The 144,179-nt window shown below is 38.7% G+C and overlaps 1 protein-coding gene across 2 annotated transcripts; it reads left to right on the top strand.

Annotated features, from left to right (window-relative positions):
- The first annotated feature begins 11,127 nt into the window (after positions 1 to 11,127).
- PRKG2 (protein kinase cGMP-dependent 2) lies at positions 11,128 to 110,830 on the top strand. Of its 2 annotated transcripts, none has more exons than XM_065914292.1 (18): positions 11,128 to 11,588; positions 38,985 to 39,151; positions 40,180 to 40,293; positions 41,713 to 41,818; positions 45,508 to 45,571; positions 53,907 to 53,984; positions 55,615 to 55,709; positions 58,672 to 58,740; positions 62,981 to 63,079; positions 64,565 to 64,718; positions 66,618 to 66,754; positions 69,543 to 69,632; positions 72,198 to 72,339; positions 93,369 to 93,532; positions 98,439 to 98,561; positions 100,034 to 100,096; positions 108,044 to 108,110; positions 110,288 to 110,830. In XM_065914292.1, exons 1-18 carry the CDS (start codon positions 11,128 to 11,130, stop codon positions 110,381 to 110,383), a joined length of 2,289 nt encoding a protein of 762 aa, XP_065770364.1. In that variant the 3' UTR covers positions 110,384 to 110,830. The 2 variants fall into 2 exon arrangements, with proteins under 2 accessions (XP_065770364.1, XP_065770365.1); XM_065914293.1 differs by having other exon boundaries at positions 64,565 to 64,631.
- Positions 110,831 to 144,179: the final 33,349 nt, after the last annotated feature.

A 144,179-nucleotide genomic window follows, 5' to 3' on the forward strand; every position in this document is an offset into this window, starting at 1 on the left:
CGGCAGCCCCGGGCCCGCGCCCCGCGCCCCGCGCCCGGCCGGGGCTGGCTACACTGACCCGCGCCCGGCTGGGGCGCCGCGGGCGGCTGGGGAGGCAGGGTGGCGAGGGAGCGGACGCCGAGACGCAGGGGCGGCGGCGGCGCCGAGGGGACCAGCTGCGCACCTGGAAAGTTACCCAGCTGTCTGGTGAGGCTGGCGGGCGGGGGGCTCGGGCGGCCGGGCCACGCCGGGGGGCAAGGGTCCGGGTGCGCGCGGGTGCGGGCTGGGCGCGCGGTGCGCCTCGGTTCCACACCCAGCGGCTCCCGCGCCTGGGCTGCTGGCGTGTGGACGTGTGCACGCGGTGCGTTGGCTCCGGGGTGGCAGCCGGCCGGGAGCTCCCGGAGGCAGAGGGAGGCTACTGGATTTCCAGAAGCTCGGCTGGGGAAGGGAGGGGCGCGCTCAGCCCGGGTGGGGAGTCATCGGGTTCTCACGCCTTTAGCCCGGGGCGGCGGGCGAGACTGCTGCTCGGGGCTGGGGGCTTGGCGAGGCCATCAGGATGTGCGCTCCCGGCTCCGCTTCTCCAAGCTCCGGGGAGCGGCTGGGAGGCGAGGACTTGTAAACTTGTGTGGGTGTCCTGTGTCACTCTCGGCACCTTGAGGCGCTTTCACATTTTTTTTTTTCGCTCTGTTTTTCCTGGTGAAGAAACGAGAGCGAACAAAAACGAATCTGTCACTTTGGAGATGAGAGAAAAAGCAGTTTGAGAACTAGGGTACAGATGCATAGCGGTTGGCCCTGGCTGAAAATACAAAGAAACCACGCAGGCAGAATGAACAGGTAGAAAGGATGACGCTCTGTTCATCTCGTCGCCTAAGTTCCCAGGGGCCTCTTTGTGAAGGAAGCCAGCGGCAGACACCTACCTGCCTGCGCTCCCCTTCCCCCAACAGTTCCTCAGGAATTGTCTCTTTTCTTTGCAAGTTTCTATTTAACTCTTGGAGAAGGCGATCATCCCACATCACATACAGCGGCTGTGGTCAGTACTAGTGCCTGGTTTTTACACAGGAGGGTAGGAGATCATATGGTAGAGAATTCTCTTTGTAGAATTAGGTAGAGGCTACCTTCCCCATCGGAGCATTGCACAACTAAAATAAAGGACATAAAAGGATGGTACAGAGAGATCTTTCTCTTTTACCTGAAATGCTGCATTTCAGTCCTCTGAAATCCTTACAAGTGAGGGCTAATCCACCTCCCAGTGCAGGCATATGTTGCCTGGATGCTGCCCAAGTCTTTTGATCCCATACTGTCTTGCTTCCTTTAGGCTATTCCCCTATCAATTATGTCCTCATCTCCTCTGTTTTCATTTTCTCTGTATTCACTGGTTCATTATTTCGGGCTTACAGGTACTCTCAAGTTTTCACTTTTCTAAAAATCCACTGCATGAACCATGGTACCATCTTGAAGTCCCTACTCTGTGTCAGCTCTTTCCAGGGTTCTTGGTAATCTGGTTTCTATCCCAGGTCTTCTGTGAAAGACTCAATTCAGTATATTTCCTTCTGATCTCATTTGCTGTGATAGGTCTGTGGGTTGTCAACTGCAGCCTGCTCACCTCTTGGAAATCTTATCTTTACGGCTTTATCTTATCTTTCTGGGTCTCTTATTGTACAACTGTTCCTTCTCTGTCTTTATTTGCATCTCCCTCTCCTCTTCTCCTATAAATATCATTCACAAGTACCATCTAAATGTACGTACATAACAACAGAGGCATTTTTCCCTTTTTCCCTTAGTGATCGCATTTATTAATACTCGTGGGACTTAAGTTCTTACTTCTACCAAGTATTCTTTTGCCTTGGCCTTCCTTCTTTTCTGCCCTCTGCTAGACATTTCCACCTTGATGACCCACAGGCGCTTCAACAAACTCAACAAATGTATATATGGACTCATCTCCTTCCCCATGTAGCATGCTTGTTCTCTTGACTGTGGTCAGTGTCGCAATGCCTAGCCCATAGATGGTGCTCTACTCGTTTTTAATGAATGAATGAGTTCATAGTACTGCCTGCATCCCAGCCTGCCAAGATCAAAACATTGGAATCTTTTTTTGACTCCCGTCTTGTGTGCACCCACTTAATTACTACATGCTTCCCTGGTGGCCCAGACAGTAAAGAATCTGCTTGCAATATAGGGGACCTGGATTCTATCCCTGGGTTGGGAAGACCCCCTGGAGATGGGAATGGCTACCCACTCCGGTGTTCTTGCCTGGAGAATCCCATGGACAGAGGAGCCTGGTGGGCTGCAGTCCATGGGTCCCAAAGAGTTGGACATGACTGAGCAACCAAAACTTTATACTACTTTTATTTTAGAGATTCTGTCTCTGCAGTATTACTCCAACCATCTTTTACAGTTAATCCCTCCCCATCCTCTTCCTAACACAATAGCTTCTTCTTACCGTGTCTAGTTTTCTTCTCATACTCCATATAGACCTCAACATTCTTCCTCTTTTCATTGCCCATCTCTTCGGCACCTTTATCTACTTTTTCAGCTTCAGCCTCTACTTATGATTGCTAAGTATTTTCAGCTCCCCCTTTTGAGCTGCTAGTTCCTCATTTCTTACCATCTACTGAACTTCTTGACCTTAAAGTTTCCACAGGTTCCATAAACTGTCCAAAAGCACCTTCACTGCCATATCCCTCAAATATGCCCCTCATTTGGTTAATAACATCCTCTCTTACCCAGTTGCTGCAATGGAAACTTCTAAATCTTTCTTCTTCTTCTTGTGCGTGTATACATAGTAAATCGCTTCAGTTGTGTCTGACTTTTTGCGACCCTATGGATTGTAGCCCGCCATGGTCCTCTGTCCATGGGATTCTCCAGGCAAGAATACTGGAGTGGGTTTGCCATGCCATCTTCCAGGGGATCTTTCCAACCCAGGGATCGAACCTGTAACTCTTCTGTCTCCTACATTGGCAGGCAGGTTCTTTACCACTAGTGCCACCTAGGAAGCCCATTCTTCTTCTTATCATTGCTCAAATTCCATCAGCTACCATCTCTGGATCTACACCTATAAAATTGCATTTCTGTGTATTTACCTACTTACCTGAGACTGTAGCACCCTGAAAATAGCTGAATGGAATGCCACAACATATGGGATATGTCGTATTTATACAATTCACTGTAAACATTCCAAGGGGTGTTTACATGCTGGGTGGGGTAGTGGGGGGCACTGCAAGATATAGCCTCAGGAGTAACTGAAACTTTGGCACAATAAGAAGCTCATATGACTGCCTGACAGGAGAAAATAACTCCCCAATTTAAGATGCCATGGCCAAAGAAAACAAGCAGTAGATTCAAAACTGAACCCAAGCTTAATAGTCACAAGGTCAGATGCTTTTAATTGTGTAATTGATATGAAATTGTGCTGTTTCTCACAAGGGCAACTCTTTGCCTTTGCTTCAGGAAGGAGCAGCAGGGTTTATATACTCAGTGATGTTTAATTATTTTCTAAAAGACATTTGGTGAGACAAGTTAAGAGTAACACCAGATGCATCGGTTTCATATCTACTTAAAAAACTATCTGGAGAAGCCTGCATAATTCATGTGACTTCAGGCTAACCTGCCCATTTCATGAAAAAGAACCTTTTCTACTTTTCGTGATATATTGAAAGGAAGGCAATCGCAGAGTTTATGCCTTTAGACATATCTTTGGCCAGATACTCTATGATAGTGTTTTTCTCTTTTGGCTACCATGGAAATGGTCCATTTTTTCTTGAGTTCAAGATATTAGGATAGGGTTGACCTTCTTTCTGAGGTTTTGTCATCCCCTTTTACTTGGATTGATGCAGTAGCCTATGATTTTGTCTTTTTTCCTCTAATCTCTTTTCACTCTGTTTCATATTAATTGCCAGAAAATATGTTTATTTTTCTAAAGAACAAACCTGACCATATTACTTGAAAAAAGCTAGACCTACACTAAAATCCAGATACCATGAATGGCATATGAAAATTTTCAGTATTTTATTCTGGTTTCTTACTTTTTCAACTTTACTTCTCATCACTTTCCTTCACCATTCATACATTTCAGCCTGGTCCCTGAATATGCTATCAAATTCCTTACATTCACGCCTAGTACATGTTTTATTTTTTTAATTAATAGAATTTCTTTTTTTAGAGCAGTTTTAGGTTTACAGAAAAATAAGGTAAAAAACATGGAGCGGTTCCATAGTCTTCCCTCCCCTTCCCTGTTCTTAACATCTTGAATCAGTGTGATAAAAAAATTTTTTTACAGCTGATGAGCAAATATGGAAAATTATTAACTGAAGTCCATAGTTTATATTAGAGTTCGCTCTTTTTGTTGTTCAGTTCTGTAGGCTTGGACAAATATGTAATGACATGTATCCACCATAACAGTATCATACAGAATAGCTTTAGTGCCCAATAATTCCCCTGAACTCCATCTATTCATTCCTGTCTCCCTCTCTCTGGTCTCCTGGAAACCACTCTTCTTTTTACTGTCTCCAGATTTCATCTTTTCCTAGAATGTCATACAGGGGTTAACATCATACAGGTTTTACAGATTGACTTCTTTCACTTTGCAATGTACCTTTAAAATTCCTCCATGACTTTTCAGGGCTTGATAGTTATTACTTTTCACCACGGAATAATAGTCCATGGTCTGTATACATCATAGTTTGTTCATCCATCCACTGAAGGGCATTTAATTTGCTTGCAAGCTTTGGCAACTATGAGTAAAACCGCTGTAAACATCTGTGTACTGGTTTTGGTGAGGGCTTGTATTTTCATGTTGGTTGGATAAATACCAGGGAGCATGGGTATCTCATTGTTTTAATTTGAGATTCTCTAATGATATCTGCTATTGAGCATTGTTTCGTATCCTTATATGCTACATGTGTATCTTCTTTGGTGATGTGTGTTTGTTTAAATCTTTTGCCCATTTTCCAGCTGGATTGTTTGCTTTCCTGTTGTTGAATATTAAGAATTCCTCATGTATTTTGGATAGTAGTTCTTTATTAGATATGTGTTTTTTCTTTCTCCTAGTTTGTGGCTTTTTGTTTCTTTCTTTCTTTTTTTTTTTGCAGAGCGAAAGTTATTAATTTTAATCAAGTCCAGCTTATCAGTTTCCCCATCATAAATTGTGCTTTTGGTGTTTTATCTCAAAAGTCATCATTAAACTCAAGATCACTTCCATTTTTTCCTGTTGTCTACTAGCAGTTTTATAGTTTGTGTTTCACAGATTTTGAGGATTTTGATCCATTTTGAACTAATTTTTGTGGAAGATAAATCTTTTTCTAGATTCATTGTTTTGGCATATGGATTTCCAGTTGTTCCAATACAATTTATTTAAAGAGACTATTCTTTCCCTGTTGAATTATCTTTGCTCCTTTATAAAAGATCAGTTGACCAAATTTTTGTCAGTATGTTTCTGGGCTGTCTATTCTGTACCATTGATCTATTTGTTTATGCTTTCACCAATAAATTTTCTTGATTATTGCAGTCTTATGTAAGTTTTGGAGTCTGGTAGTGCCAGCTGTCTGACTTTGTTCTCCTATAATGTCTTGTTGCTTTAGTATATATTTGTTGATCGATAAGTTTTTCCACTAAAATGAGTTATTTTATTGGGTGAATAATGTTAACAGTAATAACAACAGTAATATTTAATGCTTATCAAACACTCACTATATATCAAGCACTGTGCTAAATTCCTATCATGGTTTATCTCATTTAACCCTCTAACGACTGTAAATGGTATGCAGCATTATTTTATCTGTCCAGCTGTCTGTCTGTCTACCTCTTCCATCATTCAGACTCATGCCCAATATCATGGCCAAGGGCATATGAATACTAATTAAAGGTGCTTACTCTGGGACTCTGACTCAATAACATTACTGAGCACTGTACCATCTCCTGTATTTACAGATATATATATATGTGTGTGTGTATATATATATATATATGAATCCAGATGGGTAGAGAGAAACATAGATACTATCTAGATCAGAGCGGAGATTTTGGCTTCAAACAACTTTAGAGCTGGAGGGAAAACAGACAACCAAGGCTAATTCCTATGACATTGGCTGTCAGGTGTTAATCTGCCAGCAGGAGCCTCCACAGTTGGTTTTCCTTTTCCTGTGTCTCTTCTAATTACCTCTGCTGCATGGCATTTCCTCCATCACAATTAAATTAATGTAATAGCAATTTATAACTTTATATAGTTTTCCTCTCTTTTCCTAAATGCCACTGCTCATTATATTCTTCAATCCTGTCCCTGGCTGCAGAAGAATATCTCCTTCAAAGTGAACAATGTTTTTTTGTTGCTGTTGTTGCCTTCAAAGATATTTAGGTGGGCCCTTTTGGTTTAAGGTTTTCAGTGCAACCTGTATAAATAGATAGAGACTACATGAAGGAATTGCAGAGGAGGAGTCCCTGCAGTCCTCGAACCTGGGCTGGGACGTTCATGAAGCTTTCTATTCTCCATCTTTTTGTGGGGCTTCTCTTCACTGGGAGGGTATCTCAGGATGTTTGTTCCAGAATGACTTTTTTCCTTAATCCAAACAGAGTAAGCACACCCCTCTCTCTCACCCCAATAATTTTCATCTTTAAAACCCTCTTGTCTGGAAGACATCCAGTCTACTAGAGTTCTTTCCCATTCAGTAATGGTGCCCTCTGGACATTTCCTCACACCGAGTCACCAAGTGCCTTGCTAGTCACATCCTATGAAAGCTCCTTGGTGCCTGCTACACACCAGAGAGTGCGTCCCTCATAGCTCGGTCGGTAAAGAATCAGCCTGCAATACTGGAGATCCGGGTTCGATTCCTGGGTGAGGAAGATCCCCTGGAGAAGGAAATGGCAACCCACTCTAGTATCCTTGCCTTGAGACTCCCATGAACAGAGGAGACTGGCAGGCTCCAGTTCATGGGGTTGCAAGAATCTGACATGACTTAGCGACTAAACCACCACATGCCAGATAATGCACAGGATACCTTACAAGCATAATCTTCATAATAAATCTATGAGATGAATATATCCGCTTTCTAGATTAGAAAATTGAGAAGTTGAAGTAATTTATAGAAGGTTCCACAGCTGGGAAAAGGCAGCTTTTCTTACCCTGGCTGGCTTGATTCCATTGCTTATGTTAGGTCCTGATCTTTGTCTCTTTGCTTATTTCTTATACTTTGAAAACAAACAAACAAACTCATAGAAAAAGAGATCAGATTTGTGGTTACCAGAGGTGGCGAGTGGGTAGGATGCAGGCAGTCAAAAGGTACAGACATCCAGTTGTAAGATAATTAAATATTAGGGATGTCATACACAATATGATAATATAATTAACACTGCTGTGTTATATATGTTATATATGAAAAGCTGTTAAGAGATCCTAAGAGTTCTCATCACAAGGAAAATTTTTTCTCTTTCTTTAATTTTGTATCTGTGTGAGATGATGGATGTTCATTAGAATTATTGTGGTAATCATTTTGTGATATGTATAAATCAAATCATTATGCTGTAAACCTTACATTTATACAGTGCTGCATGTCAATTGTATTTCAATAAAGCCGGAAGGAAAAAATTCCTGATCTTTATCTCCAAGGTCATTTCTTCTTACTTTACACGCTGTTCTCTGATTATAAGAATGATCTAAGAACTTATAGTTGCTAGATAGATAGAACAACATCCTGTGGTTTAATTGTGACTAGTAATACATATTTGCGAAATGGTTTTTCTCTCTTAATGACTGATACAGACAGGAAACAAAGTGAGTCTAATTAGGTTTTATGAAGCCAGACACTCGAAGCTTTGGCTTGAGAGACACCAACATTGAAATAGGTGAACTAAGAAATCAGACTTAGTATTTATTGAGTCCTTTGGTAGCTTCCTTACATGTCTTAAATTAGTGACCTGGAAGATGGGTAGTTATTTCACTTCATTTCATCCCTCTTTGGAATTCTAAACCCTTCCAAAGATTTATTCAGTTTGCAGACTGATGTCTTTAAAACCACAGAATAGCTGGATATTTAAAATGGATAACCAACAAGGACCTACTGTATAGCATATGGATCTCTGCTCAGTGTTATGTGGCAGTCTGGATGAGAGGGGAGTTGGGGGAGGATGGATACACGTATTAATACATGTATGGCTGAGTCCCTTTGCTGTTCACTTGAAACTTTTACAATATTGTTTGTTAATCCACTACACCGCAATACAAAATAAAAAGTTTAAAAACAAGCAAACAAAAATCAGAGAATAGCTGGTGTTTTGGGGAGGATTTAACCACCTTTACATAATTGTGGTTTGAGTTTGCAAAATTATTGAATTGGTACAGAATGTTTTGACTACCATACCTAGGGTAAAAATGATCCTCTAAGCCTTTTCATATTTAGAATGCTAGAACTCTTCTCCTGTGTCGAATTTGACTTCCAAATCATGGGACTGTGCCCCTGGTATAGTACATGACACTTAGTTAGGTCTTAGGAAGCAATTGTTTCTATAAATAAAGAATGAGTTGTTAGTTTAGTTTAATATTAGATTTAAAAGTTTTTGTGCTTACTTTTGTTCTTTATAAGATGATTTCTTTCCCCCCACCCATTCTTCTCCCTTTATCCTGCCTTGGATTAGAAATGCTTGTCCATGAACCAGAAAAGTACGTCTAGAAAATATTTCACTGCTGCATGTTAAAAACTTGTGCACACATTAATTTAAGGTCCCTCTGGGGGCACCCTTCTTATGCTTGTCATTCAGAATCTCATTCAAGTTTATTCTCAAGTCCCAATCTAACATCTTCTTAATTGCTTATTCAGGTTACCTTGGTGTCCAGGGCCACATCTTTGAATTCTAGTCTCCCTAACCTTTTTATATATTCCTAATATATAAGAATAGCAAATGCTGCCAAGTCAACAGAAGCTTAAAGGTTAAGCCTGCCACATCTCTGCAACATATTAAGGCAATTCTCTGGAGGCTGATGTTTATTAATGCCTACTTTGAACCTGAGTTCTATGAAGAATGTCTGGGTATTGCAAGATTGCTTTTATAAGTATATTTATTTTCTGTTTCTACCATCTATCTTAGGTGACCTGCCTTAGCTCCTGGGATGCATCTGTTTGAAACTCAGAGGCTGTGTGTGTCTTTGTCTTTGTTGTCTTCATTTTAGAGGTCACAATGATTCTGGTAGAGCCAGTAAAATCAGTCTAAGCCTTTCATTTCTCTCTGAGCTTGAAACTTGGAGAGAGAGTGAGGAAAGAATATGTGGGATTTATAACTTCAAAGTTCCATCGTTCTCTTCATATATTAGATAATGAGCATCATTCAAACTTAGTTTACAAGTTTCTTGGGTGATGGCTGTCAAAAATCACACACACAAAAGTACGGAATTTCAAAAGCTAGCCTAAAAAGACTTAAACTTTATGATACTTAATCAAAGCGGTATTTTCCAGTCTTCAGCCTTTTGAGTTCTCTTTTTTTGATTTTGCTCATATGTGTTTATTAACCGCAGATGATTTCTTTTCTGTTTTCATTGAATTGACTCAGAAAAGCTAAATACCTAACTAACCGTCAAGTTTTTCTGGTGCCAATTATTTATAATTTGTAATGAATGTTAAAACGAATACATAGCTATTGAACCAAAAAGAAACGTTTTTGAATTAACTAAAATCTTGCCTCACATTCCCCAATCTGCATTTTACCTCCTGAGACTTACTGGAGGAGTAACTGACTGCTTTGGGGCATACACTGAGGATATTCTTTTCAGGAAAATAATAGAGCATTGAACCATAGGTTGTCATTTTTTGGGACAACCTTGGTTTTGGGATATAAAGTAAAGAATATCAAAGAATCCCCATCCTTGTTTTTACCTTCTGGTAACTGCCGTCCGGCAGCTTCCTGGGTGGCCTTTGTGGTAAAGAGCCCACCTGCTAAACCAGGAGATGTGAGAGACACAGGTTCGATCCCTGGGTAAGGAAGATCGCCTGGAGGAGGGCATGGCAACCCACTCCAATATTCTTGCCTGGAGAATCCTCTGGACAGAGGAAGATGGCGGACTATAGTCCATGGGGTTGTAAAGAGTCGGACCCGACTGAAGCGACTTAGCATGCAGGCACTCATGCACGAACTGCCATCCACATGTTTGTAAAGGCGAGCGTTGTCAGAAAAGCCAAACTTGGGTTCGATGCATGAGACAGGGTGCTCAGGGCTGGTGCCCTGGGATGACCCAGAGGGATGGGATGGGGAGGGAGGGTCAGGATGGGGAACACATGTACACCCATGGCTGATTCATGTGAATGTATGGCAAAACCCACCACAATATTGTAAAGTAATTAACCTCCAATTAAAATAAATTTAAAAAAAGAAAAATAAAAAAGAAAGAAAAGCCAAACTTAATAGGCACCTAGGGCTGAAGAAACATGCTAATAAGGCAACCCCAGCTCTGCCTCCTCCCACCCCGAGGAATGCAGATGTGTTGTTTTCTAAATCAGGGGAAGCTTTTTCAGTGGAGCTGCTCCGGAAGCTGGGAGCATTGTGACATTAACAAGCTCCTTGGCTTTCTGTCTTGGCCATGCTGACATCCGAATGGCGGTTCTGTCCTGATGCTTTTGACAGTTGTCGGGAGAGAACAACCAAAGAGAACAGCAGGTAACGCAGGCCGTGTGTGCAAAATGCTTAGGTGTGATGCTTTTGCCAACAATGGGATGGGAGAGAAGGAACCCAAGAGCCAGTCCCTCCTCATGGAGGAACCGATGAAAGCAATCCATGGCGTTCCTTCTGGAAGGGTTGGGAATTTATTGCTTAGGAAACAGCCATGAGTGCTGTGTTTCCATTTATGAAACAGAGTAGAACGAGAGGAGCAGCGGGGGCCGCTGGAAAGGGAAACTTCACGGCATGCGTGTGTGCTAAGTTGCTTCAGTCGTGTCTGACTCCTTGTGACCCTGTGCACCATAACCTGCTAGGTTCCTCTGTCTCCAGACAAGAATTCTGGAGTGGGTTGCCATGCTGTCCTCCAGGAGATCTTCCCGACCCAGGGATCGAACCCTCATCTCTTAACATTTTCTGCATTGGCGGGTGGGTTCTTTACCTCTAGCGCCACCCGGGAAGCCGGAAACTGCACGAGGTAACCTCCGATTCTGTGCCTCTCTCAGGTCCTTGAGCAAAATGGGAAATGGTTCGGTGAAACCCAAACACTCCAAGAATCCAGATGGGCAGCCCGGGAACCTCACCGCCAGCGCCCTCCGGAGCAGGGTGACAGAGCTGGAAAGAGAGCTGAGGAGGAAGGATGCTGAGATCCAGGAGCGGGAGTACCACCTGAAGGAGCTGCGGGAGCAGCTGTCCAAACAGACTGTGGCCATCGCCGAGCTGACCGAGGAGCTGCAGAGCAAGTGCATTCAGCTGAACAAGCTTCAGGACGTGGTGCACCTGCAGGGAGGAAGCCTGCCCCGGGCGTCCCCGGACAAAGTGCCTCTTGAGGTTCAGCGGAAGACCTCGGGACTGGTGTCCCTCCACAGCAGGAGGGGAGCGAAGGCTGGAGTGTCCGCCGAGCCGACCACCCGAACCTATGACCTCAACAAACCCCCCGAATTTTCCTTTGAGAAAGCAAGAGTCAGAAAGGACTCCAGGTAAGACGTTCCCCCAGCCTTTTGGCTCCTATGGCGTTCACATGATGAAATGTTAGAGTGCTATTTACTGAGTCTCCTGGGTGGACAAGAGTGTATGGAACCTTTTCAGATTTTGGATAGAGGGGTTGAGGAAGTGGTTTGTTTTGCAACAGTCTCCCTTGAATCAGGACTTCTCTTGAAAGCAGAACTTGTGCTATACCTGGACTTTGATTCGTGATTTGTATAACTGTGGAGCTGAGCTTACAAAAGTCACTTCCCTGATCTTGAAAACCCTAAGGGAGTGAAAAGGTAGTTTTAGGAAGTTTACCTTTCTCTCTTCCTATAGAAGTGGACTTAACGGTATACACAAATCACACATTATTAACAATATGTGTAGCAAAAGTCACTTCTTAGCACTTTAGTCTGTAAGCGTCATGAAAAAGGGATAAGCTGGTACCTCTAAGGGGGATGAATTCATTCATTCATCCCACAGTTTCACTTGAGCACTGCCCTCTGCCAGCCTCTGTGTTAGATGCTAAGTATATATTAGTGAATAAATAGACACAGAGCCTCTCTCATGCGGGGATGGTATACATAGAAACAAGTAAACACTGTGTAATTGTTAATTAATACAAATTATATGATGAAACAGACAGCATAGTGGGTAGTATCTGGGGTTGGGGGCGAGAAGGGTAAGGAGGCAACAGAATTAGGATTGTTACAGAGGCCTGGCAGAGGAGGTGACCTTGAACTGAGACCCAAAGGAGGAAAAGAAACATAGACCAGGTGGAGCATTTCAGGCATGGGCAACAATTACAAGCTAGAAGTAATTTTAAAATTAAGGATCTTTAAAAAAAAATGTAATTATTTACCACAGTCTTCTCATGTGTGCATGTGTGCATGTGTGTGTGTGTGTGTGTGTGTGTGTGTGTGTGTGTGTATCTTTTTCTTGCTAAAGATTGAATTTCCTAACCAGGAGAGATTGACTAGAAACATCATGAATTAGGATCTCCTTTCTGCACTGTTTTTAAGTGAGTAAAATTTCTTAGTTGAAATTAGATATTTTGCCTTGATTGTCTTGTCTGAGCCTGGATCCCTCTTTCAAAGTGCAAGATTTGTGAAATGAAAACAACTTTTAATTTATTCACATATAAGTAATATAAATCAAGATAAAACATCTGACTTACACAAATAAGTGATTAATTTTGACAACAGGATTATAAAGGAAGGTTTAATTCATCAGTTTGTTGACAGTGCTTGGGACATAGTGAATGATCGATAAATATTTGTTAAAGAAACAAGTCGTGCTAGAGTATTAATCATAATATTGTGTGGCTGAAAGAATCTGTTTAATATTGGAGTTTAGAAGAGTTTTTTTTTAAGCCAAGAGTTTATTTATTAGTTGGTTTAGAAAAGTCTTATCTATTCCCATTGCAAACATAATAATTATTTATTTTTAATGATATGAATTCAGAAATTATAAATGCTGCTTAAAAACATATACTTGTTTTTCAATTGAACATCATAGTATTCTCTTTTGATGTATAAGGTATATATGTACATAATAAGTATCATATATTATGCATTATATAGGGGCTTCCCGTGTGGCTTTGTGGTAAAGAATCTGCCTGCCAATGCAGGAGACACAAGAGACTAGGGTTCAATCCCTGGGGCGGGAAGATCCCCTGGAGGGGGAAATGGAAACCCACTCCAGTATTCTTGCCTCAGAAATCCCATGTACAGAGGAGCCTGGTTGGCTGCAGTCCATGGAGTTGCAAAGAGTCCAACATGACTTAGGCTGAACATGCACACATACATTATATTACTGTATAGTGTTTGTTGTTGTTGAATCACTAAGCTGTGTCCAACTCTTTGTGACCCCATGGACTGCAGCACATTGGGCTTCCTGTCCTTCACTGTCTCCTGGAGTTGGCTTAAACTCATGCCCATTGAGTCAGTGATGCTATCCAACCATCTGCATCCTCTGTTGTCCACTTCTCCTCCTGCCCTCAGTCTTTCCCAGCATTGGGGTCTTTTCTAATGAATCAGCTCTTTGCATCAGGTGGATAAAGTATTGGGGCTTCAGCTTCAGCAGCCGTCCTTCTAATGAACATTCAGAGTTGATTTCCTTTAGGATTGATTGGTTTGATCTCCTTGCTGTCCAGGAGACTGCCAAGAGTCTTCTCCAGCACCGCAGTTTGAAAGCATCAGTTCTTCAGCACTCAACCTTTAGGGTCCAACTCTCACATCTGCACCTGACTACTGGAAAAACCATAGCTTTGACTATATGAACCTTTGTCGGCAAAGTGATGTCTCTGCTTTTTAATATTCTGTCTAGGTTTGTCATAGCTTTCCTTTTAAGGAGCAAGCATCTTTTAATTTCATGGCTGCAGACATAATCTGCAGTGATTTTGGAGCCTAAGAAAATAAAATCTGTCCCTGCTTCCACATTTCCCCTTCTATTTGCCATGAAGTGATGGGACTGGATGCCATGATCTTAGTTTTTTGTTTTTTTTTTTTTGCTTTTTTTTTTTTTTTTTTATTAGTTGGAGGCTAATTACTTCACAACATTTCAGTGGGTTTTATCATACATTGACATGAATCAGCCATGGATTTACATGTATTCCCCATCCCGATCCCCCCTCCCACCTCCCTCTCCACCCGATTCCTCTGGGTCCTCCCAGTGCACCAGGCCCGAGCACTTGTCTCATGCATCCCACCTGGGCTGGTGATCTGTTTCACCATAGCTAATATACATGCTGTTCTTTCAAAACATCCCACCCTCACCTTCTCCCACAGAGTTCAAAAGTCTGTTCTGTACATCTGTGTCTCTTTTTCTGTTTTGCATATAGGGTTATCGTTACCATCTTTCTAAATTCCATATATATGTGTTAGTATGCTGTAATGTTCTTTATCTTTCTGGCTTACTTCACTCTATATAATGGGCTCCAGTTTCATCCATCTCATTAGAACTGATTCAAATGAATTCTTTTTAACAGCTGAGTAATATTCCATGGTGTATATGTACCACAGCTTCCTTATCCATTCATTTGAGTTTTAAGCCAGCTTTTCACTCCTCTTTCAGGAGTCTCTTTAGTTCCTCCTTGCTTTCTGTCATTAGAGTGGTATCATCTGCTTATCTGAGGTTGTTGATATTTCTTCCAGCAAACTTTACTGTATATACAAGCCCATTGCTATCTGGAAGAATTTCTGTCTGTAATTAATATATTGTGCTTATGTATAGTATACACAATTTTTGGAGGTAATAATTTTTGTTGGTAAATGGTATATTGTACTTGTGTAAGGTATACATTATACATGTATATATACATGTATGTGTACCTTTCACAAGCACGATATATCATGCATGTATACTATACATAAGCACAATATATTATTTACCCACAAAAATTCTTTCAGATAGCAATGTGCTTGTATATCTAGAAGTGTGAGAGGATGTAATAGCAATTCAACTTCTTTGACCATCTTCCTACATATCCCATCATATTTTACCTCATGAAGAAAGATTATTTTCAATTACTTTGTTCCAAAGATTTATGTTCATTTGAGTCCTACTTCTGGTGTTAGGTAACAAAACCATTCAAGATAAATGCATTCCTCTTTATTTTTATAAGCTCTATTATAACAAGATAAAGGAAATCAGCAGCTAGGCACAGTTCATTGTTGGGCCAAACCACCTCTGTAGTGAGTGAGTGGGACACAGAAGAGGAAAGACCTTTTAACCCTTGAGTAAGGATGAGCAATGATTCCCCTCAAACATCTTAAAGGCAAGCCCAGTGAATACAAGCTTGCACTGGGGACACGATGAAGAAACAGGATAATTGATTCTGTAATGATTAAGTCCTAAAGAGACCACATTAAATCCTCTATGTCTTCATAATCCCTTTATGCTTTCATAGAGCCTTTTGGTTCTAAATTCAAAAATTAATTAGAATATGGGAGCTACTCTTTTTCATTGACTGATTTTTGTTTTATTTCCCCTTGCAGACATTTATGCCTCAATTTTTCGTTCCAAAGAGCCTTTCCCCTTAAGTCTGGAATAATGGTCTAAACACAGATAGCTAGCATCACCAATTCAGAGATTTAAAGTGTTCCAGTTTTTGGAAGGTTCTCAGTATTACAATTCACTTTCCATTTTCCAGTAGTTCCAGCTTGGGAGAAAGGCTTTAAGTAAAGTTTGAATATTTTAATTCATAAATTTTGTAAGAAATAACTTTCTAAAAGTTAGAAAAGATGGGATTGCCGTTCACTGATACAATGATTATGGACAGTATCCATTGGTTTGGCTACTTTTCCAAGCAATTACTATTAGACATTAGAGAGTTTTCAGATGTCAGTCAAAATAGTGCCTTCATTTACTGGATTGGCCAAAAAATTCACTAGAGTTTTTCTGTAAGATAATTCAGAAAAACCCAAACTAACTTTTGGCCAACCCGGTATTTTTAGGTTCTCATGATTTATTTGTTGAACTTTATAAAGTTTTCTGGCTGAGTTCATGACTAAACTTGTCTCTACTAATATGTACCAACTACATTTTGGATCAGGCCCCCCTCTACACCCTCAATCTGAAAGCCATTGGGTGTCTAATTTGTTTTTTTGTCAAAAAGGCAGTCTCTGATGAGTACTTAACGGTGAGCAAGAAAGTGAGGGGAGACACGGAGCCCTCCTGCAGTCAGCAGCATGAGGGAGATAGGAAGTACTGAGAAAAACCGGAGAACAACATCCGAGGGAAATGACACATGTGGAACCTGAAGGTTCAGATTCAGGAATTCATGAGAGGCTGTCAAACCCATGTCACCACAGTCTGTGAGTTTGCTGAGGCCCCTGGGCTCAAATGTACTATACATGGCAAGTGAACCTAAGCAATTACCAGGCAGCCCACTCATGCCACCTCTGTGTACTTGTAGGGCCTGAAGGGGTAGCTTAAACGGTATAGTTATACCTCCCTGCTTTATTTGGAGGAACTTGTATGCTCTAGTGTTATTGGAAAACTCCTGGAATTTGTCTCTTGCAAAATTCAAAGGGCCACTTTTTAAGATCAGGTTCTAGAATAACCCAGTGCTGTCCCAGAGAATTTTCTGCAATGATGGAAACGTCCTGTAACCTATGTTGCCCGATACAGTAGCTAGTAGCATGAATGTGGCTGTTGAGCCCTGGACATGTGGCCAGTGCCCTGAGGAATTGAATTTTTAGTTTCAACTTATTTTAAAATTAGATAGCCACATGGGTCTAATGACCACTGTATTGGATACTGCAGTTCTGGATGATGTAGTTTTGACTGTAACTGCTATCTAGAACTTTATAGACAAGATAAGACCTGCATTCAGTATCAGGACAGAGTCATAGAAAATGAGAATGAGCTGGTCGAATTGGGGTGGACACCATGTCGTCTTCAACTGCATGAACCTTCCATCAATCATAGTCTTTCATAGGGTTGTGGCTGTGTGCCCACTGACCATTTGAGATCGTCAGAAGCATACAGCCGTGTGGGCACGTAGCCCATTTTATAGGCCCTCAGCCTTACTGAACTATCATAAATCATGATGAGTCAGAGCATTACAGTATATCAAATACTCTGATCTCTGATTTAAATTTATTATGATAACTAAAGAAGGTTTAGAGCTGGAAGAACCTTAGAGGTTGTTTCACGCTTCTCCTCTACTGGAGAAGTCAGGAAACAGGTGCAGGGGAGTTGCAGGATAGGCCATGGTAAGTGGCAGAGCTAGGATTAGAACCCAAGATTCTTGACTTTGAAATCAGTTCTTTCTCTCCAAAAGCCTGGTGTTACTTTTTTGGATTTGCCTCTTGCTGCATGTCAAGCTCAAAGACACTACCAAGCCAAAGAGTGGGAGAAGAAAGGATTTATTACTTGCAGCAGTAAAGAGAACACCAGGGATATTTCTCAAAGAAATAGGTCCCTAACAGCAAAACTGCGCAAGTTTTAACCTAAGGGTGCATGTGTATTTATGAACAGACTTGAGCAGTGTGTGCCTATTCATGGAGGGCCTGGAGCAGAGGCACATTCAGCATAGAGTTGGAGCAAAGACTGAGAGAGTCCTGGCCCTCGCTGATTAAAATCAACAAAGGTCAGCAAAGGTCATCATCATCATTCCTTAGGTTCCAGTTAGTCTGGTGGCTGAGACTCAAGGGAGTTTTGGATCCTGCAAAATAGTTCAAGAATGTGTTTCAGTCTGATTTGTTTGAAATAGAACCTGGGAATCTTTACAGCTGATTTATTGTCTCCAATATGGTTAAGTTAGCAAGGATTGGGACCAGGCTTAGGTCACAAAATGGTTTAAGGCTTAAAATGGCTTCTCTTATGTCAACAAAGTGATAGCTGGTTCTCTTCTCCTGGGGGTCCCCAACCCTACGTACTTACACAAGTGTTCTTAAAGCAATCCACAGTCAGGTTAGTTTGGGCACCAGTCTGCTCTATTTGACACACCCTATTCACTGGTAGGAAGAACAGTGGTGCTTCCTGGCTTCTTCCAAGCAGAGCTGAGCAGAGCTTATCCGTTTCATTAATATTCACCAGGTGCTGAAGCCTCAGAGCTCAGGCCTATGTGAAAAGGACACAGAGAATGGTTTTGATCTGGTGATACAGGCTGTGATATATCTGGAGGGGCATGAATGGGTTCCAAAATGAGCACAGTGCTTCTCAAGGCTGAGAACTGAATATCAAGGGCAAAGGTGGGCAAGAAAGAGCTCAGATCGCATTTCTGTCCATGTTTGACCTGCCTTGAACACCAAGACAACCGTGTCTCCAGAGGTCAGACCTTTTACTGAAATTAAATTTTCTGTCTATGTAGACGTGGTTTAGCAAACTTCAGCACCGGCAGAACAAAATTACAAGCTCATGCAGAACGTCTGGTGGAACACAGGCAGATTAATCAGAGACATCTGGCAAGTTGCTGGTATGCCTGCCTTTCACTAAGAACGCTTAAACTATCATTTGAAACTATTGTTCTTCTTTGAAAAGGAAAGATAAAACAGACCTGCTGTTTGACTTCAAATGTTGACTCTAGTGTTCGGAAGGACAGTTAGTCTCATTTGTCACTCCCACCCCAGGAGCAGAGTAGGTAAAAGTGGAACATGCGTGTGAGTCACCCTTTTAAACAAGATATGGAAAAACAGCAAGGAAGAGTATCTTTTTTATCATTTGTTCTTCATTTCTAAAGCAGTGCTGAACATTTCAATCCACCTTATAAAAATGCAGCTCTTCTACTGAGCAAAAGTATTTCCATGGAATGATCATGATTACAGTAATAACAACATTTATACATCACTAATGATATGCCAGACACCACTCTGAGTGCTTCACAACATGGAATTATTTAATCTTCAAAGTAAAAATATGAGATGTGTATTATTATTGTCACAATCATAGTAGGTATGATTATTATATACCATTTTATATATGAGAAAACTGAGGCATACAAAATTAAATAATTGCCTGAGGTTACACAGCTTTTACTATTGGAAGTAGGATTCAAAACCAAGAAGTGTGCTGTCTCTTCGAGGGACTTCCTTGGTGATCTAGTGGTTAAGACTCTGTGCTCTCAAAGCAGGGGGCCCAGGTTTGATCCCTGGACAGGGAACTAGATCCCACATGCTGCAGCTAAGACCCGAAGCAGCCAAATAAATAAATATTTTTTAAAAAAGTCTGTTCAGAGCAAAGACTGACTGTGTAGCACAGAACTATATTCAATATCTCATAATAACCTCAACTGGAAAAGAATCTGAAAAAGAACATTTTGTATACATATTTATAGAATGTAGAGTTCCAAAGAATAGCAAGGAGAGATAAGAAAGCCTTCCTTAGCAATCAATGCAAAGAAATAGAGGAAAACAACAGAATGGGAAGACTAGATCTCTTCAAGAAAATTAGAGATACCAAGGGAATATTTCATGCAAAGATGGGTTTGATAAAGGACAGAAATGGTATGGACCTAACAGAAGCAGAAGATATTAAGAAGAGGTGGCAAGAATACACAGAAGAACTGTCAAAAAAGATCTTCATTACCCAGATAATCACAATGGTGTGATCACTCACCTAGAGTCAGACATCTTGGAATGTGAAGTCAAGTGGGCCTTAGAAAGCATCACTAGGAACAAAGCTAGTGGAGGTGATGGAATTCCAGTTGAGCTATTTCAAATCCTGAAAGATGATGCTGTGAAAATGCTGCACTCAATATGCCAGCAAATTTGGAAAACTCAGCAGTGACCACAGGACTGGAAAAGGTCAGTTCTCATTCCAATCCCAAAGAAAGGCAATGCCAAAGAATGCTCAAACTACTGCACAATTGCACTCATCTCACAGGCTAGTAAAGTAATGCTCAAAATTCTCCAAGACAGACTTCAGCAATACGTGAACCGTGAACTTCCAGATGTTCAAGTTGGTTTTAGAAAAGGCAGAGGAACCAGAGATCCAATTGCCAACATCTGCTGTATCATCAAAAAAGCAAGAGAGTTCCAGAAAAACATCTATTTCTGTTTTATTGACTATGCCAAAGCCTTTGACTGTGTGGATCACAACAAACTATGGACAATTCTGCAAGAGATAGGCCTACCAGACTACCTGACCTGCCTCTTGAGAAACCTGTATGCAGGTCAGGAAGCAACAGTTCGAAATGGACATGGAACAACAGCCTGGTTCCAAATAGGAAAAGGAGTACGTCAAGGCTGTATATTGTCACCCTGCTTATTTAACTTATATGCAGAGTACATCATGAGAAACGCTGGGCTGGAAGAAGCACAAGCTAGAATCAAGATTGCTGGGAGAAATATCAATAACCTCAGATATGCAGATGACACCACCCTTATGGCAGAGAGTGAAGAGGAACTAAAAAGCCTCTTGATGAAAGTGAAAGAGGAGAGTGAAAAGTTGGCTTAAAGCTCAACATTCAGAAAACTAAGATCATGGCATCTGGTCCCATCACTTAATGGCAAATAGATGGGGAAACAGTGGAAACAGTGTAGCCTACCAGGATCCTCCATCCATGGGATTCTCCAGGCAAGAATACTGGAGTGGGTTGCCATTTCCTTCTCCAGTTGATCTTCCTGACCCTCAGATAGAACCCAGGTCTCCATCATTCCAGGCAGAGCTTTACCCTCTGAGCCACCGAATAGATACATTTCTAAGTTTTTTTTGGTATGATTGCAAACAGCTCCCTGCTATTGTTATTTCTTCCTCCTGAAAACTGTGCTTTGAGAAAGTGATGCCCTGTTTTTTCAGTGGAGGAAATTTTTACTGAGTGTGGAAGGGAAACAAACCTTTTTTTTCTTCCAGGAGGTAGTGACTTAGATGTTGCTGTTTTGAGACGGTCTTTATTAACATTTTACATGGATAGATTATTGAGGATTTTTAAGACTGTATGTACAGACTCCTAATTATCAGTTGGACAGTTAACAACATTCATGCATATGCTTGTGACTATTGTCTTAACGTTTGTCTTCAGACAACCAAAAAAAACAAAACAACAAAACAAAAGAGAAGCTCTCAGTAAATACAAGGGAAGGAAAAAGAACTGTCCCGTTGTGAGGTGATATGATGGCCTTGAAGCTGTGGGTGAAGGGATCTGGATTTTGTGTCTGCTAAGAGTTTTCAGAATGCTTGAAATCAGAAGGTTATGTTTAATAGCAATAATGTACATTTAGACATCCAGATCGGAGCTGGCTACTCAGGAATGGGGTGAGAAGACGAAGTGTTTGGCTAACTGCTAGAGGTCTGTAGTTTCCTGTTCATTATCTCATGGAGACTGGAGACTCACCTGATGTTAGCTTTACCCTTGGACCAAAGGTGAGATGAAAAGTCAGAGGCACTCAGCGACTTGCTCAAGGTCATCTGCTGAACCAAGTTGCCAATGCGCGTCTGCCTGGTGGAGAAAGCTGTGTTTTCCACCACTGCCTGCAGCCTGCAGAGTGAACGGCTCTCCTTGGGGGTGGGCAGTGGGGTGGGAGGGGATGGGGAGTGCTGTTCAATCTCAGCACCCAGCCCCGATCACTTCCCACCCTGCCTTTTCTTCCTTCTCTCTAGAAGCCAGAGGGCCTGGGCTCTTCTCCCCCTGCACCCCGCTGAGTCGTCTGTCAACCTCTCAAATTACCTTCAGCTTGGTTTATGGTCACTTTATCCTCACACCTCCCAGTCTATCAGTTGCTAGATGTTAGGGAAAATGTTTAATTAAGCCTCAGGAAACATTCAGGACTCGAGGACTAATCATTGTGAAGAATCAAAAGTCTAAGCGCTTTTTGTTAAGTTCCGAGCTAACTCGGAGCCCCCTTGCCCTCGCCTGGCGTTTGACATTCCTGAGTTTATAGCATGTTCTGTGATATTTTTATATTACGCAAAACCCACAGCCGTTTTTGACCCAATATCCTTAGCTGGATAATTCCCTTTATGTCTTCAGATGAACACATTCAGTTCAACAGATGTTTACTGGGTATTGAATTCTTTAATTTTGTTCTTTTCTTGCTTTAGTTCTTTTGGTCTTCTTTCCCTCATTTCTTTCACTTAGATGTTTATTTTGTTTGCTCCTAATTTTCTTCCACTATCATCATTAGACTAGTATCAGTGGCCATAAGTACCAATTTCTAGTACCTGATATAGTCCAGGCAGGCCTGTTGGGTGAGTGTTATTGTATGAGGCTTACCAAGCATAAGTAACTAGCCCATTTTGGTCTTCAGTATTCCTGAAGCTGGGTAACCCTCACCTAGATGCCAAGACAGCAGCCACTTAATCAGAACAACTCTGAAACCTGCACTCATGATATTTTGCCTGCTCTCTTTTTAATTTATAGGATATTTATAGTAGTTTGTGGACCTGCTTGCCTCTAAATAAGTTACTCCAGGTGAATATAGCAGGGCTGGCTTTGTTGTTGTTGTTGTTTTAATTTTTCTTGGTGTATGGTTGATTTAAAATGTGTTCGTTTCTGCTGTGCAACAAAGCGAATCCGTTATACATATATCCACTCTTTTTCAGATTCGTTTCCCATATATATCATTGAAAAAGTGAAAGTGGTTGTCGCTCAGTCGTGTCTGACTCTGCAACTCCATGGATTGTAATCTGACAGACCCCTCTGTCCATGGAGTTCTCCAGGCCAGAAGACTGGAGTGGGTAACCATTTCTTTAGGGTATCTTCCTTACCCAGGCATCAAACCCATATCTCCCGCATTGCAGACAGAGTCTTTACAGTGTGAGCCATGAGGAAGGCCATAGCCGCTGCAGAGTGTTAAGCAGAGTTCCTGTGGTATACATCAGGTCCTTATTTGTATCCTTTTATGTCTAGTAGTGTGTATATGTCGGTCCCAATCTCCCAATTTCTCTCTCCTTCCCCACCTTTCCCCCTGGTAACCATGTTTGTTTTCTGTATCTGTGACTCGATTTTGGTTTTGTAAGTTCATTTGTACGATTAGATTTCAAATGTAAGTGATATAATTTGGTGTTTGTCTTTCTCTGTCTGGCTTAGTATGATCATTTCTAGGTCCATCCATGGTGCTGCAAATGGCATTATTTCATTCTTTTTGATGGCTGACTAATATTCCATGGCATATATGTACCACATCTTCTTTATCCATCCCTCTGTTAATGGACATTTGGGTGGCTTCCATGTCCTGGCTATTGTAAATGGATAGGAGGGTTGGCTTTGAATGACTGCCCTGGGGGACTGGGCAGAGCCTGCAGCCCTCTTCAATTATGACTTTTAAGTGTCTTCTGAAAGGTCTTGACCCATTTTTTCCTTCACACATATTTCATGCCATTCCAGACACTGCCCATTTCCTTGCTAGAGTGCCAGGAGAGAGTGTGGCAAAAAAAGTGTGAATGAGAAGACAGTGGCCTTTTCTCCTAGCCTGTCCAATCAGAGGGAGGCATCACCGCTGACTTCTGCCAGTGCAGTCAGTTTCCAGAGCTGCAAAGTCTGAGCAGCTTAGCTCCTATTGCTGACTTTTTCTAGCATTTTAAACTGCAGTTGAATTCTCAAGAAGGGGGAAAAAAATCCAAAGCCAAGGAAAAGTTCTTAGACTCTGGAAATACCTTCTATGTGAAAGGTACATTTGTTGTAATTATCTTTTAACTAAACCTTTTTCTTTTTTAAAGTCTTATTTTAAGATAATTTGTCTGCTCCCCTCCATGCCAACTTTCCTTGAAAGCATTGCTGAGTTGTAGATTTCTCAGCATAGTCTTGTTTGACAGAGTTTTTTGTTTTTGTTTTTCAAGATCTATGGTCAGGAATGGCCAGGAGATAACTTATATGTAATTCATATTAAAGTGTGAATGATCAGGAGCTCCTGATTTCCTTTTAATTCTTCCAGGAATATTTGTTTGTCATGACACATTCATTATAATTAGTAAATTTCAGACGCCAATTTTTATCAAACTCTGAGAAATATGGAGGAAAAGATCAGTAGCTTCTAGTCTCTTCTCTCCAGATGAGGTGAGAAAAAGAGAAGTAAAAAGTGAGCAGAGAAAGATACTACTTGATATTTCTTGGAACTAGAAACTCAGAGAAACTCTGGTGTATTCGTTTTCTATTGTTGCATAACAAGTTATCACAGACTTAACGGCTTAAAGCAATGCATATTTGTTATCTTAGCATTTCTGTGGGTCAGGAGTCAAGGCTATGAGGTCATCTGCTGAGAGTTTCACAAGATTGGGTCAAGGTATCCACCAGCTGTGTTCCTTTTTAGAGCTTTCTCTGAAAGGAGGATGTCCTTCTCTAAGCTCTAGTGATTGTTGACAGAATTCAGTGCCTTGTGGTGGTAGGACTGAGGTGCCCATTTTCTTGCTGGCTGTCAGCCAGGGGCTGCTCTCAGATCCTGGTGTGAGGTCTGCCCACAGTTCCTGGTCACATATGTCCTACATAGAGGCCATCTCCCAACAAGGCCGCTAACTACTTCAGGCCACCTGGAGAATCTCTTATTACTGTTGACTAAAAAGATGAAGTCTCACATAACATACACTGGCCAACCCTACCATCACAGTTGCCATATTCTGTCGGTAAGGAGCAAGTCCCAGATTCCCTCTCCACTCAAGCGGAGCGAATTACATAAGAGCATGACACCAGATGCATAGAGCTCATGGGGCCATCTTGGAGTTCTGCGCACCATACCAGTGCCTTTGCATCTCTGGTGTAAGATTCTCTGGCAAAGAATGTTGGCCTTGCTGGATATGTAAAGCCATATATAAAAAGCCCAGAGTCTTGTACATGCATATTCATAGCAGCATATTCACATGATCCAAATGCCCATTGATGGATGAATAAATAAACAGAATGAAGTGTATGCATATGATGAGTTATTATTCAACCTTAAGAGAGAGGGGGGAAACCCTTCCTTTTCATGCTACAATATGAATGAACCTTGAAGTCATTATACTAAGTGAAATAAGTCAGCCTCAAAATAATAAATATTATTATTCCACTTTATCTTAGGTACCTAGAGAGTCAGATTCCTAGATCCATAAAGTAGAATGGGTTTCCAGGGGCTGGGAGGAGTTATTGTTTAAGTTATTGTTTAATGGGTACAGAGTTTTAGTTATGGTTTAATGGGTACAGAGTTTTAGTTTGGGAAGATGAGAAAAGTTCTAGAGATGGACAGTGGCAACAGTTGCAAAATATTGGGAATACATTTAATGCCACTGAGCTGTGCAATTAAAAATCGTTGAGATGGTACAATTTGTGTTGTGTATTTTACCACAGTTGAAAAATATAAATGTCTGAGGCTGATTGGACAGCATGTCCCTAAGTGCCAGGATGTTTTAGATTCCATATAGGATGCTGGGAAGAAGGAGATAAGAGTAATGATTGTCATTTTCCTGTATTTATTGGTTATCTTGTAAAGGACAATCAGATATAGCAAAGTCTTGTGAAAAATGAGCATCAATTGATTATTAATTAATCAGCTGCTAAGTTCTTAATAGTAACTGATTGATTGCTTTTTGAGCCTTCACTGGAGGCTTGTTCCCAGCACTGTGGGAAAATAGAGGGAAAAAATCAGCTTCCGACTCCCTTGTGTTTTCTTGTTTACAACTGTAATTCTTAAGTGCAAATGCACATTGCAATCACCAGGGGAGTATTAAAAAGTACTGATGTCCTGGTGCAACCCCGAAGGAATCTGATTAAATCGGTTTGAGGCGAGGACCATGGGTATCAGGATTTACAGACGGTCTCTTGATTATTCTAATGTGCAGTGACAATTGAGAACCATTTTGTTATAGGAACAGGCCTTCCTGCAGCTGACCCCAGAAATATTCAATTTGACACTTTAAGAGCAATGCTCATTACCGACGTCTAAGAGAACTATTTACCATTTCTACCTAATTACCACGCAGCACAATGATGATAATGCCCATCATTGTGTGTGTCAGATTAACGGCCTTAGAAGCTGTGGTTGTTTTCAACATTTCATTGTTCAATTCTATTCTTGGATGCTCCCAGGAACTGGATCATCTGCACACATTTAAGAAAGGGAGAGAGAAATGTTGTAAGCATGAAGTAACAGTAAACATGATTAAATTACAACTATACTTAATTACATGGACCATATAGGGTAAGAGGCTTGACAGGAGGAAGTCATGCTCGTTTTCTGATTACCCACGGAATGACCTCATCTTTTCATGCTAGCTTCTCAAGTTACAAACGCGTGCGTTTGTTAGCTATTATTTCTTGTTGGTTTATTACTCAAAACGTTTGGAAAGTGAAAACTGAAAGTGTTAGTCTCTCGGTTGTGTCCGACTCTTTGTGACCCCGTGGACTGTAGCCCGCCAGGCTCCTCTGTCCGTGGGGGTTCTCCAGGCAGTAATACTGGAGTGGGTTGCCATGTCCTCCTCTGGAGGATCTTCCCAACCCAGGGATCAAACCCAGGTCTCCTGCATTGTAGGCAGATTCTTTACCATCTGAGTCACCAGGGAAGCCTTATCTTGCTTATTTTCTGTGCCTGTTTTGTGGGTGACTGGCATTTCCCATTTCCACTCTTCTCTCTGTACCCAGATTTTTTTAAGCTGGAAATGAAATGTGCTTTAGTGTTAGTTCTGTTAGGTCCCTATGTCTTGCCAGGTGTCATTCTGAATTTTAGGTAGAGGATGAGGACAGGGTAGTCACACCCTTGAAGATCACAGTCTCTTTGGGGAAATTAAAATGTATTGCAGTCTTGTGTGATTGATGTCCTGAGAGATGGGTGTGTGAAGGAGGGAAGGAGCACCCTTTGCTTTGTGGGATCAAGGAAACCTCCGCGGAAGAGCCGGCATTGACCTGGGCTTTGAGGAGGTGTGGATGGCTGGGTGACACAGTGGCCTGGCGCATCTGGAGATCTGTGAGCCTGGGCTACCCTGAGCATCGGGAGGCTGAACAGACGAGGGGTCTGGACTGTCAGAACTTTTACTCACATCGTGAAGAGTCTGCTTTAATAAATAGCAGCGGATCTCAAGTATAGCGCTTTTAGAGCTGTTTTAACTCAAAGATTTTTAAGTTGCTGGTAACTTGCAGACCTATAATAGTACCACTATCGCTTCTGTAATATATTTTATGCACCAAGCCATATTCTTAGGGCTCTGTATGGTTAACTGACTTAATTTTCATAGAAATCCTATGACCTGTGGACTGTGTTTATTGTCATTTTACAGCTGAGAAAACTTGAGATTAAGTGACTTGCCCAGGGTTCCACAACTCACAAGGGACAGAATTAGAAATCAAGCCCTGGTATTACAGCTTTAGATCTTGGGCCCTCGACAAATATGCCTTATCATATGCTTTCTATTTGTGTATGTGATTAAGCCATGAAATGCCACACAAGTAAATTTGCCTTGGCCTTTGTGCTCACAAGAAATACTTGACAGATAAGAAGGTAGGTGGAGGCCCCTGGTCCCTGCTAGGCACTGAGCTTTGTGCAAAGAAGTTTGCAAGACACATTCTATGACCTGACGAAAACAAACAGTGAGAACACAGCCTGTAGTAAACAGGAAGATTGAGAGCCTAGCTTAACAAGAACTGTCAGTGGACTTTGACAAATTAAACTTCCTGAAGCAACAGAGAGGACAGGAATTTATTGCTTCAAAGAATGTTGATTATATAAGTTGGGGGTATAAAAGGATTACAAAAGGATTACCAATGGACCCTGCCACTGATGGGCATTAATTCGAGATCCAGCCCTATTGCAGGAGCGTTGAACTGAGCATAGGGTCTTTGCAGTGCTTCTTTGCGGTTTCCAGAACTTTTCCCATCCCACCCTTCCCCACACAAAAGCATGCTATTACTACTATATTGCTGACTACAACTATTACTGCCATTTATTAGGAATGTATTGGCATCTTATCTTAGTTAATGTGCATAGTATCTGTATGACATGGGTTATGATTACTCAGCTCTGTTTACAGGGGAGAAATCTGAGGTTCAGAAAGGTTAAGTGATTTGACCAAGGTCACACAGCTAGGAAGTGGCAGAGCTGGGATTTGAACCTAGGATCCTCTGCCTCCAAAGCCATATACTCATTTTAGCTTTTAAATGAGTTTTTAATTGATGTGCTCAAATTGTAAAATGAACACACCCCTGTAACCTCCAAACAGATCAGGAAATAGAATCTTCCTAACCAGTACCTCAGAAGTGCCTCTGCTCCCATGCAATCCCTAAACATTATCTATTTCAAATGTGCATGTGTCATGCCCCACTCTTTGTGACCTTATAGATTATAGCCCTCCAGGCTCCTCTGTCCATGGGATTCTCCAGGCAAGAATACTGGAGTGGGTTGCCATGTCCTCCTCCAGGGGATCTTCCTGGCCCAGGGATCGAACCTGCGTCTCTTACATCTCCTGCATTGGCAGACAGATTCTTTACCCCTACCACCACCTGGGAAGCCCACTTCAAAAGTAGCACTGGCATTATCAAAGATTACTATTCCTATTTTTTAACTTTGTGTTAATTGAATTATAGAGATGGACTCTATGGAGTCTGACTTCTTTAGTTTATATATGGAGAGTCATTTATGATGTTGTGTGTAGCAATGGTTCGCTATTATTGCTGTATATTGCAATAATATCACAGTTGTGTGACTGTGCCACAGTTTCAGTTCTACTTATTGATAGACATTTGGTTGATTCTGGTGTTTAGCAAATTTAAATAATGCTGCCACGAACAGTTTTGCACTTGTCTTTTTATTTTCATATGATTTATGATGGGTGTATACCTAGGAATGGGCTTCCCAGGTGGTTCAGTGGTAAAGAATCCACCTGCCAAGCAGGAGATGTGGGTTTGACTCCTGGGTCAAGAAGATTCCCTGGAGAAGAAAATGGCAACCCACTCCACTATTCTTGCCTGGGAAATCCCATGAACAGAGGAGCCTGGTGGGCTATAATCAATTCATAGGGTAGCAATTAGTCAGACACGACTTAACTACTAAACAACAACGAAAATACTTAGGAGTGGAATTGCTGGGTGGTACATTTTATCTAAGTTCACGTTTAATATAGATTGCCAAATACTGTGAGTAGTTTTCCAAAATGGTTGAACAGATATGCACCCCTGCCGGCATTGTATGAGTGTTGTTACTCCCCATTGTCACTGGCGTTTAGCGTTGTCAGTCTTTTTCATTTTAGCTGTTCTGGTGGGTATGTTTATGGCATGTTTATGCTGTGCTGTTTCATTGTGGCTTTGACTTGCTTTTTCTTGATATTTAACAAGGGTGAATGCTTTTAATTTATGTATCCTCTGTTGATGTCTGCTTTTCCCCTGTAGCTTGGTAGCACAACTATTGTCATAAATCAAGTATCTGTGTATCTTTGGATGGCTTTTAGGTCTCTCTGAGCAGGTCCAAAGGTGTCTTTGTCCATCCTTGTGCCAAGGGTATAGTGTCTCAATTATTTTGATTAATAATAATGCTCGATATCCATTACTTTAAGTCTTTTAGTTTTGTTATTGTTCTTCAGTGTTGTGATGGCTATTCTTGGGCTTTCTTATGACCAAGAATTTTAGAAATTGCTTGTCAATTTTCATAAAAAAAAATTTTAGGATGTTTATCGAGACTTCATTGAACCTGATCAATTTGAATTCAATTGAGATCACTAAAAAAATTGTCTTCTCATTCATGATCTGCTAATATGCCTCCATTTATTTAGATATTCTTTCATTTCTCTTGTTATTTTGTACTTTGTAGAAGGCTTACGCATTTTTGTTATATATAATATTATGTGGTTGATATTTTTGGTCTTTTAAAAATGATGTCATTTAAAAATTTGCATTTTTTACTTTGCTACTGGGATATAGAAATACAACTGAATTTGCTTATTGACCTTGAATCCAGCAAGATTATTGAAATCAGTTATCAATTTTGATAGTTTTACCTGTATATTCTTTTGAGTTTTCCATTTATATAACCATGTTTTTTGGAAAGGATGGCATTTTATTACTTCTTTTCCTGTGTTTATATCTTTGATACACTTTTTTCCTTTTTGATTCTTTTATTCTCTTTGTATTAAATTTGCTCAGACTCTATTCAGGGTGAAATTGAAGTGTCCCATTTCTAATATCTGAAGGAAAGCATTTCCAGAAAATGATATGATACTTTCTGCTTTTATTTTGTTTTATAGATTTTTTTTTAAAAATCAGATTAAGAAAATTCCCTTCTATTCCTAATTTACTAAGTGCTTTTTTAAAAAAATTAAAACATATATGGGTGTTTAATTTTATCAAATAGTTTTTCTTCATTCAATAAGATTTTGATATATATTTTACTCCTTTACCCTTTTCATGTGGTTAATTATTCGCTTTTTAGTCTGGTCTAGATGTGTTTGTTTTTGACCTTTGTACCTATCTTTATTAGGGATATTAACCTTTAATTCTTCTTATAATATGGGTTTTTGTTATTAGGCCATTCTTTTTTTTTTTTAGGCCATTCTTGCATTAAAAAATAAGTAGGAAAATTTTTTTCTATTTTCTGGAAAGGGTTATATAAGCTTAATAATATTTTTTCCTTAACTATCTGGAAAACTTAAAGATAGAATTCTAGGTCTAGAAATTTCTTTGTGAAATAGTTTTTATCTATTTTGCTAATCAGATTTTCTCTTTTTTTTTTCTTTTAATTTCAGTGTTGGTATACTGTATTTTTATGGGGAATTTTCTTTTAATCTAAATTTTAAAAATAGTTATTTATACTATTCCCTCATTTTTCATATCTGTAATATTTACGGTGATGTCTCATTTCTCATTTCCAGCGTTGGCAATTATTCTTTCTCCCCACCCTCCTAACCTTCCCCCCCACTGCCCCATTCTCCATGAATTTATCAATTCTATTAGACTTTTAAATAAAGTATTTTGATCTGTTTTGATTCTCTTCAATGCACTTTTTCCTTCTGTGTTATTTTCTGCTTCTGTTTTGTTATTTCCTTTCCCTTTTTTAAGCTCAGTTGCTTTTGTTTTTCTAGCTCTTTAAATCACTTTCACTTAAGTTGCTCATTTTTATTCTGTTTTCTTTTGTAATCTATTTAATAATGTAAGTTTTCCTCTTAGTTTTGAATTAACTGAATCCCACAAGTTTTGAAAAATCACATTTTTATCATTTATTTCAAAATTTTATCTGACTTCTTTATGATTTAATCTTTCTTAATCAGTGGGCTGTTCAGAAATATATTAATCAGTTCTCAAACATTTGAGGATTTTCTGATTACTTTTTATTGATTTTGTTTCTGATCTCTAGCTTAGATTTTTAGCTTCTATTGTTTTCAAAAAACATGCTTGTATTATTCAATCTTGTGTAATTTGTTAGATTTGCTTTATGATCCTCATATGGTCAGTTCTCATGAAGGTTCCACATGTCATTGAAGAGAATGTGCATTCTGAATTTGTTGGAATACAGCTTTTTAAAATGTCAATTAGGTCAAGAGATTAAGTAAAGTTTGATAGTCAAGTGTTTAGATCTTCTATTTTCTAACTAATTTTTCCTGCTTATTCTATTAGTTACTTAGAGGGATGTATTAAATCTCCCAAAATGGTTGTGTTTGTCTATCTCTTCTTTTAATTTTGTCAGTTGTTTTTTTGGTTAATTTGATGACATCTAATTAGATGGATAAAGATTTAAAATATATGTATCTTCTTGATGCTATCAGTATAAAATATTGCTCTTTGTTTCTAGGAATAGTATCTTTCATTAAAGCCTACTTTCCTGTATCAAGGAAAATTTTCTTTACATAGGCAGAACTTGTTTTATTGTGCATTCACTTTATTGCACTTTAAGATACTGCATTTTTTACAGATTGAAAATTTGTGACAACCCCATGTTCATCACGTCTGTAGGTGCCCCATTTTTCCAACAGTTTGCTCACTTCTTATCTTTGCATCACAATTTGACAATTCTCACGACATTTCAAGCTTTTTATTACAATATTTGTTATGGTGATTTGCGATCAGTGTTCTTTATATTACTACTGTGAGTTACTGAAGGCTCAGATGATGGTTAGCATGGTTTCACAAGAAAGTATTTTTTAATTAATGTGTGTACATTTTTTTTAGACATAATGCTATTGCACACTTAATAGTCTACAATATAGTGTAAAGATAACTTTTATATGCTCTGATAAACCAAAAAGTTTATGTGACTCACTTTGCTACAATATTTGTTTTATTGTGGCTGTCTGGAACTGAACCTGTGATATCTCTGTGGTTTGCCTATAATTGGGCTTCCCTGGTGGCTCAGACTGTAAAGAATCTGCCAATAATGCAAAAGACCGGGATTTGATCCTTGGGTCAGGAAGATCTCCTGGAGAAGGGAATGGCTACCTACTCCAGTATTCTTGCCTGGAGAATTCCATGGACAGAGGGGCTTGGCGGGCTACAGTCCATAGGGTTGAAAAGAGTTGGACATGACTGAGTGACTAAACCACACCCATTCCTATAGTTGGTGTTACATGGTATATCATTTTCTGCCTTTCTATTTTGAAGTTTTCTATATTATTATCTTTAAGGTATACCTCTTATAAGCAACATGTACTTGATATTGTCTTTCTTTGTTTTTATCAATCTGACAATCTGGTCTTTTAATTGAGATATTTAATGTAAACAAAAAATGTTTGGGTTTAACTTTAGCATCTTACTGTTTGTTTCACTTTGATTTCTTTTTTCTCTACTTCCCATTTTCTTGAATTAATTAAGTATATTTATTATTCCATTTTCTCTTCTGTTAGCTTTCTAGTTAAAGATTTTTAGACTAATCTTGTAGGAGTTACCCAAATTGTAACATACATTCTTAATGTATTCAATTTCCAATATAGACTAGTAGTTTTATCAATACTGAGACCTTAAATTTATATTAACTCCATTTACTGATCATACAATTTTGGCTCTTGTTTTCATACATTTATCACGTATATCAAACTCTACAAGGTATTATTCTTACTTTTTAAATATTTATTTTTATTTATTTGGCTGCCCCAGGTCTTATGAATAGTTGTGGCATGTGAGATCTTTTAACTGTGGCATGCAAACTCTTAACTGCAGCATGTGGGCTCTAGTTCACTGACCAGGAATTCAACCCAGGCCCCCCTGCATTGGGAGCACAGAGTCTTAGCTCCTTGACTACCAGGGAAGCCCCCTGTACAAGGTATTAGTACTCTTTTATGAAGATGAGCTTCCTTTAGTCACCCACATTTTACTTTTCCCATTCTTTCTTTCTTCTAACATCTGGGATCATTTTCGTTCTCTGTTAAGTCTGTTGCCAATGGAATTGTATTTGGAATATGTATTCATTTTCCTTTAATTTTTAAAGGCTCTTTTCACTGGGTAAAGATATTGGACTAGGCTCTCTGAAGCACTTTGAAGATATTCCATTGTCTTTTGGTCTCCATAATTTATGTTGGCGAGTAAGTCAGTCCTATTATTGGTCATTTGAAGGTAATGATGCCTGTTTTCTCCAGCTGCTGTATAGATTTTTCTTTTGTATTGGTTTTCAATAATTTAGCTATGATGGGATTAAACATGCTTTTTTATGTATATATTTTATTTGGCATTTGTTGTGCATCATGTCCATAGCTTGATACGTTTTCACTGATTTAAGAAAATTCTTAGATATGATGCTTTCATAGATTGTTTCAGACTAATTTTTTCCCTTTCTTTGGGGCCCAGTTACATATATGCTCAACTTCTCTATCATGCCTTATATGTCTCCTATGTTTTGCTTTTGTTTTTATTGTTCTTCTTTCTATTCTAGATTCTATCCAGTCTTCTATCTGGATATATTCTGCCTGTCCAATTCATTTTCTAATCTTTTTCGGCTGTGATTTATTAGATTTTAAACCCATCTATTGAGTTCTAAACTTCAGATATTGTATGTTTAAATTCTAGAATCTCTACAATATTGTAAAGTAATTAGCCTCCAACTAATAAAAATAAATGAAAAAAATTCTAGAATCTCTATATGATTCATAAAAAGATTCATTTTCTCAGTTGACATTTTACATTTTATCCTTGATTGTCTTAAACATAGTTATCCTAAAGTTTTTACCTGATACATACAATTTTTTAATCTACTGTGGATCTGTTTCTGTTGTCTTTTTTCTCTTCATTTCCATCCATTTGATCTTTTCTCCTGGTGTGCCTGGTAATTTTTTATGTCATGCCAGTTACTCCATATAGAAAAAATGTAGAGAAAATTTGAGCCCTAGATTTTGTAAACATCTTACAGGAAGATTTACCTTTGCTTCTCACAGGCAGTTAAGCAGGGGCAAATAATTTTAGGCAAAATAAGATTTGTAGTTTTTTGTTTTTTTTTTTGATTTGTAGTTTTAAAGTTAGTTTTTTGTTCTTTTATTCCTGTTTGGGTTAGTCATTACTTCTAGGTTACAGCTCTTTTGATGTCCCATCTGTAATCCTAGGTTTACTAGGTTCTGTCTTGGTGTGTCTTAAACACTGACTTGTGTCTTCCAAAGTCTTTGAGGCTGCCAAAACTCTGCTCAGTGCTACCTACAAATCAGTAAATGCCTTAAAGGGAAAAGAAGAGATGAATGTCAAGTTCATGTTCTCTGTTGATCATCCTTCGTCAAGCTGTTGCTGTGTTGATAGGTCTCCAATGCTATCAAGCAGGTTTGTAAATAGATATTTCAATCAGCTTTTATACTTGTTTCATGTGAGCAGGGAGAGCTGTGCTTATAATGGCTGGCCTATATCATAGTTAGAGAAGAGTGGCAAAGTTCATACACTTAATCACTGCTGTATGTAGCTTTGTAAACAGAAAATTCAAGATAAGACTCACTTGTCCAAGAATTTATGAATTACTTTGGAGAAAAACTCATAGAACTCTTTTCTAAAAGAATATTATAATGTGTTTATGTACTAAACTAAGTTAAAAGGATCTAGAAACTCTTTGAGGCTGTGGACCATGCTGAATTGCTTTTTATGTCTTTAGTAAATGCTTAGTAAGTTTGTTGAGGTGAATGGGCATGAAAACACATATTCTAGGAGTTTGGGATAGAATTAAAGGGTGTGTCAGCTACTTTATGCAGGCAGCATCAGTCATAATGGATTTCTTGTTAGATGTATAATATTTGGTAGGCCGAGGGGGAAAGAAACTAAGTTAAGTTCAAGGAGAAAACATATGCCAAGTCTGAAGATGAAGCTAGCAGGCCTAGGAGACAATGAGGTCACCAGTCTATCTGTAACTAAGGATTTATTTTAGGGAGTAAGTACTGGATGTGTAGAGTGGATGCATGTGATGAGAAATGTGGGAATACCACATTGTGGGATGTTGATTTTCTTCTATGGGCAAAAGTCTTTTCATAATATTTCCATGCAATGTTAATAGAAGCTAAGCCAGACAAAGAAATAAAGAAGACGTTGAGGTTTGGAAAACATTGATTTAAACAGATTTGTTTACTGCAAGATTTCTTTGAAACTTTAAAGTATGCATGGTGAATTCCCAAAGTTGTCTAAACTCAACAAATTTTTGTTTATAAAGGAATAGTGCTTCTGGGAACATGTTTTGGGAAATTGGGATATGTGGGCATTGAGGAAATACTTACTGGAATATGACACTAGCATGAAAGGCTTGTGAAAGCTTGAGCTTTTATGGTATTGTTCATAGATTTCCCCCAAGAACATCTTGCAAAAGTCTTTTTTCACTTTATATTAATTGAGTGAATTAATGGTTTTAGTGGATAAAGGAAGAATGAGATCAGAGTGAAGTCAGGTATTTACCAAAATTAATCTGATAGAGTTGGACTATAAAGAAAGTGGAGTGCCAAAGAATTGACACTTTTGAACTGTGGTGTTGGAGAAGACTCTTGAGAGTCCCTTGGACTGCAAGGAGATCCAACCAGGCCATCCTAAAGGAAATCAGTCCTGAATATTCATTGGAAGGACTGATGCTGAAGCCGAAACTCCAATCCCTTGGCCACCTGATTTGAAGAACTGAGTCATTGGAAAAGACCTTGATGCTGGGAAAGATTGAGGGCAGAGGAGAAGGGGACGATAGAGGATGAGATGGTTGGTTGGCATCACTGACTCAATGGACATGAGTTTGGGTAAACTCCGGGAGTTGGTGATGGACAGGGAGGCCTGGCATGCTGCAGTCCTAGGGGTTGCAAACAGTTGGACACGACTGAGCGACTGAACTGACTGAACTGAATCTGACAGTGTGGTATAGGATGTGTGTGTGTGTGTGTGTGTGTGTGTGTGTGTGTGTTTACCAGTTTTTTACCAAAATTAATCTGATAGTGTGGTATAGGATGGACTACAGGGGTAAGTAATTACCATTTACAGGAGTAAGTAATTACCATGAAATTAAAAGATGTTTGCTCCTTGGAAGAAAAGCTATGACCAACCTAGACAGCATATTAAAAAGCAGAGACATTACTTTGCTGACAAAGGTCTGTCTAGTCAAAGCTGTGGTTTTTCTAGTAGTCATGTATGGATGTGAAAGTCAGACCATAAAGAAACCTGAGTGCCAAAAAATTGATGCTTTTGAACTGTGGTGTTGGAGAAGACTCTTGAAAGTCCCTTAGATGGCAAGGATATCAAACCAGTCCATCCTAAAGGAAATCAGTCCTGAGTATTCATTGGAAAGACTGATACTGAAGCTGAAACTCCAATCTTTGGCCACCTGATGTGAAGAACTGAGTCACTGGAAAAGACCTTGATGCTGGGAAAGATTGAAGGCAGGAGGAGAAGGGGATGACAGAGGACTTATGGTTGAATGACGTCACTGACTTGATGGACATGAGTTTGATTAAGCTCCGGGAGTTGGTGATGGACAGGGAAGCCTGGTGTGCTGCACTCCAAGGGGTCTCAAAGAGTCAGACATGACTGTGTGACTGAACTGACTGACATGGGTAAGAGCTTAGATGCTGAAAAACCAAAAGGAATCTGTTAAAATTATCCAGACCTAAGAACCTTTTTCTTGGATGTGGTGACATCCTTGGAAGTGGAAACTAAAATCGATAATAGTGGTATTTTGTAAAGAGAACTTACAAGATTTGGTGAGAGATTATATGAAAGAGGAAGGACGTTTTCAAGGTACTCTGAGAGTCTGGATGCCTCTGAGGCTGATGAAGTCACTATAGGGAAGAAGGAATTTCTATACAGGACTGTTTTTTTCCTTCATGGAGCCTATGACTTGATGAAGAGGATCATAAAGTACTAATTCCATGAACTTTCACTTTGGGTTGGAGAATCATCTTTCTTTCTTTCTTTTGTTTTAAATTTGGCTACACCATGAGGCATGTGAGGCCTTAGTTCCCCAACCAGGGATTGAATCCTGGGCCCTGGCAGTAAAAGTGGTATATCCTAACCACTGGACTCCCAGAGAAATCCCTTGAGAACTTGCTGTGTAGAAAAGATCACAATTTTTACACAACAAAGCTAGGAATGGGAGAAAGTTTGAATGAAAAATACAGGAAAAAACTCTGATTAAAAAACAACAACACTGTATTTGAGTGAATGCAAATATATTGTGTAAAGTTTCTGACTTAGCCCACAAGGCAACGTTTCTTCCAGCACATAATTCTAAGATAACTACCAATAAAATATGCTAATTAGAACATTTGAAATTTATGATGACAATGATTAGGTAATTGCTTTGAGCTACTTCTTTTCCAAAAGAAACTGAAGTGTTCTAGGATTATCAACAATGGACCTCTGATTTGGGGACTAAAGATGCTGTGAGATTGTAAATGTAGGTTCTGTCTAGTCTAGGCATACTAAGAGTCAAAATATAAGCAAAACCAAACTGTCACCATCACCCTCTATGTCTGATAAAACCTTATGAGTCCCAGGGGAGGCAACTTCTCCAGTTGAGAAGAAGAAAGAGATGGAATGGAAGCAGCACAGACTTCAGACTCATAGACTAGATTTAAATCCTGGGGGTGGGGGGGTAATTGCTTTTCAACTTTTAGTTTGTGTGTGCATACTCAGCCCTTTAGTCGCGTCCAACTCTTTGCGACCCTATGGACTGTAGCCCGCCAGGCTCCTCTGTCCATGGGATTCTCCAGGCAAGAATACTGGAGTGGATTGCCATGCCCTCCTTGAAGTGATATTCCCGACCCAGGGATCAAACTTCCATCTCGTGAGTCTCCTGCATTTGACAGGCAGGTTCTTTACTGATAGTGCCATGTGGGAAACCCAGCTTTTAGTCTATTTATCTAAAAGTAGAAATAGTCATTATCTTACAGAATACTAGTGAGGGTTAAATAAGATAAAAATGACTAGCACCATAAGAATTAGGTATGTGTACACACTAATCACTGAGTACTGTGTTATAGAGTCTTACATAACCTTCTCTCTATCAAATAGACCTGCCCCTTTTCCATTTAAAAATCATATGTCCATTAGTATTGCACCTAGAGATTTTGAAGGTTGCTACATTTGTGATGATGACAATTAAGAGTGATGATAAAATTGATTTCATCATGATTAACAGAGAAATATTCAAAGATATTTTCAAAGAACTTCCACATAATGAATGGTAGTTATAAGGGTCAAGTGTTGGTGGAGCTAGAAAAGAATTTTTGTCCTTGCTGGAAAAATTGTAAATTGTTATTGTTGTTATTCAGTTGCTAAGGCGTGTCCGACTCTGGGACCCCGTGGACTGCAGCACGCCGGGCTTCCCTGTCCTTCACTGTCTCCTAGGGTTGGCTGAAACTCATGTTCATTGAGTCGGTGATGCCTTCCAACCATCTCATCCTCTGTCACCCTCTTCTCCTCCTGCCTTCAGTCTTTCCTAGCATCAGGGTTTTTCCCAGTGAGTCAGCTCTTCACATCAGGTGGCCAAAGTATTGGTGCTTCAGCTTCAGCATCAGTCCTTCCAGTGAATATTCAGGGCTGAAATCCTTTAGGGTTAACTGGTTAAAGTTGTAAACACATGGATAGTAATATTAAGAATAAAGATATTTTTCACTAATTGTAACTCAACATTTCCTTTCCATTACATCAGTGAGAAGAAGCTCATTACAGATGCCCTTAATAAAAATCAATTTCTGAAGAGATTGGATCCTCAACAGATCAAAGACATGGTGGAATGCATGTATGGGAGAAACTACCAGCAAGGGAGTTACATTATTAAGCAAGGAGAACCAGGAAACCATATCTTTGTACTGGCAGGTGGGTTTCACAGATTTTTACAGTTATCATATAACAAATATTTGCCTATTGTTTAATGATTTTTTGCACATATTTATAAAAATGAAAAATTGGTTGTTCTATTTATAGAAAACATAACAGATTGAGTTCATGAAATAGTAATATTTGTTGGTCAAATCATCCTGATGTTAATAATTAATATTTATAGAATGCTTTCTATATGTCCAGCATCCTACTGAGTATTTAATAGAGAGATCTCATTTCAGCATACCCATGTGTTTACAACTTTAACCGGTTAATCCTGTATGGTAAGAGTGTGTTTAATTTTGTAAGAAACCACCAAACTGTTTCAAATTGGGTGTACCGTTTTGCATTCCCAGCAGCAGTGTATGATAGTTCTCGTTGCTCCACGTCCTCTCCAACACGTGGTATTGTCAATGTTCTCAATTTTGGCCATTCTATTAGGGGTAGAGTGATATTTCATTGTTGTTTTAATTTGTTTTTCCCTGATAAATGTGATGTGGAGTATCTTTCCATAAGCTTATTTGCCATCTGTATGTCTTCTTTGGTGAGTGTCTGTTAAAGTCTTTGACCTGTATTTTAATTGGGCTGTTTTCTTATTGAAGAACTTTAAGAGTTCTTTGAATTAATGTATTTTGTAAAACAGTTCTTTATCAGATGTATCTTTTGCAGAAAAGATATTTTCTCTCAGTCTGTGGCTTGTCTTTTAATTCTCTTGCTATTATTTTTCTCAAGCACTTTTCTTAGTGACTTCATTTATTAATTCTTACTTATCACCACCATATGAAGTAAATATTATTAACTTGATCTCTGTTATTGACAAGGAACCCATGCAGAGTGGGTACCTCTTTATGCTAATCAACTAATAGAGAGTGGGCTTCAGTCTGCATTCCTAACCACTTTATTATAATGAGAATCATACGATAGCTCACCTGAATGCTTTGTGTACCTTCTGCTTGTTTTCTTTTAATTTATGGAATCTCAGTGGATTTTGATTATTTGTGTTTTTTTTACATTCTACTGGATAGAGGGTCGACTAGAGGTGTTCCAAGGGGAGAAATTGCTGTCATCCATCCCTATGTGGACCACGTTTGGGGAGCTAGCCATTTTATACAACTGTACAAGAACTGCCTCTGTGAAAGGTAACAGAAGAAGAAATGCTGTAGTTTTCAATTGCTACAGAGTGTTAAAGACAATGGAAGTCACTGTTGCATCCTGAGTCTTTTTGTCTTCTGCTGTGCCCCTTATGCTCTTATTAATAGAAAGGCAATGCTCATAAAAGGATTTATACTGAAGCACTCGTCCGAATGATTCAAGCTTAAAGAAACCTTTCCATTGGATACCTGTATTTAAAATATGAGTATGGCTTTAAACATAATTGATTCTAGTATTTGCTTTAGTTGCCAATGTCAGCTTTTTACTATGTAGATATTTGTCTTGGCTCATCCAGAATGTTTGCTTTCTATTCTCCATGAGGTGATGACCCTATTATAAATCAGAACAAGTAATTATACCAATAAAATGTGTAAATATCAAAAAGGATATGAATTAATTAATGAGAGTTTTCCTGAGTGATTTCTGAGATTAGTTCAATTGCTTCTCTTTAGGGTTCTTGTTTTTATTGACTTTATTCATGGTCATATCATGTTTTCTGAATTAACTTAGATCTAGTGTTTCTCAATGTTTGAGACTAGGTTATCTGTGCGAGCATTGTTGTAGCATTTGATAAAAATGCAGATTCTAAGGCTCCACTCCAAACTATCTCTGGTAATGGGGCCCAGGGATCTTTATTTTTAACAAGAGTGTCAAAATAATTCTAATTCACTCTAAAGCTTAGTAAACCAGAGATTTTGATTTGGGTTTATTCTGTAGGCTCTCATCACTGCTGTAAAAAACAACTCACTATCATAATTTCATATAGATTTTTTGGAGTGACTACTTTTATTTCTCTTCCTTTTTAGATTATATTCTTGCTTTTAATGTCTTTCCTATGAAAAGGCTGTCTCAAAAACTGTCTTGCATAATCTTTTTGAAAGTGATTTTATATATTTTATGTAAAAGTAACCATAGAGATTCTTAAAATATATTGGCTCTCGTTAGCAACAGTGTCTAAACAACATAAAAAGACATAAAAACAGACTCACAAGCAGAGACCTTTAACTTTCAATTATCTGCTTGTGAATTCTTCACTTTCTGGAATAGATGTAGGCTGGCTGGCTTTCTTTTGTATCATAGCCCAAATCTAAAATACATCCCGATGATGCAGTGTGTAATTAAGAATTGCAAACTAATTTTAATATCATCCTAAGCAAACATAATTAGAATGGAAATCTTTTGCTGCTCACTTCCAAATCATGGTTCATTTCAAAGCCAAAAATGATGTTATAAAGTTACCTATTCTTTACATCATACTTCCTTCCATTTTGCATGTTTAAGTAATGCGTTTTCCAAGAAAGATAATTTTATGACAGTACATGAAAAATTTATCGATTAACATTTTGGAATGTTTTCTTAATGTAAGAGCTCAACATTGTTTTATTATTTTCTTGATTTTTCTAAAGCTATTACCAATGTTAAAACATGGGCACTAGATCGAGAGGTATTCCAGAATATAATGAGAAGAACAGCTCAAGCTAGAGATGAACAGTACAGAAACTTCCTCAGAAGGTAAGAGTAACGCATTGATGGCAGAAAGAGAAGGTAGTCTAGCCATCCTGTGGGTATGTTGGTTTTATCAGAGTAATTATTTTACTATAGCTTTTTTTATTTGAGCATTTTCCACATGATTAAGCCAAAGGAACACAAGTATTTTCTTGCAGTAAATGCCACTATATATGAAAATTTGTGTTTCATTCCCATTAGCCTTTTCACTGATTTATTTCTCTTGCTAATTTTGCCCTTGTGTTGATGGAGTCATTTCACATAGTGTAGAATAATGTCCAAAAAAATTCCTAAAATATTCATTTGGGTTGCTCAATATCCTTTAATTTGAAAGTCGATAACAAGAGGTAATAATGCTTTGTTTAAAATAACATTAAATTATTTTACTGTCCTTATTTACTTTACCTGAGACATTTTCTCATTGGCATAGCCACACTATCTTCCTAATGACTATTATTTGTAGCAAATTAACTTGCCAAAAATGTTATTATGCTTGCCATCATGACATGGAGCCTTGAAACATGCGTTTTGTAAACTGTTCTGAACCCCCAACTTCTTAGATGCATTATAAAGAAACAAGTAGCTATAGCTAAAAAAAGTCAGCAACACATTAAAAACATTTTTTGGAAAGTGTAAGTTTCATATTTAAAATCTTTCTGTGTGTTTTGGGGGAGATTTGGCAGTCTCTGAAGCTGCGATGTGTACTGTAACAATATGTAACCTATGATAAGTGATAATAAAATATCCCGCAGTTTCCAAAAGTAAATTCTGAGTTCTTTTTGGTATAATTAAGTTTATCTTGCATGACTATCCTGCAGAGTCAGTGATTTTAGGAGTGTGCAGTGCCTAGCCTATAGTGAGGACTCAGTGAATACGGAGTGGAGGCATTGTTAATCAGTAGAACACTGCAGGCATTGAGGTTTTTCATGTGGACTCTCTTTGATCTTTCCCAGACACAATAATGACTCCTGGAAGAGAGCTGCAGTAATGACAAGCAGGTGCCTTACCTGTATGCTAATCAATGCCTTAGTCATCAGGTTGTGGGGTCTACTTGAGTATTTGTGTTAGTTGCTCAGTTGTGTCTGACTCTTTGCCACTCCATGGACTGTAGCCCACCAGGCTCTTCTGTCCATGGAATTCTCCAAGCAAGAATACTGGAGTGGGTTGCCATTCCCTTCTCCAGGGGATCTTTCCGACCCAGAGATTGAACCTGGGTCTCCTGCATTGCAGGTAGATTCTTTACTGTCTGAGCCATAGGTTATCTCAAAATCCAGCAACTGAGCAACACAGATCTGTATTTAAAACTAATGCAAGGACCAAACGGGGATACATAAATAACCAGTGTCTATGGGTTGCATCATGTCTGAGATAAAACCTGAGCCGCTAGGCATTAGTGGTCCATTACCTTGAAATCTACTGTGTTCAGCCTCAGTGGAAGGAACTCAGGAGAATTTACTAGCGCACGGTCCTTCCTTCCTTTTTACTTTCCTTTCTTCTTTTGTTATCTCATTCATACATTTTTTCAACCAATATGTATTCCAGGCCTAAACGTGGTGAATTCAGTGGTGAACAAGATAAACCTAATCTATGCCTTCATAGATGGGAGACAGATTAAAGATTTTTTTTCTCATATTAATTTCCTTACCAACCCCCAAGGGTGATAAGCTCATAGGAAACATTTTTCACTAACATTATAGATCCCAGTTTGGACCAGAATTAGAACTTTCATAATTGGCATATGCTAATCAATTAAACCAAAGGAACAAAAAGTATTCCCTTGCAGTAAATGCCACTATACAGAAAAAAAAGGTTCTGGTTAACCCTTTTACCTTTTCCTCTGTAAGAAGACATATTAGAGAAATACATTTGTCTTTGCTTCATAATATACAACAAGCTCTTTTTCCATTTACATTTTCTTTCCCAATGGCTCAGTGGTAAAGAATCCACCTGCAGTATAGGAAATGCGAGTTCAATCCCTGGGTTGGGAAGATTGCCTGGAGAAGGAAATGGCAACCCACTCCAGTATTCTTGCCTGGAGAATCCCATGGACTGAAGGAGCCTGGCAAGATAGGTTGCAGAGTCAGACCCTACTGAGTGACTGAGCGTGTTATGAAATATTTGACATATATCAAATGATGCACAGTACATATGTAAGTTATAAGACATAATAACAGAATGCGTGCCATCAAGCTACTGCCCAGTATAAGTAGACAGTCAGCAGTGCTGACGGGGTACTCATATGCTCTCCTGTGGTCATTTTCTAGCCTGCCTTGGGGTATCTCCTCTCCTGGGGTTAGTCTATAATCTGAAGTTTGGTGATCATAACCTTGGTATTTCTTATTATTTTGCCTCTAGCTTGATTTAGCCTACTTTTGAATTTTACAAAATTGGCATTATTTTTGCAAGTCAATTTTTTTTTTTTAATATTATTTTATTAGTTGGAGGCCAATCACTTTACAACATTTCAGTGGCGATAACCCTATATGCAAAACAGAAAAAGAGACACAGAAGTACAGAAAAGTCAATTTTTTTACTCAGTACCTTTTATTAAGGTTCATCTACTTGGTATTCCTTATTATTTTGCCCGTAGCTTGGTTTGGCCTAGTTTTGAATTTTACAAAATTGGCATTATTTTTGCAAGTCATTTTTTTGCTCAGTTCCCTTTATTAAGTTTCATCTACTTGGTTACTGCAGCCATTTCTTCTATTGTAAAGTTCTGTCATCTGACTCAACCACAGTACATTTACTGCTCTATCACTGGGGGTGTTCCAGTGTTTTGCAATTGCAAATGATTCAAATGCAAAAGTTCTTAGACACAGCTCCTGGCTACATGCCTCCTGAAGCACTGTGCAAGAATCAGTTTAGACCTCTCGTTTTGAAAATCAGACCCAATTGTGTATTTATGGAGGAGCATCATTTTTTTCCTTAGCGGTGTCAAATTTTAGATGGTAAGAAAAAAGTATTTACTTCACAGAAATTCTATCAACAGTCCTGAGTGAAAATGGGTAAAGTAGAAATTTCTTTAAAAGTACAATTTAATCATATCGATTAGTTAATAATACTGAGTGGAATTTTTGTTTTTGTTTTTTCAAATAATTTCAATGTTCTTTTCCTTCTCTGTTTATTATTATTATCTGTAAAAATGTTCTTATTACATGCCTCTGGCTACCATTAATTTTAAAAGATTGTACAATATGACTAATAATCAAAGATCATTTCCATGCTAATTCCTGTGTTCCCCCTGGATTCAGTCTTAACTTAATTACAGGATTTAGATGAAAATCTCATCCTCCTCTGGAAGTGGAGGACCTCATTCATGCTAATAAAAGAGATATTGAGATGTGGAACACATTTCTGGATGTGATTCACTTTGAAAGCCAACAATAAATGTAAACATTTTTTTTTTCTCCAAACAAAATTTGGTCATTTTCCTTTCATGGTGTCTTACAATTTTTATTTATTTGCCTGAAAATGTCTAATTTGCCTAAATGTCTGCTGTTTTATGTGATCATATAATTTCAGTATATTTGAAATATGGTTTTGAAATTCAGTTATTTATGTATGATATATATGGAGGTTTACTTTGGAAAAATTAAAATATTTATTTAAATGCATGTATAAATCTATGTAGAGATGTGTATTTGTAGTTTAATTCAGGAAGATAATTAAATAAAGGTTTCGTTTTAATTTTGAAGTGTATCCTTGCTGAAGAATTTACCTGAAGATAAACTAACCAAGATCATTGACTGCTTGGAAGTGGTAAGAAATTTTAAAGTAAAAAATATATATTTCATTAAGAGATTGTATAATCTTGTCATTATTAGCCTTGTAAATGAATAAAAAGCAAAAGATGGTGATCACTAGTCTACAGAAACCGGGAAACTTTTTCGCAGTAGAAAAACTTTAGGCTAACTCACACTGAATTAAGGGCCTGGATTGGGATTCAGGGACTCTTCTGAAATATATAAAAGAAAATTGGATTTGCATGTGTAAAGATTTACATATTTTAATCTTTTTTAGTATATTTTATAAAACTAATCTGCCTTACTCAAGAGGCATTTAATTTTCACCAGTTAGCATCACAGTCCTTTACAGAGTATTCCTAGTATGAAGGAGTCAGTGATGCGTAAGTAGCTAATAGAGGAGAGAAAGGATATTATTGGAACTTTCCTGACGAGCTTCTGAATCAAGCTATGAAGTACTCCATACTTGAAAACTCTAGGCTATGAAAAGACATTTGAAAAAAAAAAAAAACCAAACAAATTCTGCACTTAAGAAGCACTTTACCTATTTTAACATCTAGGGAAAAGAGGCATATTGGAACGTGTTCAAAAACTCATATTAGGGATCACACAGATGGTTGGATCTAGTCCAAGCCTAGTCAGGTCTTTTCGTGAATAATGCTTTTCTGACATGTACCTTGGATTCTAATAATATGCATTATATGAAAACCTCTTCAGAGATTAATATTCAAAGTAAATAACTTCTAACTTTTTTTAGGGGAGGGGGTTAATTTCAGTGAAACCCGAATGGCTTTTAGGGAATTTAAAGGTAGTATGGAATAGGAAAAGAATCGCATGTCGACTTTAAGCTTTTATAAAGCTGTTCTCAGTGGGAGACAGAAAAAAAAAAAACACCCCTCCAGACTGATTGTTGACAGATTCATGCCTCTGTCAATCACAATATACAACGTAAACTAATATCTGTTGAGAAGGGAGCACCAACCATTTCATCCTTAAGTGTAAGTGACACCAGTAATGTTTCCATTTACAATTCATGGAACCCATCCAGCCATTTATCAAGGACAGGCCATGGTGACACAGTGCTTGGCCTTGTGTCCCCAGAGCGCTCACATATGAAGTCATTTTCAAGAGGACTGCTTGCCTGCATCTCATGGGATTTTCTCAGTGTAACATAACCCAATCACAGATGTTACAAATTAATAATTCATCCTAATTTCTGAGTGCTTTTTTTTAAAGCTGGAGAGGCCATGTATTTTTTTTGTGAACCGAGGAAATCTGTTTTTAATATAATACTAATAGAGTAGATTCACCAGAGGGGAATTCCATGCTGACAGCAAATATTAAAATTTAGTATCATTAAAAATAAACGGTAAATTAGACATATTTATAGCAGCCACAGGCAATAGCTACAGAATATATAGGGGGCGGTGGGGGGGTCTCCAACCTAGTATTAATTAACACACAGTTCGAGTTTGAAAGTCTCATCATTTAAAACACCCTAGAAAGGCTTTATTATATATTCGCCTTTGCAGACAGCAGCACAGTTTATAAAGGGCTCTTTATTCATACCTGGCAAACAAATGTGTCACTGTAATGTGTGAAAACTCTCAGATTCGAAAGTGATTAACAAGAGAGTCATGGGATCTATTTAGCACTAAGAAAAGTATATAATTTACCAGCATAGCTTGGACTAATAACCCATCAGCAAGGTCTTGACAGCAGCCAATCACTAATGCACTGGAGTTGCAGAGCCCCCGCTGAACTCCAGGGCCAGCTGTCCCACAAACTGACTCCATAATCTTTGAGAAAAACAGGTTGAATCTGGAGTACTATTTAGGAGTTGATTTGGGTGGTTTTAAGTTTTTGTGCAGAAGGTGCAGGGGGAGCATGGGAATTTCCCATCACCACGCAGTAGATCTGATGAGTTTGTTAAGACTTTGTCTGTTGAACTGCTGGACCAAATGGGCTGAATGTGCGTTATTCCAAAAGCATTTCTTGTTTTAGCATAAATCATCCAGAGCATTCAATTCTAGAGGCAGACATCGCCTTTAAACCTCTTCTCGTGTTCTAATGAGGAAAGGAGGGTGGAAAGAGTAGCAACATATTCACTGGTGTGTTTTAAGAGTTAATTGATGCACATCCTAAAACATGTCACAGTTTCTGAATGCAGTGTAACTGTTAATGATGATGAAAATGACAATGTGACTTCTGCTCCTGGCAGTTGTGTAGAATAAAAGGAGAGGGAACAGTTTCTGTTTCCTCTGGTGGCAATCGATCCAGGAAGTGTGGGATTTGAGTGTGCGGTGGATGGAAAAGTCACCTAACTTTTTGTTATGGAGATTTGGTAATTTGACCCAGTGGCCCTGGCACTGACCTGCCTCTTTCAGGAAACGAGGTGTAGTAAGAGTGGGGTGGAGGTAGGGAGTGTGGAATGTCCTTGTCCTTAATCAGATCACCAGTGGCGCTGCTTCAAAGGCAGATTCCCTCTAGAAATATGGTTCTGATGAACCTATTTGCAGAGCAGGAATAGGGACACAGAAATAGAGAATAGACGTGTGGACACAGCAGAGGAAGGAGAGGATGGGACAAATGGAGGGAGTAGCATTGAAATATACACCATGTATAAAATAGATAGCTAGTGGAAACCTGCTCTATTACGAAGAGACCTCAACTCGGTGCTCTGTGATGATCCAGAGGGGTGGGATTGGGGAGAAGGGGGTGAGAGGGAGGCTCAAGAGGGAGGGAATATGTGTATACATATAGCTGATTCATGCTCTTGTATAGCAGCAACTAACTCAACATTGTAAAGCAATTATCCTCCAATAAAAAAAAAGGCAGGTTCCCACATACTGCCTCAACACTTACTCAATCAAAAACTCTGGGGTCAGGACTCAGATATCCACAGTTCAGCCATACAATTTTTAGGTTTATTAAAGTTTAAAGTTATGAAAAGAATACATGTATTTTGGGTTTGCCACAGTCTGTCTCTTCATTCACAAGATTTCCATTTTTTATCATTTTTGGAAAGTCTAATCTTCCTTTCTTATATTTCCTGCTAACACTTGCATAAGCCAGTGAGTTTTTTCTCAATTTAATGATTACACCCAGAACCATAAGAAAGTTGAGATAGTTGTGGATTTTGCCAGTTTATGGACCTGTTAGTTAAAGTCTGGGTGGCTCGGTGAGAAAGTTAACTAGTCCAAAGTCTGGAGATTAGGGTTTGTGGTTAAGTGTCTGTTCATTGCAGGTGTCAGTTGTGGTGGGGATCAAGGTCTCCTCATCTATCAAATAAAGGCATGGTAGGCCACATCTCTAAGGGCTTTCTCAGTGTTTCATTTACAAAATTCCATACTGCGGGTTCACCTAAATGGAGGAATTTCTGTTGGTTTTCATTTTGTAGGCTCTGATAAGGCATCAGATACTAAAGTATGCCTGAATGGTTGACAGGGTTCACCTGATCCAGATGTGTTTGATTTAAAATTTCTGAGGTAAATAACTTGGACAAGCGGAAAGCAGCTGGTAACAAACCCAAATAACTGAATACAGTGTGTGTGTTTTAATTTATCTATTTTAATTGGAAGATAATTACTTTATAATAGGGTGATGGTTTTTGCTATTCTGTATACAGTTTTTTAAACAGTCAACTTAGGTACACGGTCACATGATGCAGGGTATGTGTGTGTGTAAGTGCATGTGTGTGTGATCATACTTCTGTGTATCATCAATATGTATTTGTAATGAAGAGTTCTAGCCACACACTAAAGAAGCTAAGGCAATCATGGGCTTTCTTCTTTGTCTTTGCCTTCTATCAACTTGGATTTTAATTCTAGTTTCATATTTTCTATTTACAGACACTCACGCTCTAGCATTTTGCTATCACAGAATGAGCATTTTCTTTACATAAAAAACTCTTTCATCTTGAACTGTTGCTGTTTATGGTTTTCTTCTGACCTCTGCCTCTTAGTCTGCCCTGGAATTGATTTCCTTTTTTTTCCTGTCTTGCCGTGATACTGAATAACTACTCTCAGGGTTTTTAGACATCTTTTAAAAACATCGTTTTTAGACTGTGGGGCATAACTCATTAGTAGGTCATGAAATCAATTTAGAGGAACAATTAAAAAAATCAGAGTAGTAAGCACAGCTATTGTTCATATGTTTGTTTTATACAAAAGTGTGTGTCCATGCTTACATGTGTGTATGGGGGCATACATGTAAAATGCATTAAATTACTGTAGGCCAGAGTAAAAAGCGCTCGAAAATCTTTGCTTCACAGGATAGGGTCAGTGGCTTCTTGGTCCTCTAAGGGACCCCTTTGCAGTGTAACCCAGGACAGCAAACCACACTGTTTGCAGTTCTCCTTTTGGTCTTCGTGACCACCCTGGCTAGACTGGCTACACTCCTCAGTTGACAAACACTGGCCCGTCTGGCATCGTAGCCAGTACTTACCACTATATATTTTTGGTCTGACCTACATCCCCAGCCTTTTCTGATCTATGAAGTTACTGTCAACACACTGGGAGGTATTATTTATCTTCCTCCCATGGTTTTGGGTGACAAAGACCCATCACTAGGAAAAATACTGTTAGGAATCTTGCCGCTTAGGAAACAACAAAGCTCTTTCTCAGTATCCCTTTCTAGCTTCTCCCTCTTAGCTTGTCCGACAGGTAGAAATTAAAGCTGCACATCCATGCAGAACAGAGGCTATATAATAACTGAAGGAACAGCCTGTTAGCAATTCAGAGACTCTCCAGGTTCCTTCGATTCCTTGTGGGTAATGGGGGCTGGGATTGAGAAGGGAACAGGAGAGACTGAGGGCAGATTGACTGAAACAGGAGTGTGTCACATGTCAGTCCTAAAATCAGCAGTTTCAGTAAAGAGAACTGAACCTTAGCTCTATCATGAAGATGCCTGGACTGAGGTTTCATGGTCACTCAACCTTCCTGGATCACAGTTCATCTCAACAGTAAAATCGCGCTTGAATGGAGTGAACGTTTGTGATAGAGCTAAGATGAGAAAGGTGAGTAAGCAGCCTGTGATGTAAAAAACTCAAAATATTATTTTCCAAGTAAAATAGAAGTTTGTTTCTTGCCCACATAGCAGTTCAGGGAGAATGGTCCTGTGTGGCTATACAGAATCCTTCAAGCACTCGAGCTGGTGGCCACTCTGCCATCTGCAACACGGTCCCTCTCCCAAGATCTCTCCTGGTCATGCCATGGGGCATAAGTATGAAGGCACATGTCTGCAATGGATCATGGGCTTGGCATGGAAATGGCATGTGTCACTTCTATTCAGACTCTTAACAGCTAGAAGTTAATCCCGTGGCCGCAGCTAATAGCAGAGAGGCTGGGGAATGTGGTTTACCTGTGGAAAACATTGATGACCAACTCACAGCCGCTTTCACAGGAATTAACAGTCACTAACTTGACTGTCTCACCTAGTCCTCACACATTGTTAGGAGTGGTAGATCATACCATCTCAATTTGACAGAATAGGAAACTGAGGTCAGATTTAAGTAATAGCTAAGCAAACCATTCTCTGCTCCTCCTTAACATAGCAATCATTAGTCATCTGCTATGTCTTAAGAGCTTTTAATTCATCAAAAATTATTGTCTTTAATTGACCTCAGGTGGTAGGCGAAAATGGACTCCCTCCAAAGTAAATGTCTAGACCTTGAATCCTGGAACATGGATGTGTTATGTTACATGGCATAAGCAACTTTAAATATGTAATTAAGGTTTCTAGTGAAGTGAAGTAGTGAAAGTCGCTAAGTTGTGTCTGACTCTTTGTGACCCCATGGACTATAGCCTGCTAGGCTCCTCTGTCCATGGAATTCTCCAGGCAAGAATGCTGGAGTGGGTTGCCATTTCCTTCTCCAGGGATCTTCTTGACCCAGGGATCGAACCCAAGTCTCCTGCATTGCAGGCAGACTCTTTACTGACTGAGGTACAAGGGAAGCCCAATGAAAGTGAAGGTCGCTCAGTCCTGTCTGACCCTTTATGACCCCAAGGACTGTACAGTCTATGGAGTTTCCAGGCCAGAATACTGAGTGGGTAGCTTTTTCCCTTCTTCAGCAGATATTCCTAACTCAGGAATCGAACTGGGGTCTCCTGCCTTGCAGGCAGATTCTTTACCAACTGAGCTATCAGGGAAGCCCTGAGTACCACCAAGGATACTGGAGTGGGTTACCATGCCCTCCTCCAGGGGATCTTCCCAACCCAGGGATCGAACCTGCATCTCTTAATGGCTCCTGCATCGGCAGGCAGGTTCTTTACCACTAGCGCCACCTGGGAAGCCCAATTAAGGTTTAGGACCTTAAAATAGGGAGATTAGCTTGGACTGTCTAGGTGGGTCAAATATTATTACACAAGCCCTTATGAGCAGAGAATTTTCTCCGGCTGGAGTCAGAGAGATGCAGCAGAAGTGGAAGTCAGAGAGATTCCAAGTGTATGAAAAATGCCATGTGCAACTGCTGGTTCTGAAACATAGCAGGCTCCATGAAACGACGGGAAAGAAGTGTCTGGGTGCTACGAGGCAGCCCCCAGCTCACAGCCTACAGGAAAATGGAACCATGTTCTACAACCTCCAGGAACTACATTCTGCCAACAATATGATTACACTTGAGAGCAAGTTTTTTCCTGGAGCCTCCAGAAAGGAACACAGCCCTACTGACACACCTTGAGTTCAATCTTGAGAGACCCGAAACACAGAATTTCTGTTGAGCCACACCATGCCTCAACTCTCTGACCCACAGAAACTGAGATAATAAATGGAGGTTGTTCCAAGTCACTAAGTATGTGTGGTTATTTTTTTACAGATGCAATAGAAAAATAATGTACTTATATTCTCTCAATCTTTGAAAGTAAATGTTATTTGAATTTTATGGATTGATGAAAGTGAAATTCAAAGCAGAACTGAGATTTGAATCTATATTTCTATGGCTTGAAAGTACTTTTTCCCCGAAGATACTGTGCTTCCTACCACAAGACATTGAAATGTCTTGCAGAACGTACACTGTGCTATGTAAATAGAAGGCATGTTTATTAGTATCAGGAGTAATACTTATTCCATAAGTGTAAATCTGTTTTAAGTGTGAATAACCAAAAAATGTATTGAAATATAGCAGACACAAAAGTAGTGTTGTTTGGATTTTATTTTCAACTCTAAAAGAAAAATAAGGGAGCTATTCTGTTGTTCCTTATGCCTTTTACAAAAACTAAATAAGTCCATTTTTGCTTGTATAAATTAAGATATCCCTCTTAGTTCTATGACGCTGAGGCAATATCAAATTAAAGGAAAGTAGGGATGGACAGTTTAATCCATCTTGTATTTTCTAAGAGACTGAATTACTCTTTTGGTCTGACAGGTGGATGAATTACTTTTCCCTGCCTAAAAATTCTCTGATTACACACACTTATATGAGGGAAACAAAAGAAATAAATGATAATTTGAGATTTCACAAGTTTAAACTTTGTTGAAGAACAGAATTTACATGTAAAAAATTCTAATGTCAACCTTTCATGATATAAATCTTTGGAGAGAATCCATATGAAAGAGCTCCTTTCATATAGATTGTGTATAATGTTCCCAAACATTGCTTTGCAAGGAATAAGAATTGAGACTGATATTCCTCCATACCCACTGGGGATAGTATTTTCAATTTATAAGATAATATTTGCTCTTTTTCTAAACTCTAGACCCAGTTTCAGATTGTTGCAACTCCCTAGACAGTTTATATTTAGATTATTTGGGTGAAACTCACTTGTGTATCTCTGATAATTACCTTGCTCTCATTTCTCTTCATGTCTTCCGTGTCCATGCCTGACAGTATTCCAGGTGAATATTTTTTGTGTGTTTGTGAGCGATAAACATAAATTCAGGTAAACAAGCAAAAGTCTTCTTACTTTTCCATGGCTTTTGACTACAATATTTAAGAAGATCACAGTTACCATAAGCAAAAAATAGCAGAAATGGGTGTGGAATGTTCATTTCTAAAACACAATGATAATAAAAATGATCCAAAATCTTGAAAACAAAATGGAGTTACAGATAAATAACCTGGAGACAAGGATTGAGAAGATGCAAGAAATGTTTAACAAGGACCTAGAAGAAATAAAAAAGAGTCAATTAAAAATGAATAATGCAATAAATGAGATCAAAAACACTCTGGAGGGAACCAACAGTAGAATAACGGAGGCAGAAGATAGGATAAGTGAGGTAGAAGATAAAATGGTGGAAATAAATGAAGCAGAGAGGAAAAAAGAAAAATAAAAAACACAAGTTCTGTCTCATTTATGTCTTCATCTGTATATCTCTGCTGCAGCTAACCTTTTCTTTTTCTTTCTTCCCAATAGGAATACTATGACAAAGGAGATTACATTATTAGAGAGGGGGAGGAAGGAAGTACGTTTTTCATTTTAGCAAAAGGAAAGGTAAATATTAATTAAAGCTTACTTAAAGTAAATCTAAAGAAGCATTTCAAATCTGTTTGCCATAAAAGCAGCAGTGTTGTCATTGCAGCCTAAGTCATCTGTCTGCATTGAGCAGGTAACGGAGCTTCTGCTCAGAAGACACCTGGGGAAGTGAGGGTTGGAGGAGGGGGAAGAGGGGGTGGTCTGAGCCCTGGGTTTGGGGCCACAGGAAACTTATCATGGGTTCTGGCTGCAATAGTATTTCTTAGTGACCTTAGTCAGGTCACTTGACCTTCTTTGGACCTCATTTCACTGTGTGTAAAATGACTGGATTATTTCTAAAGGTCCTTTCCAGCTATGATTGTGTGATTCTCAGCCCAAGGGTTCAAAATCAAGGGCTGTAATATTTTCCCATCCCACAGGTAGACAAACAACAGGTAGAGAATGAACTAGATAACTGACAGAACAATCAGGCATATTGTAGTAGAACAATATGATTGAGAACTTGAATTCATACACAGCAGCTCAAGATGATTTAGATGCTGAAGAGAAATTTGCACTAATATATGCAACATATTTACACTAATATACGCAATATATTCCTTTACCTAGATATTGAGTGGCTAACATGTGGCCAGTTGTTCCTAGGTTGACTCTTTGCAGTGTTCCTCAGAAACAAAAAGCATTTGTGAAATACTGAAGGAAAGGATACAATCTTAAGAATCTATGTCTCTGAATTGTCAGCTTTTTACTTAACACTCTTTCTTCCCCGGAAGAGTTTATCATCAAAGAGTTAGACACTGCCCTTTGTAAACTGCTTTGTGGTTGAACTTTGGACGGAGCCCCCAGCAATGGAAAAAAAAATTAACAAAATAGTTCTAGAAACTCTTGAACACTGCACCACTTTTTATCATTTCTCCCCAACCTGGACCTCATGGTTTGAAAGAATTCTGGTTAATAAACAAATTGCATTTATCATTTAGACTTTTTGAAATTTATTAATAAATGTTCATCAGAACTTCAAACCAGCACAAAGCAACCCTTCTTAGCATGTTGAACTGGAATAATTCTAGCCACAAAAAGGAATATTGACATTTTTGTTTGACTCTGGCTTCCTGGACTGTGGATCACACTGAGACTCTCATGAAAGTTGTGGACTCTCCTCCATGTACTCATTTTTCTTTCAGTTTTAGAGGGTACGCAGAAATTAACAAGTTAGTCAGGAACATGAGATTCAGAATTCCTGATACTCAGTCTTATTCTTGATTGACTTGTCAACCCCTTTTGGTTTTTTTCAAAAATAAATTTCCCATAGGGTCATTACTATTTTCCTTGAGCATCCCTAGGAAGAAATAACTGGATTCATGTAAAATATTTTGAGCAGTGAGATTTGAATGAAAGCTTCCTCTTACAAAAGGTGGAGTCATTTAATTGTGTTGAATCACAGGATTTTTCAGTCCATCCAAATGAAACGAGTATAGTTAGATGATTCTAACTACTGCAAGAATAAAGCAAAGACTTGTCTTTTTTCCTTGTTGAGTCAAATTTATATAGGTCAGGAGAGTCTGGTTGAATGAGTATGTGTTCAGATTCTCCTTTTTTTTTTTTTTTCTTTTCTCTCTCTTTTCTTATATTGTTTGACATCATTTAGGTAAAAGTCACCCAAAGTACTGAAGGCCATGATCAACCGCAGCTAATAAAAACACTGCAGAAAGGAGAGTATTTTGGAGAAAAAGCTCTTATCAGGTGAGTTCATGAATTTGAATACCACACTTAAAGAATTCTTTGGTTGTTTTATATGTGTACTTCTTACCCATGTAGAGTTGTCAAATAGAGCTACCAATTATCCAGGAAATAAACGGCAATTTTACTGACTTCTATAAATTTCATTGTTAAGCAGGAAATAAGTGTACTAATTTTCCACAGGAAGACATTCACAAAGTCTTCTAAGCTTGCTAGTGAAAATAAAATTGGTGTTCTATTAGAATTTTTAGTTTAAAAGAGAGAAAGAAATTGAAAATTTTAATTTTCCCGTAAGAACGTGTTTTTATACATTCCTGTTTTACCCTTTAAAAATGATCAAATAATAACTTCCCATATTTTTGTGATTTTAAATCATTATGTCAAAAGTAGTATTTTCTTAAGGATTTTTATATGCTCATTTTGCAAGTTTTACAAACAGCTCAAAATAGTGTATTTGACGTTTCTACCTGAACCTTTGACCTTTTGAGATATGAGTTTATTTACTGTTGACCTAACTTATGGAAAAATATTTGTAAAGATTAATCAAATGTCTCAGGAGGCATTATGTGCTTCCTGGAATTCAGAAAACAGCTTCAAGTCTGAAAAAAATTTTTCTTAAATAAGATAACTTTGTAAAAGATCAAGTTAGAATTTTGAGCAACACCCCCTTTTTTTTTGGAACTACATGTTTTTAAATGAATGCTTGAAATTAGTTAAGAAAACACTTAAAATTTATGTTATTACTAAATACTTTTTATTTCATCTTTATACTTATAAAAATGAGTAGCGTTTCTGCTCATATTTCTTCCTTTTTAATTTTTGTCTGTGAAGCCTACAAATTCTGCTGATTGACATGTTAGGATTACATTAGGTATAGAGCAATGAAAAAATCTTCATAAATTACCTGAAAACAAATTTGGTTCTTTAAAAATCATAAAGCTCTTAGTTTTTAAAGAAAAGTAAACTACTTAAAAACTTAGTAAGCTAAGTTATGGTTATTTTGTAAACAATTTAAAAATTGAATTTAAAGACAAGTTGAATTTTTGTTTTCCATTTTCTAGCTGGTAGTGAACTTGTTTCAATAACAGGGAAATAATCCTCTTTCTATTTGCTTTTTTATGACAGAATATGAATACACTCATGTAATACAATCATGTAATATCATTATTCAAGGCTTCAATGTGTTCTTAACATTAACACATTACTTTTCTCATACCCTGAAGCAAAATTACTAAAGTCCAAAAGTGCAGAGAACTTTATAAATATACCATAGACTCAAAATAACTCTTTAAAAGGAAAAATGCTGTCTGGTTATGCTGGATCTGAAATAATTTATGCTCTCTGTTGCAGACAGCCAATTATAGTATTTTCCCATGAGAAACATGGGAATTTATATTTAATAAAGACACTCTGCTCCCCAAAGCATTTAAAACGTAAAGCTAGAATCCATGAGAAGGAGAGTTGGATGCATATATTTTTTCATTTTTGTGTATTTTTATGCTGTCACTTTTTAGGGTCACTGACTGATTCAGTATTCCTTATATTCTGTGTTTTTTACATGATTTGATGTTAAATAGCCCAGGAGTTCCTTCAGCACTTTATGTGCATGACATTTTATGTGCATTTTAAATCCATGACACTTACACAGTTATTATGAAAGAAACATATGTGTATTGTAAACATCTAATACTTATAAACTTTTTGTAAAGGATATTCCTAGTCAAAATCATGATACTGACAAGTGAAAAGGATGTCATGTCTCTTTTTTTTTTTTTGAACTTACAGATCAAATAATTGACCCATATCCAGGATCATATCTGTATAGATATCTACACACATACAAGTTGAGAAAAAACTACCCAGCTCCCAACTCAAAAACACATTAAGCTAAAATGTTTTTACCAATGTTTTCTAGCAAGGACCCTGTAAACTTGGGAGGGGCTGTGGGTTATGTCTGAAGGCATCTGGAAGCCAGTGATGTGGATAGGAGACTTCTCTGGAGTGAGAGATAGGCTGTCAAAGTTTTCCCTGTCCTGTCACTAATGGAAGATGAGGGAACTCTACTTGGTGTGATGCCATTTTTGGGGAAGTTGTTAAAAGCAGTCTTAACATGCTTGCTGCTATAGGCTACCTTAAATGCAATCACTTTCAGAGCACTGGGTATCACATGGATGTACCTTTCCTCGGGGTCTCTAGTTTGTGACTAATAGAGGAGTAAAAATAATATAAATAAAGGTACCTACAGAAATACTTTCCCCAATGCTTGACCCTTGGTATTCATTAGGCAATTAAATTTACCATCATTAGATCATATGCCATAACTCATTGTATTTAAGGGAACAACTGTAGAGTCACTAATATATTGTGTACCCCTGGGAACGAAAGACGATGCTACTAATTACACTATGACTCACTGTCAGTTGTAAGACATGTTTTGATTTCAGGGATTTTCATGGAAACTGTACATCTTAGACTATAAAATGAAAGGTTTTAATATTTCTTTAATTCACTGGGTGATGTGGCACTTTCTCTGGGTTTTCTTCTTGTTTCGTTCATTATAAGTTACCCATTCGAGGTTTTTCTTATAAATTTCTTTGATCAGTTCATTTCAATTTTGACTGCTTATTAATTAGCAGTTCCTGTTTGATCAGAGGAGAGCTATTTAAGTTGTGCTGGCACAGAACACAGAATGAAATTCCATACACGGTTGCGCTCACTGACTCCTTGACGTTCCCAGTGCATTTATCTTACTCTCCTCTGGATTCCTCGTGCACATCATATTTTTAGGACACATTTCAAATCTTTTTTTGGGGGTGAAGGGGTGGAGTGTAAATTATGATGTTACAAGAACACATCATCTTTGGAAGGTTTAAGTGATGCTGTTTCATATCAGTCGCAGATTCCCTAATAAAAATAGATGTCTAATTTCTCACTAGAAAATTGACTTTCCTGTTTTTGTCTGCAGTGAAGATGTCAGATCAGCTAACATTATCGCCGAAGAAAATGATGTTGCATGCCTGGTTATAGATCGAGAGTGAGTATACTGATGTTGTTAGAGAATGGCGGCAGTTGCCACCTTTGAAGACTTGGCCTTCTGTTACTCCAAGGGCCCATCTGTCTTCCCATTCATCACCATTTGGAAATGCTGGCCAATCCTCAGCTGCGAGGACATTCTATTAAAATTCATGGGAAGGAACCAGGCCTTCTGATCTGAATCTGTCTGTGGCAGCGGCAGATGCTGACGGGCTAAATATTTTGTGAGCAGAGTTTGTACATAAATATCAGCAATAGACTGATTTAAATTCTGCATCTTCCAGAGAAACAAGCTTGTTAGGACTCATGGATTTTTCCACACACCACACACTGAAGAATTTCATAATTTATTTGTGAAATGCTCTAAGCAGTCAAAAATTTAACAAAACCTATCTCTCTCAAAATATAAAATGCTTATTAGTTAGATGTATTTCCAGAGAAGTTTTAATTTAACATTTGTAGTAATTTGGAAGAGATGTGTGTCAACATTAATCTCTAAGTGTCTGAGGTTATTTTTTTAGAATATCTCAGTTAGTGTCCTTAACTCACTTCGAATCATATTTGAATCTGACTCCTTCAATCTATCATTAATCAGTTGAATATTTGTTGACTATGTAGATGTGAAAAAGGAAATTCAAGTATACCAGAGCTTTGTGTGGTCAAAGAAACAGGGCATACTCTTATGAAATGCTGATATGAAATAGTATAATGATGAGTGTCACAGGAGTATGTAATTGATTGCTAATTAAATAAAATATTTATTATTTTATTTAACATAGCATCATAGCATCATAGAGACTTAGATAGCTATATGCTACTTAGATATTTATATGCTATTTAGATAACATAGCATCATAGAGATTTAGAGCTGAAAAGAATTTTGGATTATTTTATAAAATCTTTTTATTATGAAAAGTTTCAAGCATATTAAAAAATAGGATGATATTGAGTCATGCAAGTACAGCAATTATCGTTTAAAACCTTATGTGTACCACTTTGCCATCTCCTTCCTATCTTCTCCGTACTATTTTCAAGCAAATCAGAAACATAAAATTATTTCATCTATGAATTTTAGTAGCATCTCTAAAAGCTAAGTGTTATTTATAATAATGACCACAATAACATAACATGCCTAAAAAATTAATAATTTCTATTTGTTTAATTATATTTTAATTGAAGTATAATTGACATATAACATTATACTAGTTTCAGGGGTACAACATAATCATCCAATATATGTATGTATTGCAAGATGATCACTACAGTAAGTCTAGTTAACATCCATCATCACACACAGAATAACAATTCTTAGTATCACTTTGACTTTCTTTAATCTTTCCCTTACAGATAAGAAAAGTGAGTTCAGGTCAGTTCAAGAGCTGCCCCAACGGTGTCATCTGAAATGGAGCAAAGGCTCCTGCCCAGGTCTTCTAGTTCCTTTTAACAGTTTTTCCACCATGCCATTAGCTTCCCACAGCATGTGTTCAGAAAGAGAAGCAGTCACAGTGTCGTGAAGTGGGAAAAGTTTTACTTTATTTTTTAAGTGTAGAATTGGGGCTTAAAATTCATCGGAGCTTTCTAGGCAAAGAGGAAACATAGAAGTCTTTCCAGGCGAAGTAAAACCTAAAAAAGGCATGTGGTTAGAAAGTGCAGGTATGTTCAAATGAAGGTAATCTTTGGTGGCAGCTCTCAAATATATTGCTATGGTATTGCCCTGACGATGCATTGTTTTCCATATGAGTTCCTTAAAAATACACGCGTGTGCTAAAGAGCTTTAGCTGTGTGTATGTGGTAAGATCTTATCACTTGCTCTGGATTAAAAGTTTATCATAATCATTTAACTAAATGTTTGTGCAATATCTCATGTATTCATAGTCCATATAAAGGACAGAGTGGTTTTTATAGATTTTATAACTTATTTGGAAACTTATACCTTTCAAATGCATAATTTACATGTGCATAGTTGAGATTCTTATAACATACAATGTACTGACCTGTTAGACACAGTGAGACATTAAAAGTTACATGAGTTTATCCTGTGTGTGAGAGAAACTGGATGTCAGGTATGACTGAGTGGCCCTACATCCTGAATTTCCTGGGACCGTTCTGGTTATTCTAATATTTTTATGATTGGCAGTCCCATTCACTCTGAAAAGCGTTCATTTTGGATGATAAATTGTATGATCACTGTAGTTATCACTTAGAAGGCTATCCCATGGTAATTTGCCCGTAGTACCCTCACACCATTGTTCACACTTGATGTGAGGGCTTTGTTTAGCATCTGTCTTCCCACACTTTAGGTCCCCCATGAGAACAGAAACATCTACTTTTTCACTGCTGTTGCTGTGCCAGCATTTGGCAGAGTCCTTGGCATACAGGAAATGATCCACATGTGGTCTGAATAAAGGGCACCATCCTTGCAATGCTGTGTAGTGGCTGAAAGCCTTTGGCTCTTTATTTCTTCTTTTCTAATTCATCATTTTAAAAAATACATATTTGAAAGTTACAACTATAATGTGGCAGCTGTTTAAACTTGACTTTAGTTTGCAGAGATTTTCTAGAGAACTCTGCCACCGATGTCACTTACAGCTAGAAAATAAAATTTGTTTACAATAATATTTCAATTAGTTTCATAGCAAGGTAATGGTGACCTATACAAGAAGTATTTACTTTTACTTGAAAATTTCAACCCTTGGAAATTTGAAATAATATTGTTTTATTTCTCACTTCTCTAGCCAGCAAAGGACAGTTCACAGAGCAGGATAGAGAAGAGAGTAGATTTAAATGGGGAATGAAAAATATCCAGACTTCCATAGTGGTCCAGTGATTTAGACTTCACTTTCCATTACTGAAGGTGTGGGTTTGATCCCTGGGTGGAGAACTAAGAGCCCATGTGCCTCACGGCCACAAATCCAAAACATAAAACAGAAATAGTATTGTAATAAATTCAGTAAAAACTTTAAAAATGGCCCCCATCAAAAAATCTAAAAAAAAAAGATATACTTAATAATGTAAGTATAGGTTGGTGATCAGTTAAATATGGATAGGGGTCTTCAGGGTTAGGCAGTCAGTATGTGGCACCAATACATTAATAAGATGGTTTATTAGTTTTAGGTAGTTTGAGGTAAAGTTTCATTCCTTTCATTTTGTTATGTTCAAGAGCTTAAGATTTACTGAGGTGCATAAAGCATGGTTTCTAGAAGGATCCTGTTTTTAGTGGCGAAGAGCACCACCCTGACAATGACGAATCAAGGCAGATTGTATGGAGTGAGGGACGCACTGGAAGGATAATCCAGAGGATAGATTTGCTAGGTGAGGAAGAGGATTATTTTTTTCTCATGGGCAGTTCCTATGTAAGAATTCCCAGAGATGGGGAACTTGGGACCGGGTGATTAGATGGGACCAGTAACAAGCGTGTGATCCCTGAGGGGAGGGAAGTCAAGGGAAAGATGTTGGCTGAGCCTCAGAGAACCATTAAGGTAAAATATTTGGACTTAATCATTTAGGAATTAAAACAAGTAGTATTATCTAGGGCTAGAGAAGAAGTAAATTTTATTTTTGATTTTAAAAATAAATAGCTTAATTTGATTAAGCAAATTATAAAAATCTGTAATGCATGTAACCTGTTGATGCAGTAAACAAATCATGTAGGCTATTTCCTTTCCACTCTCTTTTTTAGAAAGTATTTTTTAAATGTTTATTAATTCATAAGCTCATGATAAACTGTTTTTGTTTACATTAACAAGTCAGTCATTGTTTTAGGGGTTTTTTGTTTGTTTTTAACTTTTTATTTTGTATTGGAGTATAGCCTATTATAACAATGTTGTGATAGTTTCAGATAGACAGCTAAGGGACTCAGCCATATATATATACATGTATCCATACTCCCCCAAACTCTCCTCCCAGTAAACAAATCACATAGCCTACTTCCTTTCCTCAGTCTTCTTAAAAAAAAGAACAATATTGATAAACCTGAACCACAAGGCAGAAAATTACAGAAATGTCTCTTCTCACTGATAGCCTCTTTGCTTTCAGAAACTCACGGCATCAATTATGTAACTTCCAATAACTATTCTATCTACATGTGATGGCAACTTGAATGTAAATAAGTTATTGAAAAACAGCTTGCAAAGTTTTGAGTAACCATTCAAATAGGTTTTCATAAGCTTAAGAAGAATGGCAGGTTGCAGTGGTTAACTCTCAGCCCTGAGCTTTTTGTTTTATTCATTTTATTCATTTAGAACATTCAACCAAACAGTGGGGACTTTTGAAGAACTCCAAAAATATCTTGAAGGGTATGTGGCAAACCTGAACCGGGATGATGAAAAAAGACATGCGAAGTAAGTGGAGGTATTTTTCTAAGCTGGATGAGACTTCCGGCAGTTGATGAAGAAGGGGACTGAAGGGTGTGATTGGTAACTTTTAGTGTATTGTCACTAGAAAATTTGGGGGAGTTGTTTTAAATTGTTCTTCCACAAAAAGGATACCAGTTACCTCTAGTGTAGATATTATTTTAGTCTATAAGTATTTTCTTATTTTTGGTGATGAGTAGTAATGTTTGGGAGAAACTTCCTGATAGGAGGCCTTGGGAAAGAGTTGTCTACATTGACTGGTGAGTTGGTTCAAAAGGATATTAATTCAGAAAGGAAGTCTCTTTTGCCCATGGAAATCAAATGGGAATTCCAAGGAATAGCATAGCCTATTCAGAGCCTGGCTTATTTCAAAATATAAGGGAGCCGGACTTCTCTTGCAGTCCAGTGGTTAAGACTTCACCTTCCAATGCAAGGGGTGCAGGTTCAATCCCTGGCCAGGGAGCTAGGATCCCATATGCCTTGTGGTCAGAAAACCAAAACATAAAATAGAAACAGTATTCTAACAAATTCAATAAAGACTTTAAAAATGGTCCATATCAAAAAAATATTTTAAAAAAATTTAAGGGAGCTATTGCCCAAATGGTTTTATGTTGGGTTCTAATTGTAGTAATACTGATGAAAATGCTTTTTGGTCCATAGGAATAAAATTCTTTGTAAAATTAAAATTATTTGAAAATCCTTTGCTGAAGCATTTTGTAGAATGAATGCTTAAGTATGTATTCACCAGACAGTACCATTAAAGTTGAAGAGTCAAAAGTTCTGGAAGACTGATATTTGAGTTGAATTAGAGCATTCAGGCAGACTGCATTTTTTTTTCCTTGCAGGGAATGTGTGTGCAGTTTTTGTGCCAAAGGTCTTTTGTAGTAAGAATGGTTCATGAATATATAACCCAGAGCAGTAAACTTTAATTAAGAGGGGAAAATGAGTATTTCCAAATAACAATACGTAAGTGTAAAGTAAGAAATGTATTTTTCACGTTTCACAAAGCAGTTATTCTCGTTCAGCCAGAGAAATCTTCAAAATCTAAAAAAAAAAAAAAAGCAAAATATGGCAAAGATTCTCAGTACAGTATCGTCCTGTAGGTGCAGCAAAGGAAATGGCTCTTTTTTCTGGTTTTCTTTTCTCTCATTGACTCTTTGTTTTTTAAATGGCTTTATTGAGATGTATCTCAAATACCACACAATTCACCTCTTTTACCACTCACTGACTCAATCTGACATTTGTTTTTTTTTATTGTGTGTGAATGTATCTGTTTTTCATTTGTATTTTCTGTTGATTTTTCTCCCCAGATGTAACTGAATCTGATCCTATAAAAGTTGAGATAAGCTCTGTGGCAACAATGGGCAGTAATTACTGGCAGAAATAAGACTGTTGTAAGGGTGGGATTTATATGTACTGTGACCCCTGCTTTGCCTAAGGGAGCGTATGTAAAGTTTCTCTTTTCTCATACAGGAGATCCATGTCTAGCTGGAAGCTGTCCAAAGCACTCTCTTTGGAGATGATTCAACTGAAGGAGAAAGTGGCCAGATTTTCCTCATCATCCCCCTTCCAGAACCTTGAGATTATCGCAACACTGGGCGTTGGTGGGTTCGGAAGAGTTGAGCTTGTAAGGGGTTTACGTTTCAAGCATCTGAGAGAAGCCTTTTGACTTTTGTTTTGTTTTGTATTCCAGTGTTTTTTGGAGGAATATATGCATTGTTATTGCTATCCAAATGTTACTTTGAACTAAAATTGAGAGTTTAGTTTTCACTCTTATTTTATAATATTGGGTGTGTGCTACTAAATAACTTGTAATAATATAGCTGCTATTTCAGTCTACTTTTGCCACATCCTTTTGTGATTTTTTTTTTTCTTGAGGGCAGCTATTAGAGAATGTACCAAGTAACTTTTCCCATAGGCTATAAAACATAAAATGTGTATTTCTTAGCAGCAACATTTATGTATGCATATACTCATGATGCATTAACTCTATGTAAAGTAAACAAAATGTGTCCAGTGAAAGGGTCACAGAGATGAAATCTTTAATACCATAGTTTTATTTCTTAAACAATTCCTCTGCCATGTCTATATTTGGCTTTCATGATCCTATTTTTGGGTTGCTCAAAATTTTCTATCCAAATTAAAAAAAAAAAAGAAATTGAATGCAAGGAAATGTTTGAAGAGCAGCCTTCTGTAGTGATGATCAAGACAGCTGGGAATTTATAGCCTGATTTCAGCTGCATCTTCCATATCACACCCCTCTGAGCTTTATAATCAGCTTCCAAACAGTAGCAGAGCCATGCAGTCAGATGCTCTGAGGAAACTATGGAATGGTGACCTGGTGACTTTACTGGGTAGAGATGATGCTGAACCCTTGGTGACTACTGAGCCCTTCCTTGCCCAGCAGATCTGTAACCATTCACTGTCCATTAACCTTTGGAACTATGATGACACCTCCATCTGCTGGGTGGCCCGGGTGTGAGCAGATCTGAAATGCTGCCAGGAGACTCCGAATAGTACACTCTACACCAAGTCAATACTCTATCTCTTTTGGGCAAAGAGGCACAGAAATGAATTCCTAGTAGGCCAGAGAGTTTGTAATGTTTCTTATGCTCTATGGAGGGATAAGAGAGCCACGTGCTGTATTTTTCATCAAAATCATGGCAAACGATTGAATTAACAATGCTGAGATTTGTTTTAATATGATTAGATAATAATAATTTAAACCAATAATCCCACCATTGATTTGAAAGTCTGGGCATCAACTAGTGGCAAACTCTGAGCGAAATTAAGGGAGCAACCAACTCTGCACAATTTCATTATTTGTCAGAAATAGTCTGCTTATGGAGTTTTAAGCCTATCTGAATAAATACTTATTAAACTTCTAAAATTTCCTCTTAAAGGAAAATCCTATTTGTCCATCTAAAGCATGGTCTCCAATAGAACTTTCTGCTCTGATGGCAGTGTTCTGTATCCACCTGTCCAAAAGCATAGCTGCTGGCTAGATGTGATTAGAGAGCTTTTGAAATGCGGACAGTGCAAATGAAGGAACTGAATTTTTAATTTTAATCAATTTAAAACTAAATAGTTTTTTGTGACTAGTGGCTAGCATATTGAATCATACAGATATGAATCTTGGATTAAATAGGTTTTATTTTGAAACTCAAAGAAGTGACTATTATGAAAGAGCAGTATTTGGCAATTCTGGACCAAGCTTTTCATGTCATATACTCAAAACCAAAGAGATTTCTATACACTCAGACTTCTAACTAGAATATTTTTCTTGTTTCAATACAAACATTCTAGAACCATGTTCCAACTATGTGAATTCTTTTGGAAATTACAAAGAAAAGGAAGTGTGTACACCTGGATAAAACTCAGCTCCTAGAGGGATAAAGTGGTGAAAAGCTTCCATGCTATTTAACTGTGAAAGAATTTGAACTCCTGCTGGTTCACATGTTTTACATAGATATTGCAGATCTTTCCTAGTAAGTTCATTTTGAGGGCTTGTTCTCTTCTCCCCTAGGTTAAGGTGAAAAATGAGAATGTTGCTTTTGCTATGAAGTGTATAAGGAAGAAGCATATCGTTGACACGAAGCAGCAGGAGCACGTCTACTCAGAAAAGAAGATCCTGGAAGAGCTATGCTCACCTTTCATTGTGAAGTAAGTGAGCGTTTCGTTCCCAGAATCTTAGCATCTTGGGCTCTTCTTTGGAGTGCTTCTATGCAAGAGGACGGAAGAGGAAGAGGAGGCCCTTCTCTGAATTCTCCAGCCTAGTCACAGCGACAATACATAAAATATTGGAAGTTTGAGAACTGAAGTCAAAATCCAGATTTTTTTATTCTTGAGTAAACCTCAGGGAAGTGTGTGTTGGTGTGTATGTGTGTGTGTGAATATAAAATTATTGTTTTAATAAATTGAATTGCTTATTTAATTCAGACCTAATGCAGAATTTGGGAAGCAAGGATTCATTCAGAACCCCTCAGGGGACGTGCTGCTGTTGAATTTCTGCAAAAAGTGGCATTTGGACACATTCAGGCTGCCAGGGAGCTGGTCCCTGCAGTTGTTGTTAGTTGCTTAATGGTGTCTGACTCTTTGCGAGCCGATGGACTGTAGTCTGCCAGGCTCCTCTGTCCATGGAATTCTCCAGGCAAGACTACTAGAGTGGGTTGCCATTTCCTTCTCCAGGGGATCTTCCCAACCCAGGGATCAAACCTGGGTCTCCTGCATTGAAGGCAGATTCTTTACCATCTGAACCACCAGGAGAGCCTGGTCCTTGCAATGCCAGATGCCAAAAGAAACACTTCCCTACAGGTACTGTTCTTTCTGGAGCTATCACCAGAGATTGGAAGAGAAACATATTCTAAGCCACGGCTCTCTTGTGAGTTCATGGGTCGGTGGTGTAGGCCAGTTAAGACACATATTTTCACACCTGCCTTCATGCCCTTAGAGTGCAGCTTCAGAGATTTCTGGGTGAGGTAAAGTGCCTCTGTAATGAGGAGAATTTATGCTTTTTGATCAAATGCCTTGAGAGAGTCTTTCTGCCTATCCATATTCTCAGACCCATATTTTTTCAAGATTAAAAAAAGTCTCAACCCAGGCAATACTGGCAATAAAGTCATGCAATTATTTTTATATAAACTATGTGTTCCTCCCCTCTTTTAATCAATAATTCATTAAAAACTATCATGAACAGCTTCAGGGCATGGATTAGATTTTATTCATTTTTTCATTTCTTGCCCTTTGCAAAGTAGCTGGCATAGAGTAGGGCAATAATCATATTAAGAATAAATGTTAATGACAACATTTATTACTGAGAAAGTAACATGTGCCAGGCAGTCTTCTAAGCAAAATTTTAAAATATATATCTTATATAATATATTTAAAGTGTATATTATATTATTATTATATTTATATTGAAAGTAAAAGTGTACATTGCTCAGTCATGTCCAACTCTGTGGTCCCATGGACTGTAGCCCGCCAGGCTCCTCTGTCCATGGAGTTCTTCAGGCAAAAATACTGGAGTGGGTAGCCATTCCCTTCTCCAGGGGTTTTTCCCAACCCAGGGATTGACCCCAGGTCCCCTGCATTGTTGGCAGATTCTTTACCAGCTGAGCTACCAAGGAAGGCCATATTTACATTACATTGTATAATTTATATGTGTCTTGTAATTCATTTATATTTATATATAAAATAAGTACATACAATCAATATGTAATCAAATGAATATATATATTTGTTATGATCTTCATAATAAAACAGATAAATGTTATGACTTTCCTCATTAACAAGAGCAGTGAAAAAACTGATGTCACTTAGCTAACGAATGGCTAGTCAGGGACTCAAGCCTAGGCAGCTTGGATCCAGAGCCCAAACCGAACCACTGACTAGATTACTTCTGTGTACGTGGTCCGGCTGTCCTGCTGTCTGCATTAGCCTGGTGCTAGGGAGACATGGGCATCTCTTGAGTGAGACCCAGAAACTGCTTTCCCCCAGCATTGTAATATGGTACCCTGCCCACATCCCACATCCGGATTGAGACTGTGATTCTTCCAACTTCTGGGAATCTTGCCAGCTGGGGACTCTGACTAATTCCCTCGCCAGTCATTGCTCTAAGGTGAAGAGACCCACCTGGCCCCTCACTCTTTCTCCAGGTATGTCCTGCATCCAGTGATGGTACCGGTCCTTAAAGCTGAGGCTTTTGTAAAATCACAGGCCAGCTCTCCCTCTGCCCAAGTCTGCTTCCTTCCTTTCCCATGGGTGTTGGTCCCAAGAGCATTCCCCACTAAACTGACCACTTACAAATTTCTGTCTTAGAGTCTGTTTCCTAATACCAACTAGAAGACATAAAACAGGCATGAGTAACTGTCATGCAAAGTGAAAGTGAAAGTCGCTCAGTTGTGTCTGACTCTGCAACCCTATGGACTGCATATTCCATGGAATTTTTCAGGCCAGAATACTGGAGTGGGTAGCCTTTCCCTTCTCCATGGAATCTTTCCAACCCTGAGATCGAACCCCCCCTTCCACATTGCAGGCGGATTCTTTACCAGCTGAGCCACAAGGGAAGACCTGATATGCAAGGCAGATCTTAAAGGAGACGATACAGAGATCTCAGGATTCGGGGAGGAAGGGAAGGCTGTAGGGGGGTTAATGAGCTACTTAATCAGGAAGGTGGCCGCAGAGCTTGATCTTGAGGGTGGATAACACTTTTATTACCATGGAACTGAGATTAAGAAAGTCTGTGGGTAGCATGAAGGGGAGTCAGCAGATGAGAAACCAGGGGAGCAGGAAGGATCAGAGTGTTCAGTGAGCATCCAGTGTCTTTGTAAGATGTTTGGAAGGAGATGTGGACCATCCTTCAAAAAGTTATTGATGACGCTTTTAAGCAAACTTGAAGATGCTTTAAAATGGAATTTCTAATAATAATTGTGTTTTTCTTTTATTTTCACAGATTATATCGCACCTTCAAGGACAATAAGTATGTATACATGCTTCTGGAGGCCTGCTTAGGTGGGGAGCTGTGGAGTATATTAAGAGACAGGTAATGAAAAAGAATTATACGTAATAACTTTTGTCTGAGTGGCCTAAAGGATGCTGTATTCATGACCATTTAAAGAGACATGAAGAAAGTCATTAAGAAATGAGTCTAAGGGACTTCCTTGGCTCTCCAGTGGTTAAGATTTTGGTTTCCAAGTCAGGGGGCACAGGTTCAATCCCTGGTTGTGAAACTAAGATCCCAGATGCCTCATGGCCAAAAAAAACCCAAAGTGTGAAACAGAAGCAATATTGTAACAGATTCAATAAAGACTTTTAAAAAATGGTCCGTATAAAGAATCTTAAAAAAATGTCTTAAAAAAGAGAAATGGATCTAAGAACAAATTGATAAAAAGTAGTAATAGTGATATTTTATGAACTAACGTAGTAATCATGTAATAGGCCCCCTGTACCAGTAGTCACTGTCATTCTCCTATTAGAGATTAAAGATGCCCAGGTTTAGAGTGTCAACCATCCATATCACATGTTTAATATGAGGCAGAGTATACATCCAGATGTTACTGACTCTGAATCTTGAGAAGGGAGATGACAATAGGGGTGGGGCTTGGTGAAGTTGGGGCTGAAAAGCAGAGTGACATGTCTGCAAAGATTCAGCTTCACAGAAGGAGTGATTTCCACACAATCAAAATCATAGGTGTTCACTGAGCTCCACCTACATACAAGGCTTCCTAGTTGACGGTATGGGAGTTTTCTAAACATTAATCTACACTTTTCTAACCTAAAACCACATTACGTTTTCCTCCAGTGAGTTTGGGTTATATTTTGGGAGATAATGTAATGTACAATTTCAAACATTTCATTATTTACATGAAAAATAAATATGATGAAGAGGTTGGCAATTCATAACTAAATGTCCAATAAGTGTTGTGGGCACTGAGCTCAGAATAGAGGAGAGAGAAAAATATGATGGCCGTGAAAGGCCTTGAGCTAAACTATAAAGGCAAAATTTGGAAAGACAGTGAGGAAGAGAACTGATTTAAGAACCAGGAAAGTTGGAGTAAGATTAGGTCTTTTACTTGCTGAGTGAGAGCAAAGTTTGAATAGAAAACAGGACGACAGAAGAGGTAGCTTTGCATTAGGTTGTGGAGGTTAACGCCAGGTCAGACATTTAGGCAGCATTCCCTGGGCCAACGGTTCCCAACCCTGGCTTCACATCACAATCTCATGGGAGCTTTAACAAAGTAAAAATGCTGTGCCCTGATGCCAAAGACTTTTATTTGGTTCATCTGCAATAGGGCCAGAAAATGATTTTTAGCTGCCTTTCAGGCAATACTAATGTGCATTCATGGTTGAAAATCACATACCTAAGTCATAACAGACTTTTGAGCATCCAAGCAGAGATTTATCTGTTGTACTAGGAACATATTGATGGATGGATAAGAATGAGGTAAGCCTGGATGGGTTGAGGAGACTTGCATTATACCTACAGAAGCATCTGCATCTCCCATCATTGCTTTAACAGGCAAATCTTTTTAGAATATCTAAGTCTATTTAGGGGTGGTAGTTCTTAGTACCCCTTAGGCACTTTGCCATATCCATAAAACAGCCTTGTTAAGTCAGTAGTAAACTCATTTTAAGACAGGTATCTGAGGGTCAGAATAGCCGAACAACTTGCCTGAGGATTCAATAAGGGGAAGAAGCAGGACTTGAAGCTGGTTTCTCTCATTCCAAAGCCACAGCTTTCTATCATGTGCTGTCCTTAGTCACTTCAGTCATGTCCAACTCTGCGGCCCCATGGACTGTAGCCCACCAGGCTCCTCTGTCCATGGGGATTCTCCAGGCAAGAATACTGGAGTGGTTTTCCATGACCTCCTCCAGGGGATCTTCCCAACCCAGGGATCAAATCCATGTCTTCCACATTGCAGGTGGATTCTTTACCATCTGAGCCACAGGGGAAGCCAAAGTGTAATAGCTTTCTATGATACCATGCAGCAAATCACCACCACATTTTAATAATTTAGCGTGTAAACCTACACACAGTGCTGACACAGGGCAGCTCTGGTATCATCAAGGTGCACCAAAGAGGTAAGAGTTATGACCCTGTTTCTACATGGGTTATGTTACAAAGTATACAACAGGAAGTGGAAATGAACACTGGAATCATTTTAGTCAAGCAATCAAGTGCAGTAGTCTGGTTCAACCTCTCCATTGAAATAGTTGCATTTTCTCCAGAGTTTTCCAGAGATGTCTTTAAAAAGTCTTGTTTTCTTATCCTTTCCATTTTGTTTGTTCAGATGTGATTACCAGAAACAATTGTTTGCATGTAGACACTTTAATTTTAGTAAATTTTAGTAAAGTGATTCTTGTTGGCATCAAGCATTCACTTAAATTTCTTTATGATCTGATTCATTGGCGCTATGAAGTACTTTTTAGTGCTAATGCCTTATAAAACATTTATATTGCATAAATATATATGATATGAAATATATGAAATATGATATGATAAATATATCATAGTTCATATGATATATGAAATAAATATGATAATTGACACCTAGAATCTGCAACAAGGATATCTAGAGTATTAAAAAGGAAAATGGTTTCATTGCAGAGGCAGCTTTGATGAACCCACCTCCAAGTTCTGTGTTGCTTGTGTGACAGAAGCATTCGATTACCTGCATCGACTAGGTATTATCTACAGAGACCTGAAACCAGAAAACTTAATTCTAGATGCTGAGGGCTATCTTAAATTGGTAAGACAAATTCTTATCCTGTGAGATATTTCTAAACGTAAAGTTGTGCTGTAGTTGCAATTCTCTCTTTCTTTAAACTTTTAAATTAAAAAAATGTTTGTGTTTAATTGGTGGATAATTGTTTACAATGTTTTGTTGTGGTTTCTGCCATACAACAATGTGAATCAGTCATAAGTATACATATATCCCTCCATCTGGAGTCACTCTCCCACTCCGCCCCCTGTGCCCCAGCCGTTCCCACTTCTCTGAGTTGACACAGGGCGTCAGGCTGAGCTCCCTGTGGTATATACCAGCTTCCCACTAGCCCTCTGCTTAGCACATTACCATGTGTATGTTTCAAATACTAGTTTCTCAGTTTGTCCCACCCTTTTCTTCCCCCCCCCCCCCCCGCTGTGTCCTCCAGTTGGTTCCCTCTTCCTGCATCGCAGATAGGTGCATCAGTACCATTTTTGCAATCAATTATTTTTTAATTTTGCTTCACTTGTTATTTTTACTTTGCAAGACATGGCCTTTTAAATCAGCATACTTAACACAGGGAGCGATGTTACAAGTACATTCTTTCTAGCTTAGGAATTGAATGTTTCAAACCGCCCCCCACCCCCAACTAGGATTCAGATAATAGAATTGTGTTCAAATTGGATTTTGTTAGCATATTAATGTTAGCATAAAATGTTACCATTTTAATGTTTGTTAGCATTCTTAAATTTTTTATTGGACTATAGTTGATTTACAATGTTGCATTAATTTCTACTGTATAGCAAAGTGAGTCAGTTATACACACACATATATCTACTCTTTTTAGATTTTGTTCCTGTGTAAGTCATTACAGAGTGTTGAATAAAGTTCCCTGTGCTGTTCAGTAGGTTCTTATTAGTTACCTATTCCACATATAGTAGTTGGTATGGGCTTCCCTGGTGGCTCAGATGATAAAGAATCTGCCTGCAATGTAGGAGACCTGAGTTCGATCCCTGGGTCAGGAAGTTCCCCTGGAGAAGGGAATGGCTACCCACTCCAGTATTCTTGCCTGGAGAATTCCATGGACAAAGATGACTGAGCAGCTAAAGCTTTCACTACTTTTTTCATCTGTCAATCCCAATCTCCCATTTTATCCCTCCCCTGCTTCCTGCCCTGGTAATCATGTGTTTTTTCTACATCTTTGACTAAGCTTCTGTTTTGTAAATAGATTTATTTGTACTGTTTCTTTAGAGTCAACATACAAGCAATATAATGTGATATTTTTCTTTCTCTGATTTACTTCACTCAGCATGACAATCAGTAGGTCCATCCATATCACTGCCAATGGCTTTATTTTGTCCTTTTATATGGCGAAGTTATATTCCATCGTATGCATGTACCACACCTTCTTTATTCATTCCTCCGTTGATGGCCATTTAGGTTGCTTCCATGTCCTGAATACTGTCAGTACCACTGCAATGAACATTGGTGTACATGTATCTTTTTGAATTATGGTTTTCTTCAGATATATGCCCAGGAGTGGGATTGTTTGATCATATAATAGGTCTGTTTTAGTTTTTTAAGGAATCTTCATACTGTTATCCATAGTGGCTGTACCAATATACAATCCCGCCGATAGTGTAAGAGGGTTCCCTTTCCTCCACACCCTCTCCAGCATTTATTGTTTGTAGATTTTTTTGACGGTGACCATTCTGACCAGTGTGAGATGATACTTCATTATAGTGTGATTTGCATTTCTCTAATGATTAGTGGTATTGTGCATCTTTTCATGTGCCTCTTGGCCATCTGTATGTCATTAGCATTTTTATATAATGATTTTAAATAAGTTTTAATAAATTTCTGCTACATAGAAGGATTGGCTGTGAGGAATAAGAAAAGAAGATAGTATGGCTTCTGTCCCAAGATAGCTACTGTCTGAAGAAAGAGAAAAGATATGCATATGAATGTTGGTAGTTTAAAAAATATATTTTTAAATGATTCTAAGGTCAAGCAGGGTTGAGAATCAGAACACAAGGTCTGATTCTATAGGTCCCTTGGGTATAGAGACTTTCCTTGTCATGCATCTTTGTAATGGATACAATGCCTAACATGAAGCCCTTAGCATGTCTCAAGACAGAAAAAAATGCTGCCATTCATGGAAACTGCTTTAGGTACAAAACTATAAGAGAACTGCATGCTCAGTCGCTTAGTCATGTCTGGCTCTTTGCAACCCCAGGAACTGTAGCCCACCAGGTTCTTCTGTCCGTGGGAATTTTTAAGGCAAGAATACTGGAGTGGGTAGCCATTTCCTCTTCCAGATAGCAGAACTGGATGGTCATAATTGAGGAGAAAACAGGCATTTTTGAACCTCAGCAGGCAACCCCATTAGGAGGGGGAACCCGGGCTGATTTTAACTGGGTCCATCTTGTCAAGAGCTCAAGGACATTAAACCATGCCTGAACTTAGCATTTACAAAGATTTTAAAGATATTACAAAGATATTAAAAGTTTCTCAAATCAGAACATTAATAATAGCTACCACTTAATGTATAAAGCTACTGTGTTGGACATTTTGCCATTAATATGTTTAACAATTGATGAGATAGATTTTATCATCCACATATTATAGGGTGCAGTTTAGCCTTAGGAATTAAATTTATTATGTGTAGTTGCTAAGTGATTTCTCTCCATAGGAAAGGAGTGAGGTAAGTTTTTTCCTGTGAAATCTGGCTAATTTCCAAGAAATGTTTTCCGTTTAAGCTTTACTTTATCTATGAAAGACAGCTTTGAGAACTGATGAGGTACTAACTCAAGGCCTTGATTACTTGTCTTCTTCACAATTCCTTCATTGGCTATGCCTCTTACAACTCTTTAGAGAAGCCTTTTGGAATATTCTAGAAGGAGAATCATCATGAGGGATGCCGATTATCCATTAAATTCATTCTTTTTTAATAGCTGTTTTTAAGAAATCGGGTATCATATTCTGCTTTTGTAGGTATAGAGGTCTATAAGCATCTCTTCTGTAGCCATCGTAATCCATCCAGCTAACTCATTTACCAACCAGCCAAATGAAGAGTAATAACTAAAGCTTTTAGAGATTAAAAAGTAAGTGTTGAATATTTCCATTTCTACCTGTATATTAAGCTAGATATAATATGCTGAAATTCTCTTACTACAAAAAGTCTCAAGACTGGAAGAAACATGAAAAGCAGTATTATATGCATGGCTGAGTTTATAAGACAACATTTGGATTCCCCTGAGGCTGAGAACCAAGCTTGGGCAGTAGTGAGGGGTGGAACTCAAACACTGAATCTCCTGTCTTGTGGTTACCCAGCAATCCTAGGTGGCCTAGAGAGGTTTTATTTTAGTTGCTGTACCCTCCGGGAACAGGAGACCAAGCTTTGGACCTGGGCAATGTGGGAAGTTGAATCAGAGAACATTGTCCAGAGCCAGGGATCATACAGATTGTGCTCTCAGATAAACAGAAAGTAGAGGGGAAATTAAATTTCTCAGAGTACATGCAAGAAGACATGCTTTTCTCATTATTGGGCTTTTGGTAGAGGAACCAAAGAGTCTCCTCTAAGAATACTTGGCCATAGGCTGGCTTTCATGGAGTTTTGGGTGCCCAGTCTTTCAGGATGGGAATGCCCAAGCAAAACTTTAAATGAAAAGGGAGCCATGTTGGTAACATGACCAAGTTTCCAGGAATCAAAGTATATTCTCTCTGGAAGAATGTTCTCTCAGTTTAAGATACAGAGAATTCCCAGAGATGAACTTCCAGGGAATATAAACTCATGCCAATAAAATAAAATAAAAATATGTGTGAGGCAATAAGGTGCCAGGAGCATTATTTCACAGGAGTGTATGAGTCTGATAAATTGAAGTAATCAGATACAAAATGTAAAACAAATGTGTCTAAGTCTTTTAAAAGTAAGAGAGGAACTAACAAATGAGTAAGGAACAGAACCTCTCAAAAAAGATCTAACGTGTTTAGAAAAAAAATAGCAAATAAAACTTCTATTAAGAAATTCAGAATATCATAATTGAAATTAAATATTAAATGGAATTTTCATTAATGGTAGAATAGCTTGCACTGGACTAATCTTGCTGAGGTTAATTATGATACATGTATAGAAGTGTGTGAAAACATTAGAGACCAACAAGAAATAGACATTCAAACTTTGGAAAAAAGGGACAACACTGGGTGAAATCCACATTAATACAGCTGTTCATTTCAGATCACTCCTTGTCGTATAAGATATGGAGGATAAACCTTTAGTTAACATTGTATCTAACAGTGAAATATTGAATATTTTCTATTTAGATTGTAAACAAAACAAGATCATTTTCTTTCACCAGTTTTTTCAGCATTGTAACAGATCTTAGCAAAATAAATGAAACACAAAAAAGAATTGAAAGGTCAAAAATTAGGAAGGAAGAAGCTATCTTCTTCTTGAAGACAACATGATTGTTTATGTAGAAAAGCATGAAGAATCTACCAACAAATTCTGGAAAGGAAAAATAAATTAAGCAGGATTACAGGTACAAAGTCAATATACAAATAAAAATTTATTAAATAATTTTTATGTGCTAGCAGTAAATATTCAAGAATGAAATTAAAATGCCATTTGTAATATCAAAAATTATTGAATACATTTAATGTGTAAGACCCCTACATTGAAAAATACAAAATTTTGTTGACAGAAAACTAGCTAATGGTAAAATACACTATGTTCATAAATTGTATAACTCCATAGTTGATAAGATGTTCAGTCTCCTCCAATTGATCTACATATTTAAGGCCATTGCAATAAAAAGTGGAACAACCATTTTTAGAAATAGAGATATTTATTCTAAAATTTACAAAAAATTGCAATTTAGGAAAGTCAATAAGCACTTTGAAAAAAGAAGAATAGAAGAGGAATTTATAATAACTGATGATACTCTAAAGCTCACTATAAAGCTGTAGTAATCAAAGCAGTATGATAACAGTGTAAGGACAAATGGCTTAATCTAACAGAATAAAGTCCAGAAATAGACATATATAGTTAAATGATTTTTGGAAAAGGATGAAAGGCTAGTTTTCTCAACAAGTATTGCAGAAACAATTGGATATACATGGCAACAGAAAAGGAACTTGACTTTCACTTTACATTATATAAAAAAATTAAATCAAGCTAGATCATGGACCCATAAAGCTTCCGGAAGTAAACGTAACCATAAAGTGATATCTTTACAACATGGAATAGTTAGAGATTTCTTAGAACACAAATAGCATAGAGTGGGTGGCTTAAACAACAATTTATTTAGTTCTGGAGGCTGGGAAGTTCAAGGTCATGGTGTTGACTGATCTGATATGTGATCAAGGCCAACTTCCTGGCTTATAGACAACTGTCCTCTCTCTTCTTTGCATGGAGGAGAGGAAGAGAGAGAGAGAGAGAGAGAGAGAGAGAGAGAGAGAGAGAGAGAGAGAGTGTGCTCTCTTCTGTCTCTTCTTACAGAGCTACTAGTTCCTTCATGAGGATTTCACCTCATGACCTAATTAGCTCCCAAGGGCTGTACCCTCAGATACTATCACACTGAGGATTAGGGTTTCAACATACAAATTTGGGGGGATGGGTCACAATCATGTAGTCCTTAATAATTAGGTTTCATCAAAATTAAAACATTCTCAACATCAAAATACATTGTTAAGAAAATGAATAGTCATACCACAAACTGGTGGAAAATACTTGCAATGTATCATTACATGACAAAGGACTTATATCTGGAAATATAAAAAACTCAATAATAAAAGACAATCCAATTTGTAAAAAATGATCAAAGATCTTGAAAAATTATAAGGGAAGACATAACAATGGTCAATAAGTAATATCAATATTCATTAGGAAAAGCAAATTAAAACTATAAGGATGTGCCATTTCACACCCACTAGAATACCTATAATTTTTAAGATTGACAATACTAAGTGTTGGTGAGGAAATTTTCCTAAATTTCTAGTAGGAAAACAAAATTAGAAAATTGTTTAAAGAATAGTTTGTCAGTTTCTCATCGAGTCAAACATACACCTTTTCTATGACAAGAAATTCTATTCCTTGGAAGAAATTTCACTCCTTGGTATTTATCCAAAAAAATTGAAATAATGTATCAAAAATTTTGGACAAGAATGTTCATAACAGCTTTTTCCTGAAAGTCCCAAATCAGAAAGAGCCACAATAATCATCACCAATTGAATGTATAAATGTATAGTAGCGCATTCATTAACCAAACTCTTCTCAATAGTACAAAGCAATGAACTAGTATGGACTTCCTTGTGGCTCGACTTCCCTGGTGGCTGAGATGGTAAAGCGTCTGCCTACAATGCAGGAGATCTAGGTTCAATCCATGGGTTGGGAAGAACTCCTGGAGAAGGAAATGGCAACCCACTCCAGTACTCTTGCCTGGAGAATCCCATGGACGGCGGAGCCTGGTAGGCTACAGTCCCTGGGGTCGCAAAGAGTCAGACATGACTGAGCGACTTCACTTTCTTTCACTTTCATTTTCCCTTGTGGCTCAGAGACCTGGGTTCTATCCCTGGGTTGGGCAGATCCCCTGGAGAAGGGAAAGGCTACCCACTTCACTATTCTGGCCTGGAGAATTCCATGGACTGCATAGTCCATGAAGTCGCAAAGAGTTGGACACAACTGAGTGACTTTCACTTTCAACTTTTCAACAATGAATTAGTATAGGTAACAACATGAATAAATTTTAAAAATCATTGTTGAGCAAAAAGAAGACAGATACAGAAGACTAGCCTCCACTAGCCTCTTTATGATTACATTTATTAAAGTTGTAGAATATATGGTAGAAATTAATACAATGGTAGCCTCTGGGAGGATCATTTGACTGCAGAAGGGCAGGAGGGAAATTTCTGAGATAATGGGAATGTCTGTCTCTTGACCATATAGTGGTTGTGGTTACAAGACCATAATCTGCATCAAAATTCAATGAATTGTACTCCCCAAATCTGTACATTTTATTGCTTATAAATTATACATCAGTTTGAAAAATAGAAAGGTTAAATAGTAGATGATTTACAAGTAAAGAGAAAAATCAGTGAATTGAAAGATAAAATTTCAGAATAAAGCATAGAGGCTCAAAAAAGATGGGAAATAACAGAAATGAAGAGACTTGGAGAATAGATTGAGAAGTTCTTAAAATGTTCAGTTGGAATCCAAGATAAAAATATAGAGAATGAGAGAAAAGTACTTAAAGAAATAATGGCTGAGAATTTTCCAGAAATTATTTAAAATAAAAAAGACGATTCAGGTAAAAGAAGTCCAACAAATTCCAACGGAGACAAATTGTATTTATTGTAGATTCTGCTTTTGCATAACAGATCACTCCAAAATTTAACAAGAATCCTGGTTGAACTCTCACATTTTTTGCGGATCAGGAGTTTGGGAGTGGTTCAACTGGGTGGTTCTGACTTAGGGTCTCTCAGGAAGTTTCTGTCAAGTGTTGACTGGGGCCACAGTCACCTGGAGGCTTGACTCAGGCTAGAGGATCTGCATTCAAGGTGACTCACTCCTCTGGCTGGCAAACTAGTGTTGCCTGTTAGTTGGGGACCTTAGTTCTTTTCTATATGAATCTTTCTCTTCTGGATTAAACGTCCTCAAGGCATTGGTTCTGGCTTTCCCCAGGATGAGTCATTTGAGAGACCTAGGAATAGCTACACTGCCTTCCAAGACTCAGAGTCACATTGGCACTTCCCTCTGTCTTCCGTTGGCCACATGGGGCCAGCCTGATTCACTGTGAGAAAGGTCAGCTCTGAATACCTGGAGAAGGGGATCACTGAGGCTATCTTGGATGTTGGCTATTATAATATGGTGCAGAACCAAAACTAAGAGAAAGTTTTAAAAGCTATCGAAGAGAAGTAACAGTTTGCACATAAAGGAGTAAAAATTATACTTTCAGTTGACATCTCAACAGCAACCATAGCAACCAGAATGCAATGGAATAATATCTTAAAATTTCGAGAGAAAATAACCAACAAACTTGACTTACAAATCCAGAGAAATTATCTTTCAAGAGGGGTGAAATAAAAATAAAAATCTTTTTAAACAAAGATAAAGAGTGTTAACCACCTACATCCAAAGCATGTGCTTAAGGGAGATGGAAAATCCCTGATGAAAGGTTTGAGATGTAGTGGGGCATGGTAACTATAGAAAAATGGTAAACATGTGATTATATTTTTCCAAATTATGCTATAATGTATTATCACTACTATGTAGTATTGAAAGTGAGAAAATGCTAAACAACTGAAAAATAGCAGCGTGTAAACTGAGAGTAGGTGTAATTGGAATCAAAGTGGAAGAAGGTGTCAATCATTTTAAAAGAAGGCAACAAAGGAGAACAGGAAGCCTAGAAAAAAAAAAGTCAAAGAGAAGACACAATCAGAAACGAGAAAGAAATCTAATGTATGTAAATAGACTTCACTGTTTAGATAGAAACCAAACACTGCCGAATAGATTTCAAAAATAAAAATCAGCTACATGAGGTTTATAAGAGACTGACCAGAACATGACAGGCCAGACAGGTTGAAATGAAAAGGATAGAAAAGAATATGTCTGGGAAATATTCAACAAATTGAAAATTGGGTTTCATTATGCTGGTATCAGGGAAGAAGTATTTCTAGGGATAGAGAGGGTTACCGTATGATGATAAAGGGTTCATTTTACCATGATGATGTAAAAATCCTGATCTTTCAATTACCTATGAAAATGCTTCAAAAGTAAGAAGCTGAATTTGACAGAACTCGTAAGGAGAAATGAACACCTGTAGGAAAATATGACTATACCTCTCACAGAAATTGAAAGAACATTCAGACTGAAAATCACTAAAACTTTAGAAGATGTGTACAACACGATTAACCAACTTGATATAATTGATTTGTAGAATATTGTTCCCAATATTTAGAGGATGCCATTTACCACGTTTGATCATACACTGGGTCATCAAGCAAGTTTCAGGAAATTAAAAAAAAAAAAAAAGAAGAAATTGGGCTGGCAGTACTTCTTCTGCTAAAAGGTTCCTGAGGGGGTTGCAGAGAGATGAGGGCAGTGCAATCTAGTGGTCTAGTGCCTAGCATGTCAGGAATGCACATCTGGGTGGACACTGGGCAGCCCAGACTTGGACATTAATGAACTTGAGGATGAAAGACTCCTTAGAGGATGACCTTGGCCTCATTCTTCAAATTTTAGTAGGTGGCATTTTCATCTCCCTTTATCATTTCTTAGCAGTATCAGTGAGAGGTCAGATATCCAAGGACTGTAGTAAAGAAAGGCTTCCCCCCATCCCCAGCAAAGACAAACCAGGTAAAGCCTGGAAGAAAGACCTAAGTAGGAAAAAGGTCTGGATTCTCCAAGTGTCTCTCCAGAGACTACAGAGGCTTGCTCTTTGGATTTAATTACAGAGAATGCGTTTGTATGAGGAATGAAGACTTTACTCTTCTTCCCTGATTCATGATTGAGAATGCCACCCTGGTTCATTCCCACAAGGAGCCCATGTGGTCCAATCTGTCTCCATCAGGAAAAATACTAGGTGGAGATTAAGGATTAGCAGATACTACTAATGGACCAAGGAGATTCTTACATCACTAACTCTTATCTGTCCATCCAATATTTTCCTAAATTTTTCTTTCAAGGCCGAAGGAGAGCCCTTGAAGGCAATCATGATCGAGTCCTCCTTCTGGTTATCATGAATGATTCAGAGGTGATGCTAAGATGTAGGACAGTATTTAAAGAATTAAAAAATGACCTTGTTCTCAACCCAAGCAGAATTTATACAGTAGCTAGCCTTCTGCAGGAAAAAACTTGTATGTAGTAGCTAGCCTTCTGCAGGAAAAACTTTGTTGTAATACAATAAATCTCAGCTGTCTTTCATCAATAAATGTTCTATATGATTATGCTTTTTAACTCATTTGAGTAATACACCTCATGTGAACACAGAATACCTTAATCTTATTTCTGTTGAGTATTGTATAAGAAAACACATTAAATGTTGACATTATTACCTATTTATTTATGATCTTTCTGCCCCTCTTCCCTGATTGCCTGATAATGGCAGACTGTGCTGCAGTATTTACTGCTAGACTTAGTACACTGCTTAGCATAGAAGAATGAATGAAAGGCCCATGAGGCAGCTTGCTCTTCACTCCCAAAATAAGAACATAAAGGTTTTGTTCAGTGACATCAAAGTATGTAAGATAAAAATCAATAACAAAATTTAAAAATCAGGAAGAAACCACTAAAAAAATTCATCTTGTTGGAATTTTAAGGATATTTCAAAATAATTCAAGGATCAGTGGAGAGATTTTAACAAGATTATAGAACCAAGTTGCACAATAGAGAATACTCCATATCAACACATATGTGTTGCAACTAAATGATAATGGGAATAATGTTTATAACTTTTCATGTTTCAAGTAGGAAATAAAGAAGGCTAAAAATGAACTAAATATGCATTCAACTTAAGAAGATGGAAAAGGGAGAAAAAGAAAAGAGAAGGAAAAAATAAAGAACATGAATTAATTAAACATAAAATAAAAGGATACAGAACCAGAATGTTTTGGAAAGACTAATAAAACTAACTGTGAAAATACTGAACAAATGAAAAAGAGAAGTATTACAGATAAATGCTGTTATGAGTGAACATGACTATAGTTGTAGCAGAGATTTACATGGATTAGAAATTATTTGAGCAACTCTGTTGCTATATATAATACTGTATAAGTGTGTGTACATATGTGTGTTAAGTTACTTCAGTCGTGTCTGACTCTTTGTGACCACATGGACTTTGTACCCACCAGGCTCATTTGTCCATGGGATTCTCCAGGCATGAATACTGGAGTAGGTTGCCATGCACTCCTCCAGGGAATCTTCTCAACCCAGGGATCGAATCAGCATCTCTTTTGTCTTCCGCATTGGCAGGGGAGCTCTTTACCACTAGCACACCTGGAAAACCCTAATATAGTACACAGTATATATAAATGGTTGGGGCCTGTGAGAGTTCTCTTCCTGATTTGCAGATGGCCATCTTCTCTGTGTCCTCACATGGCGGAGAGCAGGATCGATCATCTTTCTAGTGTTTTTTTTTTCCTAAAGGCACAAATCCCATTCATGAGGGCCTCACCCTTACGACTTGATTACTCCTAAAGACCCCTCCTCCAGATATCATCACAGTGAGAACTAGAGTTTCAAGAGGAATTTTAGAGAGACACAAACATTCAGTCCATAACACATGAGATCTAGAAAATTTACTTCAAGGATTTTCAGTATGAATCTTATGCAGATTCTTTAGAAAACAGTGAAAGATAATTTCCATCTTATTCTATAAAGCTAGTGTAAACTTGCTTCTTCAAACAAAGTGCCTAAGGAAGGTAAATTAATGTCCAATCTCACTCATGAATTTAATGTAAAACTTATAAGCAAAATGTTAGCAAACTGAATACTACAATTAATACAAATCATAACTAAGGCTGGCTATATCTCAGGAAAGCAAGCATTGCTTTTAACATTAAAAATTTTATCTAACCAAGTCACCACTTAATAGATTAAAAAAGAAAAACAATTACATATAATAATTACCTCAATAGCTGCAGAGGCAATTTTGATGTTTCTACATTCAGTCATGATGAATTCTCTTAGCAAACTAGGAATAGAAATAAATTTTATTAATCTAATGAAAGATAACTAACAAAAATTTAGAGTAACCGTAATGATGAAACATTTGAAGTTATGCTTTTAAAAATCATTGGTATAAGTACTTATATTCAGTATTTTACCAGAGGTTCTACCCAATGCAGTCAGATATAGATAAAATTAAAAGAAAGATCAGAACATAAACAACAAAACCTATTTTCCCATGTGACATGATTAACTGTAGAAATTCAGAATATAACAGCAAATTATCAAAATTTAGCAGAAAGTTCAATATGGTTGCTAAATGTAGATTAATAAAGCAAGAACTTAGAGTATTTTTAAATACCAGAAGCATAGTTGATAAATAGGAATACAAATGCCATTTACAAAAAGCATACATATCATATAAATAAACTATGTGTCTAGGAATCAATCTGGCAAAATGTGTAGAAGCTTTATTGAGAAGCTTCAACAAAGTCATAGAAAGATACTAAAAGATCTAAAATAATAGATTCATTCTCTCTTCTTTTGGGCACAGAGCTAGAGAGCATCCTCCCCCACCCGCCGCCTTTTGTATGGCTCGTTGTGATGGTGTTTCTGGTGTTTCATAGTTCTCGGTCATGAAATGTGAGCTGACCTGCTGGGCACCACCTTCAGACCTGGGCTGATGGTGTGTGGTGCAGCTGACTTCTATTCAGTCTTTCTGGCTTGTGACCAATGAACACAGCCGACTGGAGGTTGGCAGAGGCCTGATGGAAGGAGTCTGTGTCCCTGAACCACTACTTGGAGATTTCCCTACTGCTCAGGAAAACCCATTATGTGAGGAAGAAGGAAATTAATGTAGAGTTTAAGGACTATACTTTCTTGATGTTTGTTGCTGTGGCTAGCATTACCCTCACTCACTCAGAAAGATGTACTAAGTTTAAAAATAGGAGGAGTCAACATTCTAAAGGTATCCAAAAGTATCTGCAGATTGGATCCACTTCCAGTGAAATTCCAGGAGAGCTTTCCCTGAAGCTTGGCAAAAGCTGATTCTAGAGTTTATACAGACTGACCAAGGGCCAAGAACAGCCAAGACATTTCTGAGGGCAGATGAGAACATGAGGGAGGGGAACTCTCTTTGATATCAGAACAAATTATAATGCTCTAGCTCAAATTAGCAGGGCAGTGATGCAAGTTAAAACCACGATATAATATGGTCTATAAACCACTAGACCATTCAGGTATGACCTAAATCAATCCTTTATGATTATACAATAGAAGTGAGAAATAGATTTAAGGGACTAGATCTGATAGACAGAGTGCCTGATGAACTATGGATGGAGGTTCGTGACATTGTACAGGAGACAGGGATCAAGACCATCCCCAAGAAAAAGAAATGCAAAAAAGCAAAATGGCTCTCTGAGGAGGCCTTACAAATAGCTGTAAAAAGAAGAGAAACAAAAAGCAAAGGAGAAAAGGAAAGATATTCCCATTTGAATGCAGAGTTCCAAAGAATAGCAAGGAGAGATAAGAAAGCCTTCCCCAGTTATCAGTGCAAAGAAATAGAGGAAAACAATAGAATGGGAAAGAGTAGAGCTCTCATCCAGAAAATTAGAGATACCAAGGGAACATTTCATGCAAAGATGGACTCAATAAAGGACAGAAATGGTATAGACCTAATAAAAGCAGAAGATATTAAGAAGAGGTGGCAAGAATACACAGAAGAACTGTACAAAAATGATCTTCACAACCCAGATAATCACGATGATGTGATCACTCACCTAAAGCCAGACATCCTGGAATGTGAAGTCAAGTGGGCATTAGGAGGCATCACTACAAAGAAAGCTAGTGGATGTGGTGGAATTCCAGTTGAGCTATTTCAAATCCTGAAGGATGATGCTGTGAAAGTGCTGCACTGAATATGTCAACAAATTTGGAAAACTCAGCAGTGGCCACAGGACTGGAAAAGGTCAGTTTTCATTCCAATCCCAAAGAAAGGCAATGCCAAAGAATGCTCAAACTACCGCACAATTGCATTCTTCTCACACGCTAATAAAGTAATGCTCAAAATTCTACATTCAAGCTGGTTTTAGAAAAGACAGAGGAATCAGAGATGAAATTGTCAACATCTGCTGGATCATCAAAAAAGCAGGAGAGTTCCAGAAAAACATCTATTTCTGCTTTATTGACTATGCCAAAGCCTTTGACTTTGTGGATCACAATAAACTGTGGAAAATTCTAAAAGAGATGAGAAATACCAGACCACCTGACCTGCCTCTTGAGAAACCTGTATGCAGGTCAGGAAGCAACAGTTAGAACTGGACATGGAGCAACAGACTGGTTCCAAATAAGCAGAGGAATATGCCAGGGCTGTATATTGTCACCCTGCTTATTTAACTTATATGCAGAGTACATCATGAGAACCGCTGGGTTGAAAGAAGCACAAGCTGGAATCAAGATTGCCGGGAGAAATATCAATAACCTCAGATATGCAGATGACACCACCATTATGGCAGAAAGTGAAGAAGAACTAAAGAGCCTCTTGATTAAAGTGAAAGAGGAGAGTGAAAATTTGGCTTAAAACTCCACATTCAGAAAACTAAGATCATGGCATCCGGTCCCATCACTTCATGACAAAGAGATGGGGAATCAGTGGAAACAGTGACTTACTTTATTTTTCTGGGCTCCAAAATCACTGCAGATGGTGATTGCAGCCATGAAATTAAAAGAGGCTTACTCCTTGGAAGGAAAGTTATGACCAACCTAGATAGAATATTAAAAAGCAGAGACATTACTTTGCCGACAAAGGTCTGTCTAGTCAAGGCTATGGTTTTTCTGTAGTCATGTATGGATGTGATAATTGGACTGTAAAGAAAGCTGAGCACCATAGAATTGATGCTTTTGAACTGTGGTGTTTAACTCTTGAGAGTCCCCTGGACTGCAAGCAGATCCAACCAGTCCATCCTAAAGGAGATCAGTCCTGGGTGTTCATTGGAAGGACCGATGTTGAAGCTGAAACTCCAGTACTTTGGCCACCTGATGCGAAGAGCTGACTCTGGAAAAGACCCTGATGCTGGGAAAGATTGGGGGCAGGAGGAGAAGGGGATGAGAGAGGATGAGATGGTTGGATGGTATTACCGACTCAATGGACTTGAGTTTGGGTAAACTCCGGGGTTTCGTGATGGACAGGGAGGCCTGGCGTGCTGTGGTTCATGATGTCGCAAAGAGTTGGACATGACTGAGCAGCTGAACTGAATAATACTTAGTAGCTTATTTGCTTATGTCCGACTCTTTGCGACCCCATGGGACAATAGCCTGCCAGGCTCCTCTGTCCATGGGTATTCTCCAGGCAAGACTACTGGAGTGGTTGCCATGACCTCTGCCAGGGGATCTTCCCAACCCAGGGGTTGAATCCAGGTCTCCCACATTTTAGGCAGATTCTTTACCATCTGAATCACCAGAAAAGCTTATCAGTTCAGTTCAGTTCAGTTCAGTCGCTCAGTCATGTCTGACTCTTTGCGACCCCATGAATTGCTGCACGCCAGGCCTCCCTGTCCATCACCAACCCCCGGAGTTGACTCAAAGTCATGCCCATCGAGAAGAAAAGCTTATAGGTGGCTTTAAAGAAAATATTTAAATAAAAATTGATTTCACTAAAGGATGGTGAGGATATAGGGCAATAGGAACGCTTAAACATTACTGCTGATGAAGGAGTTGCTTATATAGTACCTAAGGAAATTAACTTGAAAATGTGTAGTGAAGTTGAACATAGCATATCATTGACCCAGAAGGTCTACCTTACACATGTCCAGTAAGCAAGATGGGAAATGATGCTAATAGAAACTTTTCTTTGTGATAACACACTAATAGATATAAGACAAATTTCCATCTATGGCATCATGATGGGAAATCATTTTTCAAAAAAATTTAGAGCATTTATAGCATATTCTTTCAATGGTGTATGATACAGCAGTATAAACATACTCCCATATGGGCTCAATTCAAAAATACAGTTTTAAGTGAAAAAAGGCAGTTTGTCCAAGAATAGATAAGATTTATCTAAAATTTTTTTAAATTATAACTATATATCATTCTCCAATATTTTAGCCTGGAAAATCCCGTGAACAGAGGAGCCTAGTGGGATACAGTCCATGGGGTTGCAAAGAGTTGGACATGACTGAAGTAGCTTATAGAAGTATAGACTGGATCATGTAAGGATAATTAGATATGTGGGAAAATTAGAAGTGAAGGCAAGCAAATGATAAACACAAAAATCAGGGTAATGGTGACCTCTTGGCAAGGGGTAGGAGGACAATGTGATAGGAGAACAGTGTGGCTGTTCTCCTGGTGATGGACACAGGGGCGTTTTTATTTTCATGCATTAAAACTTGCATATATGCCACATTATTTTATATGTGTCAAGTATTTCCTAACTTGAAAACTAAAAGTAATCATTGACTTTCACTGTGTACTTTTTGCCAGACTGTTATTAGCTGTACTTATTAAGTGACAGTGACGCTTATCCCACCAATGTGCTTAACATATGTTGTTCCTTTTCCCTTAAAAATCTACTTACTCATGAATTTACATATAATGGAAAGGTTACTTTGGACCCTGATTACAGTCTCATCTCAAGTTTCCATAACCTCCCTAGACTTTCATTTTGTCATCTTTAACATCGGCATATTGTCACTAATTGATTTTTGGTGAAGATTATGCAAATACATCATATTGAAACATGTTAAGGGTTATTGCTCCATTCAGATTCTTTCACCAAATACGTGTTGAACATCTGTTGTGCTACAAATGCCGTAAGGGGTAAAAAAATTATTAGGATGTGATGCCTCTCCCCAAGGAGCTAGATTTATTCCCAGGCAACTAGAAGATGGTGCTGAAGGGGAGGTCATTGTGGAACAGAATCTGTTAAAGAACTGCATAAGAGAAAGGAATTGGTTTTGTAAATTCAAGGAAGGTTTCAAAGAGGCAGCATCATGTGAGATGAACCTCCAGTGATTTTATTTTTATTTGGCTGAGTCAGGTCTTAGTTGTGACACAGGGGATCTTAGTTGCATCATGCAGGATCATTCATTGCGGCCCACGGACCCTCTAGTTGTGGCATGCAGGCTCCAGAGCACTGGGGCTTAGTTGCTTTGAGGCATGTGGGCTCTTAGTTCCTTGACTAGGGATTGAACCTGCGTCCCCTGCGTTGCAAGGTAGATTCTTAATCACTGGACCACCAAGGAAGTCTGCAGTATGATTTTTTTTGTTTGCTCTCATGTATGCAAAGCACCCCATTATCCTTTCTACTTTTGACTAAGCACTCTTAAGTCTTTCAGGGGAGTCATCAGAGCTCCAGAAAGAATGGGATGTTGCTGTGAAAGACTCCTGCATCCCATACTTTTGCCTCTCTAACCCGCTGTTGCCTCAGTGGAAGCTGTCCACTCTTGTCCATTTCAGTGGATGGACTTTAGTATCACAAGAACACGAAATCCTTTGGTTATTGGTGGACAGAATAAACAGATTCCATTTTACCCTTGTCTAGACTTGGGCAAAAAAAGTGCCCTGAAAATGCCACATAAATATTTTTTTTGGAATGTTGTGTCCCATGAATCATCTGGCTTAATTAGACTGGTCATTTTGTATCCTTTTTTTTATGTGACCAAGAGAACCAATATCTGACAAATTTTCTGTCCCGGAGAGAAACTTCTGGGAAAAAGCTAGCACTTACTGGATACCAGCTCCAACATGCCACAGTGCTAATTTTTTTCTTTCTGAATGAATCAATCATTGCTATAGATATAAAAACATCGTAGAAACTTCTGGTTTATTAAAATCTTCAGAGGCAGTGTTTTTAAGCTTTCATTGTAATGTTAAGTTGCCTTTCATAATGAGAATTTAATAGTGACAAGGGAAAACCTGAGTGTAGCTTCTCCAGAGATTGTTCTTAAAAGCTCAATTCTGGTAAGAAAAAAAAGATTTTTTTAAGAAGAGGTGATCTCTATTTTCTTTTCTTCTAGAATGATCCTTTTGAAACATTAGTCATGTCATGCACACCTCTTCTCTTAATCCTCCAATGGCCTCCTAGAAAAAAAGTCTGAAGTTCTTTCTGTGGTTTACTGGGCCACTCCACAATTTTGCCCTCACTTCCTGCCTCTTTTCCTCACACACTATGGTCCAGCCACAGTGGCCTTCTTGCCAATCCTTGATCTTCACCACGCATGTTCCCGAAGGCTAGGGCCTTGGTGCTAGCTCTTTATCTGTCAGGATCACTCTTGCTCAGATTTTTTACAGAGCTCTCATTTTTATTTCATGCAGATTTCTGCTCAAATTTGCATAAATGCTACCTCCCCAGAGAGGCTTTTCCGATCACCCTATTTAGACTGTAATTCATATTGATCTCAGTACCTGTTTATATGTTTCTCCATAGCATATGTCACTATCTTGTAATATTATGTATGCTATTACATATTGTCAAAATTTTAATTGAAGTATGGTTGATTTACAATGCTGTGTTAGTTTTAGGTGTACAGCAGAGTCATTTTGGTTTTTTCAGATTCTTTTCCCTTGTAGGTTATTATAAAATGCTGAGTAGAGTCCCCTGTGCCACACAGCAGGAAACTTACAGGGAACTTGTAGGGAACAGTAAGTAGGTCCTTATTGGTTATATGATAATATATTTTCATTTATGTTTTCTTCCTTTCTCTTAAATGTAAACTCTAAGAAGATTGGGGACTTTGTCTGTACCCTAGTGCTTGGTACATAGTGGTTTTCGATAAATATTCCTTGAATAAAGGAAAGAACTTACATTTCTGTTGCCTAGAAGAGAAAGGGTTAAAGGAAAGTTTGAGGCTTTGTGATGGTATCCATGCTGGTTCAAGACAGAGGCAGTGTGGATTTTTATAGAAAATACACAGAGCTTCACATCAGAAGATCTGGGAACTTCTGTTTGGCACCTCACTTCAGAAAGGTCTGAGTGTCGATTTTCTCCAACCAGATGGTTTAGACTAAAGCTGGTAAGATCAAAGGAGATAGAGAAAGTGGGAAATTTAAATAAATCTTAAATTTTAATGTAATTACTGCCATCTCTTTCAGTCAGTATGTAAGTACAAAAGCAAAACCAGATACTCAAATTAAAATGTATCACTTTTAAAAATGTATCTTCAGTATCTAATGAACTTTCAGCCATCATTAAAAGGAAAACTTACTTGCAATTTAAAAATGAGTTGAAAGGCTGTTATAAAACAACAAAATATAATATTTCCATATGCACTCGTGAAAATGCAGTTATAAGCATTGTTTTCTTGCCTCCTAAATTTGTCTTTAAAAAATTAGCTAGGATTTTCACACTGGTTCTTCCTCTCAGGAGTAAGTAGATTTGCTAGTCTCAGCAAGTTGCAAATTTTAATTTCATAATATTCCCAGCCATCTCTTAGGTATAATCATTGTGAGTCCTTTTGGGTAGATGAAAGAAAACAGTTAAAACCTGCTTCAAATTAGGTTGTTTAAATTCCCTCTTTCTCATAAGGAAATATTAGGAAAAATTTCTAATACATAACAAAAAGCATTAGTAAAAAGATCAATTTCTAAGAGATTTTTAAAAGTAAGACAAATATTTTAAATATTAATACTTGAATAAAGAAATGAGGGCTGGATTTTATAGTTGGCTGATTCATGTTTTTTTTTAGATGAGGGCCTATTTTGATGTTAACCTGATTTATTTAATTTTTTTCATCAAGATTATTGCCATATTATTGAGATAGTCCATGTGTAATGAAGCTATTAAAATGTGCATGTTGAAGCCCAGGTATAATTTGTGTGTGTTTACTTGGAGGAGGTGGAGGGTGGTTTTACTAAAATAATGTCTGTATGTATTTGGAGATGAAAGGTACACGCAAAGTCACCCCTGTGGAAGGAAACCAACTGTTTGTTTTGCAGGGCAGGACTTCAGTCATATACACAGCCTCGATTCAAAGAGTGGGTCTTCTGTGCTCCAGTCTTATTTCCAGTCCCTATTCTGTGCACAGAATTCCTTGAATAGAGTCTCAGAGAAGTCGAGGGACCTATTCTGAAAAGACAGATGAGGGCATTGCCCATACATCACCCTGGGAGAGTTCCCAACCCTCGGTCAGCACTGGGCTCAGATGTCAGCTCCTAATGGCATCTTCCCCAGCCATCTTCTCCCCGATGTTCCAGAAGTCCATGTCTTTGGGCTCTCTGAGTTTATACTTTGTATCATCTTCTGTATCATGTCTCACGTGGTATTTTATTAATCATGTCTGTTTAAACAATCCCAGTACTCCGAAGTTCTTTTAGTCCACTTTGTATCTATAACACGGAGCTCGGCCATTAAGTGCTAACTGTATTTTTTCAGAATAAATAAGTTAATCCAAGTGCTACCCATCACCCACCACCCTGAAAGGGACTGAGTGTGTCAGAGTCCAGCCAAAGTTGAGATGGGATTATCCTGGCTTTTACATCCAACTCCCAACATTTAGAAGGTGCAGGCATTGTGCACAAAGGTTTTTCAAGACTGTCTAGAATTTTAAGCCCTTTTTCCCCTCAACAATGGTTCCTTTTCCAAATCCTCAATTTGCTTTTATGATATGAAGTGCAAAAGGGTCAGTCCCTTCCTCCTTCTCTTCTTTTCCTAATGAATACCACTATTGATGTTGAAAATCACTGGTTTGCTTGCCCTGAACTTCACCTTGGTTGGAAGGATCTCCCCTTCCTAGAGGGCTTCCCAGGAGGCACTAGTGGTAAAGAGGCCAATATAGGAGCCGCAAGAGACGCAGGTTCCATCTATGGGTTGGGAAAATCCCCTGAAGAAGGAAATGGCAACCCACTTCAGTATTCTTGCCTGAGAAATCCCATGGACAGCGGAGCTTGGCGGGCTGCATACAGTCCATGGAGTCTCAAGGAGTTGGACACGATTGAGTGAGCATAGCACACAGCCGCTTCCTAAACCAGCCCTCTAGTCCTCGAGGAGTGCTAGGTGTAGACATGTGTGCGGGGGACGTTCTCGAGTGTAATGAGGTTTACCCTGACCCTGAATGAGAGGGTCAGTGTGTGTGTGTGTGTGTGTGTGTGTGTGTGTGTGGTGTGAAGGGGAGGGTGGACGCAAAGAAAGAAGACTGAAGAAGTGAAGGTGAAAGTTGCTCAGTTGTGTCTAACTCTTTGCAACCCCATGGACTATACAGTCCATGGAATTCTCCAGGCCAGAATGCTGGAGTGGGTAGCCTTTCCCTTCTCCAGAGGATCTTTCCATCCCAGGGATCGAACCCAGGTCTCCCACATTGCAGGCGGATTCTTTACCAGCTGAGCTGTCAGGGAAGCCCTTAAGAAGTTAAACGGAGCCTTAAAGAAGAATGCGAGTTTTACAATCTCTGAAGATTTCTTTGATCTTCTTTTCCAGGTTGACTTTGGATTTGCTAAGAAAATAGGATCTGGACAGAAAACATGGACATTCTGTGGAACTCCAGAGTACGTAGCTCCGGAAGTCATTCTTAACAAAGGACATGACTTCAGTGTGGATTTTTGGTCCCTGGGAATTCTAGTATATGAGCTCTTAACGGGCAAGTAAGTACCTTCAAGTTGTGTTCAACCTCTTCTTGAGAACTGCAAAAATAACTTACTCATGATAATATATACATATAATATATATAAATTATATATATTATATATATAATATATTAAAATGTATATATTATATAAATACTATATTTAAATATATATTATGTATTATATATATAATATATATAAAAGAATTTAACATTTTTGAGGTGTTTTTGATTAGGCATGATGCCTTTTCCTCTTCATGTTGTGTCCTATATAGCATGCTTTCTAGGTTATAAAATGGTGAAAATATCCAGGAAAGTACAGCAGAGGAGTACAAAACTGCTATAGTTTACCTGAAAGGGCTTCCCAGGCGGTGCTTGTGGTAAAGAACCCTCCTGCCAATCCTGGTGACAAAGACATGGGTTTGATCCCTGGATTGAAAGGATCCCCTGGCAGAGGGCATGGCAACCCACTCCAGTATTCTTGCCTGGAGAATCCCATGGACGACAGAGCCTGGGAGGTTACAATCTGTAGGGTCACAAAGAGTAGGACACAACTGAAATGACTTAGCACTCATGCATGCGCCTAGAGGGGCGAGGCCTGTTGTTATAGATACTATATTAAGTGTAATTAATACTTAACTATATACTTTTATATTAAGTATAATTAATACTTCACTATAACTTCACTATATTAAGTGAAGGTTTTGGGACTCCATCATCAAAATAAGAAAGAGAATTGAAGTTGTGGGCTGTTATTATTTCCTCATATATTTTTTTCAGTTGAGAAAATAGAAGATGTGTTTCCATTAAATCCATTGATCAATTAAATTTAGCCATATTCTTCCCATCTTCCCAATAAATCATTAACCAGGAATGCTAAGAGAAGGAAGCATTGCTGGATTTAAATTTTAATCCCTTTGTCAACTGCTTTCTAGAGGTGCTAATGAACAGAGGCAAAACACAGCAGGAGTTTAACAAGTTAAAATTGGATTGTCATTCCTGAAGTGATAAAAAGCTATATATTAATGAGTTTGGGATCCCAAACAGTCATGCCTGCATACACACACTTATATACATATGTGCACAAACACATACTACCTCACATTTGTAAAGCCTTTGAAAGCTTACAAAGCACTTACGTCTGTTTTATCTAGTTTTGTTTTCACAAACTTATGTGGAAGTTAAAGCAGGAATTTTTGTTATCTTAAGGTTTAAATTTGTATTATGATTATTTTATGATTTAAATGTTATGGATTAGAAGACTGGGTCAGAGATCTACTCACTAAGACCAGGGATTTAATCTCAGGTCTTCTGACTCCAAATAAGACACGTTTTTTATTAAACACATGTGCCTTGTACAAATGAGATTTTAGTATAATGCATGGATGTACCCACAGCACTCAGGTCAGTTTTATACCTCCATTTATCATTAACTGATTTGGTCATCCTTTTAAGCCTTTACAACCAAATATCCTCAGCCTTGATTTCAGGGAGGATTGGCATATGGAACAGCGTAAGAAAAGCCCAGTTCAGGGGATGTGAGGCTCAACACATACTTTACCAAAGGAGAGTTTCCTGGAATCTTCTTGAACTTTGTACACTGCAAATTTCAGTATTGGATTATGTGTGGCTCTGTTCTTTATCCTTGTCCACATGAAAGATTATTTTATATTATCTGTAATATCAAATATTTTCAAATATTCATTGCTTAAGATTTTGAAGGGAAGAAGAGAAAAATGTCCTGGTAGTCATTCAGAGAGAAAATTGCTTAAGGTCTCAGGACACAAGGCTTTCTATCTCAAGAATTGGTTTTCTTGTCTCTGGAAAATAAGTCAGCTGCATTTCTAACAGATACATGACGACTCTTGTAGGTACCTGGAGAGTATACATTTCAGTCTTCATCAGCTGGAATACATTGTTACAAGAAGTGTGGAAATAAAGTGAGGGAATAAGAAAGGGGGAATGATTCACAATAATTTGGAATTGCCAAAATGGTCTTGAGTTGTCCTAAAGAAGTTGAGAGTGGGGAATGGGTGGGAAGGAGATTCAAGAGGGAGGGGGATATAAGTATACCTACAGCTGATTCAAGTTGTTCTGCAACTTGTACAACCAACACCACATTATAAAGCAAGTATCCTCCAATTAAAAATAAAATAAAATATGAAAAACAAGTTGATAGATCATTTTTATAAAGCTTTTCTGGGATAGGGTATGGGGACAGTTCATTTTAAATGCCCTAAAATCAGGAGATAAATGAAAATAAGAAAAGGACTGAAAAACTAAACCAAAACAAAACACAACCTACTTGTAAATATATAAATAAGTTGAAGATGTTAGAGCATTGTTTTTTGTTTCCTACATCTTTTTATTTATGAGTGAAGCATAGATTATTGAAAAGTCGGTGCACCAAACTTGTTTCAAGTTTATTACAAAGAGTGGGAGCTCTCAGTATCCTACCGTCTCAGGCATGACTAATGTACGTCAGAGTTGTTTGTGAAAATCATCTTTAATTTTCAAAAATTAAATGACACAACAGCATAGGTATGAAAGTGTTCTTAAAAGCAGAGTCTGTGCATTAACATGTTACCCAAATTTAGTGGTTTGTTCCCAATGCTTTCTTTTTTAAAAACTAATTTATTATAATTAGAGACTAATTACTTTACAGTATTGTAGTGGTTTTTGCCATACGTCGACATGAATCAGACATGGGTGTACATGTGTCCCGTTATGTCGAACCCCCGCCCACCTCCCTCCCCATCCCATCCCTCTGAGTTGTCCCAATGCACCGGCTTTGAGTGCCCTGTTTCATGCACTGAACTTAGACTGGTCATCTGTTTCACATACATACATGTTTTAATGCTGTTCTTTCAAATGATCCCACCCTCACCTTCTCCCATAGAGTCCAAAAGTCTGTTCTTTATATCTGTGTCTCTTTTGCTATCTCACATACAGGGTCATCATTACCATCTTTCTAAATTCCACATATATACACTAATATACTGTATTGGTGTTTTTCTTTCAGACTTACTTCACTCTGTATAATAGGCTCCAGTTTCATCCACCTCATTAGAACTGACTCGAGTGCATTTTTAATAGCTGAATAATATTCCATGGTGTATATGTACCACAACTTTCTTATCCATTCACCTGCTGATGGACATCTAGGTTGCTTCCATCTCCTAGCTATTGTAAACTTTCTGACTCATTGTTGCAACAGTTGCCCTGAAATACCCTCTTTTCTGTCCCCAGTGTCTGTTGCTGGATTCTTCTTGTCATCCTGACCTCAGGTCACTTCAGTCCTTGAGCTGTTTTCTACCTATTCACTCCTTGGGTGATAATATCAAGTCACCTGGCTATAAATGCTGTCTAAGGACTCCTCAGAACCACACCTCCAGCCCTAGTCTCGTCCATGAATGCCAGACTCCTAAGTTCAACTGTTTGCTTAGCATCTCTATTTGGATGTTCAAGACATAACTCTTGATTCTCTTCTTCATAACCTGCTCTGCATCCTGTACTCCCAGCCCACTCCAGTCTTAGTAAAAATAGCTCAATTCCATAGATCAAAACGCTTTGTGCTTAGTCGCTCAGCCACTCAGTTGTGTCTGACTCTTTACGACCCCATGGACTGTAGCCCACCAGGCTCCTTTGTCAATAGGGATTCTCCAGGTCAGTATACTGGAGTGGGTTGCCATGCCCTTTTCCAAGGGATCTTCCCAACCCATAGGTTGAATCTAGGTCTCCTGCATTGCAGGTGAATTCTTTACAGTCTGAGCCACCAAGGAAGCCCAAGAATATTGGAATGGGTAGCCTATTCCTTCTCCAGGGGGTCTTCCCGACCCAGGAATCGAACCAGTGTCTCCTGCATTGCAGGTGGATTCTTTACCAGCTGAGCTACCAGGGAAACCCTCAAAGCACTTTAGCATCATTCTTGAATCCTTGCTTTCTCCTTCATACCACATTCACCCGATTAGCAAATCCTGTTGACCTCGCCTTCTAAATAATCTGGAATCCAATCACATCTCCACCTTCACTGCTATTGTTCTAGTCTGAGCTACCGGCCCTGCCTTCCCCCACCACTAGAATCATCACAGTTTATTTTCAAAACATTATTTTTGTTTTGTTTTTTGTTTTTTTCTACCTTTTGTTCATACCACCTGGCATATGCGATCTTAGTTTCCTGACCAGCAATTGACTCCACGACCCCTCCAGTGGAAGCATGGAATCTTAACCACTGGACTACTAGGGAAGTCCATCAACACATTTTTAAAACCTTAACTTTGGGTTTTGTAAATTAGAACATATTCCCAGGTCCTTCCCATAGCCCACTAGGTCTATACAGTCATGTGACCCTCATCTCTTATCCTCCTGTCCTGCTTACTGACTCCACTAGCAACACTGCCCTCCCTGTTTCAAGAATAACCTGTGTCCACTCCTGACTCCTTGCTGTCTTGGAATTCTTTGTCTACAAGAGAACAGTGTGACTCATTCTTATTTCTGCTCAATTGTCAGCATATGAGAGAGGCTTAGTGGGTTGCCATTTTCTTCTCCAGAGGATCTTCCCGACCCAGGGATTAAATCCATGTATTCTGCCTTGGCAGGTGGGTTCTTTACCACTGAACCACCAGGGAAGGCCTTTTCCTATCCATTGTGTCTAAAAACATCACACCTCTCTCTCACTCTCTGTCCTCCCCTTTATTTTTCTTTTTGGTGATTATCACCACTCGATAGATTACCTCTATGTCTATGTGTGTATGTGTGTATTTTAGGTGGTATTCAAGTAATGAGATTATTTTCTAGCTTATGTGCAGATTTGCTATAAAACAACCTATGAGAGAGATGGAAGGAGGAAAAGAGGGAGGGTGGAATATTAGTTCTAAATGTGTCTCAGATGTGGGTCTTAATGTCCTATTTTGGCTTTTCTCTAGCCCTCCTTTTTCTGGGATTGACCAAATGATGACCTACAATCTGATTCTCAAAGGCATTGAAAAAATGGATTTTCCCAGAAAGATAACAAGACGACCTGAGGATCTGATTCGAAGGCTTTGCAGGTGAGAATGACTATTAAAAATCCTTTGTTCTTAGGGAAAGTGTGAAGGCTTCTTATTTCTGCTGCCATTTTAAAGTTAGATTTGTATTTAATTATAGTACTTTTCTATGTAGCTAGATTATATTTAAAGAAAATCATTTCTACTTTGGGCTCCCCAGGTGGATAGTGGTAAAGAATTCGCCTGCCAATGCAGGAGACATAAGAGACACCCCGAGGCATAAGATGAAACCCAGGGTTTCATCCCTGGGTTGAGAAGATCCCCTGGAGGAGCGCATGGCAACCCACTCCAGTATTCCTGGAGAATCCCATGGACAGAGGAACCTGGCGGTCCATAGGACTGCAAAGAGTCAGATATGACTGAGTGACTTAGCATGTACCTACATATTTTCTATTTTATGGTCTGTACTAGGAGTTTGAATTTCCTTCATATGATAGAACCACAGTACCTTCTTATAGTTTAAAAGTTATCCAGATTGTTCAGGTTATCTTTGAGAATCATCTTTGTCTGCTGTAGAGAAAACCAAAACCACAAAACTTTATAGCCTCCATTATTTTGAGAGAAAATCAGTGGTGAGGATAAAGTGTTGCTGTATGCCCTCTTTCAGCCTTCAGTATTTTTAAAAAAAAATACTCCTCTGACCTTATTGCAAATTACTGCAGGTCCCTATTTAACATTAAAAGTAATTTGTTGGAGAATGGAAGACTTCTAGAATTTTGTTTAAACTTAATTTTGTTGCTTTTTTTAAAAACATTTTGAACATTTTTTGCACGTACGAACTTTCAAAAGTGCATTAAAATTTAGTAAATTTAGGACATGAAACCTTGCTGCCGGTTGCCCACAGAAATTTCTTCATGTTTCTAAAATTTTAACTCCATTATAAATGATTCTCTAAAGCTTTCCTTGGTCTTCTTAGCAAAATTGGCAAGATATAATAGCATCCTCCCGTTCTAAGCATTTATTCATAGCTCATTTAAAGCACTGGAATATATACCTATCTATATATCAATGTCTATATCTAAGTATCTATAGCTATATAGTGAAGGTGAAAGTCGCTCAGTCATGTCTGACTCTTTGCAACCCCATGGACTTTACAGTCCATGGAATTCTCTAGGCCAGAATACTGGAGTGGGTAGCCTTTCCCTTCTCCAGGGGATCTTTCCAACCCAGGGGCTGAACCCAGATCTCCTGCCTTGCAGGCAGATTCTTTACCAGCTGAGCCACAAAGAAAGCTCATATATAACCTATAGCTATATACTGGGATATATAGATACATATATTCATATTTCTGACTGTAATTGGACTGTGGCTCCCCCAGAGAGGGTGTATGTTTTCCATCTCCCTATACGCAAATGTGCCTGGTTTATACATATTACTGACAAAATGAATGAATGGATAAAGAAAAAGTGTTAAATTTTAGTGTAAAATTCACTCAAGCATAATTATTATAAGCTGACTTGAAATTTTTATTGTAGGCAAAATCCAACAGAAAGACTGGGAAATTTGAAGAATGGAATCAATGACATTAAGAAACACAGGTACATATTTCTCTGCCCAGAAAATATAGAAATTTTTTTAAAAATATGGTCATCTTGAAGTGTTTCTTGGTATGCCGCAAAGAGCCCTCCCCAGACACTCAGGTTACCTTTTTTGGTGCTTTATTTCTCCTCTGTGCTGTACTAGCTGCAGTTACAATGATCAATCTCAATGTGATTTCTCCAGTGCTGGAAATTCCTATCAAGTATGAATGAAGTTACAAAACAAATCACAAAATTACATATTCAGGTTATAGCAACTTAACTTTGTATCTGCTGCTATCTTTATTATTTTCTAATATTATCTTGGATTCTGTAAAGGAATCAAGTTCTAATTTTGGCATTTGATTTGCTATTAAAGTAGGATATTATCATTGCTATCCATATTCAAGAGAATGGGTCAACTAAACCAACTATTAAATAGCCTTGTAGTTCAGTTTAATTGATATTATATATTAATTTTAAACATAATTTTCCTTTGACAAGCTCTCCACATTTTAAAGTCTTATATTGTACTTTACTTTTTTGGGTAAGGTACATTGATTTCCACAAAGCTTCAAACCATGTTTTATCCTTATGTAGTAATCTAATATGCACCTTTTCAGGTCTGTGAATTTCTAAAACTGGCCTTTAAAACCATCAATAACCTCCATAACATAAAATCTCTGATTTGTTTGCATATGTGGAAGTTCAGGCCTTAGAGTTGTTTGTTTGTTTGTTTTTAATCTATGCCTGGCTAAATCCTGCCATCCTCAAGATGTTTGCTTTCATGCTTGATTTACAAATAGAGACTGTCACCTCTTGATAGTACAAAAAAATTAAATTTGAGAATTTCATTTTTGAAAACCTTTGAGCACACTGCTCTGTTCACTTTCAGAGAGGAAAAACCTCTCAATATTTTATTTCTCTCCAGGTGTTTTTACTGAAGAATTAGAGGCAAATCACCACAGGGTGAAAATAAAGGGAGAAATACTGCTGAATAGAAACACTGTCCATTTTTCTGAACAGTAGTGGTGCAGCTCAAAAAAAAAAAAAAATCCCTGGGCTGCCAACCCTGCTCTATCTATTCATGAGCTTTCTTGAAACAAAGCCATGTATTCAACATTGTAAATTCATCTTGGGCTCTTCCGTAAGGAGTCAGGATATATCAGGAAGGGAGTGGGGAGCAGGGAAGACATGGAGACAGACAGACGCATCTGTGGATTTCCGAGACATCAAAATGCTTAGTGTAGTTTGCTGTTCTTTATTCTTAGAGCCTTTGGATTGTCTTCAGTGTAAAGTTTATTATTTATCTTAGATTCCAATCTTAGATTCCAATTTATCTCTCTTCCTACATGCTGTTATCACAGTTTCTTCTCTCATGATAAAAGACACATAAATATACAATTCTTATTGAACAAACAAAAGTCCCGTCAATTAAAGTCCCTCTTCCAATGTATTGTCCTCTTTTGTCTCATTAAAGAAGCGTCTTCATGGTTGCTCTGAGGTAGTTGGAAAATAGAAGTGATATAATTGTTAACAGGTTCCAGTTTTGTCTCTTGCTTCTTATTTACCTGAGGCTCATTTAAATGTAACTGTCAAATTGGAATTTTATGCACATGCAAATTGATGCTAAAGGATTTTCTCACTTTAGTGTGGTAATGAAGAATTTTGAATTTCCTTCCCCATAGGGATTAATTTGCCCATGCTTTTTAACAGACAGGGTGTTCTTTGCCAAGTAGCTGAAGCATCCGTGTGTAGGGCAGAGTTCAATAACAAGATGTACCAAATTTACACAGTGCCTTCTGGTGAGCCCAGGGAGCGTAAAACCGTTATTTCATCTTATTTTCATAGTGCGTCTTAAGATACAAAGCTGGGGCATGGGGGGCTGAAAAATAGATCTCTCTCTGCTTTCAAATAGGAGTGTTCTAGAACCTTCTATAAGTCTCCAAGGCATATATAGCTTCTCTACCCAGGATATTCTTGGATTTTTTTTTTTTTTTTTTTTTTTTTTGAGAAAACATTCTTTCTGGGCTTCCCTGAAGGTCCAGTGGTTAAGACCCCATGCTTCCAATGCAGGGAGCACAGGTTCAATCCCTGATCAGGTAACTAAGATTCCCACATGCCATACATCGCTGCCTAAATAAATAAACAACAAAAAAAATTTTTCTAAAATTTGCTATCAGATTTTCCAACTCCTCTCTAAAGTAAAATCTTTTTTTTTTCCTTAGAAAGCCATTTACTTCAATTTTGTATTTAAAAACAAGACAGTTAAACATGCTTTATTGTCAAATGATTGTCCAGTCTGTATTAAATCATCTTTCCTAAAAATAGAGTTCCTCTCTCTCCTGTTTGTGAGTTAACTTATTAACTAGGTACCAGTCATGGCTGTCTGAAAAGAAGGATAATATATTTGTAGGGTACAATTAAATCTTTCCTGCTAGGTCCAGGAGTAATTCGTTTCCAGTCTCATAATGTTACCTTTAATATTTGGAGTCTCTAGAATTTTACTCTCAAGAATAGCTACAAGTCTCCTAAAAATGAAGAAGCAATTTATGTGCAGTTGCTGCTAATATTTCTTTAGTGAATTTTTTTCACACACGAGTGCATGCTGGCACTTCAATTCCTTAAAATGTGGTTAGTGTCAAAAAGGCCAAGTGTTAAGTGAATAACCACTCATGTTAAGTAAATATTGTCATAAGTCAAATTGTAACAAGTTCTCAACAAGAAATGCATAGGCTCTTTGATTCAGTGGAGTAACAGTAATGATTTTTATTAATATTTATGGAGTAGCTTCTGGGTAGAGAGCATTGTAAAATATGTGAAAAGGAATTGTGGCAGACTTTGGTGGTAAAAGAAAAGAATCCACAGAACTGTGTGCCCAGAAATCCCTAAAAATGGAGCCTCAGTCTGTCCAAAGAATCTGATGGGTGGATCAAGCAGAAGACTTCTGCGGTTTTGCAGCAAGGACAGGGGAAGTCATACAGCTAGCAAGGCGGTCTGACTCTAACTCTTTGCTTAAAGACTCGGCAGCTTAGACAAAAACGGCACTTTGGGTGAAGAATGGCATGGCATCTGAAATGGAATGTACTAGAGCCTGCCCTCTGGTTTTAGTACTTTTTCTCTTGCTAAGCTTAGACTTAGGATGGGAGATCCAGTCAAGGAGTGACCCCAAACCAATTCCATGAGTGGGAAGAGATGGAAAAAGGTAGAAAAATGTAACTGCAGGTCCAGTTGACAGACAGAGGAATGTGAAGGTCTCATAAAATCTCCCAGCCTGCCTTCTCACACCTCCCACCACCCCCATTGCACCCCCACTGTGGATATTCTTCACATAACGGCCATAATTGTGTTGATATACTTATATTGCATCACTTCCTTCTAACTTTCTAGTGGTTTGCCCCGAAGCATAAAATCTTGATTCCTTTCTATGTTCCACAAGACCCTATAGGATCTGGCCTCTGATTGGTTCTCAGACATGATATGTTTTTCTAGTTTTCCCTCGATTCACCACACTTCTGCTCATTTCATCACTTTCTTCCATTTAGAAAGCCATTGACACACATCTATCCATGGCTTCTCCATTCTCTTCATTATGGCTTTAATTCAGATTTCAGTTCTTCAGATGTCACTCTGGCTAAAAAGCAGTACCTCCCAACCCATCCCCATGCCAGTCAGCCTCTACCATTTTATTTTCTTATGTCTTCTCTTTATTCTCTATTACTTATTAGTATGTGAAACTAATGTAAGTATTTGTATTGCTTACTTATTTGTTTTCTTGTGACCTCCTACCAAAGTAAAAACATCTTAAAAGCAGGGTCTTTGTTGTTTTTGGTACCTGGGACCAAATTGACTTTCTGTACCTTTTTTTTTAAGCCCTGGACTGATGCTTTTTCTTTTCTTTTTCTTTGAAGTTTTTATTTTGTATTGAGGGTATAGCCGATCAACAATGATGTGATAGTTTCAGTGAACAAGGAAGGGACTCAGTCGTACATATCCATGTGCCCATTCTCCCCCAAACCCCCTCCCATCCAGGCTGCCACATAACATTGAGCAGAGTTCCCCATGCTATACAGTAGGTCCTTGTTGGTTATCCATTTTACTCTTAAGTATATAGCAGTGTGTACATTTTTCTTGGCTGACTTCAGTGTCCCAACAGAAAAGATCAGTATTGTATAGAACAATATTAATCCATGTGCTTCATAAGTTTCTAAGAGACAGAGTACATTTTTTCTGCCTGAGGCAAGCAAGGTCTCCTCATTTCTGGTGTTGAATCTCCAGCTCACCAAGCCTGATATGTATCCTAAAGACTGTATCAGTCCTTTTAGATTAATAATCAGGAAGCAATAAATGAAAGAACTTCATCTGGCCTTCAGCTTCATCCCATTGCAGATAATTGTAAGGTACTTTTTCTCTTGGAGCTTTTTAGATACATTTCATCAAGAGCATCACAATATGGCAATGTGATGTTGTAAGACATGATAATTAGAGATCCTATGTAAACGTGTCCTCTTGTTGTAGACTCATTAAGTTATTCAACAGACGTTTATTTAAGCCCCTGTTTTGTTCCAAGTGGGCTTCCCAGGTGACCCTAGTGGTAAAGAACCCACCTGCCAATGCAGGAGACATAAGAGATGCAGGTTTGATCCATTGGTTGGAAAGATCCCCTGGAGAAGGAAATGGCAATCCACTCCAGTCTTCTTGCCTGGAGAATGGACAGAGGAGCCAGGCAGGCTGTCAGCCACAGGGTCACAAAAAAAGTCAGACACAACTGAAGCAACTTAGCACACACTGTTCCAAGTGTTAGTGACGCTTCTTTGGAAACGAGCTTGCATCCCTGCCATCATAGAGCTTGCATTCTAGTTGGGGAGAAAGAAAATAAAGAAGATATTATAACTACATAAAGTGTGTAGTAGAGATATTGAGAGCGTTAAGTACTAAGGAGAGAAAATAGAGACAGGATGGGATGTATGTGGCGGGGGTGGGGCGGTGCGGGGAATAGGGAAGGTTTGCCATGTTAAACTGGTTGGCCAAGAAGGCCTCTCTAAGAAATGACCTTTCAGTATCAGAAATATCTGATACTGTTGTGGGAGCAAATCATGTGGAAGTCTGGGGAAAGACTCATTCACTTACAGGGGCTTACATTGCAAAGGCCTTGAATTGGGAGCATCCCTAGCTTGTTGGAAGAATGTTGAGGAGACAAAGGAGCAAAACAGAAAGAAAGAGATAAGTAGGACAGTGGTAAGGTGGGGGAAGGGTGGTGGTTGAAAGGATGATTTTGTAAGTCTATGGGTTATAATAGAGACATGGTGAAGACTTTGCCTTTTACACTGAGTGAAATTGATAGCACTGGACAGCTGTGAACAGAGGCGTGATGTGACTTGACTTACATTTTCAATGATTGCCTTTGCGGCTGGGTTGTTTCCCATGGACAAAATTAGAAGAACCTGTGTGCATGCGTGCGTGTGCTCAGTTCTGTCCGACTCTTGGTGACCCCGTGGACTGTAGCCCTCCAGGCTCCTCTGTCCGTGGGATTCTCCAGGCAAGAATACTGGAGGGGATTGCCATTCCCTAGTCCAGGGGATCTCCTCATCTAGGGATTGAACCCATATCTCTTGAGTCTCCTGCATTGGCAGGGGGTTTCTTTTACCACTGAGTGACCTGGGAAGCCCAGAGGACCTGTTAGGAGGTTATTATAATAATACAGGCAAGAAATACTAATGGCTTGGTACATGCTGGTAGAATGGAGGTATTGAGTATTTGTAGCATTCTGAATACCAATGTATTTTGAAGGTAATGCTGACTAAATTTGCTCATGAACTGAGACAGGATGTGAGACAAAGGATAACTCCAAAGTCTTTGGTTTGAACAACTGGAAGAGTTGAGACAAAATTATTGAGGAAAATTTGGAGCTTCAATGTGGATCTGATTGTTGCTAGATACCCATTAGACATTCTTTGGGGTGATAGTGAATGGCGGTTATGGATATCAGCCTATAAAGCAATGGGGTGGACAGATCTTGAATGGAAATAGAAATGTGAGAGTAATTGGCTTATCCATGCTATTTAAAGCCCTAAGACTGAATGAGATTACCTGTGAAGTGAGGGTAGTTGAAAAATGAACAGGTCCAATGACTGAGCTCCAGAGCACACCAACTTCATATGGAAATAGCAGTGGAAAATGAGAAAAAGTGCTTAGGAAGGTAGGAAGAAAGCCAGAACAAGAGCATGTCTCTGGAGCCAAGCAAACGGAGTGTTTGCATAATTGTGAGTGATGGGTAAGTGTGAGTGATGAGCTGTGGCAAATGCTGCTAGCAGTGAGGTTAAAACTGAGAATTTAGGCAATTTCATGGAGTGGAGAGGGTGAAATCTGACTGAAGTGTGCCCAGGAGAAAACGGGTAGTGTTGACTGAAGCAAAACACACAACCTAAAAGTTGCAAGTTAGGCTTTGTTCAAAGACCTTTCTGAGGACGAGAGCTTGGGTGGTAGCCTCTCAGCTATCTCTGAGAAAGTACTCCAGAGAGGTGAGGGAGGAGCGGGATATATAGGAGTTTTTGCTTAAGAAAAAAACATGTAGTAGGACATCAGAAGATAACTGCTGAAACAAGGTGGGGCAATATAGGGATAGAGGAGTAAGAGTTTACCTAGAAACTATTAGGTATTTGGTAAAGAACAAGCCTCAAGAATATATTGTACAACACAGGAAATATAGCCAATTTTGTAATAACTATAAAGGGAGTATAACCTTTCAAAGTTGTAAATCACTATATTGTACATCTGTAACATATAATACTATACAGCAAATACACTTCAATTTAAAAAAGAGAGAAAAAGCATTTACTGCTAATCACAAATAAAAGACATCACAAGTCAATGATTTTACTGCTTTTCTGTATGTGAGAAGATGCAAGAGTCTGGGCACCTTGAAATTATTCTTCAGGTATATATCTTAACTATCTAGTGCCGGTATTATGTTTTTCTCTGCCCAAAATTCCTTGTCAGGTGGCTACAACAGCTGATGGCTTCAGTGCAGGCAACATTCAGTGTTTACTGGAATAGCAGGCAGCAATTTTTTGGTCTGCAATCGAAAGAGTGATTAGGTTACTCTTTCAAGTTTTCTTCCAATGAGAAGAGAGAACTGGAGTGAGAGTTGGGGAAAAGTTCAGGTGAAGGGAGAGTGCTTTGTAGTTGCAAGAATTTCATTGTTTCCACACTGATCTGAATGCACCAGTAGAGAAGATTCAGGAGAGGTGAGATTTTAAGGAGCATGTTTGAATAGAGAAGATCTACAGGATCAAGTACACAGTAGAGGAGCTGACCTCAACTGGAAGCAAAGGCAGTGCATTCGTGGCACAGGAGAGAAGGGAAATATACGGATGTGGGTACATAGGCAGGTACTGGAGAAGGAAATGGCAACCCACTCCAGTATTCTTGCCTGAAACATCTCATGCGTGGACAGAGGAAGCCTGGAAGGCTACAGTCCTTGGGGTCACAAAGAGTCAGACATGATTTAGCTCCTGAACTTGCAATGCAGCATGATGCTGGTGAAAAATTATAGGAGTTCCCTTCTCTGCTCCAATTTTCTTCATGATAAAGGAAGCCAGGCTATCATCTGGGAATGAGAATGGAGAGGAGGTTCTGGAAGTTTGAGGAGAGAGGACAAAGAAATGAATTATGAGTCTAAGAGGGTGTGGCAATGAGTGGAAAAACACGGAGATCTAGACTGACTGCTGGAGACATTAAAGCCCCCCTCCCCGGAAGGTAGTGGGCATGGATTTAATGTGAGACACACACGTGTGTGTGTGTGTGTGTGTGTGTGTGTGTGTGGGCACAGTGAGTATTTCTGTCTGATCACTTGCAGCTACGCCGTTGCAGGCAGGAAGCAGGCAACAGAATGGGTTGACAGATAACATGGCATGCTAATAGTGTATCAGATCAATAATATTCCTCTGTGCTTTTCTCATTTCTCAGGTGGTTAAATGGTTTTAATTGGGAGGGACTGAAAGCACGGAATCTTCCATCACCTTTACAAAGAGAGGTATGGTAGCTGATATACTACTCTTTGATTTTTTTCTAGGTATTTGTTTTTGTAAACAGATGTTAAGTGTGTGATCATGTGTACACACTCAAGTGTGTGTGTATAATAGATCTTAAAAATTTTGTTTTTAAATTTAAGTAAAAATGTCATTGCAATTGTGATTCTATGCAAATATGATTCCATTACCTGTTCAATGGACCTTAGCTCAACTCTTAGGAATGCATTATATGTGAATCTAAGTAATGAAGGAGACCAGTTTGGATCCCTGAGTCAGGAAGATCTCCTGGAGAAGGGAATGGCTCCTCCAATATTCTTGCCTGGAGAATTCCATGAACAGAGGAAGTTGGTGGGCTGTAGAGTCCATGGAGTCAAAAAGAGTCAGACACAATTGAGTGACTAACACTTTCATTTCTAAGTCCCAAGGTCATCAGTGTTGGTCAGGCTGAAAGATGGTTCTAGAAATATAATATGAACCTATATGCAATTTAAAATCTTCCAGTAGCCATATTTAAAAGGGTTAAAAGAAATAGGTGAAATTAATTTTAATTATTGTACTACATTAAGGATTATTATTTCAACATGTGAAAATAAAAGTGAAAATCTCTCAGTCGTGTCTGACTCTCCGCGACCCCGTGGACTATACAGCCATGGAATTCTCCAGTCTAGAATACTGGAATGGGTAGCCATTCCTGTATTCAGGGCATCTTCCCAGCCCAGGGACTGAACCCAGGTCTCCCGCATTGCAGATGGATTTTTTACCAGCTGAGCCACCAGGGAAGCCCTTACATGTTATATTTCAAATTGTAACCAACACAAAATGTTAATGAGATGTTTCTAAATTTTCTAAAAATCTCAAGTGGATTTTCCACTTCTCATCACATCTTAATTCCGACTAGCTACATTTCCAGTGCTCAGTCCCCAAAGTGTTGCATTTTGGACAGAAATAACTATTTTTAAAATACTTTTAAAATACAGACAGAAATATTATATCATTCCTTTTTCTCTCTGAATGCTTATCTCCATATTTCCATTAGCTTTTCCCTATAAAATTTCATCTTAATGTAAAAGATTTTTGTGCTGAAAAGCCTTCTATTGCTCATCCTTTAAAGACTTTAAATTTTAATTTTTTAAATTTAAAATTTTTGTGAGAGTAAAGATTTTGCTGACAACACAGATATTTCTTCTGGATTCAGTTATAATTAATCACATTTTTATAAGATTCAGTATCAAATAACATAAATACATTATAAATTTTAAAGTAATTATTAAACAAAATGCTTTGAAAAGAAATTATTTAGTGCACTTGAGGATAAATATTATTTATTAAAAAGTGGAACCAGATTCCACATCAATTCTATTTCTCTTAAAAATTATTTTTACATATTGGGTTGGTCAAAAAGTTCATTCAGGTTTTTCCATACCATCTTCTAGAAAAACCCAAAAGAACGTTTTGGCCAGTCCAATAGATGAACGTGCTAAGAGTTGTATTCACATAAATAAGTATATGATAGTGGAGGGTTTTGTAATAAAAATGTCACTTTGAACACCTGAGTAGTCTCTTTGTCTCTCCCAAAACTCATTATGATGGATTATAAATAGTATTTTCAATTATCTACCAGCTGATAATTCAATTAGATGCTAATGACAATTGTTTGAAGACTAAAAATTGGAAACCACTTGATTTACGGAGTAACTGAATACCAGAGTCATTTCATTCTTTCAACAAAGTCATTCAAAACAAATATTTTGAATTTTCCCATTGTTTGAACTTCTGGAAACCTTATATGGGTCAATTAACCATGTAAAATTTCAATTGATGAGAAACATACAAAGTGGAAGAAGGATTCCAACCCTTTAAAAAAATATTTCCTTTTAAAATATTTTCCAGTTTGAAAAATAAAGACATCATTTTTTCACTTTTCTTTCAGAAATAACTTCTCAGGCCAGGTAGCTCCTATCAAAGGTAATTCTGGGATCCGATCCATTTGTTCTAAAGGGGAGATCTCATGAGGTTGAGAATGTGATTCAAAACTGATAACTGATCATCTTTTCCTTATGCGTACCTAACAACTGGCTGCAGTATAAAATCAGTGTTCAGTTACAGAGAGCATTCCCGTATGTTCTAGCATGCTTTGTCAACATTATCCTCACCTTTGGTTTCATCTTTTCTCTACTAGCTCAGTGGACCCACAGATCACAGCTACTTTGACAAGTATCCTCCTGAAAGGGGGGTGCCTCCAGATGAGCTGTCAGGCTGGGATAAAGACTTCTGAGAGAAGAAAAGACGATCACTGCCTACAGAATCAAGAGGACTAGAAGTCCTAGCAATCCAACACTGATCATTTCTCTTTGGAGTTTGACACTGTCTCTTGGAAGACCATGAGAGAAAAGAAATCCCTACCCATGATCTGGGGGTGGGAGAGAGTGGGTGCAGAGGTAGTTCTGAATTATAAGGTCTCATTTAGATGCTGTGAATTATTCATGTGTTCCATTTTTTGCTTTTCTCAAATGTTGAAGGCTGTCTTAGTCCCCTCTTCGAAGTCAGAACCATTTTTGTTAAAGGGACATCATCTTCTCTGCAATCTATTGCTCCATCCTTATCATTCTTGTCTCGTTTAAATCCTAGTAAGGTTTAAAAAATGTCTTGTCCTTGAGCAACTAAGTCATTCAAATAGAAGGAAGAACAAGGGTTAATTTTGGAAAATTTCCCTTTCCCAACAATCTCATGTAAACATCATGGAATCTTGAAATTGTGGTTTGCAGGAAACTTGGTAGTCAATAGAAATTCTTGATTTTCACCTGCATTCAACCTAGAAATAAATTAATATGCTTCTGAAATTAGTCTGGGGAAAGGCAAATTTGAATATTAGTCCTTGGTACCACTTCCTAACATAAATGAGTTAATTCTTCCTTCCAGGTAATTATATTGTATTGGAGAATTTAGAAAAAATAAACAAAGCAAGAAATATTTTTTATTTTCCTGTGACCAGCTGTGGTACCTCAGAGACTTTGCAAAAGTCTTGTGAAAGGTGGTTGTAACGTGTGGTTAGTCGATGGGCCTTTGGAAAAGTTTTATCTTACACATTAAATATTTTCACAATCAACTTAGAAAACATGCAGAAACTATATTGTGAAGGCTTTTCCTTCCCCTTACCTGTGGAGGAGAAAAACTTCCACGAGATCAAAATGTTGACTCTTTGAGACTCTGAGATATTTTGGCCAGTTCTGTGACTGCTGCTATTAATAAACCAAGAGTATAGAATAAACACAGTTAATTTTTAATGAAAATCCCATTGGCAAATATTGATGCAAACCAAAATCACTGTTGCATTAATAATTTTTTAAAAAGATATATGAGTCATGGGACTATTTATAATTTTAGATATTTAAGGCAGGCCAGCCGCTCAAGAAGTAATGCCCAGTAACAAGGACACCCTACATCAAGTCCCCTCCTGTCTCCTCTTCCAAATGATGGGTAGATTTGTTTCAATAGCATTGGATGCAAGTGCCTAAGAACTTTGCTAGTAGAATGTTTTTATGTATCAATCATGATTATTCTCCCACCCTCCTTTCCAAATGGATAGGAAGACGACTTTCCACCTTTTTGATCTAGCAGAGTGAAAATAACATTTCTTCTGCATTAAAAAGTTCCATTAATGAAGCTTCTGTATTATTCAAGCTCCTGGTTATATTTCCGTATGCTGATGCTCTATAGGAAAAGCAACCTCTACCCACACTCCACCCATATTTTCAGCATTCGGAGAATCAGTTATCTGCTTTCTGAAGTGTTAAAACAGATGAGTGAGGCCCCACCTAAGAAGATGCATCCTTAGCAAATTATATTTCCACATTTAGAATCTTTTTGCTGAACCAAAGATTTTTGTTTCCTGGAGTAGTATTTTTAAAGTTGTATTGTACATAGATGAAGCATTTTTAATAGGATCGATGTAACCCGCTTAATGAATTTCTAAGATTTTTTAAAGAGTTTTATTTGCATTTGGTTTGTAAGCACTGTATGTTTTTTCATGTATATATTTTTCAATTACCCACCTATAAGTGTAGGAAATTTATGTATTAGGTTAATATTAGAACTGTACAGTTATACTAGCAATGGTATATTCTCAAAGGTGATCAGTAGTTGTAATTCAAAAACAACTTACATATATACAAATAAAAACCAACTTAGAGTACTACAAGTTTACTTTGGCTATGACTGGCCATGTCGTTATGTAATCTCCACGTGTGATTTTGTTGGGTTTCCTTTAGAGTACGTTATAAAGATGAAGAAATGAGAGATGTGACCGTAGTACAATCCAATTCTATTTTGTAGCTGGATGACCTTGGGAAAATGACTTCACTTGTTTTAGTACTAGCTTTCTCACCTGGAGAAAAAGGCACAGTAAAATAATACCTACTTTAGGGGCCTGTTTGGGGGAGTAAGTTGATAGAGCGTCCTTTACTAATTTCAATGAAATAATCAATGCTGCATAGATGGAAAGTACTGTTACTATCTCTGTTAGAATTAAAGGGGCCTTAATAACCATTTAGTCTTGAACTTTGTGTATCATTGGTATCTGTATGCACAACTGTATCAATTAAATACAATGTCAATCTTTTTTTTTAACCATGAAGTAAAGATAGTTAAGCTTTAATGCATATGAAGAGTTAATCCTCACCAAAATGAAGTGCTTTTTAAGAGCTCACTGCTCACCTAAGTTTCTAAATTCTAGCTTTTTATAAATTATCTAATATAGGTATTCTTAGAAAATACAGAAAATTATTCCCCTATACAGATCCTTCATATTCCTAATCATTAAATCATTCCTAATCTGTCTTTTCTGGATACAAAGTTGATTTTTCATTCTTGAGCCTCTTCTCTGTGGGGTGGGCTTTTCACAATGATAATTTCTTATTTTCTCTAAATATTAAAATGTTTGGGGTGAGGAGAATGTTGTGATGAAAAGGGAAAGATTTGGAGTAAAATACTATGAGTCTGAATTCCTGCTCTCCCCAGATATGTGTGACCTTGAGTAACAAACCACATATTTATTCATCTATAATTTAGAGGTGATACATGTAAAGTTTTGGAACATTGGGCCAGAATATCATTACTTGTAGGTCACTGATAATAACCATTTGGAAATAAATATATACATATATATCTTTTGGTATAATAATAAACTCTTATTTTTTATTGCCAAGTATTATCCTAGGAGTATTTGCATCATCATTTCATTCACACAAGATTCTAAAATAATTATAAAAACACTGATTATTACTGCCTTGAAAGCTAAATATTGGCCTCAAATATGCCTTTTATTTTCAATTTAGCTGTGATGGTTTTGCATGGCTTAGTTCCAGTTGCTATAGCAATATAACAAATTCACCCACAACTTCTTAGTTGAGCTTCCCTGGTGGCTCAGAGGGTAAAGAATCCACCTGCAACATGGGAGACCTGGGTTCAGTCCCTGGGCTGGGAAGATCCCCTGGAGAAGGGAATGGCCACCCACTCCAGAATTCTGGTCTGGAGAATTCCATGGACAGAGGAGCCTGGCAGGCTACAGTCCATGGGGTCTCAAAGAGTTGGACACGACTGAGTGACTTCCACTCTCTCACTTCTTGGTCGCTTGGATTCTCCTTCAAGATTCTGCGGGTCAGGAATGTGGACAGCACATGACAAAGATGGCTTGTCTGCACCACAGTATCTAGGACATCAGGTGGAAAGATTCAAAGACTGGGGTGACTTGGTGGATGAGAGCTAGAATTTCCTGAAGCCTTGTTCACTCATGTATCTGGAGCCCAGGCTGGGACTACTCAAAGACTAGGACTGCTGTCCAGCATGCCTACATGCAATCCTCAACATAGTTTGGATCCCTCACATTATGACATCGTTAGAGTAGTCAGACTCCTTTTGTGGGGCTTTGAAAGCAAGTGTTCCAGCCAACATGGAGAAGCAACACTAAACTCTATGAGCCAGTCACATCACATCACTTCTGTCATAGTCTATGGTTGGAAACACAAGCCCACTCGATTGGTGGGGCAGGAACCGATGCTCCATTTCTCAATGAGAGTTTCAAAGAATTTGCAAGAAAGTTTTAAAACCACCACAACCCACTGTCTGGCCACAGGCTACTTATATTACTACCTTGTGCAAAATAAATTCATTCCCTCCAAAGAGCCTCCATGAAAAGATCATCTCATGACATCAGACTCAAACTCAAGGTCTGGGATCTTGTCATCTCAGTTCCATTCAGGTGTGGATGAAGACATCTCAGATGTGATTCCTTGGATATATTCTTCTAGGTCAAAACGCCTGTGACCTAAGTTAACAAGACATCTATTCTCACACTCATAGCACTGAATGGTGGGTGAGATAAACAAAGGATAATCACAACAGATCCTGGCATTCCAAGAGCCAGAAAATCAGAGGCACAAAGCCGTCCATAGAATTCTGAAATTTAGTCTGATGCATGTTACCATTTCACTGCTTAGGGCTCAGTCCCACTCCCTGTGAGCTGTTTGCTGTAGCTCTTTGTTCCACCTTGTAGAATCTTGGTTTTACCTCTAATTTACCCCCTTTTTTCCCCCTATAAGATATGGCTAGTATTTGCCACTGAGCAGACTTCTTAGCCTGTTTCCTGACTGTACATGTTTGATGATAGAGATGCTTTTTTCAATTTGTCTCTCTTTACTCCAAGCTGATATATTTTCTTTGAAAACTTGGTGAGTTTCCTATGTATGAATTCATGATCCACTCTACTAGGCAAAAGCTACACTCACAAATCTTTTCTGTGAAGACATTATGGAAAAAATGATGCTTAGAAGTTTTATTTTTAAAAAAATAGAGGATGTGTATAGCACATGCTTAAGATATTGAGAAAGCCTTTCACCTATTTGAAAGGCTTGGTAGTCAGCCTCAAAGATGCTTTCCAGGGACCTCCCTGGTGATCCAGTGGCTGAGAGTCTGTGCTCCCAATGCTGGGGGCCCAGGTTTGATATCTGGTCAGGGAGCTAGATACCACAACAGCAATTAACAGATATCACATGTCACAGGAAAGACTGCAGATCTTGTGTGCCACAAATGAATAAATAAATATTTAAAAACAACAACAGAAAAAGATGCCTTTCAATTATTCCAGCTTATGGTGTTCATGCCCTTTTATAATCACCTTCCCTTGAGTGTTGACTGAACCTAGTTACAGCCTTCTACAAATAGATAGAATAAAAGTGATGGGAAGTCACTTCTGAGATTATGTTGTAAGGTGAAACTGCTTCTGTCCTGCCTGCCTTCGCTTTCTCTCTCATTTGCTTGCTCCGATGGAAGCCAGCTGCCATGACATGAACTTCTCTATGGACGAACTCAGGTGGCAAATGACTAAGGAAACACTGGTCCACAGCCAATAAGGAAATGAGGCCCCCAGTCCCACAACTGGCGATGAACCGAATCCTGCCAACAACTGCAAGTAGACCCTCCTTTGGTTGAGCCTCCAGATGAAAATATAACCTTCGCCAACACTTGGTCAAAGCCTGGGGAGAGTCCATGAGCCAGATAAGCAACTCCCAGATTTGGGATCTGTGGAAACAGTGAGGTAAGAAATGCGTGTAGAATTAAACCATTAGGTGGGGAAGGAAAGACAGACATGAAGTATGGGAAACAAGAATGAAGTGGACATGAGAAGACAGACTGGCAAACCAGAACCCATAAAGACAAATGAGACTCTGTGTCTGTCTTTCAAGGTTGCCAACCTTGGCCATACGGGTGGCTTGTAGGATAAGCTGACATTTTTATACACTTGGCTCAGCATTGGCAGATGCCAAAGGAGCAATCTGGCTGGAGTTGCAGGAACCACAAGCCTGGCTACTGCCCTTCACCACCAATGCGAGCCAATATATCAACAGAAATATGCACGAGGTGCAACTGTGCTTCATCTTGCACCGACCTCTAGAATATAAATATGGCTGCTACTCACTGACATTTGAGGTGTCTCACAGATACATGCAGATGTCTCTTGTGGCAAAGCCAGACTCAGAATAGCATAGAGAAGGGAAATCTGGGGACTGCATTTCTGGCTTAGCTAAGCTAACACAGTACAAAGTCACTCTATTTCAAACCTATAGATATCGTTATTCTTGTGTAATTTATTTAGAATCTTTAATGAAATTTGCTTCCTGTCTTTCTACCCATTTTCACTTATCAGTGTATGCAAAGCACAGGCCACATGATTCACCTGAAACCTGCAATATCAGTTTGTCTCAGGCGGTTTACCCAAGCTCTACACGGAGTTCAAGCTGGAGCATTTTCAGTTTTGGAAAGCATAAAACCAAAACATTTTTGTTTATTTAATTGTTTGTTGTGAATTTAAAATGCTATACTAAAAATAACAAGAAATTTATTTTTGATAAATATTAACGTCCTCAGGATAAAACCAAGTGGACATGCATTAAGAAAATAAGAAGCAGGACTTCGCTGGTGGTCCAGTGGTTAAGAATCTGCCTGCCAATGGAGGGGACACGAGTTTGATCCCCAGTCTGGGAAGATTCCACATGACATTCCAGGATGATTAAGCCTGTGTGCCAGAACTACTGAAGCCCATGCTGAGAGCCTGTGCTCTGCAACAAGAGAAGCCACTAAATTGAGAAGCCCTTGCACCGCAGTTAGAGAGTAGATCCCACTCACAGCAACTAGAGAAAGCCCGTGTGCAGCAGCAAAGAGCCAGTTCAGCCACAAATAAATAAATGAACTTATTTTAAAAAAATAAAAATGGAAAAGAAAATAAGAAGTGGAAGAGAATACGATGAGCTCAAGGAAGAATATTGGCAATGTATCAAACCTGGAAACCAAGTAGACCGAACAGGGTAAGAAGAGTGAAAATATTAAGGTATGACTAGAAATATGTAAAAATTCAATCTATGAATCAAGGCCAAAGAAAGTGAAGAAAGGCTAATAAAAATATTAATATATATATATATATTTTTTTTCTTGATCAAAGGGATTAAGAGGAACCTTCCTCTTATACTCAGGCACAGTGAATGTGAAGAAAAATATTTAATGTGTTTCTTAACTGATTCATTCAACACTTATTAATTAAGCACTGTTCCAGGCACTCTACTAGGCACTGAGGGTACAGCAGAAGGCCAAATTCACAGTCCTAATCTAAATTCATATTTATTAGATGATCTGGTAGGTGAACAGTGATGATCTCAAAGCAGTGTGATCATGGATATTTTTATCTATTGCTACATTTATACATTGAACTTCTGTTTTATGATCAAGAACGTTTACTTTAAAACATACACTTGAAACAGAGAGCTAGGCTAGATACCAGAAAAATTATTGAAAAAAAGAAAGGACTGGAGAACATCAAATACAAAGTCCACTCGATCAAATCACTATTAAAAGCGAGTGACTGTCATACCCTATCAGGCTTGTCCAGGATAAGCTTTTACTTAAACTTTGCCTCAAAGTTTTACAGATGCAAGTCAAGGCTTTCACTTGTTAGCAGCAGGTGGTTTACTTTACTGGGTGTTTTGAGCTGTTTTTAGATAATATCTAGTTAAGTGTCTGCCAGACTTTCTGAGTCTTGTCCCCCCCACCTTCTTCATCATCATCAGGCAGAGTATCTTCTGACACCAAATTCTCTTCACTAAATACATATGCATAAATCACTTAACTAGTTAATGAACCAACTGATTGAAGGATTCTCTCAACACATATTTGTGTGTCTTCTCTGTACCAGACCTGGTGATTACCAGTGACCAAAATAGACCAGACTCCTTCCATCATGAAGCATATATTCTACTTGTAAGAGGAAGACTGTAAATTGTTAAACAGATGGAAGGCATTACAAAATGTAACTCAACATAAAATCTGGATATTCATAGAAAAAATATAAATTAAAAAACTGTACCTGTAGCTTATACCCTTTGGGCTTCCACCTACTGATCAGTGAGAGGACATGAAAAGTATCATCTAGTTTAAAGTTAATCCAATATATAATTTACACAGTCCTTTTAGGGCAGTGGTTCTCAAATTTTGGTTGATGTCAACGTTCAATGGGGACTAATACAAGTATCAAGGCCTAGGCCCCATTCCACTTGAAGAAGCCTGGCCCCTGTGGGATTTATTAGCTCCACAGGAGGTTTCCCTGGTGGCTCAGACAGTGAAGAGTCCACCTGCAGTGCAGGAGACCTGGGTTCAATCCCTGGGTTGGGAAGACTCTGTGGAGAAGGGAATGGCTACCCACTCCAGTACTCTCGCCTGGAGAAATCCCATGGACAGAGGAGTCTGTTGGGGCTTCAGTTCATGGAGTTGCAAAGAGTCAGGCACAGTGGAGGGACCAGCAAACAGGAGGTTCTAGGGGCTTCCCTGTTGGCCCAGCGGGTAAAGAATCTGCCTGCAATGCAGGAGACACAGGAGACACGGGTTTGATACCTGGGATGGGGAGATCCTCTGGAGTAGGAAATGGCAACCCACTCCAGTATTCTTGCTTGAAAAATCCCACAGACAGAGGAGACTGGCGGGTTACAGTCCAAAAGGTTGTAAAGAGCTGGACACGGTGACTACACACAACACAGCAAAGAAATTCGGGTAAATCACAGAGTCTGAGAAGACGTTCAGTCTCCCTTAGACAAAATTGCTCAGATTCTCATTTAGCCTCTCTTCTAACTATGTCCCTGACCAAGACGGAGAATGAGACGAGGCTCTAAGTTCAGATATCTGCATGGTTGCTATGTGTTTGACTGATGTTCATAGCAGAAGTCTATGGCTGGAGAAGCCCATCATTTGTTCTCTCTAGGCTGAGACAAGGCCCAAGCCCGCCCTCAATGACTCAGCTTCCTTGTGGTTACTGCTGGCACTGAAGACCTTTAGGGACTGACTGTGGTCCCTTCCAGTTTTACTTGACCTGCTCACTACAAAACCACCCACTAAGGTGATGCTCTCTGAGGAGCAACCCAGCAGACCTTCAGAATTATAGGTTTTGTTTTCACAAGGCAGAAACCATATGGACCTAGGACGAACTAACTCAGAGTCTTGGTTTCCCACATGTCTCAGTGGTAAAGAATTTGCCTGCCAATTCAGGAGACATGGCTTCTATCCCTGGGTTGGGAAGATCCCCTGGAGTAGGAAATGGCATGCCACTCCCAGTGTTTTTGCCTGGGAAATCCCATAGACAGAGGAGCCTGGCAGGCTACAGTCCATGGGGCCACAAAGAGTCAAACAAAACTGATCACACACGAATTTGTACTGCAGGCCATGCTGTGTCCCCAAAGTTACCATGCTGAGATTTATTCTAGAGCAGCTTGTCTTGAGTTCCAAACGTGGGAGGAAGGGCTTCTCTCCTCCATCCTTCCTTTCACGGTTCCCTCTGGCTAGAAAAGGGTAAGCTTTCCCTCTTTCTTTTCTTCCTGGACTTTCTTTACATACCCCAAATTCTCTGGTCTCTTAACAAGGCCTGATCCTTTATAAGCTAAAGGAGATAGAGGAATTTAGATAATTCTGTCTCAGGATCAAAGCTTGGCTTTTGACTTCCAGAAGCTTAATGTCAGCTGAAATTTTCTCTGCTACTCTACTGGAACTCATCCTAATAGGCAGGTGGATGCTTCTAGAAAAGAACCAAGATTTATTCTCAGAAAGGCAAAAACAAGATTATGTTAGTAATTCAGAAGGAGAATTATTTACTCTGAAGAAATAAACAAACTGTTTTTCATCATAGTGATAAACTCTATTAATATAGTTAAATAGGCTAATGTGACAGGCTGAGCCTGAGGAGAGGTGAGAATGACTTTGAATAACTGGTAAGGAAATGCTTTCCTGAATAAATGACATTTGAGATGAGAATTGAATGCTAAAAGATAAACAACCTTGATACAGTCTAGGAAGAAATGTTTCATGCAACAAAAGTAAATGCAAAAACTGTTAGGGGTATTAATGAATCTGGCATGTTAGGGAAACAGGAAGAAGTCTTGTAAGTTTCCAGAATAATGAGAGCTCAGAGAGGTAGGCAGGACCAGATGAGGAAAACTTTCTATGCTTGGGTTTATCCCCAAAGAAATATGAAGCCACTTGATTTTTTTTTCCCTTTAGAACAGCAGAGTGACTTGAGCTGATTTATGTTTTCAAAAGATCATACTGGTGACTGTGCTCTGAAGGAGCATAGATAGGGGAGTGAAGGAAGCAGTCAGACCAGTTAGCAGGATGTTGAATTATTTAATTCAAGGGAAAACTGATGGGAACTAGTTCAGACTAGAATGTCAGATGGGTCACTTAAAAGGAGTGATGGGTAGATTGAGGCTGTGTTTTGGAAAGTAACAGGTGACAGACTTGGATGGGAAGAATGAGAATGAGATAAAGAGAAGAAGAAATAAGAACAATTCTTGAGATTTATCAACATTCTAGGTGAGTAAATAAATGTATACAGGTATATGTATATGTGTGTACCTATGTACCTGTAAGTATATATATATGTGTGTATATGAATACATATAATTTTAAAATATTCCTCTTCTAAGAATGGCATGTGGTCTCAGTAACTTTTCAGATGAGATTGCCAGATATTGGTGATTACATTGTTCAAGGTTAAAAAAAAATGGAAAAGGATTAACATCTTAAGCATTTATGTGACAGGCAGTGTGCTAAGTGGCAAAGAAGGAGACACAGGTTCGATCCCTGGTCTGGGAAGATCCCACATGCCGCGGAGCAGCTAAGCCCGTGTGCCACACCTACTGAGCCTGCGCCTTCGAGCCTGTGTTTGTATAGAGCTTGTGCAACAAGAGAAGACACCACACCGAGAAGCCCAAGCCCCACAACTAGTGGGTAGCCCCTGCTCGCCACAACTAGAGAAAACCCTGGGCAGTAACGAAGACCCAGCAAAGCCAAAAATAGATAAATAAAATTGTAAAAAAAAAAAAAAAAAATCTAATAAAAAATAAATGTTATCTCAGTTGAACTTTATGCCTCAATTTTATGAAACAATTGTTTCTACTACTTAACAGATGAGGAAAATTTACCCTGGAGGGAAAAGAAGCTAACACACTTCAAACATGTATTCAGCAAACATTTTTAAAGGACTTTCGGTGTGCATTATATTCATAGTTGAAGGTCAGCATGGATTTAAAAAAACTGGAAAAATCAGTTCTAAATCTTACACCTTGTATGGTATATTTTCTGGGTGCAAAACTAGTTAAAAGACCATGCCTTTCATGGACTAATTTAAACCAGACATAACAGTAGTGCTCAAAAATATCCTCAAGCATATGTTGCTCCAGGTGTCAGTCAAAATATGTACATCATATAAAAGTAATGTTGTAGTGGTTTTAGATGGTGGAGTGTTTTAGCTTTAATCCTTCTTCATGCTAAGTTCAATTTCTGCTACTGTTTTAGCTTCTTTTTTGGGGGAATGAATCAGAGTTGGGATACCAGCTGCTCTAAAAATCGTCTTCACTGCTTAGATATATCACATCTTTCCTTTGCAACAGTCTGTATACCCCTCTTCTATGGAATAGACCCAATCTACAGACCCCAGGGAAGCTCTCTGTGGTTAGTTTTCTTTACTTTTTTTTCCAACTCAAACTGAATTCTGCTTATTCCTAACAGGGTTGTGCCTTCAAATTTATCTTATGGTTTTCACATAAGTCTTACTGGTTTCTTTTTGCTTCTATGACTTGCATTCATGCAAATGAATGCATACTTGCAAGTATGCAAATACGAAGATAAGTGAACAAGGTTATTTTTAGTGGGAAGAAGTATATATTCAAAAGGTTGTTGACTACTCAGGGAAGTTACCTATAGAATCATGTTATGAACCAATTTATCCTTTATTCCAACTTCTCTCTAGATGGACAGGGTAACCTAAGGCTATATGGAAACACATCAGAAATCCATTCGAGCCAAGTGTGAAAATATAGACTAATAGAAACAATAAGCAATACCGTTTGGGCTCAAAATAATGTGTTGCTACTCAGAGAAAAAATGTACTTTCTTGTAAACTAGTGCTTGTGTGCATGCCAAGTCGTTTCAGTCGTGTCCGACTATTTGCAACCCCATGGATTGTAGCGCACCAGGCTCCTGTGTCCATGGGATTCTCCAGGCAAGAATACTGGAGTGGGTTGCCATTTCCTACTCTAGGGGATCTTCCCGACCCAGGGATTAAACCGGTGTCTCTCACGTCTCCTGCATTGGCAGGTGGGTTCCTAACCACTAGTGCCACCCAAACTAGGGGACTGCCAATATTTTTGGAGTGTGTAGCCTCCCAAGTAAACGGTTTCAGGCCTGGAGTAAAATTCTTACTTGCTTGCTAAATACTGGGTCACCACTCTACACACACCTTTCGCTTCCACTTGCCAGATTGCATTCATCTTTTAATTTGTTTTATTACCTGAATTAGAGTTCACAACTACTTCTGCTCTTATTCAAACTCTGAGCATTTATATTTTCAACTTTTACCATGTTAGATTTTTTGTACTTGTTGCAAGCATGTCTGAAAGACAACTCCTCATCTTTCATCCCCCAAATCCTGCTCTTCTCACCAGTTCTCTAACAAAAAGATCAAAGAGTGCCAAACTTGGCCTCCATGGTGCAACAGACCAACTAACCTATATAAAGATACAACTATCAATTCAACACTTTGGACTTAATCCTCTATTTAGGACTCTGGTATTCACTCTGTCTTCATTCTTCACAACTGCTCTCTATCAAATCAAACTTTCACCAGTTTTCTCAATTCCTTTGGCCCATCACTCCTTACAAATGACTCTACCTCCATTATGCTTATTATTTTTAATATTACCTGTGTAACTGTAACTCCAAGTTCTTATCTCCATACCAGACCTTACTGCTAAGCTGCAGGCCAACAGGTTTCTGATCACATCCACCTAAATTTTCTAGTGACCACAAATTCAGTTCAAAACATAACTCCTCATTCTGCATCTCTTGTCTCTGTTCAGGGTAACATCATCTCTTGTTGGGTTTATTTGAGCTCTTTAGAATTGTTCTCCTTGTTTCCATCTATATCTCTATCAGTTACCACTTGTACTTCTGTTAGTGTTTTTTTTTTTCCAAAACACAAATTTAGTGATAGAAAATTGTCAAATTCATTTTGCTTAAAAGCACTTCATCCAAATTAAAATTGTTATATGTTAAATTAAATTTTGGAGGAAGGGTTTTTAGATTTATCAAGAAGTACGTGGTGTGCTAAAAAGTAGATTGGAAAAAATAACCAAGTACGGATTGCAATAAAACTAGAATCAATAATAGAACCAAACAACTATTCAGTAGGAAATTACATTTTTTCTTCCAAATGACTTAAAGATGACTTTAAAACATAAAGTTTCAAGGTAGAAATTAATTTTAAAAAATGAGCAATACATTTCAAAAACCTGCAGGATATAGTTAAATAGTACTCAGAGGAAAATGGTTATTCTTACATGAGCTTGCTAAAACACTGTAAGAATTTAAAATCAGTTAACTCCATAACTGAGCTTGCCAGGTGGCTCAGTGGTGAAGAATCTACCTGCCAACATGGGATACACGAGACAGAGTTATGCTCAGTCCTGTCCAACTCTTTGTGACCCCATGGACTGTAGCCCACCAGACTCCTCTGTCCATGGAATTCTCCAGGCAAGAATATTGGAGTGGGTTGCCATTTCCTTCTCCAGGGGATCTTCCCAGACCAGAGATGGAACCTGTGTCTCTGGTATACCTTGAATTGGGAAGTGGATTCTTTACTGCACCACCTGGGAAGCTGTATATATATATATATGTATATATATATATCAGAAAGATTTTGTTTTGACTTAAAAATCTTCCTCTGTCTTGTAAGTCACAGTTAAGGTACTCTATTATCATATGGCTAAATAGCTGATTATTTTCCTGAGCCTCCTTTAAATGTCTCAATCATTCTCAAGTTAAGTAATGTGAAGGTGGATGCAGGGGTCCTCTGTCACTTTTGTTACCAACTTGAGCTGTTTAGAGGTGAAGAGTATTAGACATATTAACATATATAAGATGCTGTTTTCTGTATTTTTAACCAAGGATTAAGTTAACTCAACTGATGGTCAGCCCCCCAGGGAAGCTGGGGCAATTTGTTTTTATACAAGTGAAGTGGAATGATTTTGAATTTTAATAAACTCAAGTGCTCAGGGTAACTGCCATTCTGGGTTTTGTTTGCCCTACTTTCAGGCGCATCTGATTTGTGTTTCTATTTGATAGGTCAGGGAAATGCATGGTAATGACTGTTAAAAAATTGTGCAAATTTAATAAGTATTCAAAGCATAGAAAAAGAGGGCATTTGCAAAATTTGCCACATTCTCTGTGAAAATTGATCAGATAGTAATGTGACGAAAGGCACTCCTGAATATCATTTCCTGAAAAAGTTTTAATTGAATATGTGTGATCAAGAGGAATTCCATTGCAGATCCATTTGGCATTTAATCCTTTAAATACAGAGGTGAAACTATATCTTGATTTTTTTTTTGTTATTATTTCAGTGCAGCAATATTCTCTCACCAGGCAAATCTAATAACTCATAAGACTTTTTTAATGATTAATTTTTATTAGAGTAGAGTTGTGTTATAAAACAAAGTAGAAATAGAAGCATAGACATAGAAAACAAATATATGGATACTAAGGGGAAGTGGGGATGGCAGGAATTGGGAGACTGGGATTGAGACATATATGCTATTGATACTAGGCATAAAATAGATTAAAAAATGAGAACATACTATATAACACAGGGGACTCTACTTAATGCACTGTGGTGACCCGAATGGAAACTCAGAATGCTTTGGGGGCAGAAATATCTGATTGAGAACAGATATCTGACTGAAGGATGCACAGAACACTCTCTCTTTAAAAACAGTAAAGGTAAAGGAGAGAGGGAGTAAGTAGGAGTCTGTCTGTGCTCAGTCGCGTCTGACTCTGTGACCCCATGGACTGTGGCCCTCCAGGCTCCTCTATGAGATTTCCCAGGCAAGAATACTGGAGTGCGTTGCCATTGCCTCCTCCTCCAGGGGATCATCCCAACCCAGGGATCGAACCCATGTCTCCAGCGTCTCCTACATTGGCAGGCAGATTCTTGACCACTCTGCCACCTGGGAAGCACTGGGATGAGCATCTGGGATTCACAGAATACTCTTTCTCTTTAAAAACAATAAAAATAAAGAAGAGAGTTAGGAGGAGGAAAGGAAGTAGGGGTCTAGGAACATTTAAATGCAGCCTCTTTGAAATTCCTGCTGAAGAGCCTCACAAAAGGATACTTTGTTTGCAACAAAGAGAAAGACAAAACGCTTTGATCTCCTGGGTTGTCTAGAATCGTCCCCTTTGGAAGCAAGGGCTGTCCCAGAACTTGTGCACAATGGCCAGTCACGTTCTGGGTAACTGTGGAAGCTGGGATGCCCTTCCACAAGTGGTGTTGGTGCTTCAGACTAATAACTGGACTCCATCTAGTGGTCATAATAACACACGGGGCTCTAGCTGCTTCCAGAAAGAGACCTCACACCAAAGCAAATCAACCAGCCCTGTTGGTGAGATTCAACTTGCTGCCGTGGTCAGAAGGGGCTGAAAGGATCAAATACAACAACCGCAGCAACAAAACTCGGCGTCTCAGGCACTCTGCTGCCCTCGTTTTGCAGGTAGGAGCCTGTGTGGCTGAGACCCTGTTGGCCCTATGGTACTTTTCTCACTGGGATGGTTTGTGTGATGTGTTTTATCATCATGTGAAACAAGCGAGGAGGGTGGGCGCAGTACTGAGTGAAGCCTCAGGAGCATCATCTCTGCTGTGTGACTTCTGGAAGGTCCTGGGGCTAAACCTCTGCGGGACCGAGTCGGCGTGTCCAAGATGAGACGGTGAGACGCAAGGTTTTCACCACTTGTCTATTTAATACCTGCCGGGTCCTCTGTCGAGTGCTTTGTGAGACTCAAGGATTTTAAAGTTCGAGAAAGAGATAAATGTTTAAAGGGTACATATCTAAAATACTTTCTGAAAGTTACTACACTTCTTACCCGAACATCACAAGAGTTCCTTGGAGATGGAGGGTTAGATAATTACTCATAGGTGTAGGAATGAGGAGGTGACAAGAATATTAAACTGTCCCTATGTCTGTGACTGTCCACGGCTGTATTCTTGTCCACATCTGTTCTTTCTGTATGAACACTTATGTAAATATATACATATAAATATATACACACATACCTCATAATCAATTTAAAAAATTCACAATCCACAAAAGACAGATGACCACTCAGGGAAAACCTTGGGAACATGAGTAACAGATAAAAATTTTATATCATTAATGTATCAAGAATTCTTACAAATGAATAATTTAGAAAAAGATTCCTTAGAGATAAAATGAGCAAAGGACATAAACAGGTCATTCTCAGAGAAGAGTTACAGAGAATCAAAAGTCTGTTAAACACATGTTTAAGCTTACCAGCAAAGAGATACATTAAATTAATTTTTAAGCAATGAAATTAGCTTAATTGCTATTTAATTATGAAAATATCTAAAGTTAATTGTTAGTAACAGTAAATTTTAAAATTCTTGTCAGAAGATCAAAATAATCACTAATACTGAATGCATCATGGTCTCTTTCCATACAGGAGTGATGTGAGTGTGTATTGGCTGACCTATCTAAATAAAGCCTGACTATATGAATCAAAATGGAAAAGATACCACTTTTAGTATATATAAAAGAAATAAATGGGTGGAAAGCTACACAGAAATGTATTTGTAATAATCTTTGTTGTAACATTTTGTATAGTAGCAAAGGAAATAGCAAATAACCAACAATAAGCTACCAACTCTAAATATTTTACTATTTAGGAATGGTTAAGTAATCGGGATAGAGCCACCTATTAGACTACTATTATATTACAATGAAAAAATTTTATAGATTTACATGTATAACATAAAATATTTACAGTACATTAAGGAGATTGAGCTTAGAAAAGAATATAGTATGTCACAATTTTATTTTTAATAATACAATGAATATTATATGCATATGAATTGCCGTGGAAAAATATCCAGAAAGATATAAATTAAAACTTTATATTTTAACAAAAGTTTAACGAGAGCTTCCCTGGTGACTCAAATGGTAAAGAGTCTGCCTGCAATGCAGGAGACTGGGGTTCGATCCCTCGGTTGGGAAGATCCCCTGGAAAAGGAAATAGCAACCCACTCCTGGACTCTTGCCAGGAGAATTCCAAGGACAGAGCGTCCTGGCGAGCCCTAGTCCATGGGGTTGCAAAGAGTTGGACATGACTGAGTGACTAACATTTCATCTCATTTCATTACCATGGAAAAATATCCAGAAAGATAAATTAAAGCAGTACTGTAGTCTCTTGGTGATGAAATTACAATTTTCACTTTGTTTTTATATCTTTCTTGGTTGTATTTCCCACAGTCATGATAAATTGCTTTTATTATCAGATAAGCCAATTAAGCAACATTTGTTGAAGATGGGAATAAAGTTGGAGCAACTGGGGCAAATTTCCACAAAAATCTCCAACTACATCTTCTGCAATGGTTCCTAATCTGAACGTGTAATTTCCTGCTTCGGTTTATTGCACTATAGAGGTAAATAAAGGAACTAACAAAAGAGATGTATCTTTCACAGACCATAAAAGTTCCATTTCACTGTAAAAAAAATTTCTCTTCTCATATCCCTTAGGCATGATAATATGCAAGGAGGTAAAAAGGAAACTTGCAAAGACACAAAGGAGGCCTCTGAAGAGGACTGGGTAACAAGGAGTTTGCATGGTCAGGACGCATCCCCTTGGCCTGCAGACACCCCTCCATGTGGTACTGCCTATGCTGTCGTCATTCAGGTGTCAGAGCTGAGTATAGACAGGGGGGTGGTAGGGATGGCTGAGGATACAGGCTTTTCTGGGCTCAGGGTGACCGCAGCGGTGAGCATCGTGTCTACATTTATGGATCAGGTCCTGATTATCTCCCACCTGTTTCTCTGTGCTGTAATTAGTAGTTCAGTCTTGTTCGACTCTTTGTGACCCCGTGGAGTGTAGCCTGCCAGGCTCCTCTATCCATGGGGATCCTCCAGGCAAGAATACTGGAGTGGGTTGTCATATCGTCTTCCAGGGGATCTTCTTGACCCAGGGATCAAACCAGGTGTCTCACATTGCAGGCAGATTCTTTACTGTCTGACTCAATAAGGAAGCCTTGAGTTTCTCTAGGGATGGTCTTCTTTAGTCCTTAATATTGTTGTCAGACTTACTCCACTAGATGCTATGAAGATCCCAAATCCTAGCATTACCGTTTAATATCTATGTGATACTTGGGCAAGTAACTGAATTCCCTAAAATTTCATTTCCTTCATCTGAAGAGCAGGAGTAATATCATTGCCTCTAATTCTCATGAAGGGTGTGGTGATGACAGCACCTAGCCCTATGCTTGCATGAATCATGTGTTCCAGAAATGGAAATTAAACTATGTACTGTATATTAAAGTGAAGCAAGTATTAACCTCCATTAGACACAAGTTGGGTGACCATATCACCTATCAAACAAACTAGATTGATTTTGAGGGTACAAGGAGGTGCTTCATTAAGCCAATGCAAGATTAATTTGGGAACCGACCAGGGCAAGTTAAGATGGATGATCATTCTGGTTATAAATTTCTTAATCTGATTTCCTTGAACTATATAGCAGTCGCAGTGGCTGGTGTTTTATTATCAGCATGGAATCTGGATTGTTTCCTGATGGGACGTGGGTTGGGAGAATGCAGTGTTGCCCAGAGGACAAGTCTGGGCTGCATTCCTATCATTGACTTACACATCAGTGTCCCCTCGGTGTGCTGTGTGCCTTTACATCCTTGGTGCCTAGCATATTGTACGTGCTCAGTAAATGATTATAGAATTTATGACCAGATGCCTTGGAACAATTAGTCTCAGATGCCAGGAAATGGCTCTTGCATTTTCTGGGTGGTTCCTGGCTGTAAGCCCAGCTTCCTAGCATTTGGGTAATTGTACTGTGATGGTCAGCCTGAGGCAGCAACAATCAATTCTATAGCCCGTTGGGTCCAGAATAGAGGTTTCTGACTGCTGTCTCTGTACGATGTGCTGGGAATTTTTGAGAGGGTAGGACATCACCTGGTCTTCTTGGCATCTTGGCCCATCCCTTTGTCTTGCCTGCTGAATCACCTGCCCACTGGGAGCACTGAGACTGTGAGCACTTTCAGAGCAAGCACCAGAACGATCTTGTTTAAGCGTGTATTTCCAGCTTTGACAGAATGCCTGGCACAATGCTCCATAAGGAATTGTGGAGTGGATACATAAAAATAGCACTCATGAAATAACTATGAAATAAAAGAATCCAAAAATGAAAGAATATTGTAATTTGCTATCTAAATTTAGAAAATATACTTGTCATCTTTGGGTCTCATTTTCAATATCCATAGAATTGGAATAATAAAATCTCACAGAATGGCATTCTTTTTGTCCCTTGTCATAAGTTGTAAGCACCGTTTATAGAGTGAATCTGTTAGTCATAATGATTATGCTGTTCTAATTCAGATTTGAATCAGGATTCAGATGGAGTCTATCTACCTTTTATTAACTTTTAGATCTTTAACATTTACTTAACTTTTCCAAGTCTTGGGTTCTGCTGTTGTAAAGACTAAACTAATTGTTGTGAAAAGAAATTAGTACTGTCCCTTGCTTAGCAAATATAATGTATTTTTAGCATTATTAGTCTTATTGAAGAGCTTGAAATTTTATGACTTTTGTTTCCATTATCTACATAATACCTGTAAAATAAGGCTATCATTAACATTCTTATTCACAATTAGAAAGCCATGAAGATTTACTAGGTTTGGATTACTGGGAATTGAGAATGAATTGACAGATACAATGCATAGAAACCAATAGCATTATTAAGTAGAAGATGTATAGTATTTTATAGTTCACAAAATATTTCCACAACAAGAAGATTCACAATGCTGGAATAAACTATGGGCTGTCAGTAGGTTTCCATACATTACTGCGGATTGCATTTATTCCTTACAATATTATTTGGGAGTTCCCATGAACACTAAAAGCCATGTGTAACTCATTTACCTGGCTGATTTAAGAGGCGTTTGATAGTTTCCAAAAGTTTCCACTCTCTCTTTCCTAGCCAGAAAATCAGAATGCAGGTGCATCAGAGAGATGGGAGGGAGTTTAACGTAGATTTGTTGGGTGGGGGAGAGTATTTGGAAAAGCACTTTGTGTAAACTGTGTGTGTGTGGGTGTGTATGTGTGCATGAACTCATAGGCATCTCTGTCTATTCACCACACAGGAGAAAGAGAACAGCGTGGACAGAGTTCTTCTGCATCCAGTGAGAGGAAAACTGTGATAAGGAGAAGCATAACCATTTGTTCTGAGACAAGGAAGGATTCCAAAGCAAGTAATTGCCACTCTTCACTCTCCAGTCTGTATAGGATTCTTATTTAAATCTACAAGATGTCTAAGTAAACAAGTCTACATATCTATGGATTTCTCAATCAGAATTGATGAACACTTCTCAACCTTAACACTGGATGTATCCACATTATGATCTTGATTACCCATCATTGCTCAGTTTGTGCCTCAAAAAGCTTACTTCAGTTATGAACTTCTCTAAACTGACTTGTAAGTAAGAATGAAAAAATATCCACAACTTTCTGTTTTAGCATTGGAAATAGCTGCTTTTCTGACATAATTATTTTTAAATAATTGTTTTAAGTGCTCATTTTCATTTATCCATTCATCTCTGTAGATGGGATACTGAGTAAAAAAAATCCTAGAGCTACCTACACATTTCAAACACATAACTAAGACTATATTTCACACACATGACCTCATTCTTAGGCTAGAGACATTATCATCTCCAGTCAGTTGACACAGGCTTGTGTACTCAGGAAAGTTAAAAACAATTGTTTAAAAAGGTTTTAGAGAGACACACGTCCTTCAAAGAGCTTTCCTCGTTACTCACAGGTAAAGAATCTGTCGGCCAATGCAGGAGATGCAGGTTTGACCATCTGGTCCAGAGAAAGAGTCTCTGGGGAAGAAAATGTCAATCCATTCCAGGATACTTACCCGGGAAATCTGGTGGACAGAGGAGCCTGGCTGGCTACAATACATGGGGTTGCAAAGAGTCAGACACAACTTAGCGACTGAACAACAACAAAAGTCCTTCACAAAACAAAAAGCAAGTATATTCTCTCTGGGTTATAGAGACTGACAATTTCCCTTTGGCTTCTCTGGGCAAAGACCCACATCACATGGAAAAGCAACTGGTGAGTCTGAACCTGACAGCTTTTGTCTAGTTTATACCAACTTTCTATTTTAGCCTTGAAAATGACTATCCTTCTGATATAATTATTTTAAAATATTTATTACTTATTTTAAGAGCAATCAATCTATAGCTCAAGGAAACGAGGAGGGACAAGAAATTTGGAGAACCATTTCACCTCTTTGTAAGATATAAGTATGTAATATAATTTTCACAGGACTGTGATTTTCTTTCCTGTAACTGTTTACATGGTGGTAATAAATGTTTTTCATTTGTCAAATCATTCCCTTATAGAAAAATGAATGAACAGAGTTATCATAAAGGAACTGAGGGACTTCCCCGGCTGTTCAGTGGTTAAGACTTCACCTTTCAGTGCAGAAGGTCAGGTTTAATCCCTGGTCAGGGAACTAAGATCCCACATGCCTTGCAGCCAAAAAAACCAAAGGATAAAATGGAAGCAATATTATAACATTCAATAAAGACTTGAAAAAATGGTCCACATCAAAAAAAATCTTCAAAAGGAATTCAGATAACTATTGATGAAAAACAGAGTGAAATGGTTTAACAGTTTTTAACTTAGCTATCTGTCATCTGCGTGTGTGTGTGTGTGCACATATTCCAAACGTTCAAAAAGAGCTAAAGACTAATTGCTTGCAAAAGTGGACTGAATGGATCGGAAATAACTGGGGACAGACTTAATGTAATCATACGAAGTTGTTTAGAATCTAGGGAAAGGTGTTTGGTGCTTTCAGTGGGAAGTCATGTAAGGCCTGAAAGAGTAGCACAGCTGGGTCTGGTAATTAACATCTGTATCATAAATAGCAGGTGAGGAAAAAGTGGATCCAGTGTCAGGAGGAATGATCAGAGGCAGATTTTAGGTTAGAGTGTGATTAACATATTAAGTTAAGTATGAAATAAATCGGGGTTAATAAACTACACTTGTAATTGTTTTTTAATTTTAATTATCCAGGAGGGTGCTGCATCTTTTAGAGCCTTGCATATTGACCAAGGATCTCAAATAAATATTATATCTTTATATATTTTATATAAATATATGCAAGAAGCCAACTCATTAGGAGACCCTAATGCCGGGAAAGATTGAAGGGGCAGGAGCAGAAGGCGATGGCAGAGGACAAGATGGCTGGATGGCATCAACGCATCACCAACCCAATGGACATGAGTTTGAGCAAACTCTGGTTGAAGGACAAGGATGCCTGGCATGCTGCAGTCATGGTGTAGCAAAGAGTTGGCACAATTAAGTGACTGGACAACAACAACACAAAAATTATATATATATGTATATATATATATATATACATCTTTCTATTTTGGGGCTTCCCTGGTGGTGCTAGTGGTAAAGAACCTTGCTGCCAATGAAGGAGATGCAAGAAACTCGGGTTTTATCCCAGGGTCAGGAAGATCCCCTGGAGAAGTAAATGGCAACCCACTCCAATACTCTTGCCTGGAGGATCCCATGGACAGAGGAGCCTGGCGGGCTACAGTTCCTGGGGTCACAGAGAGTCGGACTCGCCTGAAGGGACTTAGCACACACGCAGGCATGAACATCTTTCTATTTTATACGTATATATATTTTCTGTATATCTTTGATAGTGCACCACATCCAGATGAGGGACATAAAACGGAAAACATTTTTCTAAAGGTTCAAAGTAAAACTACTTCCTATTTATCCCTTAGGTCATCACTGTCCAAGAGAACTTTCTGTGACGATGTAATCCTCTATGTCTGTGCTGTTCAGTAAGGTAGCCACTAGACAGACGTGGCTGTTGGGCACTTGAAATGCGGTTTGTTGGAACCGAATTTTTAATTTTATTCCATTTTAATTTTTTTTAAGATTTTTTTGATGTGGACCATTTTTAGAAGTCTTTATTGAATTTGTTGCAATATTACTTCTGTTTATGTTTTGGTTTTCTGGCCACAAGGCATGTCGAATCTTACTTTCCCAACCGGGGATCAAACTCTCACCCCTTGCATCGGATGAAGTCTTAACCTCTGGTGCTGTGCTGTGCTTAGTCACTCAGTCGTGTCTGACTCTTTTCGACCCCATAGACTACAGCCTGCCAGGCTCCTCTGTCCATGGGGATTCTCCAGGCAAGAGTACTGGAGTCGGTTGCCATTCCCTCCTCCAGGGGATCTTCCCAACCCAAGGACTGAACCTGGGTCTCCCGCATCGCAGGCAGATTCTTTACCCTCTGAGCCACCAGGGAAGCCCTAACCACTGGACAACAAGGCAAGTCCTTATTCTGTTTTAATTAACTTGAAATTAAATAGCCACATATGGCTAATGACCACTGTATTTGTGCAGGCTTAGATCCAAACTCTCCTAACTCTTAGGTCCACTGAGGAAGTTTTTCTGATGGTTTAGTATCAGCTGCTAGACCTTTAAAACTTGGGCCAAAACTCAAACTTAAGTTGCTTGTCATTCAAACTACTGAGGAGCCTCTTATTTAGGGTCCCTTCACTTTTAGTCACTACTGTTTATATCAGTTAATGAATGAATTACTACTTAGGACCTCTTGTCATTGATCATCTAACATTATTCAAATTTTTGGTGGTTCAAAACAGACATTTTTCTTTTCTTTTCTTGAGTAGGTAGCTTTATAAGCAAAATAATTATTTTTCATGAGTCATTAATGTCTAAGACTTGACTGTCATTTTCCTAGAAATTCAATAAATGTAAAAAAAAATTCTTTCAGTCATTAAATATTGAATGTGTATTTTCAGTCATTCCATTTTACACTTTTTTTTTCTTTGTATCCTAATTCTGTTCGTAGACCATCATCTATATGTGCTTGATAGCAATTCTTGGGCTATTGAACCTTCTCACAGATTCAGATTTATTCCAGAAAGCTGCAAGAGATTATCCAAAGCTGCAAGAGATTATCCAAAATTATCCAAAGTCTAAGGAAGAATAATAGACTCCAATATTCTTTAAGATTTTTAAAAATATAAATAAAATATAACATTTTAATTTAAATCAACATACTCATGTTTGGGTGATTTGACCCTTGTTCTCACACCATGGGGTCATTTTCTTATGTCTCTAATAAGTAGTTCAAGGCAGAATGCAGGAGAGGAGTCTGCCTTCTACAATACAGAAATATCTCACCTTTATGATGAGTTCTAGATCTTAATTCTGTAACTACTTGGAGTAGAGTAGAATTTAGAAATAACTCCTATACATTATAGTTTGCATCTGCTAATCCCAAACTCCTAATGTAGGGTGGATAAACAAGGTCTTACTGTATAACATGGGACTTCCCAGGTGGTTCAGTGGTAAAAGAATCTACCTGTCAATTCAGGACAGGCAGGTTCAATCCCTGGGCCAGGAAGACCCCCTGGAGGGGGAAATGGCAACCCACTCCAGCATTCTTGTCAGGGAAATCTCATGAACAGAGGAGCCTGGTGGGCTATAGTCCACAAAGACTTGGACACACCTGAATGACTGGGCACTCATGCACTGTATGGCTCAGAGAACTATATTTAATATCTTGTGATAAACCATAATGAAAAAGGACATAAAAAAGAATGTATATATGTGTATGACTGATATATTTTGCGTACAGCAGAAATTAACACAACACTGTATTGGATTGGCCAAAGAACTTCATGTGGCTTTTTCTGTTACATCTGATGGAAAAACCTGAATGAAGTTTTTTTAGCCAACCTAATAAATCAACTATATTTTAATAAAAACAAAACAAAACCCCAAAACTCCTATACCACTCTACTAGAGGAAATAACTACTGATGACTTGAGAGGCAACGGGCAACTTCTAAGTGTTCTCCGCCTAACTTATCCACCCTTAAGCTTCTCTTTGTGACATGCTGTTGTCCCTTGGAAATGTTACAAAGTGAGCTTCAGATCAAAGGAAATAGAAAGCACAGCCCCAAAGGGCTCAGATATCTCTTGGGGCATCTTCCCCTGCCAGGCAGGCCATCCACCTCTGCATTATAAAATTATCCAAACATGACCAAGAGCTCCAAGTTTCCCCAACTCGTGTTATTGACACCAGAGTATGGGCTCCAGTTTCCATAGAGTGTTTGTCAATGTGACTGTTTCAGCTGCCAACATTTTGATATTGTGTCATTAATTTCTCCCATTTCTAACAAATAAGATGACTTAATGAAATTACATATGCTGGACCCAATTTTAAAAGTCCGTGCTTGTTCATATGTATGTATGTCAGTGTTTATAGTGATGGAAAATCTCCAGAAAGCAGAGCTGAAGTCCTATAAACACCAAAATGTTTCTCTTAAATAAGTCCATTTTGGGAAAAGCTCTGTCACATGGTTCTTGCACATAATTGCCTCACCTCTGAACTGCTGCATTCACATCTGGCCTGAGCCCCCGTGAGCTGGGGGTTGGTTTTGACTGGAACCTGATGGCAGTTTGCCTGTGTTTTGAGTCTGAAAATGCAGTTGGCTAATATTTTGAGTCAAGAAGTTGAAATATAGCCATATAACTCCCTCCCTGCTTCAGTGACACTGCAGTGGACCTAGCATCTGTGTGTGTGTGTGTGTGAAACAGAGTGAACACAAGAGATATTGGGTATGGGGCTGGAATGAAGGAAATGTGGGGGAGGAAAAACACCTGCTACTCTCCAGTCTAAATTTCTGTAGGACTGGATTTCTTTCTGCCCTCACAGCAGTGTTTTGGTGCCCCAGATGAAAAAGCAGACAAAATGAAAACCAAAGTTGTCAGAAACAAGTTGTCACAAACCAAAATTAATATCCTTAAGTAAGCTTCCTATTCTAACCTTGTTAATTATCAGAAGCCTCCAATTTTTTCACGGGATGGGCCACTCCCTTTCTATAGGCTATTGCTCAAATACCCAGACAACCTTGAAGCAAATCAAACATTAATTCACCCCGCCCCCACATCGTCCACAGGGTCTGGAGAAAATAGGTATAGTAAATAGGGCAGGGGAAGTCTTCAAAGCAAATCCCAACAGCTATCCATCATGATTACTGTATATTGTGTTTGTCCCTTTTAGATTGATAGTAACTGCTATCTATGATGTTAAAAGTGATAGAACGCAGTTCAGATCACAGTTTATGTTGGAGAAGTCACTTTACCCCATTCCTCACCTTTCTTGAATGGGGCTTCACTTCTACTCCATTTGCCAAGAGGGTGTCAACTACAGATTGGCACTTGCCGAAGGGATTTGCCATCTGCCTCTGTGAAGATTGAATCCTGTGCTACTGCAGCTGTTGACCTTCCACATGGCCAGAAGGGAGTTCAGGGTAGAGAGTGAGGCACGCTGTGCTCCAGAGAAACTGGTGGAACAGTCCTTATATACTTAGATATTTTTAGGAACTGATTTCATGATCCCAATACTTGCATCTCCTCATATCTTGAAAAGTACCAAATCCCTTCGCGGTGACATCTGTTCCTCGAGACTAGCAGAAGAAAAACTTCTGTAAAATAAGTGCTTGATTTCATTTCACACCCCCTTGACCAAAATCACATTTATTGACCCACCCCCGCTACCTCTAGCTCTACAGAGTCAAAGCTATGATTTTCCTGGTAGTCATATGGATCTGAGAGTTGGACCATAAAGAAGGCTGCGTGCTGATGCACTGATGCTTTCAAACTGCGGTGCTGAAGAAAACTCTTGAGAGTCCCTTGGTCAGCAAAGAGATCGAGCCAGTCAATCCTAAAGAAAATCAACCCTGAATATTCATTGGAAGGACTGGTGCTGAAACTGAAGCTCCAGTACTTTGGCTACCAGATGCGAACAGCTGACTCATTGGAAAAGATCCTGATTCTGGGAAAGACTGAAGGCAAAAGGAGAAAGGGGCCACAGAGGATGAGATGGTTGGATGGCATCACTGACTCAATGGACATGAGTTTGAGCAAACTCAAGAAGATAGTGAAGGGCAGGGAAACCTGGCGTGTGCTGAAGTTCGTGGTGTCGCAAAGTGTTGGACGTGACTTAGCAACTGAACACCAACGACCACCACTACCTCTTTGGAGCGGTGTCTCAGAGCTTTCTGCGGTTCTGCCTCCCAGGCTGCAGTTTTCCTTTAGTCCCCAAATGAAACAACCTGCAACTCTCACATTGTTCATCTGTTTTTAGTCGACAAGGGAACATGATGGAAGACAAGTCCAGGGAGAGGAGTGGCCTCGCCAGGGGAAGAGGAGCAAAGATCCCGGTGGTGACAGAGTCAGAACCAACCATTCACCAACTGCTCCCTCATTCTCAGTGGGTGCATGTTAAGATCGAAGATTACAGTCACTTGTGCTTTTGTTCTCTTCATTTCTCTAAGCTGAATGGGAGGTAGCGGATGTGTGCCTCATTTTCCCACATCACAGCATTGCAGGGATTGGAGGAGTCTCTGATTTCCACCCTAACTCACGTCTCCCACACAGGGAGCAGCCAGTCCCTTGTCTGCTCTGTGAAGGAACAGTATGGGAGCAATGTGTTTATTTCCTGTCTTCATCTTTTCTTTTTAAAGGGAGCAACTAATCTGATTGATGATGTGCATTGTTGTCCAGTAGCTCAGCTGTGTCCGACTCTTTGTGACCCCATGGACTACAGCAAGCCAGGCTTTCCTGTCTTTCAGTATCTCTCTGAGTTTGCTCAAACTCATGTCCACTGAGTCAGTGATGCCATCCAACCATCTCATCCTCTGTTTCCCCCTTTTCCTCCTGCCCTCAATCTTTCCCAGCATCAGAATCTTTGCCAATAAGTCAGGTCTTCATAGCAGGTGGCCAAAGTATCATAGCTTCAGCATCAGTCCTTCCAATGAATTGAATTCAGGGTTGATTTCCTTTAGGAAATTCAATTCCTTTAGGATTGACTGGTTTGATCTCCTTGCTCTCCAAGGGACTCTCAAGAGTCTTGTCCAGCACCACATTTCAAAAGCATCAATTCTTTGGTACCAGTGGAAAGTGAAATGGCACAATTCAACCCCTCTCTGATTTTTCCCTTTTCAGAATTATCTATTCAAAACACACATTTTGCCATCTTGCGGGACCTCAGCTCACAGGACAGTCTCTACACCATGTGGAGATGGGTAGGGAAGTTCAGCTCTAGGGGAAAGAGCTGCAGATCCAAACACTGATCAAGCAGTGCCTTTATGTATCTCCTCTAAACTTTTCAGAACTCAGAGAGAATACAGATCTCTGATGGCTTTCTCTAAGTTCAGTTCAGTTCAGTTGTGTCCGACTTTTTGCAACCCCAAGGACTGCAGCACGTCAGGCCTCCCTGTCCATCACCAACTCCTAGAGTCCACCCAAAACCATGTCCATTGAGTCGGAGATGCCATCCAACCATCTCATCCTCTGTCGTCCCCTTCTCCTGCCCTCAATCTTTCCCAGCATCAGGGTCTTTTCCAATGAGTCATCTCTTCACATCAAGTGGCCAAAGGATTGAAGTTTCAGCTTCAGCATCAGTCCTTCCAGTGAACACCCAGGACTGATCTCCTTTAGGATGGACTGGTTGGATCTCCTTGCAGTCCAGGTGACTCTCAAGAGTCTTCTCCAACAACACAGTTCAAAAGCATCAATTTTTCAGCACTCAGCATTCTTCACAGTTCAACTCTCACATCCATACATGACCACTGGAAAAACCATAGCCTTGACTAGATGGACCTTTGTTGGGAAAGTAATGTCTCTGCTTTTTAATATGCTGTCTAGGTTGGTCACAACTTTCCTTCCAAGGAGTAAGCGTCTTTTAATTTCATGGCTGCAATCACCATCTGCAGTGATTTTGGAGCCCAGAAAAATAAAGTCTGACACTGTTTCCACTGTCTCCCCATCTATTTCCCATGAGGTGATGAGACCAGATGCCATGATCTTAGTTTTCTGAATATTGAGCTTTAAACCAACTTTTTCAGTCTCCTCTTTCACTTTCATCAAGAGGCTTTTTAGTTCCTCTTCACTCTCTGCCATAAGGGTGGTATCATCTGCATATCTGAGGTTATTGATATTTCTCCCGGCAATCTTGATTCCGGCTTGTGCTTCTTCCAGCCCAGCGTTTCTCATGATGTACTCTGCATATAAGTTAAATAAGCAGGGTGACAATATTCAGCCTTGACGTACTCTTTTTCCTATTTGGAACCAGTCTGTTGTTCCATGTCCATTTCAAACTGTTGCTTCCTGACCTGCATACAGGTTTCCCAAGAGGCAGGTCAGGTGGTCTGGTATTCCCATCTCTTTCAGAATTCTCCACAGTTTATTGTGATCCACACAGTCAAAGGCTTTGGTGTAGTCAATAAAGCAGAAATAGATGTTTTTCTGGAACTCTCTTGCTTTTTTGATGATCCAGCAGATGTTGGCAATTGGATCTGTGGTTCCTCTGCCTTTTCTAAAACCAGCTTGAACATCTGGAAGTTCTCGGTTCACGTATTGCTGAAGCCTGGCTTGGAGAATTTTGAGCATTACTTTACTAGCGTGAGAGATGAGTACAATTGTGTGGTAGTTTGAGCATTCTTTGGGATTGCCTTTCTTAGGGATTGGAATGAAAATTGACCTTTTCCAGTCCTGTGGTCACTGCTGAGTTTTCCAAATTTGCTGGCATATTGAATCCAGCACTTTCACAGCATCATCTTTCAGGATTTGAAATAGCTCAACTGGAATTTCATCACCTTCACTAGCTTTGTTCGTAGTGATGCTTTCTAAGGCCCATTTGACTTCACATTCCAGGATGTCTGGCTCTAGGTGAGTGATCACACCATTGTGACTATCTGGGACATGAAGATCTTTTTTGTACAGTTCTTCTGTGTATTCTTGCCACCTCTTCTTAATATCTTCTACTTCTGTTAGGTCCATACCATTTCTGTCCTTTATCGAACCCATCTTTGCCTGAAATTTTCCCTTGATATCTCTAATTTTCTTGAAGAGATCTCTACTCTTTCCCATTCTGTTGTTTTCCTCTATTTCTTTGCATTGATTGCTGAGGAAGGCTTTCTTATCTCTCCTGGCTGTTCTTTGGAACTCTGCATTCAAATGGGAATATCTTTCCTTTTCTCCTTTGCTTTTCACTTCTCTTCTTCTCACAGCTATTTGTAAGGCTGCCCCAGACAGCCATTTTGCCTTTTTGCATTTCTTTTCCATGGGGATGGTCTTGATCCCTGTCTCCTGTACAATGACACGAACCTCCCTCCATAGTTCATCAGCTCTCTGTCTATCAGTGAAACTAAGCCATGCCTTGTGGAGCCACCCAAGACGGTCAGGTCATGGTGGAGAGGTCTGACAGAATGTGGTCCACTGGAGAAGGAAATGGCAAACCACTTCAGTATTCTTGCCTTGAGAACCCCATGAACAGTATGAGAAGGCAAAATGATAGGATACTGAAAGAGGAACTCCCCAGGTCGGTAGGTGCCCAATATGCTAATGGAGATCAGTGGAGAAATAACTCCAGAAAGAATGAAGGGATGGAGTCAAGGCAAAAACAACACTCAGTTATGGATGTGACTGGTGATAGAAGCAAGGTCCGATGCTGTAAAGAGCAATATCGCATAGGAACCTGGAATGTTAGGTCCATGAATCAAGGCATATTGGAAGAGGTCAAACAGGAAGAGTGAATGTCGACATTCTAGGAATCAGCAAACTAAAATGGACTGGAATGAGTGAATTTAACTCAGATGACCATTGTATCTACTACTGTGGGCAGGAATCCCTTAGAAGAAATGGAGTAGCCATCATGGTCAACAAAAGAGTCCGAAATGCAGTACTTGGATGCAATCTCAAAAACGACAGAATGATCTCTATTCATTTCCAAGGCAAACCATTCAATATCACGGTAATCCAAGCCTATGCCAGGGTTAGAGGATATCAAATACAACTGAAACAATGAATTGTTGTTATTGTTCAGTTGCTAAGTTGTATCTGACTCTTTGTGACCCCAGGGACTGCAGCACACCAGGCTTCCTTGTCCTACACTGTCGCCTGGAGTTTGTTCAAATTCATGAATATTATAATCAAAATTATAAAAAATGAACATTATAACCAAAATCAAATTAAAAAACCCATACCACGAGAACATCCTTTGTGTGTGTGTGTGTGTGTGTGTGTGTGTGTGTGTGAACATAAGTGTATGAAGAAAAGACTTGTGGATTCTTAAATTTTGTGTGTTGTGGATTTAAAGGTACAACCCTGGGGCATTGTTAGTTTTTCCCACAGTGGTTTCCTATTGTGGTTGCACCCACAGTGATAATGTTTTAGCATTAGTTGCTTACATACGCTTTATAATGGGCTCCCCAGTTGGCACTAGTGGTAAATAACCTGCTTGCCAATGCAGGAGACACAAGAAACGTGGGATCAATCCCTGAATGGGGAAGATCACTTGGAGGAGGACATGGCAACCTACTCCAGTATTCTTGCCTGGAGAATCCCATGGACAGAGGAGCCCAAAGGGCACCAGTCCATAGGGTTGCATAGAATTGGACATGACTGAAGTGACTTAGCACATACACATTCATTTTATATTAGTTACATATACCTAATCCAGTTCTGAGACTGGAAAACTTAGATGTTGATGTTTTGTATCATCAAGTACATCTCCACTAACTAAGATAGGGTTTTGTACAATGCAAATAATCTTGAGTACAAGCATCCCTTGTTTTTAATGCTTCATAGATACTATATTTTTACAAACCGAAATTTTGTGACAACTGTGTCAAAAAAGACTGTTGGCACCAGTTTTCCAACAGCATCTGTTTACTCTGTGTCTCAGTGTCACATTTTGGTAATTCTCACAATATTTAAAAGTTTTTTGTTTTTTTTTAAGTTTTTCATTATTATTGTAATTGTTGTGATGATCTGTGATCAGTCAAGTTCGATATTGTTATTGCAAAAAGATCACATTTCACTGAAGGCTCAGATGATGGTTAGCATTTTTTAGCAATAAAGTATTTTTAATTAAGATCTGTATTTTTTTTAGAAATAATGGTAGTGCACACTTAATTTTATTTTTGTTCAGTCCCTAAGTAATGTCCGACTCTTTGAGACTCCACAGGCTGCAGTGTACAGGCTTCTCTGTCCTTCATTATCTCCTGGAGATTGGTCAAATTTATGTCCACTGAGTTAGTGATGTTATCTAGCGGTACTTTCAGTGAAAATTCAGGGTTGATTTCCTTTAGGATTGACTGGTTTGCTCTCCCTGCAGTCCAAGGGGCTCTCAAGAGTTTTAATAGACTATGATACAGTGTAAACATAATTTTCAAACAGACTTGAAAACCAAAAGCTATGTCACTCACTTTATTGCAATATTCACTTCATTGTGGTGGTCTGGAAACAGTCCCACAACATCTCCAAGGTGTGACTGTTCTAACTGATTTACCAGATTATTTGGATTTGTACTGAGTTCTTCTTCTCAACCCTAACCTCCATCATATCTTCTGATAGCTACGAAGTCCTATCCTAAGAGATATTTCAAGGCAATTCCTCTGACAGGAGAACTGAAACAACGAACTACAACAGCAACTCTTTTGGAAGTCTTCAAGAGTCACAGATTTGATGAAAGTGAAAGAGGAGAGTGAAAAAGTTGGCTTAAATCTCAACATGCAGAAAACTAAGATGGCATCTGGTCCCATCACTTCATGGCAAAGAGATGGAGAAACAGTGGAAACAGTGGCTGACTTAAATTTTGGGGGACTCCAAAATCATTGCAGATGGTGACTGCAGTCATGAAATTAAAAGACACTCTTTGGGAGAAAAGTTATGACCAACCTAGACAGCATATTAAAAAGCAGAGACATTACTTTGCCAACAAAGATCCATCTAGTGAAGGCTATGGTTTTTCCAGTAGTCATGTATGGATGTGAGAGTTGGACTATAAAGAAAGCTGAGTGCTGAAGATTTGATGCTTTTGAACAGCAGTGTTGGAGATGACTCTTGAGAGTCCCTTGGATTGCAAGGAGATCCAACCAGTCCATCCTAAAGGAAACCAGTCCTGAATATACATTGGAAGGACTGATGTTGAAGCTGAAACTCCAATACCTTGACCACCTGATGTGAAGAGCTGACTCATCTGAAAAGACCCTGATGCTGGGAAAGATTGAAGATGGGAATAGAAGGGGATGACAGAGGATGAGGTGGTTTGTTGGCATCACCAACTCAATGGGCATGAGTTTGAGTCAACTCCGGGAGTTGGTGATGGACAGTGAGGCCTAGCACACTGCAGTCCATGGGGTCGCAAAGAGTCGGACACGACTGATCGACTGAACTGACTGAAGAGTCACAGAACTGACCACACTGATGGAATCAAGACCCAATTGTGACTCATCAAGGGCACATGTCATCCTGGTGGTAACAGGCAGTGCTGGGATTCTAACACAAGGCTTTTAAATCTCAAAGACATTACTGTCTCCATGAAGTTACAAAAGATTCTAATACCAGTTTTTTCAATAAACCATCATATGGCACCAGGCATACGCAATAACTCAGTATGCCATAGAATCCTTTTGGTTGCCATTTACAGACATGTGCTCAAACACTTCTAAAGGAAGAGTGAGCACATTATTGAGTTTGCAGGGAAATCTTACGCCATCCAAGGACAGGAAGTGTCGTGCCTCTCAGACAGGAGCAGAAACTGGAATATCTTGAGGAACAGGGCAGCTAATCTCTTTACTTTGCTAGAAGTAAGACATAACACTGAGCCTTTCATTTTTCTCTCACTGAACTGTCAGGGGTTCATCTTTGTTAGTGTCAAGGAACCCATCGCTGTCGGTGGAAGCCGGTTTTCAGAGGAGGGCATGGTGAGTAGACATCCAAACAGATGCAAACCACAGCTTGTCTACAGTACCTCATTTGGAAAATGGGGAGACTGGCTTAGGTA

Source organism: Muntiacus reevesi, chromosome 22 (assembly GCF_963930625.1).
Source record: "Muntiacus reevesi chromosome 22, mMunRee1.1, whole genome shotgun sequence".
In the NCBI taxonomy this organism is placed as follows: domain Eukaryota; kingdom Metazoa; phylum Chordata; class Mammalia; order Artiodactyla; family Cervidae; genus Muntiacus; species Muntiacus reevesi.

What these genes read in the sequence shown, in the direction of transcription:
- PRKG2 (XM_065914292.1), top strand. Translation starts at nt 11,128, where the DNA reads ATGGGAAATGGTTCGGTGAAACCCAAACACTCCAAGAATCCAGATGGG. An exon ending in GGAGAAAAAGCTCTTATCAG is followed by an intron (nt 55,710 to 58,671) that starts GTGAGTTCATGA and finishes TTTTGTCTGCAG; the next exon opens with TGAAGATGTCAGATCAGCTA. An exon ending in CATCACCTTTACAAAGAGAG is followed by an intron (nt 108,111 to 110,287) that starts GTATGGTAGCTG and finishes TTTCTCTACTAG; the next exon opens with CTCAGTGGACCCACAGATCA.